The sequence below is a fragment of the Ranitomeya imitator genome, chromosome 6, assembly GCF_032444005.1.
Source record: "Ranitomeya imitator isolate aRanImi1 chromosome 6, aRanImi1.pri, whole genome shotgun sequence".
Taxonomy (NCBI): domain Eukaryota; kingdom Metazoa; phylum Chordata; class Amphibia; order Anura; family Dendrobatidae; genus Ranitomeya; species Ranitomeya imitator.
This window is the reverse complement of record NC_091287.1, coordinates 116017487-116161665: the sequence shown is the minus strand read 5'-3', so window position 1 is coordinate 116161665 and position 144179 is coordinate 116017487. Positions and strand designations below refer to the sequence as shown.

Below are 144179 nucleotides of genomic sequence, written 5' to 3'. Positions count from 1 at the left end.
TTGCCCCACCTTGCCCGGCTGACACCTAGATTTCCTATGAAAAGGTCTTGCCTGTGGACTATTCTGAATGCCTTTTCCAATCTCGTAATTTTCTGCACCTGATTGTCCAGCATACGACATGTTTACACCTCACTAAATGGCCAAACTCCCCACACGGGGCCGTGGTATCGACACTTGGCGACAGCACCCGTGAGAGTGCTGTTTGTCTGAAGAGGTGGGTGTGCCCGCTTTTGGTCGACGGCACTGCCACTGGGTCCCTCCTAGTACAATAAAGTGTCTCTGGCGGTGGTGGTGCGCACCCAACGTCAGACACACCGTTGTAATATGAGGGGCCCTGGGCCTGTACCGCCGGCCACAAGACAGTTCCCCCCCCCAGCTCAAACAGTGCTCTACCACTTGCAAAATTATCTCACAGCTCCACCAATGTTTAGTCTATGCGCTGACATCCTTCAATGCCTGCCACTGACAATACCATTGTATTGACATTTTTGTTATGTTAGGCCTTCGAAGCCTGTCTGCGGTCACTCCTTCCACTAGGCCTCCACTGACCACACCACTGCTGCCTGTGTACCCCTGGAACCAATTTAAAATTGCCTACAGCCAGCCCAATTTTTTTTATTTTAGGCCTTCGATGCCTGTCTGCAGTCACTCCTTCCACTAGGCCTCCACTGACCACACCACTGCTGCCCGTGTACCCCTGGAACCAATTTAAAATTGCCTACAGCCATGTGTTATTATTTTAGGCCTTCGATGCCTGTCTGCGGTCACTCCTTCCACTAGGCCTCCACTGACCACACCACTGCTGCCCGTGTACCCCTGGAACCAATTTAAAATTGCCTACAGCCAGCCCAATTTTTTTATTTTAGGCCTTCGATGCCTGTCTGCGGTCACTCCTTCTACTAGGCCTCCACTGACCACACCACTGCTGCCCGTGTACCCCTGGAACCAATTTAAAATTGCCTACAGCCATGTGTTATTATTTTAGGCCTTCGATGCCTGTCTGCAGTCACTCCTTCCACTAGGCCTCCACTGACCACACCACTGCTGCCCGTGTACCCCTGGAACCAATTTAAAATTGCCTACAGCCAGCCCAATTTTTTTATTTTAGGCCTTCGATGCCTGTCTGCGGTCCGTTCTTTCTACTACTACTACACTGACCAGGCCACTGCTGCCCGTGTTCCCCTGGAACCAATTTAAAATTGCCAACAGCAATGTGTTATTATTGTTAGGCCTTCGATGCCTGTCTGCGGTCACTCCTTCCACTAGGCCTCCACTGACCACACCACTGCTGCCCGTGTACCCCTGGAACCAATTTAAAATTGCCTACAGCCAGCCCAATTTTTTTATTTTAGGCCTTCGATGCCTGTCTGCGGTCACTCCTTCCACTAGGCCTCCACTGACCACACCACTGCTGCCCGTTTACCCCTGGAACCAATTTAAAATTGCCTACAGCCATGTGTTATTATTTTAGGCCTTCGATGCCTGTCTGCGTTCACTCCTTCCACTAGGCCTCCACTGACCACACCACTGCTGCCCGTGTACCCCTGGAACCAATTTAAAATTGCCTACAGCCAGCCCAATTTTTTTATTTTAGGCCTTCGATGCCTGTCTGCGGTCCGTTCTTTCTACTACTACTACACTGACCAGGCCACTGCTGCCCGTGTACCCCTGGAACCAATTTAAAATTGCCTACAGCCATGTGTTATTATTTTAGGCCTTCGATGCCTGTCTGCGGTCACTCCTTCCACTAGGCCTCCACTGACCACACCACTGCTGCCCGTGTACCCCTGGAACCAATTTAAAATTGCCTACAGCCAGCCCAATTTTTTTATTTTAGGCCTTCGATGCCTGTCTGCGGTCCGTTCTTTCTACTACTACTACACTGACCAGGCCACTGCTGCCCGTGTTCCCCTGGAACCAATTTAAAATTGCCAACAGCAATGTGTTATTATGTGAGGCCTTCGATGCCTGTTTGCGGTCACTCCTTCCAATAGTTCTCCACTGACCAGACCAATGCTGGCCGTGTACCCCTGGAACCCAGCTGAAAGTGCATGTAGCCTCCTTTTTTTCTTTGTTTTATATTTAGAAAGCCCAGATGAACTACGCTGTGCAACGGTTCAAGCTACCCAGTCGACATTTCTTTTGCGAGAAAAGCCATCCCAGCCCTCCACCGGCATGAAAAAGTTTGCATTGTCATAGCACTCAGGCAATCAAACAGTAGAAAGGTGCACCTGACAAGAGACGCATGGACCAGTAGGCATGTCCACAAAAAGTTACGTGTCCATTACGGCGCACTGGGTTAATGTGTTGGATGCATGGTCCACAGGGGACAGCCTACAAAGTCTGTCTGCAGTCCCTAATTCCAATTTTCCTCCGCTGACCACACCACTGCTGCCCGTGTACCCCTGGAACCAATTTTACAGTGTCTACAGCCTAATTTTGTTATGTTAGGCCTACTACGCCTGTCTGCGGTCCCTCTTTCCAATACTCGTCCACTGACCACACCATTGCTGCCCGTGGACCCCTGGAACCTATTTTTAATTGCATAGAGCATCCTTTTTTTAATAGTAGGCGTACAAAGTCTGTCTGCGGTCCACTATTGAAATTGTCCTCCACTGCCCAGAGCACTGCTGCTTGTGTACCCCTGTAACTTTTTTAAGCTGCAGTGAGCCACATTTTTGGGTTAAGTCCTACTACCTGTGTCTGTCTGCGCCACTCAATTCAGCTGTGTTCCTTTGAAAAAAGCTGAGCGTCAATAGTCTTGTTTTCAGCCTCTAGGAATTTTAAAACTGCATTGGGGGTACAACTTTGGTAGGGCCTACTAACGGTGTCTGCCTCCCCAAGGTGTGCACCAGGTTTCCTCGCCATTGCTTCGATCTTAATGCTCTCGTTTAGTAGTTGTTGGAAACTACACTGCATTAGGCCTACAAATTGGGTATGGGGTGTAGAGAGATGGTGTGTTCCACTCCAAGGTGTTCTCCAGGTTACCTTTCCTGAGCTCCGATCTTCCGGCTCTCGTTTAGTAGTTGTTGGAAACTACACTGCATTAGGCCTACAAATTGGGTATGGGGTGTAGAGAGATGGTGTGTTCCACTCCAAGGTGTTCTCCAGGTTGCCTTTCCTGAGCTTCGATCTTCATGCTCTCGTTTAGTAGTTGTTGGAAACTACACTGCATTAGGCCTATAAATTGGGTATGGGGTGTAGAGAGATGGTGTGTTCCACTCCAAGGTGTTTCCCAGGTTGCCTTTCCTGAGTTTCGATCTTCCGGCTCTCGTTTAGTAGTTCTTGGAAACTACACTGCATTAGGCCTACAAATTGGGTATGGGGTGTAGAGAGATGGTGTGTTCCACTCCAAGGTGTTCTCCAGGTTGCCTTTCCTGAGCTTCGATCTTCCGGCTCTCGTTTAGTAGTTGTTGGAAACTACGCTGCATTAGGCCTACAAATTGGGTATGTGGTGTAGAGAGATGGTGTGTTCCACTCCAAGGTGTTTTCCAGGTTACCTTTCCTGAGCTCCGATCTTCCGGCTCTCGTTTAGTAGTTGTTGGAAACTACACTGCATTAGGCCTACAAATTGGGTATGGGGTGTAGAGAGATGGTGTGTTCCACTCCAAGGTGTTCTCCAGGTTGCCTTTCCTGAGCTTCGATCTTCATGCTCTCGTTTAGTAGTTGTTGGAAACTACACTGCATTAGGCCTACAAATTGGGTACGGGGTGTAGAAAGATGGTGTGTTCCACTCCAAGGTGTTCTCCAGGTTGCCTTTCCTGAGCTTCGATCTTCCGGCTCTCGTTTAGTAGTTCTTGGAAACTACGCTGCATTAGGCCTACAAATTGGGTATGGGGTGTAGAGAGATGGTGTGTTCCACTCCAAGGTGTTCTCCAGGTTGCCTTTCCTGAGCTTCGATCTTCCAGCTCTCGTTTAGTAGTTGTTGGAAACTACGCTGCATTAGGCCTACAAATTGGGTATGGGGTGTAGAGAGATGGTGTGTTCCACTCCAAGGTGTTCTCCAGGTTGCCTTTCCTGAGCTTCGATCTTCCGGCTCTCGTTTAGTAGTTGTTGGAAACTACGCTGCATTAGGCCTACAAATTGGGTATGGGGTGTAGAGAGATGGTGTGTTCCACTCCAAGGTGTTCTCCAGGTTACCTTTCCTGAGCTCCGATCTTCCGGCTCTCGTTTAGTAGTTGTTGGAAACTACACTGCATTAGGCCTACAAATTGGGTATGGGGTGTAGAGAGATGGTGTGTTCCACTCCAAGGTGTTCTCCAGGTTGCCTTTCCTGAGCTTCGATCTTCATGCTCTCGTTTAGTAGTTGTTGGAAACTACACTGCATTAGGCCTACAAATTGGGTATGGGGTGTAGAGAGATGGTGTGTTCCACTCCAAGGTGTTCTCCAGGTTGCCTTTCCTGAGCTTCGATCTTCCGGCTCTCGTTTAGTAGTTCTTGGAAACTACACTGCATTAGGCCTACAAATTGGGTATGGGGTGTAGAGAGATGGTGTGTTCCACTCCAAGGTGTTCTCCAGGTTGCCTTTCCTGAGCTTCGATCTTCCGGCTCTCGTTTAGTAGTTGTTGGAAACTACGCTGCATTAGGCCTACAAATTGGGTATGGGGTGTAGAGAGATGGTGTGTTCCACTCCAAGGTGTTCCCCAGGTTTCCTCGCCAATGCTTCGATCTTCATGCTCTCGTTTAGTAGTTGTTGGAAACTACACTGCATTAGGCCTACAAATTGGGTATGGGGTGTAGAGAGATGGTGTGTTCCACTCCAAGGTGTTCTCCAGGTTGCCTTTCCTGAGCTTCGATCTTCCGGCTCTCGTTTAGTAGTTGTTGGAAACTACGCTGCATTAGGCCTACAAATTGGGTATGGGGTGTAGAGAGATGGTGTGTTCCACTCCAAGGTGTTCTCCAGGTTGCCATTCCTGAGCTTCGATCTTCCGGCTCTCGTTTAGTAGTTGTTGGAAACTATGCTGCATTAGGCCTACAAATTGGGTATGGGGTGTAGAGAGATGGTGTGTTACACTCCAAGGTGTTCTCCAGGTTGCCTTTCCTGAACTTCTATCTTCAGGCTCTCATTAAATTGTGGTTAAACGGAACAACTGCATTTGGCGTACTAGTTGGTTTGGGGCCTACTATCGGTGTCTGCCACTCCTTGCTGTTCTCCTGGTTTCCTGTCCTGCCATTCCATTTTCAGGCTCTCGTTAAGTAGTTGTTAATGTTAGACTGCATTTGGCCTACTATTTGGGTTGGGGCCTACTATCGGTGTCTGCCACTCCTTGCTGTTCTCCTCCACTGAACAAAGCTGTGCCGCCTGTTTACTACGGTTGCCAATTTTGAACTGCATGTCGACTACTTACTGATTTGGGCCTACTCTCTGTGTCAGCCTCTCATTCCAGTTGTCCTCCACTGCAATGCCCCCTGGTTATTCCTGTGTTACCAATTTTGAACTGCATTTAGCCCACTTTATTCTTTGGGCCTATATCTGTGTTTCCTCCTCATCCTGCCCATTGCCCAGCCAGTGATAGATGAGTCTGCTGGTACATTGACCCATAACGCAAAATTCCCCGTGCACGCTACACAGCAAGATTGTGACCCTGCTGAAAGTCAGGTTCCTCTTCCCGCATACCATACCACCTTACACGGGGACAAAGAGGAAGGTGCAGATGAAAGTGCAGGTTCCTTCATCAGGTGGGGGGAGGAATACTAGTTGGCGACGTCACTGGCACAGGGCCTCTCATAGTACGCAAAAGTGTTGCTGCCGGTGGGAGGCACCCCCGCCATGCAAACACACCGCTGTACTTTGAGGGGCCCTGTGCCAGTGCCAATGCCAACGAGTGGGCCCCCCCTGCTTGCTCAGGATCACAGCACTTGCAAAGTTGAAATACTTACCTCTCCCTGCTCCACTGCCGTGACGTGGTCCAGATTTACTGGGCCCACTAATTACTTGAACCAGCCCTACCCCCCACAACTTTAGCCAAATGACCCCCAATTTCAAATGCCTTCCAATTATTATAAGGTAAATTACGATTGACAAGCTTCTTTAACAAGAATGGATGTTTTTGCCATTAAAATGGGCAGTGTAGGTGTTTTCCTGGCCTCCACTCACTGCCGACTATGCTCCCCCATTGACTTGCATTGGGTTTCATGTTTCGGGCGATACCCGACTTTTCGCGATAATCGGCCGATTCCACTCGACTCGACTTCTAAGATAGTCGGGTTTCGCGAAACACGGCTCGACTCTAAAAAGGTCAAGGTTGCTCAACCCTACACAGCATCAATGCCTTCATCTTGCAGGAACTGCTGACACACTCCAGCCACATGAGGTCTGGCATTGTCCTGCATTAAGAGAAACACAGGGCCAACCGCACCAGCATATGATCTCACAAGGGGTCTGAGGATCTCATCTCGGTACCTAATGGCAGTCAGGCTACATCTGGTGAGCACATGGAGGGCTGTCCGTCTCATGCTACCACAAGTGTGAAAGCACAAACAACATTCAAAAGTGACCAAAACATCAGCTTGATAATTGCCAATAATTTACATCTGTTGTATATTCCATTTGCACAACAGCATGTGAAATTGCTTGTCAAACAGTGCTGCGTCCTAAGTGGACAGTTTGATTTCACAGAAGTTTGATTTACTTGGAGTTAAATTCTGTTCTTTAAGTGTTCCCTTTATTTTTTCTGAGCAGTACATATATATATATATATATATATATATACATATATATATATATATATACACATATATATATATATATATATATATACACATATATATATTGTAGCGTGGCTAAAGGTCATGTGATTAATGGACGGTATGTATCGCAGAGGTGGGTGGCCCTGTGATGGAAGCCTGGGTATGTTTTGCTCAAGCAGATCTACTGCTGAGGGATTTGTTTACATTGGGAAGGCTTCCAGGTGATTGGAGAGATGGGTGGGTTCAGTCACCTACAAACCCACCCTAAGAGGCGTGTTTGAATACCTAAGATGGTTTTGTGTTGAAGGACCTGTGGTGATGTCACACTCACCTGACTGGCCATGTGACAGGTATCTGGGTGTGGTTACACTTATGTAAAGAGGTGTGTGTAGCCCATGTGGAGAGTGTGTTTGGGAGTCTGCAAGAGTGGACAGACTTCCATGTGTCCTGGCTGGACACTGCAGAGTGGCCTGTGTGTTGGACGGTTCCAAGTGGGGACAGACGTCCTGAACAGCACACAGAGACCATATTTAGGCTGGAGAGCCTATGTGCTGGACATGGCACAGCCTGTATGCCTACAGGTCTGAGAGAGAGCAGAGCTCTAATATGGACATTGAGGATTCAACTGTCTGAAGTAAGACTGTTTACCTGTTGTTCCTGTTGCTATGTGGTTTATGGAGCAATAAACCTGTGAACTTTTTATGAAACGTGCCTCCAGAGTTTCATCTGCCGCACCTGAGCGAGTACAATCGCTACAATTGGTGTTTCGAATGCGGGCAGCGATCCAAGGAGCACATGTTGCATCGCTGGCTGGTCTGAGCTAGAAGAGTGGACGGTCTTGAAAACCGTGAGTAAATTCTGATCGTGATCAGTGAGAACTGCTGTTTTGGGATACCTCTGAGGAGAAGAGGGATCCGGGAAACTGTGTGGCCGGCACCAACAGGTAACGGACAGGTGTCCGTGTGTACTGACCAGGGTCAGAGTGGAAGAAAACAGAGACAGTGCGTCTGGGCATCTCTGAGGCTGAGGGGTGTCCAGAAACCCGTGAAGTTGCCAACGGGTGACGGTCTGAAAACCGTGTATTGTACTGACCGGGGTCAGTGAAAAAACTGTTTTGGGCTATGTTAAAGCCGGGTGTGTAACAGACTGTAGTCTGTGTTAATCTGACCAGGGTCAGTGAAAGACTGTGTTTTTTTTTCTATAAGCAAGTGTGCAAGTGCTTGCTGTGGACCGGCGAGTCCATGTATTTCTTTTTTTTCTTCTGTGATCGACTTGCTGTGGATCGGCCGGGCCACGAAGATTGAAGGCGTCTGGCGGTAACTCGGAGGGGGTTAGGAAGTTTTGCTGTGGATCGGCGGGTCCACGAAGTCCACGGTGCAGAGCCTTGTGAAGTGCAGTTGCAGCAAAGGAAAAAAAAAAAAAGAGACATTGCTGGTTTAGAGTGTGCAGACTCTTAAAGGGCCAGAGTCACATTGGTGTGCTGTGCAAACTGGGGCCTGAGAGTTCTGTGGGAAGTCCACAGGGTGTACCCTAGAGTGGGGTGGTGTCCCTAAAAGTGGGGTGGAGTCCCAAAACGGAGCGGTAACCCCAAATAATTATGGTTGGCCAAAAAGGGGCTGCGTCTCAAAAGGGGGTAGTTGCCCAAAAGGGGGTGGAGTCCCTAAAAGGGGCGGTGGCCCTAAAGGAGAAAATGGTCCACAAGGGGGCGGTAACCCAAAATGGGTGGAGTCTAAAAAAGGGGCGGCGGCGAATGTGCTGATGGACTGTTGCCGAGTTCAGTGTTCGAACAGCGCATGTCCAGAATATTGTACTGACTTTCTATCTGACAAGATGTCACAGAGCTGTTCTGTAGAAGTCAATGGAGTGTGTGTAACTGTACTTCTGGACTCAGGGAGCCTGGTGACGCTGGTGAGCGCCACACTCCCTGTCTATCTGATTCCCGGAAGGAAGATGGAAGTTCACTGCATTCATGGGGTCGCTAGGGATTATCCGGTGTCCAGGGTAATCATTGAGACGCCCACGTTTATTGCCAGCCATGATGTACCTGTAGTCCCAGACTTACCATTCCCTGTTGTAATAGGGCAGGACTTTGAAAGGTTTTGGGACTTGTGGGAGGAAAGGGGAGTGTCTGATTGCTCAGAACGGAGTCGGAATGACTCTAAGGGAGCCCCACCACAACAGGCGGCTGTAGTGATTCCGGATTGTGTGATGTGTGAAAAGGCGATAGCGACACCTAAGGTCGATAGTCCAGAGTTCCGGGTGACTGGAAGAAAGTGTGGGTCTGACACGTGTTTAAATGGGGAATTGCTGTTCCAGGATGACAGAGTGAGAGGGGGTGACTCCTATTCAGACTGTGACTCGAGCACAAAGGGAAAGGAGTGCAGTAAGGAGGAGCCGAGTAAAAATCACAGATCTTCATCACGTCGCGGGGGCCGCAGAAAGGCGGGACAAGTTATACCCTCTGAGAAGAAAGATGATGAAGAAGAGACAGGGTCAGGTGCAGATAACGTTATTGTCCTTGATGAGGGGGTCACTTTATCTCTGACAAACCCTAGCACTGAGGTGGTTAGTGACGGGCTGGGGTTAGAACAGACCTGTAGTAGACCCACATCTGCAATGCCCGCAAAGAGTGAAGTGGCTCAGTATGATGAAGTACCTGATGCTGAAGAAACAGGTGGAACTCTGAAGAGGCAGAGTGTGGGTGGGCAAGAAACCCCATCTGAAAATCTAATTAAAGAGGTGATGGTGCGACATGTGCTGGCCAAAAGAGAGCAGGACCATGAGATAGAGCTGCTTAAAGAAATAGTTGAGCGAGAAAGGGTCCTGAGAGAGGGGATTGAGCACAGAGTGGGTGAGCTGGAAAAGGAAGTCGCTGAGCTCAGAGGTCACCTGTCAGCATGTCAAACCATAAATAAGGCCGTATTAAAAGATATGGAGGTGCTCAGAGAGGCCCAAGAGAAGAATCAGCAGGAGCTTCTCCAGAGAGAGGATGAGCATCGCTGCTTGGTAGAAGAGCAAGATAAAGTTCTCCAAGAGCTCAAGACAAAGGAGACTAATCAACAGCTCCAGAAATCCACAGATGACCAGGAAATCGAACTGTTGCGCTCTCCCGATCTGATCGCGGTGAATGAGAGTAAGCTGGAGAGGCTGACCAAAGAACAGGCCTCCAAGGAGGAAGAAATCCAGCAAGGGAAGTGCCACGCAGATGGCCGAACAAAGGACATCGAGGTCTTGGATAACTGCGCTGACGCTAAGGACGAGGAGGTCCAACGATATGACCAAGAAGGTGAGAATTCGATTTTCAAGTGCGTAATAGACGTACCCAAAGACATGCAAAAAGCGTGTGCCAGTGAGGAGGTGCATGAAGTGTTTAAAAAGGCGATCGACGCGTGTAGGGTGCACTGGGCACCTGAGACCCATCAACTGGTCATACTGTCCACTAAGGAAGTCACAGTGAAGCGGGTGGCTGTCCTGAGAGAGATGCATCTACAATACCTCCGCACAAAACAAATGATCATGTTGAAGAATAAGGAAGCCGCTCGACGTCTGGAGCTAGCAAGAGAAGCTCAAAGTCGGTTGGGTATTGTAGAAGATGTCGTGCAAGTGCCCAGAGGTCTGGTGGGGAAAGTCATTGGAAGATTTGGCAAGGTGATGCAAGAGATGGTGAATAGGTCCGGTGTTATGAGAGTGAGCATTCCGGCTGATGATGAAGCCCAGGTCGTGGGTGAAGATGGGATGGTTCCATTCCTTGTCGTCGGATCCATGGAGAGCGTTGGGAATATCCAAATGCTCCTGGGGTATCGTGTGGCATACCTGAAACAGATAGAGCAGCTAAGACGTGAGAGGGAGCAGATCAATATAGAGCTGCAAGGATTGGCAAACAGGTTGCCACCACCTTCAACTTGTGGTCTAGAGAGGCAAAGAGGTTCTCTAAAGACTGGAAGTCCTCAAGCTGAAGTTAACAGAGGATATAGAGGTAAAGTGAAGAGCTGCTCTCCGAAGAAAGACAATAGGAGAGATCAAGAACCGAGAGAGAACCGAAGGTGGTCAGATGGAAGAGTTAGAAGTAGTGACTCCTCAGTTAGTTCAGGGCTCAGTGACCTAAGCGGGAGATCCTATAGCAGACGAGATGACAAGGGGTCATCGTTGTCAAAGGATGTGATGGAAAGGGATGACGAATGCCGACGAAAGGGTTCAATAACAGGCCCTGACTTAGACAGATGGTTTGACTGTCAGGGACGACTGAGAGGGGTCTCTAGTCGGTTTAGGACAAGTGCCAAGCTCCACGGCTTTAGGCAGAAGGGGGAGGTATGTAGCGTGGCTAAAGGTCATGTGATTAATGGACGGTATGTATCGCAGAGGTGGGTGGCCCTGTGATGGAAGCCTGGGTATGTTTTCCTCAAGCAGATCTACTGCTGAGGGATTTGTTTACATTGGGAAGGCTTCCAGGTGATTGGAGAGATGGGTGGGTTCAGTCACCTACAAACCCACCCTAAGAGGCGTGTTTGAATACCTAAGTTTTGTGTTGAAGGACCTGTGGTGATGTCACACTCACTTGACTGGCCATGTGACAGGTATCTGGGTTTGGTTACACTTATGTAAAGAGGTGTGTGTAGCCCATGTGGAGAGTGTGTTTGGGAGTCTGCAAGAGTGGACAGACTTCCATGTGTCCTGGCTGGACACTGCAGAGTGGCCTGTGTGTTGGACGGTTCCAAGTGGGGACAGACGTCCTGAACAGCACACAGAGACCATATTTAGGCTGGAGAGCCTATGTGCTGGACATGGCGGAGCTCTAATATGGATATTGAGGATTCAACTGTCTGAAGTAAGACTGTTTACCTGTTGTTCCTGTTGCTATGTGGTTTATGGAGCAATAAACCTGTGAACTTTTAATGAAACGTGCCTCCAGAGTGTCATCTGCCGCACCTGAGCGAGTACAATCCCTACAATATACAGTACAGCCAAAAGTTTGGACACACCTTCTCATTTATAGATTTTTCACGACTATGAAAATTGTACATTCACACTGAAGGCATCAAATCCATGAATTAACACATGTGGAATTATATACTTAACAAAAAATGTGAAACAACTGAAATTATGTCTTATATTCTAGGTTCTTCAAAGTAGCCACCTTTTGCTTTGATGACTGCTTTGCACACTCTGGGCATTCTCTTAATGAGCTTCAAGGGGTAGTCACCAGGAATGGTCTTCCAACAATCTTGAAGGAGTTCCCAGAGATGCTAAGCACTTGTTGGCCCTTTGCCTTCACTCTGCGGTCCAGCTCACCCCAAACCATCTTGATTGGGTTCAGATCTGGTGACTGTGGAGGCCAGGTCATCTGGTTTAGCACCCTATCACTCTCCTTCTTGGTCAAATAGCCCTTACACAGCCTGAAGGTGTGTTTGGAGTCATTGTCCTGTTGAAAAATTAATGATGGTCCAACCTATATACGGTACTATGTCTCTGTGCTATATACTATGTGGCTGTGGTATATATTACGTGGCTGGGCAATATACATCGCTGTGCTCTATACTACGTGGCCTGTGTTATATACTGCATGGGCTATGCTATATACTGCGTGGCTGTGCTATATACTACGTGGCTGTGCAATTTATTATGTGGCTGTGCAATATATTACGTGGCTGGGCAATATAGTATGTGGGCTGTGTTATATACTGCATGGGCTGTGTTATATACTGCGTGGGCTGTTTTATACTATGTCTGTGTGCTATACACTATGTGGCTGTGGTATATATTACGTGGCTGGACAATATACTACATCGCTGTGCTCTCTACTACGTAGCCTGTGTTATATACTGCATGGGCTGTGTTATATACTATGTCTCTGTGCTATATACTACGTGGCTGTGCAATATATTATGTGGCTGGGCAATATACTATGTGTCTGTGCTATATTCTACGGGGGCTGTGCTATATACTACGTGGCTGAGCAATATACTATGTGGGCTGTGCTATATACTACTACATGGGCTGTGTTATACACTGGTGGCCTGTGCTATATACTATGGGGGCTGTGCTATATACTACGTGGCTGGGCATTATACTATGTGGGCTGTGCTATATACTGCGTAGGCTGTGTTATATACTACGTGGGCTGTATTCTACTTGGCTGTGCTATATTTCTCTGCTGTATCTGTGCATCATGAATCGTGGTATGTGTTAAAGAGGGGGGCCCACTGAGATTCTTTCGCCCGGGGCCATCAAAAACCTGGAGCAGGCCCTGGCTTCACTGATTGTTCGCGGCCAGACGTGACCAATCAGTGACTGGCGCAGTCCGGCTGCGAATTGGCGCGGTATTTGAACCATGCTTTGCTAATTGGTTGCGCCCGGCAGGCCGAATCCTGTGTATAAATTGCATTATTCTGAAAACTTCATAAATAAACTACATACATATTCTAGAATACCCGATGCAATAGAATCGGGCCACCATCTAGTTTTGAATAAATCCCCCACAATGTCACCAGCAAAGCACCCCCATACCATCACACCTCCTACTCCATGCTTCACGGTGGGAACCAGGCATGTAGAGTTCATCCGTTCACCTTTTCTGCATCGCACAAAGACACGGTGGTTGGAACCAAAGAACTCAAATTTGGACTCATCAGACCAAAGCACAGATTTCCACTGGTCTAATGTCCATTCCTTGTGTACTTTAGTCCAAACAAGTCTCTTCTGCTTGTTGCCTGTCCTTAGCAGTGGTTTCCTAGCAGCTATTTGAACCGTGAAGGCCTGCTGCACAAAGTCTCCTCTTAACAGTTGTTGTAGAGATGTGTCTGCTGCTAGAACTCTGTGTGGCATTGACCTGGTCTCTAATCTGAGCTGCTGTTAACCTGCGATTTCTGAGTCTGATAAACTTATCCTCAGAAGCAGAGGTGACTCTTGATCTTCCTTTCCTGGGGCGGTCCTCATTTGAGCCAGTTTCTTTGTAGCACTTGATGGTTTTTGCCACTGCACTTGGGGACACTTTCAAAGTTTTTCCAATTTTTCGGACTGACTGACCTTCATTTGTTAAAGTAATGATGGCCACTCTTTTTTCTTTACTTAGCTGCTTTTTTCTTGCCATAATACAAATTATAACAGTCTATTCAGTAGAACTATCAGCTGTGTATCCACCAGACTTCTGCACAACACAACTCATGGTCACAACACCATTTATAAGGGAAGAAATCCCACTCATTAAACCTGACAGGGCACACCTGTGAAGTGATAACCATTCCCGGTGACTACCTCTTGAAGCTCATCAAGAGAATGCCAAGAGTGTGCAAAGCAGTCATCAAAGCAAAAGGTGGCTACTTTGAAGAACCTAGGATATAAGACATAATTTCAGTTGTTTCACACTTTTTTGTTAAGTATATAATTCCACATGTGTTAATTCATAGTTTTGATGCCTTCAGTGTGAATGTACAATTTTCATAGTCCTGAAAATACAGAAAAATCTTTAAATGAGGTGTGTCCAAACTTTTCTGTACTATATATGTTACGGGTCGAGTTCCCGCTTCTGCACAGGGGGAATCTCGAGCCATGTCCTCTGCGGTCTCCCATTCTTGTCCAGCCGCAGTGGAGTCTGCTCAGCAAAGACGTCGGTCCCAGCGTCTTGCTCATTCTCACTCTGTTCTGAGAGTTACTGCTGCTTCTCCAGTCTCTGCCATTAAAGTCAGTGCTGGTCAGCAGCGAGCGGACTTCTCTGGGACTAAGTCCTTGTCTGCACGTACTGAGCATGTCCAGGGTAAGATCTCCCATTGGAGATCGAGGGTCATGTGCTCAGGCTCTGCAGCACATTCCATTGGTCCTTTTGGCAGGTCTTGGAAGGGCAAAGGTACTGTAGCCACTTCCTGTGCTGCTGCTATATAAACTGCGCATGACCGCACGGCCATGCGCTAGTATTGTCTTACAATTGAATACGTGTGTTTGTTGTGAGTGCAAGTCGTTCATTAAATACCCCTACCCTATTGTATGACTGTTCGCGTATGGAGTATGGCTGCTATCTAGCACCCGACTAATCACTCAATGTGTCACACACGTATCAGCGTCTATTGCTGTGACCGCCAGTGCGGCGCCACGTGCCAGTAGTGCGCTTCCTGACCCACGTCTGGGTGCTTAGTGGTGCCTGCCAGCACGGCACAGTTCGCACTTCGGTGCTCTAATTATAAGAGTTGCCTAACACACCCTGTTGCGGTGTTGTGTCAGCAAGTGGTCTAATCGGACTTCAATCCTGTGTCTTGGGGTTGTGTTCGCTGACTCCTTGCTTGCACTCTTTAGTGCGGTATTGCGGACCTGTGGTTTTACCGGGTTCGCTTCCACCGCCATATTACGCTGCCATTTACTAGCAGCAGGTTTTTACCTGCACGGTGGACCCCGGACTGCGAACGCATCTATTACATCTTTCTTGGTGCGTTCCGCCAGTCCTAACAGAATACTAGCGCCAGTGTCTGGCTAGTAAATGGCAGACGATCAGCGTTTACAGCGGTACATCCAGCAGCTGGAGGGAAGGTTGGCGGCTCTAGAGCGTTCAACCTCAGCTGTGGATGTCACTGCTGTCGCTGTTCAGGCTGCAAGTGTAGCTGCAGCCAGTTTGTCCGCTGCCACCTCTGCCCCGACTTTATCCCGTCTCCTGCTTCCTGATAAGTTTGCTGGTGACAGTAAACAATGTCGCGGATTCGTAAGCCAGTGCTCCATACACCTTGAGCTCCTGGCGGCGCGTTTCCCTACGGAACGGGCGAAAGTGGGATTTATTTTATCTCTCTTTTCGGGCAGGGCGTTGGAGTGGGCAACGCCACTTTGGGAGCGTGATGACCGTGTGGTACAGAGTGCTCCGCTCTTTATGGACGCTCTGAAGCAGGTCTTTTTGGGACCCCGTATTACACACGATACAGCGCTCCAGTTATTGACAATCACTCAGGGTTCGTCCGTGGTCAGTCAGTTTGCCATCCAGTTCCGGACTCTAGCCTCGGAGTTAGAGTGGTCGGATAAAGTTCTAATTCCGGTGTTCTGGAGGGGACTGGCAGACCACGTGAAGGACGCCTTAGCCACCAGGGAGATACCCGCCACACTGGAGGAGCTTATTTCTCTATCTACCCGCATCGACCTCCGTTTTCACGAACGAAGGTTAGAGCAGACCCAGTGTAGGCAGAGGTTTAAACTGGCTCCCACCTTCGCCAGACCTCTTGAATCTTCCGTTTTGGCGTCCGACTCCCATGAGCCCATGGAGGTTTCTCGAGCGGGACCTAAGTCTCAGGCCGCTTGAGTACCCATGGTTTGTAAAAATTGTCACCAACGAGGACATTACACTAATAAATGTCCACGGCGGTCGGGAAAACGATCGCGTCTAGTAACCTTAGGGGGAGGTTCACTAGACACAGCGGCTTTTTCCTCCAAACTGTCCTTTAAAGGGACAATCCTGTTTGACTCATCCACTCTACCAGTCGAGCTTTGTGTGGATTCAGGAGCAGAGGGAAATTTCATGTCCTCTGCTTTTGCTCTGCGCCATGCTGTACCACTTGTTATGCTCGCCAAACCTGTAACTGTTAGAGTTGTGAATGGGTCGACACTTCCACAACAAATCACACACCAGACTGTTCCATTCTTGTTGTCCATGTCTCCTTCCCACCAGGAGATTATTTCCCTTCTAGTCCTACCCGAGGGAATGGATGAGATTTTACTGGGAATACCCTGGCTCCGTTACCACTCCCCACATATTGAGTGGTCCTCTGGGAGAATATTGGGTTGGAGTAAGTCTTGTATGGGCAGGTGTGTGAGTGAGTGTGTACAGGTCTCTACTACCGAGGTACCCGCAGACCTTTCATCTCTTCCAAGGTACTATTGGTGCTATGCAGATGTATTCTCTAAAAAGGCAGCAGAGACTCTACCGCCTCATCGCCCCTATGACTGTCCTATTGACCTTTTGCCTGGAGCTGAACCTCCTCGGGGAAGGGTATATCCCCTCTCTCTCCCTGAGACGGAGGCTATGTCTCAATACATCCAGGAGAATTTGGCAAGAGGATTCATTAGGAAGTCAGTGTCTCCTGCAGGGGCGGGATTCTTCTTCGTACAGAAGAAGAACGGGGAATTACGTCCTTGCATTGATTACAGGGGTCTCAATGCTATCACCATTAAAAATAAGTACCCGTTGCCCCTGATATCGGAGCTCTTTGACAGGCTAAGGGGAGCAAAGATATTCACCAAACTAGATCTGCGGGGTGCCTACAACTTAATTCGCATCCGTGAGGGGGACGAATGGAAAACGGCTTTCAATACCAGGGATGGGCACTATGAGTACCTGGTGATGCCCTTCGGGCTCTGTAATAACTCAGCCGTTTTTCAGGACTTTGTCAACGATATCTTCCGGGATATGCTTTCCACCTCGGTTGTAGTCTATCTGGATGATATTCTCATCTTCTCTCCAGATATTGACTCCCACCGGAGAGATGTTGGCAGAGTCTTCGAACTCTTACGGGTGAATTCCTTATATGCAAAGTTGGAGAAGTGTGTGTTTGAACAGGAGTCCTTGCCTTTCCTGGGCTATATCATCTCGGCCCAGGGATTGGCTATGGATCCTGCCAAACTACAAGCAGTGATGGACTGGCAGGAACCCCATTCTCTTAAAGCGGTGCAGCGCTTTATGGGTTCATAAATTACTATCGCCAGTTCATTCCCCACTTCTCAACTTTGGTAGCTCCCTTGGTATCCCTCACCAAGAAGGGAGCGAATCCCAAATCGTGATCCGAAGGGGTCTCCAAGGCCTTCTCTTCTATAAAGTCCAATTTTGCCAGTGCTCCTATCTTACATCGTCCCGATGTGGGTAAGCCATTCCTTTTGGAAGTGGATGCCTCATCCGTTGGTGCTGGAGCAGTCCTCTATCAAAAGGATGCTCAGGGTCGGAAGCACCCATGCTTCTTTTTCTCAAAGACCTTCACACCAGCGGAGAGAAATTACTCCATCGGGGATAGAGAGTTGCTGGCAATGAAGTTGGCCTTTTCAGAGTGGAGACATCTCTTGGAGGGTGCTCGGTTCCCATTCCAAGTTTTCACGGATCACAAGAATTTGGTCTATTTACAAACAGCCCAGCGGCTGAATTCTTGTCAGGCCAGATGGTCCTTGTTTTTCTCCCGGTTCCACTTTACCCTACATTATCTCACTGGGGAGAAGAACATTCGTGCTGACGCTCTCTCTCGCTCCTTCGTGTCAGCTGAGGAGGAGGAGGACGAACCTCGGCTCATTGTCCCTTCGGAGAGTCTGAGAACTGTAGCTCCGGTTTCGCTGGAGTCTGTGCCCCCGGGCAAGACTTTTGTTCCCATCAATTTGCGTCCGGAGGTTCTCGCTTGGGCTCATTCATCCAGAGTGGGTGGACACTTTGGGGCAAAAAGGACATCTGAGCTACTGGCGAGGACGTACTGGTGGCCACATATAGTTCGTGACGTCGGAGACTACGTTCAGGCATGTGTCTCTTGTGCCAAGAATAAGTCTTCCCGACAACGGCCAGCTGGTTTGTTATACCCTCTGCCGGTGGCAGACAGGCCCTGGGAGATGGTCGGTGTTATGCGAGGCAATTCAGTATCACAATGGACATGGAGGTCAGAGCACATACAGTGATCTGACAATAACCCAAAATAATAGAACGAGCTCTGAGTCCAAAGACTCAACCTGTCCTGAAGAGAAACGAGGATGGAACCCAGAATTGCAGAAAAATGGCGAAACCAAGGTAGCCGAGCTGGCCCGATTATTAAGGGCGAACTCAGCCAAAGGCAAAAAGGACACCCAGTCATCCTGATCGGCAGAAACAAAGCATCTCAGATAGGTTTCCAAGGTCTGATTGGTTCGTTCGGTCTGGCCATTAGTCTGAGGATGAAAAGCCGAGGAAAAAGACAAGTCAATGCCCATCCTACCACAAAAGGCTTGCCAAAACCTCGAAACAAACTGGGAACCTCTGTCAGAAACGATATTCTCTGGAATGCCATGCAAACGAACCACATGCTGGAAGAACAATGGCACCAAATCAGAGGAGGAAGGCAACTTGGACAAGGGTACCAGATGGACCATCTTAGAAAAGCGATCACAGACCACCCAAATGACTGACATCTTTTGAGAGACGGGAAGATCTGAAATAAAATCCATAGAGATATGTGTCCAAGGTCTCTTCGGGACCGGCAAGGGCAAAAGCAACCCACTGGCACGAGAACAGCAGGGCTTAGCCCGAGCACAAATCCCACAGGACTGCACAAAAGAACGCACATCCCGCGACAGAGACGGCCACCAAAAGGATCTAGCCACTAACTTTCTGGTACCAAAGATTCCAGGATGACCAGCCAACATCGAACAATGAACCTCAGAGATCACTTTATTTGTCCACCTATCCGGGACAAACAGTTTCTCCGCTGGACAACGATCAGGTTTATTAGCCTGAAATTTTTGCAGCACCCGCCGCAAATCAGGGGAGATGGCAGACACAATTACTCCTTCCTTGAGGATACCCGCCGGCTCAGATAAACCTGGAGAGTCGGGCACAAAACTCCTAGACAGAGCATCCGCCTTCACATTTTTAGAGCCCGGAAGGTACGAAATCACAAAGTCAAAACGGGCGAAAAACAGCGACCAACGAGCCTGTCTAGGATTCAAATGCTTAGCAGACTCGAGATAAGTCAGGTTCTTATGATCAGTCAATACCACCACGCGATGCTTAGCTCCTTCAAGCCAATGACGCCACTCCTCGAATGCCCACTTCATGGCCAGCAACTCTCGGTTGTCCACATCATAATTCCGCTCAGCAGGCGAAAACTTCCTGGAAAAAAAAGCGCATGGTTTCATCACTGAACAATCAGAACCTCTCTGCGACAAAACAGCCCCTGCTCCAATCTCAGAAGCATCAACCTCGACCTGGAACGGAAGAGAAACATCAGGTTGACACAACACAGGGGCAGAAGAAAAACGACGCTTCAACTCTTGAAAAGCTTCCACAGCAGCAGAAGACCAATTGACCAAATCAGCACCCTTCTTGGTCAAATCGGTCAATGGTTTGGCAATACTAGAAAAATTGCAGATGAAGCGACGATAAAAATTAGCAAAGCCCAGGAACTTTTGCAGACTTTTCAGAGATGTCGGCTGAGTCCAATCATGGATGGCTTGGACCTTAACAGGATCCATCTCGATAGTAGAAGGGGAAAAGATGAACCACAAAAATGAAACCTTCTGCACACCAAAGAGACACTTTGATCCCTTCACAAACAAAGAGTTAGCACGCAGGACCTGAAAAACCGTTCTGACCTGTTTCACATGAGACTCCCAATCATCCGAGAAGATCAAAATGTCATCCAAGTACACAATCAGGAATTTATCCAGGTACTCTCGGAAGATGTCATGCATAAAGGTCTGAAACACTGATGGAGCATTGGCAAGTCCGAATGGCATCACTAGATACTCAAAATGACCCTCGGGCGTATTAAATGCAGTTTTCCATTCATCGCCTCGCCTGATTCGCACCAGATTATACGCACCACGAAGATCAATCTTGGTGAACCAACTAGCCCCCTTAATCCGAGCAAACAAATCAGATAACAAAGGCAAGGGGTACTGTTGTGAATTCTGTGGCTGAATTCACTTCTGTGGTCACAAGTGGTATTGCAGTCTCTGGGCTTCCTCCCTCAGGTGTTTTGGTGAGCTCGTTGGCTGCCTTGCTATTTAGCTCCACCTGAGTCTGTCTTCCTTGCTCCTTGTCAATGTTCCAGTGTTGGATCTGAGCTACTGCATCTTTCCTTGGGCCTGCTGCTCTGCTAGATAAGTGCTTCTAGTTTGTTTTCTGTTTTTTCTGTCCAGCTTGCTATTAACTTTTGCTGGAAGCTCTGAGAAGCAAAGGGGTGCACCGCCGTGCTGTTAGTTCGGCACGGTGGGTCTTTTTGCCCCTTTGCGTGGTTTTCGTTTTAGGGTTTTTTGTAGACTGCATAGTTCTCTTTGCTATCCTCGCTCTGTCTAGAATATCGGGCCTCACTTTGCTGAATCTATTTCATTCCTACGTTTGTCTTTTCATCTTGCTAACAGTCATTATATGTGGGGGGCTGCCTATTCCTTTGGGGTATTTCTCTGAGGTAAGTCAGGCTTGTATTTCTATCTTCAGGCTAGTCAGCTCCTCAGGCAGTGCCGAGTTGCATAGGTAGTGATAGGCGCAATCCACTGCTGCTTATAGTTGTGTGAGGATAGATCAGGTACTGCAGTCTACAAAGATTCCACGTCTCAGAGCTCGTCCTATTGTTTTTGGTTATTGCCAGATCTCTGTATGTGCGCTGATTACTGCACGCTGTGTTGCCTGATTGACAGCCATAACAGTACAAGGAGCCACATCAATGATTCCCAATAGAGGGAAAAAAGAAATCCTGACAGCATTTTTTTTTCTTAGCTCTGTCTTCAGTCTTTTTTTTCCCCTAGACATTAGAGTGCTTCAGGACACAGCTGTGGACATGGATATTCAGGCTCTGTGCTCCTCAATGGATAATCTCGTTGTAAATGTACAAAAGATTCAAGATACTATTGATCAGAAATCGATGCTAGAACCAAGAATTCCGATTCCTGATTTGTTTTTTGGTGACAGAACTAAGTTCCTGAGCTTCAGAAATAATTGTAAGCTATTTTTGGCCTTGAAACCTCATTCTTCTGGTAATCCTATTCAACAGGTTTTGATTATTATTTCTTTTTTGCGCGGCGACCCACAGGACTGGGCGTTTTCTCTTGCACCAGGAGATTCTGCATTGAGTAATGTTGATGCATTTTTCCAGGCGCTGGGATTGCTTTACGATGAGCCTAATTCAGTGGATCAGGCTGAGAAAAATCTGCTGGCTTTATGCCAGGGTCAGGATGATGTAGAAGTATATTGTCAGAAATTTAGGAAGTGGTCAGTACTCACTCTGTGGAATGAATCTGCACTAGCGGCTTTGTTCAGAAAGGGTCTCTCTGAAGCTCTTAAGGATGTAATGGTGGGATTTCCTATGCCTGCTGGTTTGAATGAGTCTATGTCCTTGGCCATTCAGATCGGTCGTCGCTTGCGCGAGCGTAAATCTGTGCACCATCTGGCGGTATTGTCTGAGAGTAAACCTGAGCCTATGCAGTGCGACAGGACTATGACTAAAGTAGAACGGCAAGAACACAGACGTCTGAACAGACTGTGTTTCTATTGTGGTGATTCTACTCATGCTATTTCTAATTGTCCTAAACGCACTAGGCGGTTCGATAGCTCTGCCGTTATTGGTACTGTACAGTCCAAATTCCTTTTGTCCATTACCTTAATGTGCTCTTTGTCATCGTATTCTGTCATGGCGTTTGTGGATTCAGGCGCTGCCCTGAATCTGATGGATTTGGATTATGCTAAACGTTGTGGATTTTTCTTGGAGCCTTTGCGGTGTCCTATTCCGTTGAGAGGAATTGATGCTACACCTTTGGCCAAGAATAAGCCTCAGTACTGGGCCCAGCTGACCATGTGCATTGCTCCTGCACATCAGGAAGTTATTCGCTTTCTGGTACTGCATAATTTGCATGATGTGGTCGTGTTGGGGTTGCCATGGCTACAAACCCATAATCCAGTATTGGATTGGAACTCTATGTCGGTAACCAGCTGGGGTTGTCAGGGAGTACATGGTGATGTTCCATTTTTGTCTATTTCATCATCCATTCCTTCTGACATCCCAGAGTTCTTGTCGGACTTTCAGGATGTATTTGAAGAGTCCAAGTCTGATGCCCTACCTCCGCATAGGAATTGTGATTGTGCTATCGATTTGATTCCTGGTAGTAAATTCCCTAAGGGTCGTTTATTTAATTTGTCTGTACCTGAACACACCGCTATGCGCAGTTATGTGAAGGAGTCCCTGGAGAAGGGACATATTCGCCCATCGTCGTCACCATTGGGAGCAGGGTTCTTTTTTGTAGCCAAGAAGGATGGTTCGCTAAGACCGTGTATTGATTACCGCCTTCTTAATAAGATCACTGTTAAGTTTCAGTATCCCTTGCCATTGATTTCTGACTTGTTTGCTCGGATTAAGGGGGCTAGTTGGTTTACTAAGATTGATCTTCGTGGTGCGTATAATCTGGTAAGAATCAGGCAGGGAGATGAATGGAAAACGGCATTTAATACGCCCGAGGGTCATTTTGAGTATCTGGTGATGCCGTTCGGACTTGCCAATGCTCCATCTGTTTTTCAGTCTTTTATGCATGACATTTTCCGTGAGTATTTGGATAAATTCTTGATTGTTTACTTGGATGACATTTTGATCTTCTCAGATGATTGGGAGTCTCATGTGAAGCAAGTCAGAATGGTTTTCCAGGTACTGCGTGCTAATTCCTTGTTCGTGAAGGGATCAAAGTGTCTCTTCGGTGTGCAGAAAGTTTCATTTTTGGGGTTCATCTTTTCCCCTTCTACTATCGAGATGGATCCGGTTAAGGTTCAGGCCATCCAGGATTGGACTCAGCCGACATCTCTAAAAAGTCTGCAGAAATTCCTGGGCTTTGCTAATTTTTATCGTCGCTTCATCTGTAATTTTTCTAGCATTGCCAGACCATTGACCGATTTGACCAAGAAGGGTGCTGATTTGGTTAATTGGTCTTCTGCTGCCGTGGAAGCTTTTCAGGAGTTGAAGCGTCGTTTTTGCTGTGCCCCTGTGTTGTGTCAACCTGATGTTTCTCTTCCGTTCCAGGTCGAGGTTGATGCTTCTGAGATTGGTGCAGGGGCGGTTTTGTCACAGAGAGGTTCTGGTTGCTCAGTGTTCAAACCATGTGCTTTCTTTTCCAGGAAATTTTCTGCTGCTGAGCGTAATTATGATGTGGGCAACCGAGAGTTGCTGGCCATGAAGTGGGCATTCGAGGAGTGGCGTCATTGGCTTGAGGGTGCTAAGCATCGCGTGGTGGTTTTGACTGATCATAAGAACCTTACTTATCTTGAGTCTGCCAAGCGCTTGAATCCTAGACAGGCCCGTTGGTCGTTATTTTTTGCTCGTTTTGATTTTGTGATTTCATACCTTCCAGGCTCTAAAAATGTGAAGGCGGATGCTCTGTCTAGGAGTTTTGTGCCCGACTCTCCGGGGTTATCTGAGCCGGCGAGTATCCTCAAGGAAGGAGTCATTGTGTCTGCCATCTCCCCTGATTTGCGGAGAGTGTTGCAGAAATTTCAGGCTAATAAACCTGATCGTTGTCCGGCCGAGAAACTGTTCGTCCCTGATAGGTGGACTAGTAAAGTTATCTCTGAACTTCATTGTTCGGTGCTGGCCGGTCATCCAGGAATCTTTGGTACCAGGGAGTTGGTTGCTAGATCCTTCTGGTGGCCATCTCTGTCGCGGGATGTGCGTGCTTTTGTGCAGTCCTGTGGAATTTGTGCTAGGGCTAAGCCCTGCTGTTCACGTGCCAGTGGGTTGCTTTTGCCCTTGCCAGTCCCGAAGAGGCCTTGGACACATATTTCGATGGATTTCATTTCTTCATTTCTGACCTTCCCGTTTCTCAAAAAATGTCGGTCATTTGGGTGGTCTGTGATCGTTTTTCTAAAATGGTCCATCTGGTGCCCTTGGTTAAATTGCCTTCCTCCTCTGATTTGGTGCCTTTGTTCTTCCAGCATGTGGTTCGTTTACATGGCATTCCTGAGAATATTGTTTCTGACAGAGGTTCCCAGTTTGTCTCGAGGTTCTGGCGAGCCTTTTGTGGTAGGATGGGCATTGACCTATCTTTCTCCTCGGCCTTCCATCCTCAGACTAATGGCCAGACCGAACGAACCAATCAGACCTTGGAAACATATCTGAGATGTTTTGTTTCCGCTGACCAGGATGATTGGGTGTCATTTTTGCCGTTGGCTGAGTTCGCCCTTAATAATCGGGCCAGCTCGGCTACCTTGGTCTCTCCATTTTTCTGCAATTCTGGGTTCCATCCTCGTTTCTCTTCAGGACAGGTTGAGTCTTCGGACTGTCCTGGTGTGGATTCTGTGGTGGACAGGTTGCAGCAGATCTGGACTCAGGTAGTGGACAATTTGACCTTGTCCCAGGAGAAGGCTCAGCTTTTCGCTAATCGCAGACGCCGTGTGGGACCCCGACTTCGTGTTGGGGATCTGGTTTGGTTATCTTCTCGTCATATTCCTATGAAGGTTTCCTCTCCTAAATTTAAACCTCGTTTTATTGGTCCGTATAGGATTTCTGAGATTCTCAATCCGGTGTCTTTTCGTCTGATCCTCCCAGACTCCTTTTCCATACATAATGTATTCCATAGGTCGTTGTTGAGGAGATACGTGGCACCTATGGTTCCATCTGTGGAGCCTCCTGCCTCTGTTTTGGTGGAGGGGGAATTGGAGTATATTGTGGAGAAGATTTTGGATTCTCGTGTCTCTAGACGGAAACTCCAGTATCTGGTCAAATGGAAGGGTTATGCTCAGGAAGATAATTCCTGGGTTTTTGCCTCTGATGTCCATGCCCCAGATCTTGTTCGTGCCTTTCATGTGGCTCATCCTGGTCGGCCTGGGGGTTCTGGTGAGGGTTCGGTGACCCCTCCTCAAGGGGGGGGGTACTGTTGTGAATTCTGTGGCTGAATTCACTTCTGTGGTCACAAGTGGTATTGCAGTCTCTGGGCTTCCTCCCTCAGGTGTTTTGGTGAGCTCGTTGGCTGCCTTGCTATTTAGCTCCACCTGAGTCTGTCTTCCTTGCTCCTTGTCAATGTTCCAGTGTTGGATCTGAGCTACTGCATCTTTCCTTGGGCCTGCTGCTCTGCTAGATAAGTGCTTCTAGTTTGTTTTCTGTTTTTTCTGTCCAGCTTGCTATTAACTTTTGCTGGAAGCTCTGAGAAGCAAAGGGGTGCACCGCCGTGCTGTTAGTTCGGCACGGTGGGTCTTTTTGCCCCTTTGCGTGGTTTTCGTTTTAGGGTTTTTTGTAGACTGCATAGTTCTCTTTGCTATCCTCGCTCTGTCTAGAATATCGGGCCTCACTTTGCTGAATCTATTTCATTCCTACGTTTGTCTTTTCATCTTGCTAACAGTCATTATATGTGGGGGGCTGCCTATTCCTTTGGGGTATTTCTCTGAGGTAAGTCAGGCTTGTATTTCTATCTTCAGGCTAGTCAGCTCCTCAGGCAGTGCCGAGTTGCATAGGTAGTGATAGGCGCAATCCACTGCTGCTTATAGTTGTGTGAGGATAGATCAGGTACTGCAGTCTACAGAGATTCCACGTCTCAGAGCTCGTCCTATTGTTTTTGGTTATTGCCAGATCTCTGTATGTGCGCTGATTACTGCACGCTGTGTTGCATGATTGACAGCCATAACAGGGTACTGAAATTTAACAGTGATCTTATTAAGAAGGCGATAATCTATACAAGGTCTCAACGAACCATCCTTTTTGGCTACAAAAAAGAACCCTGCTCCTAATGGCGACGATGACGGGCGAATATGCCCCTTCTCCAGGGATTCCTTCACATAACTGCGCATAGCGGTGTGCTCAGGCACGGATAAATTAAACAGTCGACCTTTTGGGAATTTACCACCAGGAATCAAATTGATAGCACAATCACAATCCCTATGCGGAGGTAGGGCATCGGACTTGGGCTCATCAAATACATCCCGGTAATCAGACAAGAACTCTGGAACCTCAGAAGGGGTGGATGACGAAATTGACAAAAATGGAACATCACCATGTACCCCCTGACAACCCCAGCTGGACACCGACATGGATTTCCAATCCAATACTGGATTATGGGCTTGTAGCCATGGCAACCCCAACACGACCACATCATGCAGATTATGCAACACCAGAAAGCGAATATCCTCCTGATGTGCAGGAGCCATGCACATGGTCAGCTGGGTCCAGTATTGAGGCTTATTCTTGGCCAAAGGCGTAGCATCAATACCTCTCAATGGAATAGGACACTGCAAGGGCTCCAAGAAAAACCCACAACGCTTAGCATATTCCAAGTCCATCAAATTCAGAGCAGCGCCTGAATCCACAAACGCCATGACAGAATATGATGACAAAGAGCAGATCAAGGTAACGGACAGAAGAAATTTTGACTGTACCGTACCAATGGTGGCAGACCTAGCGAACCGCTTAGTGCGCTTAGGACAATCAGAGATGGCATGAGTGGAATCACCACAGTAGAAACACAGCCCATTCAGACGTCTGTGTTCTTGCCGTTCAACTCTGGTCAAAGTCCTATCGCATTGCATAGGCTCAGGTTTAAGCTCAGGTAATACCGCCAAATGGTGCACAGATTTACGCTCACGCAAGCGTCGACCGATCTGAATAGCCAAAGACATAGACTCATTCAAACCAGCAGGCATAGGAAATCCCACCATGACATCCTTAAGGGCTTCAGAGAGACCCTTTCTGAACAGATTCATTCCATTGAGTGAGCACTGACCATTTTCTAAATTTCTGGCAATATACCTCTATCTCATCCTGACCCTGACAAAGAGCCAGCAAATTCTTTTCTGCCTGATCCACTGAATTAGGCTCATCGTACAGCAATCCGAGCGCCACGAAAAACGCATTGATATTACTCAATGCAGGATCTCCTGGCGCAAGAGAAAACGCCCAGTCCTGAGGGTCGCCGCGCAAAAAAGAAATAATAATCAAAACCTGTTGAACTGGATCACCAGAGGAACGAGGTTTCAAGGCCAGAAATAACTTACAATTATTTTTGAAACTCAGAAACTTAGTTCTATCTCCAAAAAACAAATCAGGAATAGGAATTCTTGGTTCTAACATAGATTTCTGATCAATAGTGTCTTGAATCTTTTGTACTCTTGCCGAGAGCTGATCCACAAATGAAGACAGACTTCTAATGTCCATCGCTACACCTGTGTACTGAACCACCCAAATGTCTAGGGGAAAAAAAAGACAAAACACAAAGCCAAGAAAAAAAAATGGTCTCAGAACTTCTTTTTTCCCTCTATTGAGAATCATTAGTACTTTTGGCTTCCTGTACTGTTATGCAAGGCAATTCAGTATCACAATGGACATGGAGGTCAGAGCACATACAGTGATCTGACAATAACCCAAAATAATAGAACGAGCTCTGAGACGTGGGAACTCTGCAGACCGCAATCCCTGATCCTCTCCAAACACAACTAGAGGCAGCCGTGGATTGCGCCTAACGCTACCGATGCAACTCGGCACAGCCTGAGAAACTAACTAGCCTGAAGATAGAAAAAATAAGCCTACCTTGCCTCAGAGAAATACCCCAAAGGAAAAGGCAGCCCCCCACATATAATGACTGTGAGTAAGATGAAAAGACAAACGTAGGGATGAAATAGATTCAGCAAAGTGAGGCCCGATATTCTAGACAGAACGAGGATAGGAAAGATAACTTTGCGGTCTACACAAACCCTAAAGAAAGCCACGCAAAGGGGCAAAAAGACCCTCCGTACCGAACTAACGGCACGGAGGTACACCCTTTGCGTCCCAGAGCTTCCAGCAAAACAAATAGACAAGCTGGACAGAAAAAATAGCAACAAATAGCAAGAAGCACTTAGCTATGCAGAGCAGCAGGCCACAGGAATGATCCAGAGAAACACAAGTCCAACACTGGAACATTGACAGGAAGCATGAATCAAAGCATTAGGTGGGGTTAAGTAGAGAAGCACCTAACGACCTCACCAGATCACCTGAGGAAGGAAACTCAGAAGCAGCAGTACCAGTTTCCTCCACAAACGGAAGCTCCCAGAGAGAATCAGCTGAAGTACCACTTGTGACCACAGGAGGGAGCTCCGCCACAGAATTCACAACAGGTCGGGATGGATTTTGTTGTGGGTCTGCCCAAGTCTCGTGGCTGTACCATTATTTGGGTAATCACCGACCATTTTTCTAAAATGGTGCATTTGGTGCCGCTTCCACGGTTACCTTCTGCACGGGCCTTGGCAGCGTTGTTTGTCAAACACATCTTTCGTCTTCACGGTATGCCAGACAAAATTGTCAGTGACCGAGGTCCCCAGTTTGCGTCTCGGTTCTGGAGAGAGCTTTGTCGTCTTCTCAGTATCGAGTTGAATCTCTCTTCGGCTTATCATCCCGAGACGAATGGGTTAGTAGAGAGAGCCAACCAGACCTTGGTCACATATCTGCGACATTTTGTTTCGGCTAAGCAGGATGACTGGGCATCTTTGCTACCGTGGGCAGAGTTTGCTCTTAACAATGCCGTCGCTGATTCCACTGGACAGACTCCATTCCTCCTTAACTATGGTCAGCATCCGCGGGTACCTGTGCCCATGCCCGTGTCTTCCGCCGATTCCAGGGTGGCAGACTGGGCTGTGGAGGCACGGGACATTTGGGATGGCACTCAGGATGCCATTCAGGCTTCCAAGGAGAGAATGAGATCCTCCGCCGACGCACATCGGCGCCCCGCTCCAACCTTTGCTCCTGGCGACTTAGTGTGGCTCTCCGCCCGTAACATCAGGCTGCGAGTTGAGTCTACCAAGTTTGCACCTCGCTACTTAGGTCCTTTTAAGGTCCTCGAACAGGTTAATCCTGTGGTTTACCGTCTGGCCCTTCCTCCACGCCTAGGTATCACCGACACCTTTCACGTGTCCCTCCTTAAGCCCGTCTACATGTCCCGGTTTTCTGAGTCATCTACTGGGACGTCGGGTTCATCCACGGACGATTACGAGGTGAACGCTATCTTGGGGTACAAGGTGGTTCGTGGCAAAAAATTTTATTTGGTGGATTGGAGGGGTTACGGTCCTGAGGATAGATCCTGGGAGCCTGCTGAACACATTCAGGCTCCGCAGCTCATTGCTGCCTTCGAACGTAGCGAGGCCCAAGGAGGGGGGGCCCTAGGAGGGGGGGTAATGTTAGGGGTCGAGTTCCCGCTTCTGCACAGGGGGAATCTCGAGCCACCTCCGCTGCGGTCTCCCATTCTTGTCCAGCCGCAGTGGAGTCTGCTCAGCAAAGACGTTTGTGTTTGTCCCAGCGTCTTGCTCATTCTCACTCTGTTCTGAGAGTTACTGCTGCTTCTCCAGTCTCTGCCATTAAAGTCAGTGCTGGTCAGCAGCGAGCGGACTTCTCTGGGACTAAGTCCTTGTCTGCACGTACTGAGCATGTCCAGGGTAAGATCTCCCATTGGAGATCGAGGGACATGTGCTCAGGCTCTGCAGCACATTCCATTGGTCCTTTTGGCAGGTCTTGGAAGGGCAAAGGTACTGTAGCCACTTCCTGTGCTGCTGCTATATAAACTACGCATGACCGCACGGCCATGCGCTAGTATGGTCTTACAATTGAATACGTGTGTTTGTTGTGAGTGCAAGTCGTTCATTAAATACCCCTACCCTATTGTATGACTGTTCGCATATGGAGTATGGCTGCTATCTAGCGCCCGACTAATCACTCAACGTGTCCCACACGTATCAGCGTCTATTGCTGTGACCGCCAGTGCGGCGCCACGCGCCAGTAGTGCGCTTCCTGACCCACGTCTGGGTGCTTAGTGGTGCCTGCCAGCACGGCACAGTTCGCACTTCGGTGCTCTAATTATAAGAGTTGCCTAACACACCCTGTTGCGGTGTTGTGTCAGCAAGTGGTCTAATCGGACTTCAATCCTGTGTCTTGGGGTTGTGTTCGCTGACTCCTTGCTTGCACTCTTTAGTGCGGTATTGCGGACCTGTAGTTTTACCGGGTTCGCTTCCACCTCCATATTACGCTGCCATTTACTAGCAGCAGGTTTTTACCTGCACGGTGGACCCCGGACTGCGAACGCATCTATTACATCTTTCTTGGTGCGTTCCGCCAGTCCTAACAATATATATATATAAATAAAAATGGAAAACTTTGTTTTGGTTTATTTCTAATAAAAAACTTTATTGTGGCTGTGTCTTTATTTACCATGTAACTATAGGATTAGTTATGGAGAGGTGTCTTATAGACACCTCTCTATTAGTAATCCGTGGGCTTGATGTCATCTGACAATACAAGGGTGACAGCAACCGCACAAAAATGACCATAACTTGCCACTGCTACAGCACAAGTGCGAAGAGCCGGGCAAAGCATCAGAAATGGCGCATCTAATAGATGTGCCATTTCTGGGTGGCTGCAGGCTACTGTATTTAGGCTTAGGAGAGGCAATATCCATGGCCCCAAACCAGCCTGAGAATACCAGCCCCCACCTGTCTGCTTTAGCAAGGCTGGTTGTCAAAAATGGGGTGGACCCTATGCCTTTTTTAAATTATTTATTTAATTAATTAAAAAACCAGCGTGGAGACCCCTCTATTCTTGATAACCAGCATTGCTAAAGCTGACAGCTGAGGGTTGAAGCTCCCAGCTGTGAGTTTTGCCTGGATGGTTATCAAAAATACCGGGAAACCCACCCAGGTTTTTTTTATTTGATGAATACTCCCATCAGCCGCTCCTGCTCTCACTGTTATTTGCGGCAGCAGGTGTCAGATGGGAGCCGTAGTCCCATCAGCTGACACCAGTGACTGGAGGTAAACTGAATACCTCTGATTACAGCTGAGCGCTCACGTTGTCTTTGACAGTGTGGCAACCGTGGATCTCTGACCGTTGGGCATGGTTTCACTGTCGATCAGAAGTGGTGTTTACTGTGCTGTCATGCATATGACAGAGTGTCAGACACTGTATTGTTGAGCCCCCCATTCAAGTCTGGTCAACTGCTCAGTGTCTTTGCTGGATGACAGGCTGTATGGACGCACCATGCAACCATTCAGCCTGCCATCTAGATGTAGCGGTGCTGACTGTGAGATTGTCCTTGACTTTTCTGCAGCAAATGTGCAAAGGCTTTGCTTGTACTGTAAAAAGCAGCTGAAAAATAGCATTCAAAATATGCAGTAAAAACACCGAGTGTGAACATAGTTAGAAAGTAAATCTCCTATGTTTTCTTTTTAGGCCACCTTTAGGAATTATTTAGCTATAGACTTACATAAAGCAGGCATAACCTTTGTAAGAAAGTATCCAATAAGTTAAAAAGCGGATGTGCAAATAGTAAGCATAGACATGTGTAATGAGATGTGACTGAGAAAGAGTTCATATACAAAAAACAATGAGTTATATTTTCATTTATTTTATATACATGTATTCAAATTGACACAAGAAAGAGTGCTTAAATATTCTGATATATTTCTGATATATTTCTAGGTTTTTTTTTTTTTTTAAAAGCCATTAAAAACAATATAACTTTTCTTTGGTAACAGAAAATAATCGGTGCAAAAATATGATCATTTTTAAAAAAGATTTGAAACTAAATTGCACAGTCAATGTTTTATGCTTTTACTCCATTTTTATGCCACTTTATTACCTGACCCCAAGCTGACAATCTAAAAAATGTTGGAAAATCTCAAACATAATAATATGTCCACAATATGACAGCTTTCCACTAAGTAGACAGTTTTGTTTTCTTTAGGAATCACAGTCATGATAACATAATAGTGGATAGTGCAGAAAACCTCCAACTTAGAAGCACAGCTGAGCGCGTCACTACCTAAAGTATCAGTCAATGACACTGTAGGTATTGTGAGCAAAATTCACTCTCTGCTATCCATTTCAAACTCCAGATATTAAAGTATGTTTCGAGATCTCAAGAAAATCAATACAGCACAGCCTTGTATAGTGTACTACATAGGACTTATACTTTTATAATAAAAATAAGTTCCACAATTGGTTGTGTTTTAAAAAAAAATATTCCTTTCCTGAGGTAATCTTATAAATGTGCCCCTGCTGTGTACTGTGTAATGGCCGTGTCTGACCGTGCAGGAACATGGTCTGATTATACCACATCTCCTGGGCAGGGGAGGAAGCAAAAGAGAGGATACAGATATTATACTATGATATCACAGCTGATTCTTTCTGTGAGGTAAAACAATTTTTTAAACATGCAGGCAAATGTTTTCCCTTACAGAATACAGCATCTGTGATCCCCTGCTGTCCTGTCTCTATACTTTTTTGCATCCTACCCTGTTCAGGAGATGTGGTATGAACAGACCATGTTCCTACACGATCAGAAACAGCCATTTCAAAATACACAGCAAGGGGGCTCATTTATAAGATTGTCTCGGCACAGGAACAATTTATTTTTAACGCATCCAATTGTGGAATTTATTTTATTCCAATATCTATTGATTAATGTGTACTTTGTTGGTGGGAAAATTCCTTTAAGTAGTGTCACAGACAAATGAATATATCCCTCTGAACTATGAGCCAATAGGAACTTTAGGAGCGTTAATAGAAATGTGAAAATTCCCTGCCCATTAATGAAACTTGATCACCATGAACCAAACGTTTTAGGAGAAGATATAAACTACAGACACAAAATGGAGTCTGCTCACTCACAGTATATTGTACATCGTGAGTAAATATATGTTCTATGCATACACCCATACTAAATAAAACATGGACACTTATTCAGACTGCGTAGACCCATACATTTCAGGATTTCTAAATTGTCAATGCCAAACAAGTAACTGTGGACTAAATAGAGGTTTTCAAAAAGGTCTGTGAAGTATGGAATAAATGACTAAACACACTTATAACATTAAGACTAGTGTTTTGTACTCTTTTCTTAATGAAAGGACCGCCAGAGTAAAGCGTATCTTTTACCTGCCGCTCACCTTTGGCCAAAATGTACAACAGCTAAAGACTGCACATATTTCTGTGGTATTTTCTGTCCCTCTGTGGCATAAATTATGATGAATTTATAAGCTGTGCCCAGCAACTCCACATGCAACCCAAGCACCACTCACTTTTCTAAAACATGGTGAAGCTGGCTGGGCCCGAAGGCACTATATTTTTGCACAAGTTCATGCTGCACAAAAAAATGCATCACTTAAAGCATTTGTACACCAGATTTCTGTGAAAACTACTTGTAAAATTGCCTCCCTATGTTTTTTGGCAGAGGCCTTGAGTAAAAATACCATTATGTTATGTGTCCACAGCTCCTATGCAGATCCATGTGTCTTAATTAGAAAATCCTTATACGAAAAAAGGTTGTTTTTACAAATATGTTTGACAAATATTCAAAGGCAAGTCATTCATTGTCCAATTTCATACACTTTAGGCAACTTTATTTATTAAAATCTACTGTGGTCCCTAACGTTAAAGATACTCTGCTCTATTCAAACCAAGCACAGGCGCTTGGTGCATCATGGCAGGGCCGGTTATTTAAGTGCACCTTCCCAATTCATGGTTTTACCTAAATCAGTGCCCTTCTCTAACTTGATCAAGCCAGAACTGTTACTCATAAAAGAGGAGGCAGGTGATGGAGAGAAAACACGTAGGTGGGAAGGTGCACTTAAATGACCGACCCCGCCATGATGCACAGAGTGGCAGTACTTAGTTTGAACACTCATTCTGTACTGACAGACTCCCTTTAAAATTAGTTGTTCTCTAAAGTTGAAGTATTTAAGGGTCAGGTATTGATAAAGGTTTATGAATGGATGTCTTTTGGGTTTGCTTTTTTTTTTAGAAAGGAGAAAGCTAAGAGTAATACTTCCATAATAATGTCCAAACACTATTTCCCAAAGTGTTGACATAATACTGTAAAGCTGTGCCGTAAAGTAAACATGAGTGCTATAGCACCCAATATAAGTCACCCTGCAGAGAGTAAACTCAAATTAAGCCACTGATATCGGTGGAGGTCCTTAAATTGTTGAAGCCTAAAGTTGCCCTTCACTTTATAAAATATAGCAGGCCCAGGTGTTGACTTCTAACTGAGGCAATATACTATTCCATTGATATTTAAGGCATCTTAAACCAGAATTTCTATTAAGCAAGGGACAATCTAGAAGTAATATTTTAATTTCCATGATGACAACTCTCTTTTAAGAAGAATCATAGCATTTAATCTATAATCTATCACCAAGGCGCATTCAGACATCTGTACAAAATCAGTCCAAGATCGCACTTCGATGAATAGACTGGCACCGGGTCACCCAATATAAGTGTGACAGCTTCATATTTTTCTATGAGGATGTCATGCTCGGGCATAGAGACCCACGGCCAGTCCATACTTTATGGTCCGATCTCGGACCAATATGTACAGACGTCTGAATGAGCTTGGCTTCACATGTTATATCTACAATTACACATATCACTAAAAAAATGTAAAAAAAACTAATTTTAAAGATATTCTAATACAATTCATCATCTGCAAGGTGTTAGTTTGTATGACATCAATGTGTTTAGTAACAGTATTGTGTGAAATAAATTGGGTTATTGAATTAATTTTGTTACAGAGTATAAAATATATTTCCTTATACATAGAGGGTATCAATCTATCTTAGTTGTAGCGTATGCACTGGATTAAATGCACTCAATTTAATATAAATGTTTAATTTGTTTTGCAAGTGTTAAGATTATTGTACAAGTCTTATTTAGTGGACATTCCTATTACTGCATGTATAGAGAATGTCTCAACACTTATCACTTTTTTCCCCACAATTATGCTTAGGTATGGATTTTCTTCTCCTGCCTTCAACTACCCTGCTCCTTATGACTGACAGATATCTGTGGGTGTCAATTACAGATAATATGGTAAGAAGGGCAAAAAATGGTTTAATTTGCCACTGCAGCTCGGCCTAAACCATCCTTTTGAACCAATGGTTTACAACTAAACTAAGAAGAAACATTTTTATTCCTCAATTCCTCAATGCTATGGCTATTGAGAAGAACATGGGGCTGGATAAAGACAATCTGAGTTCACAGCAACTTAACAACCAGGATGTAGTTTAAGGTGAAGAGAAATGATGCCTCTATCTCAAATCAGTGAACAATTTTCTACAATGATGATCCAGATTTAAAGAAATCAAAATTTCCTAGCACATCAAAGGGGTTTTAAGCACTGTTTACAACTAGAGATGATCAAACCTTTTGAAATCTGTATTCATCAAGCTTTGGAAATTTTTCTGAAAATTCTTTTTCTGGCGGCAAAATTTGTAGTAAATTTCAGTTGGTCCAATTGTCCTGAAATAATGTTGCCAACACTCCGAGGTTTCCTAGTTGTACATGATATTTATTATAACTGATTTATTGGGTCTGGGTAATCTGAAATATGAGAGAGATGCCGCGCATCCAATTTTCAGGTGAAAGAACAGTAACCAGTGCTAGCCGTAAGATTACCACCTTCAGAGAAGCAAGGTATCATATTCTCCCCTCGTTAATGGCATTCTACCATGTGATGGGATAGCTGCAAGGTATTTTGGGGAAGCCTATGCAGTCTTTGACTCATGCAATCTACTACAAAGTTTAAAATTATGAAGGATGTTTTTTGGCTATTATCGCAAATCAAATTCCTTATTGTTTGAATTTACTGGGATCTGAGGATTTCAGGAAATTTTACTTAATTTCTATTGAATCAATTGGATTATCTCTATTTAGAACCAATTGATTTTGGAAACCACAGGCGACCAAGAAGGCAGTCTTCTGCAGTTGGATCTTCTGACATGTATCTGCAACATATCAGAACATACAGTAATTACTACTTTTTTCCCTTCAAGTAACACTGTGTTCCACTGACTGCATTGTGCTACCTACAACTAGATTACTTTATTATTGTAACAAGATAGATTATACTCCTCTATAACCACCTGATTATATCACTAGTAACAGAGATATAGAACCTGATCGCTGAGCACATGGATTTTGTCCTAAGTTTGTTTTTCCTAGAATACATGCACTAAGCTATTGCTCTTAGAGTAATTATCAATGAGGAGGCACTTATAGAAAGAGGTACTGCACAAAAAGCAACTAATAACGCAACTTTGTTATAATTTAACAATTATAACAAAAAAACAGTAGTCCGAAAGTATCAATGTGATATTGTCATTTTTTTTCTCTTTCCTACACCATGTATTTCAATGTGTTTCTCATAAGATATACACATAAAAAGTAAAGCAACATAGGACAAATCAAAGCACTATAAAAGTGTGGACTAAACAGAAAACCAATCTCATAGTCTTGCATTTTCATACCCACTTATGCATTCAGAACTCTCAGACCTTTTGCAACTAAATTGAAGTGTTGAGTAATTTGGATTAAAATATTTATAATTGAGAGTCCTCAGTAGTTGATACCTTTTAATGACTAACTGAAAAGATGGTAACAAATTGCAAGCTTTCGAGACTACACAGGTCTCTTCACCAGGAATAGGAAGAGACCTGTGTAGTCTCGAAAGCTTGCAATTTGTTACCATCTTTTCAGTTAGCCATTAAAAGGTATCAACTACTGAGGACTCGCATTCTAAATATTTTTCTATCCACTGGCTAACATGGCACCAAGATATATATCTTTCTTGGATTAAAATATAAATTCTTTAAAAAAGAGGTTGTTCACCTGCAATAAAAAAAAAGTAAAGAAAAGCAACCCCCCCAAAAAAATTATAGCTATTGCATGGATATTTGGCATTGAGCTGTCCCCCCAAAATTATCTGAATAGTATTTGTTTTTCTTTCCATTGAGGACTGACGTTTATATGTTATATTTTACTGGAGAATTTTTATTTCAACAGTAAACCATTATCAGTTTCATCTTCTTCGGTTTCCTAAACTGTAATATTTGTAAGCAGAAATGAAAAGAAAGTCAGCTGCTTTACTCACAAAAGGGAAATAAAAGGAAAGAAATAAGGCTAGTGACTCAAAAATAAGTAAAGATTTCAACAAACATAAAAAACTAAAATGTAAGTCTCATACAACAATCATACAAAACACACCCGACCACAGCTTATATGATGACTTTTCGAATAGGTCTATCAAAATATTTTTTTCCACAATAAATCAATTCTCCTATGCTTTAAACATTTTCCAGACAATATACTTTTGGCTTATTTTAGACAATGTGTCCATATATTAAAGCCCATATGTAGTTTTATACAAAATTTAATAAAGTGCACATTGAGTATGGCTATTTTAATGAACAACATGTCCCGAGAGATCCTTAAATAATCTCCCTACGGCACTGTCAATTGGAAAGCAAGTTCAATATGGCTGCAGATGTAAACAATCCATCCTGTAATTAATGGTTTATTGCATAGATTTCCAAACGATTTCCTTAGCTTCGCTCTCTGCAGCGAGACATTTCTAGAAAAAATGGCTGCGATGTAGGTTTCATTTGTTTGTGTTTTCTGTGCAGTCCTCTGGTATTTTTTCTTCTGACCAGCTTCTCTCAGAGATTCTGTCAAGATGCTCTATCTCATGGAATCTCTCGGCCACGCATTGGGCTGTAAGTCTGGCCTCTGGGTCATGGTCCCAACATTCTGTGATGGTTTCACATACTAGCTGAATACCCTGGGGAAAAAATGCATAAGTTAATACAGATGTATATAAATGTCTTGTTTTATTTTTAAAAAAGCCCATCATGGTTCAGATTTTTCACAAGTGAATGTGTCATTCAACCCTGAATCATGGTGTCATTGTCACAAAATAATTGATGGAAATTCATGATATAACATGATATTATAGGGACCTTGTCAGGCAATTCTTGCTTCCCAAATCTTGGGCAGAATGAATTTCAGCCTTCGAAAATCGATATTTGAAGATCTGGCTACAGGTCCGGGAGACCAGCTCCACTCTGGCAGTATCTTCTCAGTGCTGCAGGTATCTTCCTCGTATGTACAGTGGGGCAAAAAAGTATTTAGTCAGTCAGCAATAGTGCAAGTTCCACCACTTAAAAAGATGAGAGGCGTCTGCAATTTACATCATAGGTAGACCTCAACTATGGGAGACAAACTGAGAAAAAAAAATCCAGAAAATCACATTGTCTGTTTTTTTTATCATTTTATTTGCATATTATGGTGGAAAATAAGTATTTGGTCAGAAACAAACAATCAAGATTTCTGGCTCTCACAGACCTGTAACTTCTTCTTTAAGAGTCTCCTCTTTCCTCCACTCATTACCTGTAGTAATGGCACCTGTTTAAACTTGTTATCAGTATAAAAAGACACCTGTGCACACCCTCAAACAGTCTGACTCCAAACTCCACTATGGTGAAGACCAAAGAGCTGTCAAAGGACACCAGAAACAAAATTGTAGCCCTGCACCAGGCTGGGAAGACTGAATCTGCAATAGCCAACCAGATTGGAGTGAAGAAATCAACAGTGGGAGCATTAATTAGAAAATGGAAGACATACAAGACCACTGATAATCTCCCTCGATCTGGGGCTCCACGCAAAATCCCACCCCGTGGGGTCAGAATGATCACAAGAACGGTGAGCAAAAATCCCAGAACCACGCGGGGGGACCTAGTGAATGAACTGCAGAGAGCTGGGACCAATGTAACAAGGCCTACCATAAGTAACACACTACGCCACCATGGACTCAGATCCTGCAGTGCCAGACGTGTCCCACTGCTTAAGCCAGTACATGTCCGGGCCCGTCTGAAGTTTGCTAGAGAGCATTTGGATGATCCAGAGGAGTTTTGGGAGAATGTCCTATGGTCTGATGAAACCAAACTGGAACTGTTTGGTAGAAACACAACTTGTCGTGTTTGGAGGAAAAAGAATACTGAGTTGCATCCATCAAACACAATACCTACTGTAAAGCATGGTGGTGGGAACATCATGCTTTGGGGCTGTTTCTCTGCAAAGGGGCCAGGACGACTGATCCGGGTACATGAAAGAATGAATGGGGCCATGTATCATGAGATTTTGAGTGCAAACCTCCTTCCATCAGCAAGGGCATTGAAGATGAAACGTGGCTGGGTCTTTCAACATGACAATGATCCAAAGCACACCGCCAGGGCAACAAAGGAGTGGCTTCGTAAGAAGCATTTCAAGGTCCTGGAGTGGCCTAGCCAGTCTCCAGATCTCAACCCTATAGAAAACCTTTGGAGGGAGTTGAAAGTCCGTGTTGCCAAGCGAAAAGCCAAAAACATCACTGCTCTAGAGGAGATCTGCATGGAGGAATGGGCCAACATACCAACAACAGTGTGTGGCAACCTTGTGAAGACTTACAGAAAACGTTTGACCTCTGTCATTGCCAACAAAGGATATATTACAAAGTATTGAGATGAAATTTTGTTTCTGACCAAATACTTATTTTCCACCATAATATGCAAATAAAATGTTAAAAAAACAGACAACGTGATTTTCTGCATTTTTTTTTCTCAGTTTGTCTACCATAGTTGAGGTCTACCTATGATGTAAATTACAGACGCCTCTCATCTTTTTAAGTGGTGGAACTTGCACTATTGCTGACTGACTAAATACTTTTTTGCCCCACTGTATATAATCAGAGACCTTTCAATCGTCTCTTGCAGTGCTGGAAAGAGCCGTCCAGAAACAGAGCCGGCCTAGCCTGGCCTCCAACTATGATTCCCAGCTAGATCTTCAAAGAAGGGAGAACATACTATTGGTGCAACTTGTGCAGATACACAGGGACCCAAGAGTTAAAGGAGGCCACTTCCAACTCCAAAGCAGCAAACAGCTTCTGTCACAGACACATTACTGGACTGCAAAGTGCCCATATACTGTTCTTACTCAGGGGCGCTCTTCTGTCCCTGTCTGCTCCTGCTTGAAATATATGTTATCCAAAATGCCACAGCATTTAACTATTGCCAATGATGGCAGAGAGGCTGCGATTTATGTTGCCTGTGGGTTGGGCAGCAGAAATCATGTGACAAGTTCCCTTTAAGTAACACCTGTTCTTGGAGACTGTGATTGACTGCTGTTAATTGGACACCATATGTGTACTGTCAACTTTGCCATATTTTGTTCACATTCACATTTGGTGTTTTAAAAATTGACATTAAGCATAATGTAGGTAAAATTATAACAGCATCAGTGTTCCTGGGCAAATTTTCCAAATTATTTTCACATTTGTTTTGCCCACCTTCTCAGAAAGCAATTGCAGCTCTACTAATGCATCATCCTCACCGCTATCTAGCACTTTATATCTGGACCTGCCAAAGAAGCAACCTTAGCATACCAACTATCCCTATTGCAATAAGATGATTAAAAACAGAATTTGCTTTAATGCCAGCCTTAGGTGCTGCAGTGCCTTTACAAGATTATGTGCCATGATGTCACCCCCCCCCCAAAAAAAAAAAACAGTTATACAGTATATACATAGCATTGATGATGTCTTCAAATAATACAATAATACAGTGTATGCACTGATTTAAGGTATCCAAATAACATTGTGAAATCGATAAACTATCTTTGGGCACAGGGTCTGGGATCAAGGTGCAGGTAGCCCTATTTCCTAACATGTAGAATGCCAAATTTGGGATTTCTAAGCAATACCCACATGAACATCTCAGATATCCACCCCTTTTGCATTTCAGTCTGTGAGATTGTCCCAGCAAAATCAGCACTGTGGGCAAATATGGCCTGATCCTAACTCCCCAGCCTATCAGAGCCAGTAGCAACCCCTTCCTTAGAGATTGGCAGTTATGAGTGAATTTGTTAAAATTCTAATTTGGCATTTGGCTCTAAGTTAGTGAGGAAAGAGATGAGCAAATTTGTTTGAGATGACTTGACATTGCCTTAAATTTTGCAAAAAAATTCTGATTCTTCCGAATGTGATTTTTGTGCGATTGATTTTGTCCAGTCACTAACTATTCACCCTGCACAGCCCAAGGAGATAGCCCAGCATTTATGCACCCCCTGTATGGATCTCTGCCAGAACATACTTTAAGTCTATGGTGATAAAGAGTACATTTTTTAATATCAAACAGCACAAAATTAGTTTTATTATGCAAACCAAATACAATACATTATATTCAGCAACATATAAATGTTATATGAAAAAATCTTACCTGATGGTTTAACCAGCTATTAGAAATTTCTGGTCTACCCCTGTCTCTTAACACATTGTCCTTCATGCTTTCAACACAAGGATGCTCCCGTACCTTGGAGCCAAATGGTGGTTCATAGTCCTTTACCTCTGAAAAAAGAAAATTTGATATTTTACATTTACAATCAACCTTCACCAGGCCTTAATACATTGAGTCATCTATTAGCAAAGCATTCTTAAAAAATAATAAATTTCTTTCAGAATCTCTTCAAACTAGATTTTTCTTCATCTCATAAAAATCTAAAAAGTTTACAAAAAATGGATTGCACTCTCTCTGTCATATTGTCTGACTATTATGATGAACGATGTCTAATTTAAGGCAAAAATCTTTGGAGCACAAAAAAGTTAAAGGGGAACTGAAATGTTTATGTAGTAATAGTATTAGTGAGGCATTTACTGACATTGAACTTACTTTCAACATTACCATTCAACACCTTTATACAGTGCTGAATTTTCTGGAAATGTCCCAATTTTTCAGAAACAATTCCACTTCGCCGGGGTAAAAAGGTGTGATGTTTTGGACAACCTTTCCAAGGAGTGTACAATCCTATTTTGTTTTATGGCCAACTCTGGGCAGGGTTGGGCCGTTGGTGGGTGGGACTGGGGCAAAATATATTATCCCTCTTCACACAACAATGTTGATAAATATTTCAAAAGAAGATTATGGCAAGTTTGAGGCTTAATGCAAATCATTCAACTTGTTGAAAAAAATCTTCAAGCAAGGGTATTGTCAAAATGCAACCTTTTCGGCTGTAAGTCAGCATGACTTTAGCAGTGACGCTCCTTTGACAAAGCAGACCGAAAGAGGAAGATCTAGTTTGTTAATGTTAGGTCAAAGGAAGCAGGAGAGTCACTGCTAGTGCCAGGAAAGATCATCACTGGGCAGATAAAGGCAGAAAGTTGGCAACTACCTGCCGGTGAGTTCTTAAGCCCAAAAATATACCAACGTCTCAGATAACGCCTTAAATGGTAAGATGTTTATCATTAAAGTCAAAAAGTTTATTAACCGCTTCAGATTTCAATGGTTTTATGCCCACACTTGACAATTGCTCATGATGATTTCATTGCTATATTGTAAGTCTTTGGTCGTTTCAGTTCAACCTACTGTTAACTCTCTGTACAATTCTCTTACGTGTCCTGCACCATTTTGCAATGTTTGTTCCAAATTCACGTACTGCATTTATTCCACTTAAATGGACAAAAATGCTGTATTTTTCTAAAATCGCAGCAAAACTCCAGAATTTGTTTGTATTTTTGTGGCAGGCATGCCATGAAAACTGTGATATGGTTGCTATATCTGAATATACATTTACATTACTATTTATTGATGTTTTGTGCCACTTGTATTGCAATTTTTGGAATTGTGGTAAACATGACCCATGTTTGCTACGATTCCACAGTAGTGAAAAAAACCATTATGCTATGATTTTAGTGATTGTAGCAACAGCAAAAAAAAACCAGGGTTGAGTTGTCCCTGTTGTGTAGAAGATTCTAACTGCTTGTGCAGCATCTTCTTGTGAGTTACCGCATGGTGCACAGGGCTGGGGCCTCTTCTACACTTAGACTGCTGACCTCGTTCCCCCCATCAACCAGCACAATGAAGTGGCTTCTAATCTATTCTAATTTACTGAGATAATGACTTTTGGATTTTCATTGGCTGTAAGCTATAATCATCGATATTAACAGAAATAAACACTTGAAATAGATCACTCTGTGTACAATGACTCTATATAATATACAGTGGGGCAAAAAAGTATTTAGTCAGTCAGCAATAGTGCAAGTTCCACCACTTAAAAAGATGAGAGGTGTCTGTAATTTACATCATAGGTAGACCTCAACTATGGGAGACAAACTGAGAAAAAAAAATCCAGAAAATCACATTGTCTGTTTTTTTATCATTTTTTTTGCATATTATGGTGGAAAATAAGTATTTGGTCAGAAACACACAATCAAGATTTCTGGCTCTCACAGACCTGTAACTTCTTCTTTAAGAGTCTCCTCTTTCCTCCACTCATTACCTGTAGTAATGGCACCTGTTTAAACTTGTTATCAGTATAAAAAGACACCTGTGCACACCCTCAAACAGTCTGACTCCAAACTCCACTATGGTGAAGACCAAAGAGCTGTCAAAGGACACCAGAAACAAAATTGTAGCCCTGCACCAGGCTGGGAAGACTGAATCTGCAATAGCCAACCAGCTTGGAGTGAAGAAATCAACAGTGGGAGCAATAATTAGAAAATGGAAGACATACAAGACCACTGATAATCTCCCTCGATCTGGGGCTCCACGCAAAATCCCACCCCGTGGGGTCAGAATGATCACAAGAACGGTGAGCAAAAATCCCAGAACCACGTGGGGGGACCTAGTGAATGAACTGCAGAGAGCTGGGACCAATGTAACAAGGCCTACCATAAGTAACACACTACGCCACCATGGACTCAGATCCTGCAGTGCCAGACGTGTCCCACTGCTTAAGCCAGTACATGTCCGGGCCCGTCTGAAGTTTGCTAGAGAGCATTTGGATGATCCAGAGGAGTTTTGGGAGAATGTCCTATGGTCTGATGAAACCAAACTGGAACTGTTTGGTAGAAACACAACTTGTCGTGTTTGGAGGAAAAAGAATACTGAGTTGCATCCATCAAACACCATACCTACTGTAAAGCATGGTGGTGGAAACATCATGCTTTGGGGCTGTTTCTCTGCAAAGGGGCCAGGACGACTGATCCGGGTACATGAAAGAATGAATGGGGCCATGTATCGTGAGATTTTGAGTGCAAACCTCCTTCCATCAGCAAGGGCATTGAAGATGAAATGTGGATGGGTCTTTCAACATGACAATGATCCAAAGCACACCGCCAGGGCAACGAAGGAGTGGCTTCGTAAGAAGCATTTCAAGGTCCTGGAGTGGCCTAGCCAGTCTCCAGATCTCAACCCTATAGAAAACCTTTGGAGGGAGTTGAAAGTCTGTGTTGCCAAGCGAAAAGCCAAAAACATCACTGCTCTAGAGGAGATCTGCATGGAGGAATGGGCCAACATACCAACAACAGTGTGTGGCAACCTTGTGAAGACTTACAGAAAACGTTTGACCTCTGTCATTGCCAACAAAGGATATATTACAAAGTATTAAGATGAAATTTTGTTTCTGACCAAATACTTATTTTCCACCATAATATGCAAATAAAATGTTAAAAAAACAGACAATGTGATTTTCTGGATTTTTTTTTCTCAGTTTGTCTCCGATAGTTGAGGTCTACCTATGATGTAAATTACAGACGCCTCTCATCTTTTTAAGTGGTGGAACTTGCACTATTGCTGACTGACTAAATACTTTTTTGCCCCACTGTATAAGATTCACTTTTTGTAACTGAAATAAATTAACATTTTGATGATATTCTAATTTTTTGAGAAGCACTTGTGTTCCATTGACAGCGCCACAACAGAGTAGTTCTGGCTAACAATGGGATGATCAGCCGCTGCTGGGTGTCGCACCACATCCAATCAGACATTGCTAAATGTTAAAGTCAATGTTAAAGTCCTCGACAACCTCTTTAAAGTCTAGAGGAACTCATCTAATTACTCCTTTCATTATATTGCATATATAAAAATATATAACACCAGCAGCAGCCATCAAAAATAAAAATATTTACCGTATATACTCGAGTATAAGCCGAGAATTTCAGCCCATATTTTTAGGCTGAAATTGCCCCTCTCGGCTTATACTTGAGTCATACCCAGGGGTCGGCAAGGTGGGGGGAGCGGCAGCTGTGTAATAATACTCACCTGCTCCTGGCGCGGTGTCCCTGGTTCTCCGGCGCCAGCAGCTTCTTCTTGTAGTGAGTGGTCACATGGTATCGCTCATTACAGTAATGAATATGGACCCGACTAAACTCCCATAAGGGTGGAGCAGCATATTCATTACTGTAATGAGTGGTACCATGTGACCGCTCAATACAGGAAGAAGCTACCAGCGCCGGAGAACCAGGGACACCGTGCCAGGAGCAGGTGAGTATAACGCAGTGCGCGATAATCACCTGCTCTGCGTTCCACCGACTGGCACCGCCGCGTCTTCCCCATCCTCTGCACTGACCCTCAGGTCAGAGGGCGCGATGATGCGATTGGAAAGGGAAAGGTGAGTATAGCAAGTGCCGGGGGCCTGAGAGGTGAGTATGTCTTTTTTTTTTAATCGCAGTAACAGCATATGGGCAAATGTCTGTATGGAGCATCTTATGGGGTCATGTACAGCATTATATGGGGCAAATATCTGTATGGAGCATCTTATGGGACCATGTGCAGCATTATATGGGGCAAATATCTGTATGGAGTATCTTATGGGGCCATGTGCAGCATTATATGGGGCAAATATCTGTATGGGGCCATGTGCAGCATTATATGGGGTAAATATCTGTATGAAGCATCTTATGGGGCTATAATCAGCATTTGTGGAGCATTATACGGGGCAAATGTGTCTATGGAGCATCTTATGGGGCCATAATCAACATTTATGGAGCATTATATGGGGCAAATGTCTCTATGGAGCATCTAATGGGGCAATATTCAACATTTGTGCAGCATTATATGGGGCATATTTTACTATGGAGCATCTTATGGGGCCCATTATAAACTGTATGGAGCATTATATGGGGCGTATTTTGTATGGAGCACCATATGGGGCCATCATGAACTGTATGGAGCATTGTATGGGGCTCCTGATTCAATATGGATATTCAAAAACACTTAACCTACTGATGTCTCATTTAATTTTACATTTATTGGTATCTATTTTTATTTTTGAAATTTACCAGTAGCTGCTGCATTTTCCACCCTAGGCTTATACTCGAGTCATTAAGTTTTCCCAGTTTTTGTGGCAAAATTAGGGGTCTCGGCTTATACTCGGGTTGGCTTATACTAGAGTATATACAGCAATACATGAATGACAAAAAAAGTTTTATGAGAGGATATATCCCAGAGATGTAAAAAAGTGACACATTTTCAGAGACACCATAAAAATCATGCACTAACATAAACAGTATAATATAGTTTGTGGTTAGAGTCCGGACACCTTTAAGATTGTCCCATTATACCACTGGCATACAGTATTTGAATAAGATTCCGGCTGTTTAAGTAGTTTGTTATTGTAACCTTTAAATAATGTTTGGTAATAGAGCAATTTGGGCATGAAGGCCTCGAGGGGATGTGACTCCTGTAAATATTCATGCAATATTTTTTACTGCTTAGGACTAATGAAAATACCAAAGAACAAGATGGATTCAACTCATGTTGTTTTCGAAAATCAAGACACGGCAGGGGCATTTTGAGGGCTGCTGTGTAAGATAGAAAACATATTCGTTTGCATCTGTACGACCTGGTTACTAATCCACCACCTGAATTTACCTTATCTGAGAAATTGCAGAAAACAAGTACAGTATCAATATTGAGTGACGGGATAAAGTTGAACTGTTAAAAATTATTTCTCCATCCAAGGAAATCTTCATAGATGAATAAGTTTCCAATCTCATTTTTACAACTACTTTGGGGACCTTTGCTCTGTCGAGAGTTTTTAGTTTAATTTGCAAGTTGTATACATATCTAACATTTATTAGCAAATTTCATGCCTCATAGTCTGTCGTTTCTTGTGTTCAATGGATGGAGCAACCGAGTATTTAGAAAATAGGATAATCAACATCTGTAAGATTTACATGGTTCTTTATATCTCAGATGAGTGGTAAAGGCACCACAATAATGAAGACACAAAAGACTACGACGTCTCACTCACCTCCAATTGCATTACAGCGGGACGTAATTTCCCACAGGACAAGGGCCATAGAATACACATCTGCTTGCTTAAATGACTCCATGTTCTCCAAATTAATTCTTGATTCAAGGACCTCTGGGGCCATATATCTAGCAGTCCCAACCTGTAGATAAAAGCATTGAGAACATTAACAGCAAATCCAAAGAGGAAGCACAAATTAATTTAGACTTATGCCAATCAGTTGTGAGAAGCTTGCAGTGAAACTGCGCCCATAGACAACATTGAAAACCCAACTCATCATTTGTAGATTTTTTTAAGTCATTTCTTTTAACTTTTGGTCTTTGTAAACGTTATTTGCACCAAATTCTTCAAAATGGCGCACGTGGTTTCAGTATGCTGCTCAAAATCAATAATACTCTTTATTTTTTTCTTTAACCTTTTAAGAGCAAAAAGTCACATATTCTGGGGCGTGGCTTGCAAGGGACTGGGAGCAGACCTGTGTCTCAGGAGCTCCTGCTAAATCCCTTATTATAAGCGGCAATTTGCTTACTTTTTTGGGAAGAAACTGCTTAAAACTTATGCTAAAGTGTCCAGGACTTGGATACATAATGGAAAAATCGGCTTTCAAGAAGGCACAAGTAACTCAGGGACATGCGGTTCCCAGCCGTGGCCCTGCTGCAGGCCTACACAAACAGAAAGACAAGACGCTGCACTCATCGGCGCCTTTATGCTTTAGACCAGCCTCATCTACAGGAGGACCCTTGGAGAAGCCCCCATCCACAGCAGCGACTCCCGCAGTGACATTTGCAAGACCCCCTATTGCGAGTACAAAGACCGGAGGTGCCTCCAGCACTAGGCCCAAAGCCTCGGCCTCGCCTGAGCAGGCGAGTCCGAGCAGAAGGAGAAACCCTGAAGCTCCGCCCACAACTCCGCCCACCCAGCACGGCAGTCAAGCTCCCGGAGAACTGTGCCCGGACCCTAACGCAGAGAAAGCCCCAGGTGAGCTCCGGTCACGGGCGGTTTCTGTTCCGGTGCCCCTGGGGCGCTCTGCTCTGTCTAAGCGAACCGGCGAGACCTCTGAAGCCGGCCGGGGAGCGGCGGCTCCACATCTGTGGGCGGAGCGGGGAAGCCAGAGTGGAGTCGAGGCCCCGCCCACGGCTCCGTCCAAAGCTCCGCCCATGGCAAGCGATGACACAGACGCTAAAGGAAGGAACTGCAGCGTGTCTGAAGAGGGAGACTCAGGTGAGCCGGCACAGTAGGCGGTGTTGCCGCTGGAGCCCCCGGACCCCCCCGGTCCGGGTCCACGGTCCGGCACAGCTGTCTTGAAAAGACACGGAGCCGCAAATACACCGGAGCAGATGAGACAAGGGAGGGGGAGGCCGGACGAGACCCCAACTATAGCTCCGCCCACACCCTGCAGCGATGCTGCTGCTAGGCGTTCAATAAGCCAAAATACAAGCCGCACACTAAGATTTGATGCCCCCACATTCATACCGCAGCCCAGACCCCAGATGAGGGGAAATTGTCAGGCTACAAATACTGCGGTGTCACAGACTAAACCAGAGAGTGTGCCACAAAAAAATCATCGCTCACAGGTTGCCCCACAACAGGGAGATAACAGACATGACAATCAGGGGGAGGGAGGTTCTACCTCAGAAATCTCATACCCATCCTTTGGCACAGAGGAAGAGATAGGTGCAGATGGACCCCCCACTGAACTAGCAATGGATAATATGCTAAAAAACTTCTGTGACATCATTAATAAAAAAATGGATGAAGGATCCCTGATATTGGATAAATACTTATTCTCTTTCAATGCATTAAACACGAGATCATCACGTACAGAGACAGCGTCTGAGTCCTAAGTCAGGGATGCACTAACTTCCATTGCCGAAAGCCTTGGTTTCTCCTCAACCGGGTCATCCTCAAGGTCTTCCCAATGTAGCTACTCTTCACATAGAGATGACTCGGACGCGTCCTCTATATACTCCTCAAACAGTAGTATGGAAGACTATTCACTTGAAGATTTGGACCTTCCTTTCCCAGACAATCCACCGACCCCTCCTATTCCCACAGCTTTGCTAAAGAGCTTACAAAAAGACATTGATTCACTAAAATGTAACCTGATGAGTCTAGAAGACCATAAACGAAAAAACAACGTGAAAATCAGAGGAGTCCCGGAGACCGTCAAACCCCCTCACCTAAAAAGCTATGTTTTCAAAATGATCTCTAAATTTATACCCGATATTGACGATACGAACATCATTGAAAAAGCCTACCGAATTAAAAGACCTGTGTCCCTCCCGCCAGACGTGCCAAGAGACATCATCGTTTCCTTTTTCCCAGCATGGGTTAGAGGTAAACTGTTTGACCTTTCCTCCGAAAAAAACTTCCTACTCTCCCCATATAGCCACCTAACATTTTTCAGAGATCTGTCTAAAAACACTTTGAAAAAGAGACGGGATTTTGCGCCAGTTACGCGGGAGCTCCGAAGGTCCCATTTTTCTTATTCATGGTCGCCATCCTCTACTCTTCTGGTGAAACTCCTGTCCGGAACTGTACATATTACAACCCCTAAAGAGGGTTTATCCTTCCTGAAACAAAATGGTCTGAATCCTTTTAGAACCTAAAATGGTCCTACCTGAAGTGTAGTTCTGTTCTATACATAATGTTACCTACTCCTACTACATACTGATTACCTACTACAGTACTGGGAGTCCAGTCCCATATTTAAAATCTTTACCATTACTACACTTATAAGTCAAAATTATTTTCTTCCCAACTATTAGCTTTGATATTGAGCCAGACTTTCTGCCCACAATGCTACGGGACCATCAGGAGATGTTCCCGCAAGCTATTACTTACTATACACCAAACTTAGAGTCCACGACGGGCATTCATATCTATACTCTAATTGTCTACTTAGCGACTTTAGACTAAGCTTTATATATATCATCTTTATAACATTCCTACGAACGTTTAGTCAGCGAATTTGTGCATAGCACTAATCTGTTTATTTAGCGACCTCCTAAAATTTGACTCATTGTTCAATATGTTATGCTACTTAATGTTAACTTATTACGCTACACTAACCGACTATATGATTGATTGCCTGTCTCCCCTATTGCTATAGGGGTTTATTTTTTCCCTATCCTCATATCCCATCCTCCCTTTCCTTCCCTTCCTAATTTATTCCTCCTTGTTAAAAGTTAAAATTCCCCAATAAAATTGTTGGAAAGAAAAAGTCACATATTCTGGCACTGGTGTAAACTGGCCCCAAAATGTAGCAAATTTTTAAAAAGCCACAATTGATGAATTAGGTGCAAACATCTGGACACCATCAAACATGCCTATAATGGTGAAAAAAAAGAAATAAAGCCAGGCAAATATAACTAAAATAGACTTGAAGAAGGTCCAAAATATAAAAATAGTGGCAAACACAAAAATGAATCTGGCTCACTTTTTAATCTAAATAGGCTCAAAATTGGGTGACGATTAATTTCCTGATATATCTTTATATTTGTCAAGACTCTGTTTCTTTAATCTAGGGTTCCATGTCTTCTGTAAAGACACCGATTTTAAAGATAACATGCCAAATGCCTTCTATCACCACCTGATGGAGCAGTAATGAGTAATTTAGTCTAATTACTTGTAAAAAATTCTTAGCTTCCCTGATTCTTCGACTGTTTTCAATTTATTTTGGCTGTGTCACTCCATTGCAGAAATATTCACATTTATTGCTTTTGGAGCACAGTATGTGAAATCTCTGCTTGTAGTTCAACTGGGTATTTTATTATTATTATTTCTTCTTCACAGTTTTCTCTTGGGGGTGTACTTTTACTTCTTCCTCCTTGCTACCAGCAATTGATATAGTTGTCTCAGATGCTACAGAGCTGTGATTTTCAGTGTCTGGGAGGGAGGGGAAAGAGCGCACCCCCCCAGAGAAGACTGTGAAGAAACTATATTGGTTTTACATATTCATATCTGTTGCTTTTGGAGCACAATATGTCTGCAATGGAACGACGCAGCACAAAACAAACAAAATAAATAAAAACAACAAAACCAGGGGAGCTCAGGTAAATAAAACAGCTATTTTTTTTTAGAAGTCCTCTGTAAAAATGAAATGCACGTTTAATATTTTTCTACGATACTTTTAATTATCACTTTATGAATTGAAGCTATTCAGGTTTAATAGAGGACAGCAGGATGGAAATATTATTATCAACTATTTTCTTAGGAGTGATCCCAATAATGAAGTCCCTGCTCATGATTCCTGTGTTATGTCAATTGTTTGAGAAAATGGCCTATCAAAATGGTTGTCAACACTTCGTCATGACATCTCTTTATTTATAGAAGTCATGATTACCGCTGATAGCTCGAGAGAGAATCTACATGAAATTTCATTATCTTGCTTTCTGCTGTCATCAATGCGCTTTTCATTTTTAGAAACAATAAAATAGAAGTACAATAGACAGTACCTGCAAACTCAAAAAAGCTTGTTGCAAATTGTAAGAGGTCATCCAGTATGTAGAAATTATTTATTTGAGTGACTTACCTGCCCACTGTTTGCAAGGTCATCTACTGATAGAGATGGGTCAAGGCGAAGGGATAACCCAAAGTCACATACACAACAAGTTTGATCATTTTTAACAAGTATGTTTGAACTCTTCAAGTCTCGATGAACAACGGGTGTCTTTGGTCTTCCACAAGGTGTGTGGTCGCTGTGTAAGTGTGCCACACCATGAGCTAAAGAGCATCCAAGCTGTAACAAGTCCTCCCAGCTAATGATGTGCCTTGATAAGTATTCTTGCAAATTGCCCTTGGAATGGAATGCTGTGATCAGCCAATATTGTTTGCCAAGATCGGTCTTCCTCTCTTCGGCAGTCAAGAATTGCAAAACATTTTCATGTTTAAGATTTATGTCTGAAAATATTTCTTTCTCCATTTTCCAGGAGACATACTCTTCGTAAGGAAAAATTTTGACAGCTACTGTCTCAAACTGATCTGAAGTATTTTGTTTGAGCTTGGCCTTGTACACCTCTGCGAAACGTCCCTTCCCGACTAATGTGTCTAGTTCAATGGGTAGTAGCTCAGTGTTGTGATTCAAGTTGTTGGCACAAGTTGAGCTTATGTCCGAACGGTCATCATCCATCATGATGGCACAGTCATCACTACAGTCCATATTCTGGTGTCTCATACATTTTGGATTATTTTCACATTTTTTGTGGAGCTTATTTTTTCTGTAGACACGGTAACAATAAAAAATACCAATTACAGCAACTGCAATAGCAACTGGCGGCAGAAGACTTGAAAGTGCAACAAAGGTTGTATCTGGCCATGCAAGATCGAGAAGTATATTCTCTGGAAAAAAGGAAAAAAAGAAAATATCACAAGAATGTTATTTCTATTTATTTTTTACTAGATTCAGGTTTATGGTATTGCAGTATATTTTATGGAGTGCCGATAAAAACACATACAACAGACTATAAAGGAAAATACAAAAACTACACCAGGAAACCATCGATACAGTAATTTTATTCTGAGTATGGATGGAGCCTGGACTGCTTTGGATCGCAAGGCTATAGTACACTCTAATCATATGACATCACGTATAAGATGGTGATAATATTTCTATAAAAAAATCTATTACTAAAAAATTTGATTTAACTTGTCTTTCTCTTTCAGAAAACCCCTTTCTCCCTATTGCATCTTAAAAAAAACTTCCCGTACTGGGTTTCCATCACTGCTCCGAGTGTCTGTTGGCACTGAAGCTCTGCCTGGGGTTGATGGTATGAGCAACTCAAAGCTGCTGAGCTCAGTTATTCACTGCAGACAATAAAAAACAATAGAAGCAGTGGTGGAGATCCAGGAAAGGTGAGTAAAGACCAATTTGTTTATTTTTTGACTAAAATACTGCAGTTGGGGCACAAGGGTGGTCCAAAACTGGAAAACCACTTTAACTATGTTTCATTTAACTACAAGTTAATTCTACTATAAGTTATAGCATAAAGGATTCAAGGGGGCCCAGGCTTGTGAAGCAATCACTACATTTTTACAAGCAAAAATCCTGAAACAAATTATAAAAAAAAATACATTTCCAAGTTCAGGGTCTCTACTGTTAGACTATGCAGCCCTTAACCCCTTCCCGACCTTTGACGCATACGCTGCGTCATGAAAGTCGGTGCCATTCCGACCCATGACGCAGCATATGCGTCATGGAAAGATCGCGTCCCTGCAGATCGGGTGAAAGGGTTAACTCCCATTTCACCCGATCTGCAGGGACAGGGGGAGTGGTAGTTTAGCCCAGGGGGGGTGGCTTCACCCCCTCGTGGCTACGATCGCTCTGATTGGCTGTTGAAAGTGAAACTGCCAATCAGAGCGATTTGTAATATTTCACCTAAAAAAATGGTGAAATATTACAATCCAGCCATGGCCGATGCTGCAATATCATCGGCCATGGCTGGACACACTAATGTGCACCCACTCCACTCCTCTGATCGCCCCCCCAGCCCCCCGATCTGCGGTCTGCTCCCCTCGGTCCTGTGCTCCGCTCCCCCGTTCTCCTGCCCGCTCCCCCCGTGCTCCAATCACACCCCCCGTGCTCCAATCAAACCCCCCCGCACTCCGATCCCCCCCCTCACAGCGATCCCCCCCCTCGCACAGCGATCCCCCCCCCCGCACAGCGATCCACCCGCCCGCACAGCGATCCCCCACTCCCGTGCTCCAATCCACCCCCCCGTGTTCCGGTCCACCCCCCCCCGTGCTCCGACGCCACCCCCGTGCCCTGATCTCCCCCCCCTTATACTTACCTGGCCTCCCGGGAACCGTCCGTCTTCTTTCCTGGGTGCCGCCATCTTCCAAAATGGCGGGCGCATGTGCAGTGCGCCCGCCGAATCTGCCGGCCGGCAGATTTGTTCCAGAGTGAATTTTGATCACTGAGATAGGTTATATCTCAGTGATCAAAATAAAATAAAAAAAGTAAATGACCCCCCCCCCTTTGTCACCCCCATAGGTAGGGACAATAAAAAAAATATATATTTTTTTTTTCCACTAAGGTTGGGGTAAGAACTAGGGTTAGGGTTAGGGTTAGGGGTAGGGTTAGGGTTAGGGTTAGGGGTAGGGTTAGGGGTAGGGGTAGGGTTAGGGGTAGGGTTAGGGGTAGGGTTAGGGGTAGGGTTAGGGTTTCGGTATGTGCACACGTATTCTGTTCCTCTGCGGATTTTTCCGCTGCGGATTTGATAAATCCGCAGTGCTAAACCGCTGCGGATTTATGGCGGATTTACCATGTTTTTTCTGCGCATTTCAATGCGGTTTTACAACAGCGATTTTCTATTTGAGCAGTTGTAAAACCGCTGCGGAATCCGCAGAAAGAAATGACATGCTGCGGAATGTAAACCGCTGCATTTCCGTGCAGTTTTTCCGCAGCATGTGTACAGCGATTTTTGTTTCCCATAGGTTTGCATTGAACTGTAAACTCATAGGAAACTGCTGCGGATCCGCAGCATTTTCCGCAGCGTGTGCACATACCTTTAGAATTAGGCTATGTGCACACGGTGCGGATTGGCCGCTGCGGATCCGCAGCAGTGTTCCATCAGGTTTACAGTACCATGTAAACATATGGAAAGCCAAATCCGCTGTGCCCATGGTGCGGAAAATACCGCGTGGGAACGCTGCGTTGTATTTTCCGCAGCATGTCAATTCTTTGTGCGGATTCCGCAGCGTTTTACACCTGTTCCTCAATAGGAATCCGCAGGTGAAATCCGGACAAAAAACACTGGAAATCCGTGGTAAATCCGCAGGTAAAACGCAGTGCCTTTTACCCGCGGATTTTTCAAAAATGGTGCTGAAAAATCTCATACGAATCCGCAACGTTGGCACATAGCCTTAGGGCTAGGGTTGGGTTGGAATTAGGGTTGTGGTTAGGGTTAGGGGTGTGTTGGGGTTACGGGTGTGTTGGGGTTAGGGTTGTGATTAGGGTTACGGCTACAGTTGGGATAAGGGTTAGGGGTGTGTTGGAGTTAGAATTGAGGGGTTTCCACTGTTTAGGCACATCAGGGGGTCTCCAAACGCAACATGGCGCCACCATTAATTCCAGCCAATCTTGTATTCAAAAAGTCAAATGGTGCTCCCTCACTTCCGAGCCCCGACGTGTGCCCAAACAGTGGTTTACCCCCACATATCGGGTACCAGCATACTCAGGACAAACTGCGCAACAATTACTGGGGTCCAATTTCTCCTGTTACCCTTGTGAAAATAAAGAAATGCTTGCTAAAACATCATTTTTGAGGAAAGAAAAATGATTTTTTAGTTTCACGGCTCTGCGTTGTAAACGTTTGTGAAGCACTTGGGGGTTCAAAGTGCTCACCACATATCTAGATAAGTTCCTTGGGGGGTCTAGTTTCTAAAATGGGGTCACTTGTGGGGGGTTTCTACTGTTTAGGCACACCAGGGGCTCTGCAAACGCAATGTGACGCCCGCAGACCATTCCATCAAAGTCTGCATTTCAAAAGTCACTACTTCCCTTCTGAGCCCCGACGTGTGCCCAAACAGTGGTTTACCCCCACACATGGGGTATCAGCGTACTCAGGAGAAACTGGACAACAACTTTTGGGGTCCAATTTCTCCTGTAACCCTTGGGAAAATAAAAAATTCTGGGCTAAATAATTATTTTTGAGGAAAGAAAACGTATTTATTATTTTCACGGCTCTGCATTATAAACTTCTATGAAGCACTTGGGGGTTTAAAGTGCTCACCAAACATCTAGATAAGTTCCTTTCGGGGTCTAGTTTCCAAAATGGGGTCACTTGTGGGGGGTTTCTACTGTTAAGCCACATCAGGGGCTCTGCAAACGCAACGTGACGCCCACAGAGCATTCCATCAAAGTCTGCATTTCAAAATGTCACTACTTCACTTCCGAGCCCCGGCATGTGCCCAAACAGTGGTTTACCCCCACATATGGGGTATCAGCGTACTCAGGAGAAACTGGACAACAACTTTTGGGGTCAAATTTCTCCTGTTACCCTTTGTAAAATAAAAAATTGCAGGCTAAAAGATCATTTTTGAGAAAATAATTTTTTATTTTTATTTTCATGGCTCTGCGTTATAAACTTCTGTGAAGCACTTGGGGGTTCAAAGTCCTCACCACACATCTAGATTAGTTCCTTTGGGGGTCTAGTTTCCAAAATGGGATCATTTCTGGGGGATCTCCAATGTTTAGGCACACAGGGGCTCTCCAAACGTGACATGGTGTCCGCTAATGATTGGAGCTAATTTTCCATTTAAAAAGCCAAATGGCGTGCCATCCCTTCCGAGCCCTGCCGTGCGCCCAAACAGTGGTTTACCCCCACATATGGGGTATCAGCGTACTCAGGACAAACTGGACAACAATATTTGGGGTCCAATTTCTCCTATTATCCTTGGCAAAATAGGAAATTCCAGGCTAAAAAATCATTTTTGAGGAAAGAAAAAATATTTTTTATTTTCATGGCTCTGCGTTATAAACTTCTGTGAAGCACCTGGGGGTTTAAAGTGCTCAATATGCATCTAGATAAGTTCCTTGGGGGGTCTAGTTTCCAAAATGGGGTCACTTGTGGGGGAGCTCCAATGCATAGGCACACAGGGGCTCTCCAAACGCGACATGGTGTCCGCTAACAATTGGAGCTAATTTTCCATTCAAAAAGTCAAATGGCGTGCCTTCCCTTCCGAGCCCTGCCGTGTGCCCAAACAGTGGTTTACCCCCACATATGAGGTATCGGTGTACTCGGGAGAAATTGCCCAACAATTTTATGATCCATTTCATCCTGTTGCCCATGTGAAAATGAAAAAATTGAGGCTAAATTAATTTTTTTGTGAAAAAAAAGTACTTTTTCATTTTTACGGATCAATTTGTGAAGCACCTGGGGGTTCAAAGTGCTCACTATGCATCTAGATAAGTTTCTTGGGGCGTCTAGTTTCCAAAATGGGGTCACTTGTGGGGAGCTCCAATTTTTAGGCACATGGGGGCTCTCCAAACGTGACATGGTGTCCGCTAAAGAGTGGAGCCAATTTTTGATTCAAAAAGTCAAATGGCGCTCCTTCCCTTCCAAGCCCTGCCGTGCGCCCAAACAGTGGTTTACCCCCACATATGAGGTATCAGCGTACTCAGGACAAATTGCACAACAACTTTTGTGGTTCAGTTTCTCCTTTTACCATTGGGAAAATAAAAAAGTTGTTGCTAAAAGATAATTTTTGTGACTAAAAAGTTAAATGTTCATTTTTTCCTTCCATGTTGCTTCTGCTGCTATGAAGCACCTGAAGGGTTAATAAACTTCTTGAATGTGGTTTTGAGTACCTTGAGGGGTGCAGTTTTTAGAATGGTGTCACTTTGGGGTATTTTCAGCCATATAGACCCCTCAAACTGACTTCAAATGTGAGGTGGTCCCTAAAAAAAATGGTTTTGTAAATTTCGTTGTAAAAATGACAAATCGCTGGTCAAATTTTAACCCTTATAACTTCCTAACAAAAAAAAATTTTGTTTCCAAAATTGTGCTGATGTAAAGTAACCATGTGGGAAATGTTATTTATTAACTATTTTGTGTCACATATCTCTCTGGTTTAACAGAATTAAAATTCAAAATGTGAAAATTGCAAAATTTTCAAAATTTTCGCCAAATTTCCGTTTTTATCACAAATAAACGCAGAATTTATTGACCTAAATTTACCACTAACATGAAGCCCAATATGTCACGAAAAAACATTCTCAGAACCGCTAGGATCCGTTGAAGCGTTCCTGAGTTATTACCTCATAAAGGGACACTGGTCAGAATTGCAAAAAACGGCAAGGTCTTTAAGGTCAAAATAGGCTGGGTCATGAAGGGGTTATGAGAGCACGGGAGATTTGACAGAGAAAATAGAAAATAATAGTTTTTCTCTTCCATCTTTACAGTTGATGCTCTTATTTTACTTAGCAGTCAATGACAAAAGAGAGGGCACATAGGCAAAAACAGGGTGCACTACTAAGTACCCTAAAATATAAGACACAATCTGATCTCGTATCTCAATCTCGTATATGTATTGGTTCTGTTCTCCTCTATTTCAATGACAAAAGAGAGGACACAAGATGCAAAAATGCAAATAGGAATATTAAATTCCAGAATGTTAGGAAAGCTCATACCTTTTTCCCATATAAACCTGCTATTACATTCTTCTCCACTGCAGGAGCACATAAACATAGTTCCTTCCGCAGTCTTTCTTTCTTTCATGATGCAATCGTTGTTGCTATAGTCGTCAAGCGTGTAACCATATAGAAGTTGTGTTGTGTCATGGCACAGTGTTTCTTCGGTTAAGTGAGTGCCATTATTCCTCCTTAAAGTAAAGATAAGATATAATGCATGTTAAAAATTAGTAATGTATATTTCTGAGAATGCTGATAAAATGCTTTTAACATCATAAATGACTGAACAAGAGACATTTTATGGGCCTAAAACAATTCACAGAAATTTGCTTAAAATGTTCATAGTACCGTATATGTTACCCGTACTGACTCCTCTTCGATAAGGTATCTTAGAGATACCTTAAAGGGAATCTGTAAGTAGGATCAATTCTCCTAAGCCGTCTGCATAGGCATGTAAGGCTACGTTCACACTAGCGTCGGTACGGGGGCATCGCCATGTCTCGGCCCAACGGACCGACGCAAACTGCGAAAAAAAGAACAACGTGGGCAGCGGATGCAGTTTTGCAACGCATCCGCTGCCCCATTGTAAGGTACGGGGAGGAGGGGGCGGAGTTCCGGCCGCACATGCGTGGTCGAAAATGGCGGACTCGACGCACCAAAAAACGTTACATGGAACATTTTTTGTGCCGACGGTCCGCCAAAACACGACGCATCCATCGCGGATGCGACGTGTGGCATCGCTAATGAAAGTCTATGAAGAAAAAACGCATCCTGCGGGCAACTTTGCAGGATGCGTTTTTACTCCAAAACGACGCATTGCGACGTACGTCAAAAAACGCTAGTGTGAAAGTAGCCTAAATCATAAAAAACTGAATAAAATGACACATTGATATCTGCAATCTGATGTTTTTTTACACATACAGTTGAAACCAGAAGTTTAAATACACCATAGAAAGACACATATGCATGTTTTTCTCAATATCTAACAAGAAATCAGAATAAACCTTTTCCGTTTTAGGTCAGTTATGATTAACATACTTAATATTTGCCAAATGCCAGAATAATGAGAGAGAAATAATGTTTTAAGGCATTTTTATTACTTACTACAAAGTCAAAGGTTTGCATACATTTCATTAGTATTTGGTACCATTGCCCTTAAACTGAATTACTTGGGTCAAATGTTTGGGATATGCTTCCACAAGTTTCTCACAAAAATTGGTCGGAATTTGGGCCCATTCCTCCTGAAAAAACTGGTGTAACTGATTCAGGTTTGTAGGTCATCTTGCTCACATCAGCCTTTTTAGGTTTGCCCATAAATTTTCAATAGGATTGAGATCAGGGCTTTGTGATGGCCAATCCAAAACATTGACTTGGTTATCCTTAAACCACTTTTTTACCATTTTGGCAGTATGCTTTGGGTCATTGTCCATTTGGAAGACACATTTCTGCCCAAGCTTTAACTTCCTGGCTGATGTCTTGAGATGTTGCTTCAGTATCGCCACATAATCTTTTTTCAAGATGCCACCTATTTTGTGAAGTACACCAATCCCTCATGCAGCAAAAACAACCCCACAACATGATGATGCCACCACCATGTTTCACAATTAGAATGGTGTTCTTAGGCTTCCAAGCTTCTCCCTTTTTCCGCCAAACGCAACGATTGTCATTATGCCCAAAAAGTTCAATTTTAGTTTCATCAGACCACAGGACGTCTCCAAAAATTAAGGTGTTTGTTCCTGTGTGCATTTGCAAACAGTAATCTGTTTTTTTATGTTTCTTTTGGCGTAATGGCTTCTTCCTGCAGAGTGGCCTTTCAGCCCATGTTGATACAGTACTCATTTCACTGTGGATACTAACGCTATCATTTTCACAAGGTCTTTTGCTTCTGTCCTTGGGTTGATATGCACGTTAGACCAAAGCACGTTCATCACTGGTATAAAATACGTCTTCTTACTGAGCGGTATGATGGCTGGACAATCCCATCTTGTTTGTACTTGCACATAATTGTTTGTAAAGATGAACAAGGCACCTTAAGGTATCTTAAAATTGTACCCAACGATGAGCCAGACTTGTGCAAGTCCACAATTCTCTTCCAGACATATTGGCTGATTTCTTTAGACTTTCCCATGATGCTACACAAAGAAGCAGTGTGTTTCAGGTGTGCATTAAAATATATCCACGTGTGTCTCTAATTAACTATCAGAAGCTTCCAAAACACATGACATCATCATATGCAAAGTCCAGAATTCTTTAAAGGCATAGTAATCTTAGTGTATAAAAAAGCCTTAAAACATTCTGTCTCTCTTATTATTATGGTATTTGGCAAAATCAATAACTATGGTAATCATATCTGAGTCACCAGCCTCAGAATTCACAGGTTAACAGCAGCTCAGATTAGAGACCAGGTCAATGCCACACAAAGTTCTAGCAGCAGACACATCTCTACAACAACTGTTAAGAGGAGACTTTGTGCAGCAGGCCTTCATGGTAAAATAGCTGCTAGGAAACCCCTGCTAAGGACAGGCAACAAGCAGAAGAGACTTGTTTGGGCTACAGAACACAAGGAATGTACATTAGACCAGTGGAAATCTGTGATTTGGTCTGATGAGTCCAAATTTGAGATCTTTGGTTCCAACCACTGTGTCTTTGTGTGACGCAGAAAAGGTGAACAAATGGAATCTAGATGCCTGGTTGCCACCGTGAAGCATGGAGGAGGAGGTGTGATGGTGTGGGGGTGCTTTGCTGGTGACACTGTTGGGGATTTATTCAAAATTGAAGGCATACTGAACCAGCATGGCATCATCTTGCAGTGGCATGCTATTCCATCCGGTTTGCGATTAGTTGGACCATCATTTATTTTTCAACAGGACAATGACCCCAAACACACCTCCAGGCTGTGTAAGGGCTACTTGACCAAGAAGGAGAGTGACTCCACAGTCACCAGACCTGAACCCAATCGAGATGGTTTGGGGTGAGCTGGACCGCAGAGTGAAGGCAAAAGGGCCAACAAGTGCTAAGCATCTCTGGGAACTCCTTCAAGATTGTTGGAAGACCATTCCCGGTGACTACCTCTTGAAGCTCATCAAGAGAATGCCAAGAGTGTGCAAAGCAGTCATCAAAGCAAAAGGTGGCTACTTTGAAGAACCTAGAATATAAGACATATTTTCAGTTGTTTCACACTTTTTTGTTAAGTATATAATTCCATATGTGTTCAATCATAGTTTTGATGCCTTCAGTGTGATTGTACAATTTTCATAGTCATGAAAATACAGAAAAATCTTTAAATGAGAAGGTGTGTCCAAACTTTTGGTTATAGTTACACAGGTTGATAAATGACCAAAGTCCATCAAATTCAACTTTTCTCCAACAAGTATACATTTTATCATGGGCGTGGAGAGAGGTGGATATTCGTTTCTCTTAAGTAGCAGCATATGTGACCGCCCGGCAGCTGACACTGTGCACGCTACTTAATACTCACTGCACTTCTGGCGTGGGGAGTGGTGAGTATTCAGGTAGCTGTGCTCTGCTTGTGAGCAGCGCATGACGTCCCTGCCATGTGCTGCTTACAAGCATAAAGCAGCTGCTGGCACCAGAACAAGATGCTGCGAGGGAGTGCTAGGAAGGTAAGTGTAATGGTTAACTTTTTTTTTTTCTTATGGGGGCCAATCATACCAGGATAAGGATGGGGTCATGCATATATGGATAGGGATCGAGCCATGCATACATGGATAGGAATGGAGCCATGCATACAAGGAGAGGTATGGAGCCATGCATACCAGGATAGGGATGATAAGCCATGCATACCAGGATAGGGATGAGGAGCCACGCACACCAGGATAGGGATGAGGAGCCCATGCATACCAGGATAGGGATGAGGAGCCCATGTATACCAGGATAGAGATGAGGAGCCACGCATACCAGGATAGGGATGAGGAGCCACGCATACCAGGATAGGGATGAGGAGCCCATGCATACCAGGATAGGGATGAGGAGCCCATGCATACCAGTATAGAGATGAGGAGCCACGCATACCAGGATAGGGATGAGGAGCCCATGCATACCAGGATAGGGATGAGGAGCCCATGTATACCAGGATAGAGATGATGAGCCACGCATACCAGGATAGGGATGAGGAGCCCATGCATCCCAGGATGGGGATGAGGGGACAATGCATACTAGGATGGGGATGAGGGGACAATGCATACCAGGCTTATACTCGAGTCAATACGTTTTCCCATTTTTTTTTAGGTAAAATTAGGTGCCTCGGCTTATACGCCGGTCGACTTATACTTGAGTATATACAGTAAATCTAAGTACTTATTCATGAATGAATTATGAATCCATAAAAAAGGATTTGGATTTAGTCTGACATACATAGTAAAAAATATGTTTCTTTGGATATACCTTGGAGTACCGGGATTATCATTATCATTACCTTTGGAATAAAGTTTGTCAATATTTTAAATCCAAAAAAAGTCTGGAAAATCCTTAATCTTTGATTACTGCTTTCCCACATTGGGCATCCATGGTGTTTCCGTGCTGAAGGATCCTGGAAGCCTCAATCGGGGTGAGCTGGTTCATCCATGTTTTACCTTGAACTGTAAGCATGATATCTAATAGAGCTAAATACTCTGTTCTCATAATGCAGAAAAGACGTAGATCTCCTCTGGCTCAGGGGCACATATATTTGTTACTCAACATAAGATTAACTGAAGGATAATAGACTCTGACTTACCATATTCCCACGCATGCTTCGCCTTCTTTTTCACATATTGCTGTTTTATCACAAATGCTTACACAGTCTGGTTCTTTCAGATTACATTTGGAAGTCATATTGTCACAGAAATAGCATAAGTTTTTTAGATGTATTTGACCTAGACCATTACTTGAAACATTGGTTGCATCTGGAAAATAAAACAGCAGAAAGGCAATCAACACATTTTGTGGGTGAAACCTACACTGTCTAAATTTGAGCAATGTTAGTACACCCTGCATCTTCTCCTTTTAGCTTGGATCTCAGCTGGCTAAACTAGTTAAGATACATGGTACACTTCTTTATATGCTCAAGTAGTTTCTTCATTTTTCTTTTCCATAAACACATGTATATTGCCGTTTTTCAGACTACTCTTTACACAGTGTGATTTGGTAGTTAGAGCCACAAGCCCCTGCCTCGGCTGATACCTCCAGGAGCACGGCGAGTGTCTCAGGTTATACTGCGCCACTGTGGTAGTCTGAGACACTCCCTGTATTAATTAGCTGGACCTAGGCATCAGCAGGGAAAAGTGACGCAGGCCGCAAAAGGAGGCTTTGTTTAAGGCCATGTTCACACAATCCTTTTTTTAATGCAGAACCGCCGCGATTTTGCCGCTGCGGGTCCGCAGCTGTTTTCGATGCAGGGTACATTACAATGTACCCTATGGAAAACAGGAACTGCTGTGCCCACATTGCGGAAAATCGCGAAAAAAGCCGCGCTGAATAGCTACGGTAAAAAAGAAGTACCATGTCACTTCTTTTTGCGGAACTGCAGCGGTTCTGCACCCATAGACCTCCATTGTGAGGTCAAACCCGCAGTAGAACCCGCAGACGAAAAAAATATCTGCGGGTTTTCTGCGGTTTGTGGTGCAGAACCGCTGCAGCAGGAAGTGCGTGGGCGGAGTGTGGCTGCCCCCCCGTGCTCCAATCCCACCCCCCCATGCTCCGATGCCACCCCCTCGTGCTCCGACGCCCCCCCTGCCCGGCCGGCAGATTCGTTCCAGGCACATTTTGATCACTGTGATAACCTCACAGTGATCAAAATAAAAAAAAGGTAAATGCCCCCCCCCCCCTTTATCACCCCCATAGGTAGTAACAATAATAAAAAGAAGAATTTTTTTTTCCCCACTACAGTTAGAACTAGGGTTAGGGTTAGGGGTAGGGGTAGGGGTAGGGTTAGGGGTAGGGTTAGGGTTAGGGGTAGGGTTAGGGGTAGGGGTAGGGTTAGGGGTAGGGTTAGGGTTAGGGGTAGGGTTAGGGTATTTTCAGCCATTTTAACCCTAAAAAAACTTCCTAGAAAACACACAGAAACTGCACTAAAAACTGCATCAAAAAACGCATCAAAAAACGCATCACAAAAGGCACCAAAAAACGCACCTGCGTTTTCTGCCAAGAGCTGCGGTTTTTAGTGCAGAAAAAACAGCAGGGAAATCAGGAACGTATGAACATGGCCTAAGGGAGGCCTGAAAAGATGGCAATACTTTTACAGAAATGAAAGAGGCACTGAAAGACTACATCAGAAAGATGAAATTGTTATCACAGTTCTATTATTAACTAGATGCCACTTTAAAAAGCTGGTTCCGAAAACATTTATTGGACTCAACTTTAAACAGAATCTGTCACCAGGTTTTTGCTACCTAATTTGAGAGCAGGAAAACAGAGACAGAGACAGACCCTGATTCATGCTATGTGTCACTTACTGGGCTGTTTAGTGTTTTTTTTTTATCACTATTATATCAGCAAAAGATTATAACTAAAGGACTACTTGGCCTAGTCCAACTATTTAGCATTTTTCAGCTTGTTCACAATGCACAAAAAAAAGCTGTCAACCAGATTACCTCAGCAAATTAACTGCTAGAATGCCAAAGGTCTGCAATGCTGTAATTGCTGCAAAGGGAGCTTTCTTTGGCGAAAGCAAAGTTTGAAGGAGAAAATTATTATTTCAAATAAAAATCTTTTTTTTCGAACCCTGTCAATGTCTGGACCAGATATTCAATTCATTTGGCAACTCATTTGATTAATAAAAGTATGAGTTTTCATGGAAAACACAAAATTGTCTGGGTGACCCTAAACTTTTGAACAGCAGTGTGTATATATATATACAGTGTATATATATATATATATATATATATATATATATATATATATATATATATATATATATATACAGTTAGGGCCAGAAATATTTGGACAGTGACACAATTTTCGCGAGTTGGGCTCTGCATGCCACCACATTGGATTTGAAATGAAACCTCTACAACAGAATTCAAGTGCAGATTGTAACGTTTAATTTGAAGGGTTGAACAAAAATATCTGATAGAAAATGTAGGAATTGTACACATTTCTTTACAAACACTCCACATTTTAGGAGGTCAAAAGTAATTGGACAAATAAACATAACCCAAACAAAATATTTTTATTTTCAATATTTTGTTGCAAATCCTTTGGAGGCAATTACTGCCTTAAGTCTGGAACCCATGGACATCACCAAACGCTGGGTTTCCTCCTTCTTAATGCTTTGCCAGGCCTTTACAGCCGCAGCCTTCAGGTATTGCTTGTTTGTGGGTCTTTCCGTCTTAAGTCTGGATTTGAGCAAGTGAAATGCATGCTAAATCGGGTTTAGATCTGGAGATTGACTTGGCCATTGCAGAATGTTCCACTTTTTGGCACTCATGAACTCCTGGGTAGCTTTGGCTGTATGCTTGGGGTCATTGTCCATCTGTACTATGAAGCGCCGTCCAATCAACTTTGCAGCATTTGGCTGAATCTGGGCTGAAAGTATATCCCAGTACACTTCAGAATTCATCCGGCTACTCTTGTCTGCTCTTATGTCATCAATAAACACAAGTCACCCAGTGCCATTGAAAGCCATGCATGCCCATGCCATCGCGTTGCCTCCACCATGTTTTACAGAGGATGTGGTGTGCCTTGGATCATGTGCCGTTCCCTTTCTTCTCCAAACTTTTTTCTTCCCATCATTCTGGTACAGGTTGATCTTTGTCTCATCTGTCCATAGAATACTTTTCCAGAACTGAGCTGGCTTCTTGAGGTGTTTTTCTGCCAATTTAACTCTGGCCTGTCTATTTTTGGTATTGATGAATGGTTTGCATCTAGATGTGAACCCTTTGTATTTACTGTCATGGAGTCTTCTCTTTACTGTTGACTTAGAGACAGATACACCTACTTCACTGAGAGTGTTCTGGACTTCAGTTGATGTTGTGAACGGGTTCTTCTTCACCAAATTAAGTATGCGGCGATCATCCACCACTGTTGTCATCCGTGGACGCCCAGGCCTTTTTGAGTTCCCAAGCTCACCAGTCAATTCCTTTTTTCTCAGAATGTACCCAACTGTTGATTTTGCTACTCCAAGCATGTCTGCTATCTCTCTGATGGATTTTTTCTTTTTTTTCAGCCTCAGGATGTTCTGCTTCACCTCAATTGAGAGTTCCTTTGACCGCATGTTGTCTGCTCACAGCAACAGCTTCCAAATGCAAAACCACACACCTGGAATCCACCCCTGACCTTTTAACTACTTCATTGATTACAGGTTAACGAGGGAGACGCCTTCAGAGTTAATTGCAGCCCTTAGAGTCCATTGTCCAATTACTTTTGGTCCCTTGAAAAAGAGGACGCTATGCATTACAGAGCTATGATTCCTAAACCCTTTCTCCGATTTGGATGTGGAAACTATCATATTGCAGCTGGGAGTGTGCACTTTCAGCCCATATTATATATATAATTGTATTTCTGAACATGTTTTTGTAAACAGCTAAAATAACAAAACTTGTGTCACTGTCCAAATATTTCTGGCCCTAACTGTATATATATATATTTCCCTAATGATGACCAATGAATCAAAAATCAGTTACAGTATCTAAGTTAAATTATATATATATGTCTGTATATATACACACTCAATAAAGGAGTGGTTCTGCAGGTGGGGACCACAGACCACATCTCAGTACCAATGCTTTCTGCCTGATGTTTTGGTCACTTTTGAATGTTGGTTGTGCTTTCACACTCGTGGTAGCATGAGACGGACTCTACAACCCACACAAGTGGCTCAGGTAGTGCAGCTCATCCAGGATGTCAGCGTAGTGTCCAGAGGCTGGAGGCGCTACTAGGAGACAGGCCAGTATACCAGGAGACGTGGAGGGGGCTGTAGAAGGGCAACAACCCAGAAGCAGGACCACTACCTAGGCCTTCGTGCAAGGAGGAACAGGAGGAGCACTGCCAGAGCCCTGCAAAATGACCTCCAGCAGGCCACAAATGTGCATGTGGCTGCACAAACGGTTAGAAACCGACTCCATGAAGATGGTCTGAGTACCCAACGTCCATAGATGGGGGTTGTGCTCACAGCCCAACACCGTGCAGGACACTTGGCTTTTGCCACAGAACACGAGGATTGGAAAATTCGCCACTGGTGCCCTATACTCTTCACAGATGAGAGCAGGTTCACACTGAGCACATGTGACAGATGTGACAGAGTCTGGCGACGCCGTGGAGAGCGATCTGCTGCCTGCAATATCCTTCAGTATGACCGGTTTGGCAGTGGGTCAGTAATGGTGTGGGGTGCAATTCTTTGGAGGGCCGTGCAGCCTTCCATGTGCTTGCCAGAGGTAGCCTGACTGCCATTAGGTACCGAGATGAGATCCTTAGACCCCTTGTGAGACCATATGGTGCAGTTGGTCCTGGGTTCCTCCTAATGCAGGACAATGCCAGATCTCATGTGGCTGGAGTGTGTCAGCAGTTTCTGCAAGATGAAGGCATTGAAGCTATGGAATGGCCCTCATGATCCCCAGACCTGAATCTGATTGAACACATATGGGACATCATGTCTCGCACCATCCACCAATGTCACATTGCACCACAGAGTTTCCAGGAGTTGGCAGATGCTTTAGTCCAGGTCTGGGAGGAGATCCCTCACGAGACCATCCACCTCCTCATCAGGAGCATGTCCAGATGTTGTAGGGAGATCCCACAGGCACGTGGAGGCCACACACACTACTGAGCATCATTTCCTTGTCTTGAGGCATTTCCACTGAAGTTGGATCAGCCTGTAACTTCATTTTACACTTTTCTTTTGAGCATCATTCCTACTCCAGATCTCCATGGGATATTAGTTGTAATTTATGTTGATCATTTTTAGGTTTTATTATTCTCAACACATTCCACTATGTAAGGAATAAAGATTTACAACTGAATATTTCATTCAGTTATATCTAGGATGTGTGTATATGTATATATATATATATATATATATATATATATATATATCTCCATCTCTATAAAACTATAAAACATTATATATATATATAGCAGTGTCAGTATATAACATAGAGAAAAACAAAGGGTTGGATTACTTTCAAGTGGTTTTGGCTTGTCTTGTGGAATTTCACTCTTTTTTTCTTTCTTATGACCTGGTGTGACTTTCTGATGATTTTCTGAAAATAAGAACACAATTGTTAAACTGACCACACCCAGTTGTACCATAATGTGGTTTAAAGGGAACCTGTCACCTGAATTTGGTGGGTCCTTTTTTGTGTCATATGGGAGGTGTTTTCGGGTCTTTTATTAACCCCTTTTTTTACCCCTGGCCGCACGCTGGTCGCAAAATTGACTTGCCGTTGATTCGCTTTCCTCCCTAGTTAACGCATGTGCAAAGCAATCTTGTCTTGCGCACGCGCAGTATGCTTTGCCCAACTGCGGGCATAGCCGAAAACCATTAGTGCGCATTATGTCCCGGAACACAGCAAAATACTTCCGGGACATAATGCGCCGGCTCATGCGCACTAATGGTTTTCGGCTTTGCCCGCAGTTGGGCAAGGCATACTGCGTGTGCGCAAGGCAAGATTGCTTTGCACACGCGTTAACTAGGGAGGAAAGCGAATCAACGGCAAGTCAATTTTGCGACCAGCGTGCGGCCAGCGGGGAAAAATGGGGTTAATAAAAGACCCGAAAACACCGCCCATATGACCCAAAAAAGGACCCGCCACATTCAGGTGACAGGAAGCTGATGACAGATATCCTTTAAAGAGTTTGTCTGGTCACAAAGTATCGATGACCTACAGGTCATCAATATCAGATACGTGGGGGTCCTACACCTAGCACCCCCCTCAGTCAGATGATACAGGTCCTTCTCAAAAAATTAGCATATAGTGTTAAATTTCATTATTTACCATAATGTAATGATTACAATTAAACTTTCATATATTATAGATTCATTATCCACCAACTGAAATTTGTCAGGTCTTTTATTGTTTTAATACTGATGATTTTGGCATACAACTCCTGATAACCCAAAAAACCTGTCTCAATAAATTAGCATATCAAGAAAAGGTTCTCTAAACGACCTATTACCCTAATCTTCTGAATCAACTAATTAACTCTAAACACATGCAAAAGATACCTGAGGCTTTTATAAACTCCCTGCCTGGTTCATTACTCAAAACCCCCATCATGGGTAAGACTAGCGACCTGACAGATGTCAAGAAGGCCATCATTGACACCCTCAAGCAAGAGGGTAAGACCCAGAAAGAAATTTCTCAACAAATAGGCTGTTCCCAGAGTGCTGTATCAAGGCACCTCAATGGTAAGTCTGCTGGAAGGAAACAATGTGGCAGAAAACGCTGTACAACGAGAAGAGGAGACCGGACCCTGAGGAAGATTGTGGAGAAGGACCGATTCCAGACCTTGGGGAACCTGAGGAAGCAGTGGACTGAGTCTGGTGTGGAAACATCCAGAGCCACCGTGCACAGGCGTGTGCAGGAAATGGGCTACAGGTGCGCATTCCCCAGGTAAAGCCACTTTTGAGCTACAGAGAAGCAGCACTGGACTGTTGCTAAGTGGTCCCAAGTACTTTTTTTCTGATGAAAGCAAATTTTGCATGTCATTCGGAAATCAAGGTGCCAGAGTCTGGAGGAAGACTGGGGAGAAGGAAATGCCAAAATGCCTGAAGTCCAGTGTCAAGTACCCACAGTCAGTGATGGTGTGGGGTGCCATGTCAGCTGCTGGTGTTGGTCCACTGTGTTTCATCAAGGGCAGGGTCAATGCAGCTAGCTATCAGGAGATTTTGGAGCACTTCATGCTTCCATCGGCTGAAATGCTTTATGGAGATGAAGATTTCATTTTTCAGCACGACCTGGCACCTGCTCACAGTGCCAAAACCACTGGTAAATGGTTTACTGACCATGGTATTACTGTGCTCAATTGGCCTGCCAACTCTCCTGACCTGAACCCCATAGAGAATCTGTGGGATATTGTGAAGAGAAAGTTGAGAGACGCAAGACCCAACACTCTGGATGAGCTTAAGGCCGCTATTGAAGCATCCTGGGCCTCCATAACATCTCAGCAGTGTCACAGGCTGATTGCCTCCATGCCACGCCGCATTGAAGCAGTCATTTCTGCCAAAGGATTCCCGACCAAGTATTGAGTGCATAACTGAACATTATTATTTGTTGGTTTTTTTGTTTGTTATTAAAAAACACTTTTATTTGATTGGATGGGTGAAATATGCTAATTTATTGAGACAGGTTTTTTGGGTTATCAGGAGTTGTATGCCAAAATCATCAGTATTAAAACAATAAAAGACCTGACAAATTTCAGTTGGTGGGTAATGAATCTATAATATATGAAAGTTTAATTGTAATCATTACATTATGGTAAATAATGAAATTTAACACTATATGCTAATTTTTTGAGAAGGACCTGTATAAGCTCCAGTGGTGGGCTGATGTAAACTATGGATGGATTTACCTCTGTTAGCCAGCATAAGTACATGTGGGGGTTGCCTGGTTGCTAGGGAATCCCCACATGTACTTATGCTGGCTAACAGATGTAAATCATTCAGCTGCAGCAAGAAAAACTAAATCTCCGAGCACTAAAAAATACTCGGAGGACCCCCGAGCATGCTCAAGAAATCTCGAGTAACGAGTATATTCGCTCATCACTAATAAATAACCTAATTTACTTAATAAGTGCAGAAATGCTGCAACATAAAAAAACACTGAGTGTTCAATTTGGGAAGGTAGCCTTAGGTTATGTTCACAGGTTGCGCTTTTGCAGCATTTGTACTTATTTTTACAGCGAAAAAAGCATCATTGTTCTGTTCCAGCTAAATGAACAAGATTTCGGAAGTCCCATGGACAAGTAGCTTGTTTTTCCCTTGGAGATTTGTTGCGGTTTCTAAACTGCACAATGTCATTTATTTGAGTGTTTTCCACCCATTTTAATAAATAGGAAAAAAAGCAGAAAACAGAGAATTAAAACACAAGTTTTTTTTTATGTCTGTGCTCGTACCTGAAACTAAAGCAAACCTTTATCTCTACTTTAGTCACTTGCTTGAGCTTATGCTACAATACCAACTATCCTCAATAGGGAAATGGGTCCATTCTTAGGCAAAAAAAAATGCAGACATTCTTGTGTTCTTGTTACTTTTTTTTCGTACAAATAAACTTACTTTTCTCAAATGTAAACTGTTGGTTACACATCTCTTCATTACAAGCGCACATATACAGAACTTCTCCATGGGCCTTTTTTCTTTTCATGTGACATGTTGAGGAGTTGTAATCCGGGAACCTGTGTCCGTACAGTGGTAACTGGGGATCGTGGCAGAGTGTTTCCACAGTTACAGAGGAACCGCGACTTCTCCTTTAAAAAAAAATAAAATAAATTAAAGGCGAAGTAATAGCAATAGTCTAATCAACTAAACCCCCCTAACGTAATGGCTGAATGGCCGTTAGTGGCAATTCATGGTATACAATGAATGCTAGAGACAGGATAGGACCATCCCGATTGGTTACACCTTGTAGAGGTCAGATGGCTTTTACGCTTTTTTGTTCAAAATAGTGTTAGCCAATTACCCTATATTTATATGTACTACTAGCTGAAGAGCCCGGCGTTGCCTGGGCATAGTAAATATCTGTTTTTAGTTATAGCACCTCACGTCTCTTATTTTCCCATCACGCCTCTCATTTTCCCAATCACATCTTTCATTTTCCCCCTCACATCTCTCATTTTCTCCCTCACTCCTCTCATTCCCCCCTAACAGTTGTCATTTCAACATCACATCTGTCATTTTCTGATCACTCCACTATTTTTCCTCACTCCTCTCATTTTGTACTCACACCTTTTCATTTTCACCTCACACCTCTCATTTTCACCTCATCACCTCAGTATATACATGTTTGTCATCTCCCTTATATATAGTATACATCTGTATGTCATCTCCTGTATATAGTATATACCTGTATGTCATCTCCCCTGTATATAGTATATACCTGCTGTGTGTCATCTCCCCTATATATAGTATATACCTGAATGTCATCTCCTTCTATATATAGTATATACCTGTATGTCATCTCCTCCTGTATATAGTATATACCTGTGTGTCATCTCCCCTGTATATAGTATATATCTGTGTGTCATCTCCTCCTGTATATAGTATATACCTGCATGTCATCTTCTACATATAGCATATACCTGTATGTCATCTCCTCCTGTATATAGTATATACCTGTAGGTCATCTGCTCCTGTATATAGTATATACCTGTGTGTCATCTCCTCCTGTATATAGTATATACCTGTATGTCATCTTCTATATATAGCATATACCTGTATGTCATCTCCTCCTGTATATAGTATATACCTGTAGGTCATCTGCTCCTGTATATAGTATGTACCTGTATGTCATCTCCTCCTCTATATAGTATATACTTGTGTGTCATTTCTCCTGTATATAGTATATACCTGTGTGTCATCTCCTCCTGTATTAGACCTCGTTCGCACATTATTTGCTCAGTATTTTTACCTCAGTATTTGTAAGCTAATTTGGCAGCCTGATAAATCCCCAGCCAACAGGAAGCCCTCCCCCTGGCAGTATATATTAGCTCACACATACACATAATAGACAGGTCATGTGACTGACAGCTGCCGTATTTCCTATATGGTACATTTGTTGCTCTTGTAGTTTGTCTGCTTATTAATCAGATTTTTATTTTTAAAGGATAATACCAGACTTGTGTGTGTTTTAGGGCGAGTTTCGTTTGTCAAGTTGTGTGTGTTGAGTTGCGTGTGGCGACATGCATGTAGCGACTTTTGTGAGATGAGTTTTGTGTGGCAACATGCGTGTAGCAACTTTTTGTGTGTCGAGTTGCATGTGACAGGTTAGTGTAGCAAGTTGTGTGCAGCAAGTTTTGCGCATGGCGAGTTTTGCGCGTGGCGAGTTTTATGTGTGGTGCCTTTTGAGTATGTGCAAGTTTTGTGTGAGGCAACTTTTGCATGTGTTGCAACTTTTGTACATGTGGCAATTTGTCCGCGTGTGCAAGTTTTGCATGTGGCGAGTTTTCCATGAGGTGAGTTTTGCACTTGTGGCGAGTTTTGCAAGAGCCTAGTTTTTGCATGTGGTGAGTTCTGCGCGTGGCGAGTTTTGAGCGGCGACTTTTGTGTTTCGACTTTTATGTGGCGAGGTTGGTGTATTTGTGGTGAAATGTGTGCTGAGGGTAATATGTGTTCAAGCACGTGGTAGTGCGTGACGCATTTTGTGTGTGTGTTCATATCCCCATGTGTGGTGAGTATCCCATGTCGGGGCCCCACCTTAGCAACTGTACGGTATATACTCTTTGGCGCCATCGCTCTCATTCTTTAAGTTCCCCTTGTTCACATCTGGCAGCTGTCAATTTGCCTCCAACACTTTTCCTTTCATTTTTTCCCATTATGTAGATAGGGGCAAAATTGTTTGGTGAATTGGAAAGCGCGGGGTTAAAATTTCACCTTACAACATAGCCTATGACGCTCTCGGGGTCCAGACGTGTGACTGTGCAAAATTTTGTTTCTGTAGCTGCGACGCCTCCAACACTTTTCCTTTCACTTTTTCCCCATTGTGTAGATAGGGGCAAAATTGTTTGGTGAATTGGAGAGCGTGGGGTTAAAATTTCACCTCACAACGTAGCCTATGATGCTCTCAGGGTCCAGACGTGTGACTGTGCAAAATTTTGTGGCTATAGCTATGACGCCTCCAACACTTTTCCTTTCACTTTTTTCCCCATTATGTAGATAGGGGCAAAATTGTTTGGTGAATTGGAACTCGCGGGGTTAAAATTTCACCTCACAACATAGCCTATGACGCTCTCGGGGTCCAGACGTGTGACTGTGCAAAATTTTGTGGCTATAGATGCGACGGTTCAGATGCCAATCCCGGACATACACACATACATACACACACACACACACATACACACACACATTCAGCTTTATATATTAGACTAGCTGAAGAGCCCGGCGTTGCCTGGGCATAGTAAATATCTGTGGTTAGTTATAGCACGTCACTTCTCTTATTTTCGCATCACGCCTCTCATTTTCCCAATCACATCTTTAATTTTCCCCCTCACATCTCTCATTTTCTCCCTCACACCTCTCATTTTCTCCCTCACTCCTCTCATTCCCGCCTAACACTTGTCATTTCGACCTCACATCTGTCATTTTCCGATCACTACACTATTTTCCCTCACTCCTCTCATTTTGCACTCACACCTTTTCATTTTCACCTCACACCTCTCATTTTCACCTCAGTATATACATGTTTGTCATCTCCCTTATATATAGTATACACTTGTATGTCATCTCCTGTATATAATATATACCTGTATGTCATCTCCCCTGTATATAGTATATACCTGCTGTGTCATCTCCCCTGTATTTAGTATATACCTGTATGTCATCTCCTCCTATATATAGTATATACCTGTATGTCATCTCCTCCTATATATAGTATATACCTGTATGTCATCTCCTTCTATATATAGTATATACTTGTATGTCATCTCCTCCTGTATATAGTATATACCAGTGTGTCATCTCCCCTGTTTATAGTATATATCTGTGTGTCATATCCTCCTGTATATAGTATATACCTGTATGTCATCTTCTATATATAGCATATACCTGTATGTCATCTCCTCCTGTATATAGTATATACCTGTATGTCATCTCCTCCTGTATATAGTATGTACCTGTATGTCATCTCCTCTTTTATATAGTATATACCTGTGTGTCATCTCTCCTGTATATAGTATATATCTGTGTGTCATCTCCCCTGTATATAGTATATACCTGTGTGATCTCCTGTATTAGACCTTGTTAACACGTTATTTGCTCAGTATTTTTACCTCAGTATTTGTAAGATAAATTGGCAGCCTGATAAATCCCCAGCCAACAGGAAGCCCTCCCCCTGGCAGTATATATTAGCTCACACATACAAATAATAGACAGGTCATGTGACTGACAGCTGCCGTATTTCCTATATGGTACATTTGTTGCTCTTGTAGTTTGTCTGCTTATTAATCAGATTTTTATTTTTGAAGGCTAATACTAGACTTGTGTGTGTTTTAGGGCGAGTTTCGTTTGTCAAGTTGTGTGTGTTGAGTTGCGTGTGGCGACATGCATGTAGCGACTTTTGTGAGATGAGTTTCGTGTGGCAACATGCGTGTAGCAACTTTTTGTGTGTCGAGTTGCATGTGACAGGTTAGTGTAGCAAGTTGTGTGCAGCAAGTTTTGCGCATGGCGAGTTTTGCGCGTGGTGAGTTTTATGTCTGGTGCCTTTTGAGTATGTGCAAGTTTTGTGTGAGGCAACTTTTGCATGTGTTGCAAATTTTGTGTATGTGGCAATTTTTCCGCATGTGCAAGTTTTGCGTGTGGCGAGTTTTCCATGAGGTGAGTTTTGCACTTGTGGCGAGTTTTGCGTGAGCCTATTTTTTGCATGTGGTGAGTTTTGCGCGTGGCGAGTTTTGAGCGGCGACTTTTGTATTTCGACTTTTATGTGGCGAGGTTGGTGTATGTGTGGTGAAATGTGTGCTGAGGGTGGTATATGTGTTCAAGCACGTGGTAGTGTGTGACGCATTTTGTGTGTGTTCATATCCCCGTATGTGGTGAGTATCTCATATCAGGGTCCCACCTCAGCTAGTGTACGGTATATACTCTTTGGCGCCATCGCTCTCACTCTTTAAGTCCCCCTTTTTCACATCTGGCAGCTGTCAATTTGCCTCCAACACTTTTCCTTTCACTTTTCCCCATTATGTAGATAGGGGAAAAATAGTTTGGTGAATTGGAAAGCGCGGGGTTAAAATTTCACCTCACAACGTAGCCTATGACGCTCTCAGGGTCCAGACGTGTGACTGTGCAAAATTTTGTTTCTGTAGCTGCGACGCCTCCAACACTTTTCCTTTCACTTTTTTCCCCATTATGTAGATAGGGGCAAAATTGTTTGGTGAATTGGAAAGCGCGGGGTTAAAATTTCGCCTCACAATATAGCCTATGACGCTCTCGGGGTCCAGACGTGTGACTGTGCAAAATTTTGTGGCTGTAGCTGCGACGGTGCAGATGCCAATCCCGGACATACACACACACATACACACACACACACACACACATTCAGCTTTATATAGTAGATTAATACTTACTTACTATAGGGTATATTCTCTTTTTGATTTTTTTTCGGGTTTTGTCATGGTATATAGTATATATACGCTGACAGCTTCTTCCATGTGCACGGATGATATGTCCCAGGCTCATAATAATTCACAACAATCCAAATTTGTTTGCCTGTTCACAATAAATACTTACCACAAGGTGACGCAAACTTCCTCTGCATATTCACAAGAGGCTTCCACGTTGCAGCTCGTTTTACAAGTCCCTTTGCTTTCTGAGCAGGTCGTATTTTGGACATCACAAAATGCACAGATCATATGGGAAGGCAGGTTCAGCATCACTCTGGCATCATCTGTAGAAAAAAAATAGATGTTTAAACACTTCATTATGTCTTTGAATTGGTTGCTGATTTATTTAATAAATGGGATCATCTCTGATCAGGGGCGGACATATCATTGGTGCAGACTGTTCAGTAGCAAAGGGGCCCTCAAGAGGTAAAGGCGTATCTTCCACCTCCAAAGCAGCATGGAGCTTCTGCAAAGGGTCCATATACTATTCCTGTACCAGCCCTATTCTCACTGTGTCCTCCACTGTCTGTGATATAAAGAGTTAAAGAGCTAAAGATCTGAACTGCCACTAGTTAAAAGGCCTCTATAGCAACAGTCCACCCAATCTTTTTAAGAGTAAGCTGAACCACAATAATGCAAACAGTAGCACAACCACAGGTCTTACCAACTTTTCATCATGTCTACTTAGAAGGAAAATTACAAGGAAATGCCAGTTTCAGGCCATGACCCTCTTTTTGGGCCGAAACGTTGCTTCACTCGTCTACCTCAATTGCATTTCGCCATGTGATGTTTAAGGATGGAATAAAGGTTATGTTTTATCCCTATTTTTTCTGGTGTCTTGGAATGTTGGATTATCTATGGTTATAAACCTTGTGGGGGGTCTAGTCAAGTCAGCACGCAGCCACCAGTGGTACATGAGAATCAGTCTTGGACTAAGTAAAACCTGCATTCTGTCAGATTTTGGGAAGCTTTAATAGTAGAGCCCTGGAGATTTGTCAAGTTTCCTAGGTGTCCAGATGGTCTCCTGTTTTGCAAATGCTCCCTAGATATCCTGAGTTGGTAGATGGTGGGGCTATGCATTGGTTTATGAGGTGTGTGTACCAGCTACTGGGTGCCAGAGAAGTTTCAGAAACCACCCTACTTTGCCCAAAGCATTTGGATATGTTGCTAGTGCATTAAAGAGATATCACCATCTCCAAGATCCTATTCCAATGTGCATTAGGTGTAATAACATTAGCAAATACCTCCAATTAGAAGTGTAGTATAGGTGTTGTGATTCGCTATATTGCTTACCCCATGTGCAGGGCATTGTAGTAGGTTAGGTATCCATGGTTATGACTAATAACTAGCAAACTGTCACTATATGAGTGGTCATAACCACGGATACCTAAGCTATTTCAATGTTCTACATATGGGTTAAGCGACATAGCAAATTAGGAGAACTCTATCCCATTTCTAATTGGAGGTATTAGTTAGGCTACTTTCACACTTCCGTCTTCTGACAGCTGTCGCAATGCGTCATTTTGGAGAAAAAACGCATCCTGCAAAGTTGCCCGCAGGATGCCTTTTTTCACCATAGACTTGCATTAGTGATGCATTGCGACGTATGGCCACACGTCGCATCCGTCGTGTGAGGGATGCATCGTGTTTTGGTGGACCGTCAGCACAAAAAAAGTTCCATGTAACTTTTTTTGTGCGACGTGTCCGCCATTTCCGATCGCGCATGCACGGCCGGAACTCCGCCCCCTCCTCCCCTCTCATCACAATGGGCAGCGGATGCGTTGTAAAACTGCATCCGCTGCCCACGTTGTGCTACATTTAGCACGACGTCCGTCGGTACGTTGGGCCGACGGTTTGCGACGGCCCCGTACTGACGGAAGTGTGAAAGTAGCCTTAATATTACTACATAATGGGATAGGATCTTGGAGATGAGAATACCCCTTTAATTTTTACCTTATTGAATTAAAACCTTACTAACTTTAACTTTACTAGGGCTGTGTTGCATCATATAACCGAAAGGTACCACCACAACTTTCTTGTATCACCTGCTGAACGTCTCCTGGTCCTAAACTACATGCTATCAGTTACGCTTATGCACTATAGAATAGGCAATATCGGTCATCCATCTTTTTGAAAATCCTAAAAATGAGATCTAATCCAAATTGGCAAATACAATTTTTACCTTTTTTTTTTTCTTTTTCTTCAATATTTTTTGTGTTTTTAAGAAAAATACCCTTTAGCGTGTTCATTTCAATTTATGGCCGATGCAAATGTATTAATTTAAAAAAATTAAGATTTTAGACACGGTTAAACAGTCTATGAGTTATTTCACAATACAATGATCAGTGAGAGATGGGAACAGTTGGTTTAATATTTTTTTTTTGCTCAGTAAATGTCACATTTCTATTTAAGCGGAGTTAGAACGTACACGCTGAGAGTTAAATGGTGCGTGAGCAATGCTGATTTATTGCTTCCATGAGGCAATATAAACATAATCTGGTAAAAGACATATTTTCCACCAAGCACTAAATATTACAGTTTGATGATCAGCACAGACATTCACCAACCATAAATGTGGAAGAATTAAATGTCAGCACGCTGAAACCGTATACTAATGAGGTGAATGTTACAGAAACATCTCTGGTGACATTTGATATTGGTCTCACATTTCCTGTTAGCTACCGCATCAAACTGAGAGCGATAGGAGGGTCACGGGAGCGGGCACTGCTGCTCTACAATACAGCTGCAAATCAGTGATAAGCCACATAAACAAGTGCCAAAAAGAGCTATCAATACAAAAAGAAAGGCGAAACAAAACAAAAAAATCAGGAAATAGGAAATATATTGTATATCCGAAAAAAATAAAAATACTAAATCTGGAACTTTCTATATCTTTTAGGTTTTCAATCACAAAAAAAGAAAAGAGATCACGTATAGACAGAATACAGGTGACTGGACCCTATTTGTGGGGGCTTTTCTTCTTCATTATATTTTATACCCGAAGGCTTTTGCTTAATTTATTTATGGCGGTGAAAAGTTACATTTTTTTTTGTCCATAGTAAGCCAGGAAGCAATTTTATCAGACTTTGCTGGAGTGAATTTCTGTACTAAACTACTTTTTTTTTGGAAAGCCCCCAAACGTCTTGCCCAGGCCTTTAGGACGCTAGTACTGATGCACACTGACGTGCAAAAGGGTACCAATGTTTTGAACTTTTGATTTTAGGCTCCACATCTCACCATCCACTAATGCTTCGAATGTGAGACTACCATGATTTTATAGACAATGCAAGTCATATTGAAGAAAGGTTACCACTATCACAAAGTACAATATGAGAAAACGCTCTCAGAATCAGAGGGATCCATTGAAGCGTTCAAGAGTTGTTGCCCTCCTACGACCCCCTCCATGTCTACTGATGTACTGGCCTGTCTTCTGGTATCTGCTCCATGCTCTGGAGGCTGTACTGACAATGGTCGGAATTGTAAAATTTGGTCTGGTCATGAAGGTGAAAACAGGCTTGGTGGTAGAAGGGGTTAAAGGTTATCCTGTAATCCATGTCTGTAGAGGCTACATGTCATGCAGCTTCTTTAATGTTTTCATGCATGTAGTACAGTAAATCATAGTGGGGGTACATGATTGAGGGTCCACTCAACGTTATAACTTTTTTCTATAAAACATGGAGCAACACAGGGATTCAATGCATTCATTGTGAAGTTATGCAGTTTTATGCAGTTTAAGAGTCTGATGATTTGTTTTAGAAACCACAAGATTGAAATAAACGGTAGGCAATGTAATGTAGAATTAAACATTAACTCACTACTGTGCATATTCTCATAAGGTTCTCAGCAGAAATGTTTACATCACATCACGCAGTGCATAACTTCCCAGTGCCACGATGATGAAATAACCCCCCAATTCCCCACCTGGTAGGTAATAACTCACACAGTGCCATAAATTTGCTTTGAACCGTATGACTCAGTTATATGTAACCTGGTGTGGGAGTAGAACAGAAACTTTACAAACAGGAAGGCAGAAAACACGTTTTTTCTTAACCTTTGAACAAAGCAGTAGCTAAAGAGACAATCTCCAAACCATAATGCCACACCGAACACTTATGTGCAATATGAAAATCTGCTATGAATTTACAAATGTGCCAAATTTTGAACATATATGTATATATGAATACATAAGAAACAGAGAGCTTTTTCTGACCCGTATTAATAATGTAAATACAATACAAAATGAGTTTTCCTATAAGTAAATCATCCTAGACAACTTCTTGTACAGTTACAAAATGAACAACTTATATTAAGAAAGAACAAGCGGGCAGCTTGAAAACCATGAAAGGCAAAGGCGGGCACACAGTATGTGAACATATTGGGAAGCCCCAGACATGCAAATAAAAACAGTGCTACTTATTAATAAAGTGCATAGTGAGAAGCACTGTTTTCATTTGCATGAAATCTGCTTTTCCACAAGTTTTGTTGTCTGTACTGAAATTTTGGATTTCATCTTCCCCGTTTCCATCTGAAGACGCGACAACATCTTCATGGGACGTAAACAAAGTCGAAACTGTAATACTGTCATCTATACTTCTATACTTTAATGACAGTAGTACATATGGTGTGGGATACCAAACTATGTGTCCAGTGTAAAAGCAAATCAACCTGTATAAACATAGGAAGATTACACTCAAACAGGAAATAGGAAACGTGAAAAGGAACATTTCACCTGCATGTAGACATACTGTATGCAGCTCAAATTGAGACATTCAGTTCATTGGTGCTTAAACAAAATCTTGGCAAGAAGCCCAGCCCAACCAAACTTATTAATAGTATAGAGTGAGGAGCATTCAGCCCAAAAATGTTTAGTCTAAATGACCAGTAAGCATGAAGTGTCTGAAAACTGCATCCTACTAAAGAGCCCTTGGGTTTGATACATTTTGCAAAAACTATCATACATCTTTACATACAAGCAATTACATCTTTAGTTTTAACTTTTAACTTGACCTTATGAATTATTTCTTAAATAAGGTGAATAATAGAGTAGAACATTTAACATTCATAGAAATTATCACTACATTTCATTGCTTCAGATCCTATAATGGCTGATTTATCATAAAATCTGATCTGAAATTATTTTGTATGCTGTATAAAAGAGTTCAAAATCCAGGGAAAAGTAGAGATATATTTCATACAATTAAATCGATGATTGCACAGTAATGCTGAAACACTGGGATTGCATGTACCCATGTGCTTTAAATGGCTAGAGGGTAACAAAAAGCCATGCAGCTTTGGCCATAGTGTAAAGGTACCTCACTAGAGGGAAGCCATGCTTATAAAAAAATGAAGAAGCCACACCAGAATCCCCCTTCAGAAGATATTTAACTGCTTTCCAGGCCACCGGCTTCGGAAGAAAGCCAGACATTGATAAGGTACTGGGCCAAACTATTGCTGGCTGTTGATCCAGTAATTTTAAGGCTGCTCTGGGCTAAGAGACAAATTCCAGTGGTAAGTATGAAAAATATTTAGGATTGAGAGTCCTTAGTGATTGATACCTTTTAATGGCTAACTGAAAAGATGGTAACAAATTGCAAGCTTTCGAGACTACACAGGTCTCGAAAGCTTGCAATTTGTTACCATCTTTTCAGTTAGCCATTAAAAGGTATCAACCACTGAGGACTCTCAATTTTAAATATTTTTCTATCTACTGGCTAACACGGTACCAAGATATATATCTTTCCTGCATCATAGTGGTAAGTAGGGTTGAGCGAAACGGATCGTTCATTTTCAAAAGTCGCCGACTTTTGGCAAAGTCGGGTTTCATGAAACCCGACCCGATCCCTGTGTGGGGTCGGCCATGCGGTACGCGACTTTCGCGCCAAAGTCGCGTTTCGTATGACGCGCTTGGCGCCATTTTTTTCAGCCAATGAAGGAGCGTGGGCAGAGTGATGACATAGGTCTTAGGGGCGTGGACGCCTATCGCCATGTTGTCGCTTGTGCGCTGTAGCGATTTGCAATGTGTAACACCAGCTTTTCAGTTCAGGGACGGACGGAGGGGAGAGAGAGAGGGAGAGAGAGAGAGAGAAAAAAAAAATTCCCATTGACTTTGCATTGGGTTTCGTGTTTCGGTCGATCCTCGACTTTTCGCCATAATCGGCCGATTTCACTCGACTCGACTTTTGAGATAGTCGGGTTTCGCGAAACCCGACTCGACCCTAAAAAAGTCAAGGTCGCTCAACCCTAGTGGTAAGTATGGTTTCTTTCATTTTATAGCAGCATTGAGTTCATCTGTAAAATTCTAAAACAGAGAAAACAAACTTTTAAGTTCATTTTTCTGTGTCAGTTCTAACAGTCTTTACTGTGATGTCCATGACTTGGGAATCATACAGCATTGTATTGTTGCTCTTGCATTGCTGTGCAACAAGGTTTGCCTTTGAGAAGCTTGTCCTCCCTAACTCCCTGCAGCCGCCGTGGCTATGATGCCAGTAATCCCTCCCTTCTTCTTTCCCAGATAGTGTATATCAACCATGTTAAGAAGCTCATGTCTTTGCATCTCTGATTCAGAATAGTCTTTCTTACCTACTGTAATTGTGGTAATTGTGCATAACTACAAGAATTCAGCTTGAAAATAAACCTTCCTCTGGAACCTTCATACGTGCTTCTGCAGTTGAGTCAAGTCAAGCTATCTGATGAAGTTTCGTCATGTGAGTTATGTTACACAGAGACATTCATAGAAAAGGTATCTCAAGATCCCCTCAATTGCAGCCTGGTTACAGAGTCATAATAACTACCTTGATGAACCCTTTGGACTGCTATATTTTTCTTTTGATACAGCTTTTTCAAAGACTTCTTTTAGATTAACCCCATGAATGCCTGTTTTTGTTTGATCTAGAAGCACCTCAACAGTCATTGCCCATTTATTCTGTCTGATCTCCTGCGCTCTTATAGGGGTGTCCTATTCAGTCATTGTCATTGCTCTTATGGTTGTGAGGGTGGTTGGTACTTTTTCTTTTAGCTTACTTTACTGGACAAAGACTATGTACTCTGCCTGCTCAACCTGGGTGCCTCTACAGTAAAGGTCAAATCTCTGTTATAGGGGTTGAGGGATGAAAACCATGAAGCCCATCTCACCCTGTTAAGCAGATTTGCTAGTGACAAGCTGGACCATCAATGTCAGTTTGAGGTGACCGATTCCATATACTACGACCCAAATCTTTCAGAATGGGTTGTTAGTCACCAGTCTTGATGACTGCAGTAAGATGGGCACCTTTCAATTGTTGTGCTCCACAATTAGAGGTGACTACTAGAATACATTTCAAACTAGTTGGCACGGCTATGCATTACTTTTAGCTAGCTTCAGTAAATATTGTGTATTCTACAAACCATACTTACCCTGATAGTGCTATATAAATACATGGACTGTAGCCAAGATCTAGGTAGGACAGCAAAGTTATAGCAATATGTCTAAGATAATTAGCTAAATGGGTAAGGGTCTCTGAATCAGGAATCCATAGAAATAATACAAATTCACTCTAGTACTTTTAAATACATCGGCCACCTTTTAAATATAGTTAAACAGAAGTCATGCTTTATTACATCCCTTAACCCCTTTCTGCCAGCTGACGGAATAGTACGTCAGCTGGCAGATCCCCTGCTTTGAGGTGGGCTCCGGCGGTGAGCCCACCTCAAAGCCGCGACATGTCAGCTGTTTTGTACAGCTGACATGTGCGCGCTATGAGCGCGAGCAGAATCGCGCTCCGCCTGCGCCCATTAACTAGTTAAATGCCGCCGTCAAGCGCTGACAGCGGCATTTAACTAGCGCTCCCGGCCGCACGGCCGGAAATACTCGCGCTGCTGACCCCGTCACATGATCGGGGGTCAGCAGTGCATTGCCATAACAACCAGAGGTCTCCTTGAGACCTCTATGGTTGTTGATGGCCGATTGCTTTGAGCGCCACCCTGTGGTCGGCATTCAAAGCAACCCTGCATTTCTGCTACATAGAGGTGATCCGTATTTCACCTCTATGTAGCAGAGGCGATCGTGTAGTGCATGCTTCTAGCCTCCTGTGGAGGCTATTGAAGCATGCCAAAATTTTAAAAAAAGTGATTAAAAATATAAAAATAATAAAAAATATATAAAAGTTCAAATCACCCCCCTTTCGCCCCAATCAAAATAAGACAATTAAAAAAAAATCAAACATACACATATTTGGTATCGCCGCGTTCAGAATCGCCCGGTCTATCAATAAAAACAAAGGATTAACCTGACCACTAAATGTCGCAGCAAGAAAAAAAATCTAAACGCCAAAATTACGTTTTTTTGGTCGCCGCGACATTTCATTAAAATGCAATAACGGGCAATCAAAAGAACGTATCTACACCAAAATGGTATCATTAAAAACGCCAGCTCGGCACGCAAAAAATAAGCCCTCACCTGACCCCAGATCATGAAAATTGGAGACGCTACGGGTATCGGAAAATTGCGCATTTTTTTTTTTTTAAGCAAATTTGGGATTTTTTTTCACCACTTAGATAAAAAATAACCTAGACATGTTAGGTGTCTATGAACTCATAATGACCTGGAGAATCATAATGGCAGGTTAGTTTTAGCATTTGGTGAACCTAGCAAAAAAGCCAAACAAAAAACAAGTGTGAGATTGCACTTTTTTTGCAATTTCATCTCTTTTGGAATTTTTTTCCCCTTTTCTGTTACATGGCATGGTAAAGCAAATTGTATCGTTCAAAAGTACATCTCGTTCCGCAAAAAATAAGCCCTCACATGGCCATATTGACGGAAAAATAAAAAAGTTATGGCTCTGGGAAGGAGGGGAGCAAAAAACGAAAATGAAAAAGCGGAAAAAGCTCTGGGGGTGAAGGGGTTAAATAGGGTTTTCTTACCCTCTGGGTAATCTGTTAATTAAAGTACATTTCTATCACAATTACCAACGTTTGTGGAGTAAACTATGATGAATTTGCTCTAGGCAATGCCTTTCCAAGTTGAGCTCCTTCCATTTTTCCCAAGGTTGACAGAGCCGGCCAGGTTGGTATAAAAATTGCCAGACAGTACAAAATTTGAGAAATTTTAATGCCAGAATTTGGGAGAAAATGGATGAATCGAGGTCAACATCTTTGCTTTGTGAGTGTGGTAAATAAGTTATAATGTAAAATTCCTTTGGACAGGTTTTGTGGAACCCCATCACCATTCTGCACTTACATAGTAACATAGTAACATAGTTAGTAAGGCCGGAAAAAGACATTTGTCCATCCAGTTCAGCCTATATTCCATCATAATAAATCCCCAGATCTACGTCCTTCTACAGAACCTAATAATTGTATGATACAATATTGTTCTGCTCCAGGAAGACATCCAGGCCTCTCTTGAACCCCTCGACTGAGTTCGCCATCACCACCTCCTCAGGCAAGCAATTCCAGATTCTCACTGCCCTAACAGTAAAGAATCCTCTTCTATGTTGGTGGAAAAACCTTCTCTCCTCCAGACGCAAAGAATGCCCCCTTGTGCCCGTCACCTTCCTTGGTATAAACAGATCCTCAGCGAGATATTTGTATTGTCCCCTTATATACTTATACATGGTTATTAGATCGCCCCTCAGTCGTCTTTTTTCTAGACTAAATAATCCTAATTTCGCTAATCTATCTGGGTATTGTAGTTCTCCCATCCCCTTTATTAATTTTGTTGCCCTCCTTTGTACTCTCTCTAGTTCCATTATATCCTTCCTGAGCACCGGTGACCAAAACTGGACACAGTACTCCATGTGCGGTCTAACTAGGGATTTGTACAGAGGCAGTATAATGCTCTCATCATGTGTATCCAGACCTCTTTTAATGCACCCCATGATCCTGTTTGCCTTGGCAGCTGCTGCCTGGCACTGGCTGCTCCAGGTAAGTTTATCATTAACTAGGATCCCCAAGTCCTTCTCCCTGTCAGATTTACCCAGTGGTTTCCCGTTCAGTGTGTAATGGTGATATTGATTCCTTCTTCCCATGTGTATAACCTTACATTTATCATTGTTAAACCTCATCTGCCACCTTTCAGCCCAAGTTTCCAACTTATCCAGATCCATCTGTAGCAGAATACTATCTTCTCTTGTATTAACTGCTTTACATAGTTTTGTATCATCTGCAAATATCGATATTTTACTGTGTAAACCTTCTACCAGATCATTAATGAATATGTTGAAGAGAACAGGTCCCAATACTGACCCCTGCGGTACCCCACTGGTCACAGCGACCCAGTTAGAGACTATACCATTTATAACCACCCTCTGCTTTCTATCACTAAGCCAGTTACTAACCCATTTACACACATTTTCCCCCAGACCAAGCATTCTCATTTTGTGTACCAACCTCTTGTGCGGCACGGTATCAAACGCTTTGGAAAAATCGAGATATACCACGTCCAATGACTCACCGTGGTCCAGTCTATAGCTTACCTCTGCATAAAAACTGATTAGATTGGTTTGACAGGAGCGATTTCTCATAAACCCATGCTGATATGGAGTTAAACAGTTATTCTCATTGAGATAATCCAGAATAACATCCCTCAGAAACCCTTCAAATATTTTACCAACAATAGAGGTTAGACTTACTGGCCTATAATTTCCAGGTTCACTTTTAGAGCCCTTTTTGAATATTGGCACCACATTTGCTATGCGCCAGTCCTGCGGAACAGACCCTGTCGCTATAGAGTCACTAAAAATAAGAAATAATGGTTTATCTATTACATTACTTAGTTCTCTTAGTACTCGTGGGTGTATGCCATCCGGACCCGGAGATTTATCTATTTTAATCTTATTTAGCCGGTTTCGCACCTCTTCTTGGGTTAGATTGGTGACCCTTAATATAGGGTTTTCATTGTTTCTTGGGATTTCACCTAGCATTTCATTTTCCACCGTGAATACCGTGGAGAAGAAGGTGTTTAATATGTTAGCTTTTTCCTCGTCATCTACAACCATTCTTTCCTCACTATTTTTTAAGGGGCCTACATTTTCAGTTTTTATTCTTTTACTATTGATATAGTTGAAGAACAGTTTGGGATTAGTTTTACTCTCCTTAGCAATGTGCTTCTCTGTTTCCTTTTTGGCAGCTTTAATTAGTTTTTTAGATAAAGTATTTTTCTCCCTATAGTTTTTTAGAGCTTCAATGGTGCCATCCTGCTTTAGTAGTGCAAATGCTTTCTTTTTAATGTTAATTGCCTGTCTTACTTCTTTGTTTAGCCACATTGGGTTTTTCCTATTTCTAGTCCTTTTATTCCCACAAGGTATAAACCGCTTACACTGCCTATTTAGGATGTTCTTAAACATTTCCCATTTATTATCTGTATTCTCATTTCTGAGGATATTGTCCCAGTCTACCAGATTAAGGGCATCTCTAAGCTGTTCAAACTTTGCCTTCCTAAAGTTCAATGTTTTTGTGACTCCCTGACAAGTCCCCCTAGTGAAAGACAGGTGAAACTGCACAATATTGTGGTCGCTATTTCCTAAATGCCCAACCACCTGCAGATTTGTTATTCTGTCAGGTCTATTAGATAGTATTAGGTCTAAAAGTGCTGCTCCTCTGGTTGGATTCTGCACCAATTGTGAAAGATAATTTTTCTTGGTTATTAGCAGAAACCTGTTGCCTTTATGGGTTTCACAGGTTTCTGTTTCCCAGTTAATATCTGGGTAGTTAAAGTCCCCCATTACCAGGACCTCATTATGGGTTGCAGCTTCATCTATCTGCTTTAGAAGTAGACTTTCCATGCTTTCTGTTATATTTGGGGGTTTGTAACAGACCCCAATGAGAATTTTGTTACCATTTTTCCCTCCATGAATTTCAACCCATATGGACTCGACATCCTCATTCCCTTCGCTAATATCCTCCCTTAAAGTGGACTTTAGACAAGACTTTACATAGAGACAAACCCCTCCTCCTCTCCGATTTTTACGATCCTTTCTAAACAGACTGTAACCCTGTAAGTTAACTGCCCAGTCATAGCTTTCATCTAACCATGTCTCGGTTATTCCCACTATGTCAAAGTTACCTGTAGATATTTCTGCTTCTAGTTCTTCCATCTTGTTTGTCAGGCTTCTGGCGTTTGCGAGCATGCAGTTTAGAGGATTTTGTTTTGTTCCAATCTCCTCCTTCTATTTGCCGTTTGCTAGGTGATTTGTAATATTTGCAAAAGACAACTTACACTGCCCTAGAAAAATGCCCTAAATAGATCATTTATATGAATCCTTAACCCATTACTTGCCAAATTAGAAATTTTCATTTGGCGGATTTTTCAGAAAAGGGCGTCCCAATATTCAATTAAAATGACAATGACACGATTTCCTATTTTGAAAACATTCATTTTGCAAACGCAACGCAAAAAATTGGACCCAATTATAAAAATTATAAAATCTTAGCTTCTAGAAGCTAAAGATTAGGTGTCCCAAAAAAAAGGACATTGGTAGAAAATGGGTTAAAAGAATATTCTAATTTAATAGTGAGAATAAGAAGCATCCAGAAATACCGACATTAAGTTGCTGTGATAAAGCCGCTGTTTTATCTTGTACAAAGCAATATCTCAATATTTAGTCTACGAGGTGACCAGATTTTATAGCATCACAGAATTTGTTCATGTATAAATGCAAATGTCTGTTACTTATGCAGGTTTAAGGATTAATTCTTCCTCTTGCAATCGCACCAGTAGCGTTTTGATTGGCGACACGCTTCACTAAGAATGTATAAATGACACCATATAACTGCGGGAGAATGAAGGTCTTAACTGCGCTAAGTACAGTGTTCTTCTACAAATAAACACAGCTTTATATGACACATTAATGCCATTTTACATGCCACTTAAACGTACAGTATCATAAAAAGGGCCATTTTAAATCACATAAACACTTTTAGTTTGCGAGTATATTATTTTATACATCCCTAAAAGAAGTGACATCATGAAGCTATTTATTTGATCCATCGTGTCACAACAATCACTGTTATATCCCCAGGCTGTTAGTAAAAAAAATCTTTATTATTTGGATGTTTTATTGTTATAATATTTGCCATGTAAAGTCAAAGACATACTGTAGACCCCAATTACAAATGGTAAATGCTAAGCATTACACAAGGTCTCCTATTGCTCCGTGGCTGAAGTAGAGCACTTAGATTTACGCAGTGCTATCACCCGAGGTGTACAATTTGAGTGCAATCATAAAAAATGCCTAAAGTGGCTGTCTTATGAAAAACTCCTGTCCATACGCCCTATCATAACATATATAAAAACATGAAAGTGGTTGTCCTTGCATTACAAGGATGGCCATTCATCTTTATAAAAATAGAAAAAGTAATCGGCTCACCACCACTATGAGAAACGCAGACGATATCAAGGAGACCTCCAGGCCAGTTTTCTTACGTTACAGCAAAATACAGTAGTAGAAAAAAAATGTTGCGATGAAATAAAATTAGATCTTTTTTTATACAAACACCTCCTTAAAAATTACTGTAAGTCGTCCAAGAAAAAAAAGGATACGGAAAAGTCAACGGGGACAAATTGACTGCACTGTATTAACCCCTTCATGACCTTGGGATTTTTCCGTTTTTCCGTGTTCGTTTTTTGCTCCTCTTCTTCCCAGAGCTATAACTTTTTTTATTTTTCTGTCAATATGGCCATGTGAGGACTTATTTTTTTGCAAAACAAGTTGTACTTTTGAATGACGTCATTGGTTTTAGCATGTCGTGTACTAGAAAACGGGAAAAAAAATTTAAAGTGCGGTGAAATTGGAAAAAAAAGTGCAATCCCACACTAGTTTTTTGATTGGCCTTTTTACTAGGTTCACTAAATGCTAAAACTGACCAGCCATTATGATTCTTTAGGTCATTACGAGTTCATAGACACCTAACATGTCTAGGTTCTCTTTTATCTAAGTGGTGAAAAAAAAATCGAAAGTTTGCTAAAAAAAAAAAAAAAAATTGCACCATTTTCCGATACCCGTAGCGTCTGTATTTTTCATGATCTTGGGTCAGGTGAGGGCTTATTTTTTGCGAACTGAGCTGGCGCTTTTTATGATAGCATTTTGGTGCAGATATGTTCTTTTGATCGCCCGTTATTACATTTTAATGCAATGCCACGGCGACCAAAAAAACGTAATTCTGGCGTTTCAAAATTTTTTCTCGCTACGCCGTTTAGCGATCAGGTTAATACTTTTCTTTATTGATAGATCGGGCGATTCTGAACACGGCAGTACCAAATCTGTGTAGGTTTGATTTTTTTTATTGATTTATTTTGAATGGCGCGAAAGGGGGGTGATTTAAACTTTTATATATTTTTTTCACATTTTTTTACTTTTTTTTAACTTTTGCCATGCTTCAATAACCTTCATGGGAGGCTAGAAGCTGGCACAACACGATCTGCTCTGCTACATAGCAGCGATCATCATATCGCTGCTATGCAGCAGAAATGCAGGCTTTCTATGAGCGCCAACCACACGGGGGCGCTCACAGCAGGCCGGCATCAGTTACCATAGAGGTCGCAAGGACCTCTATGGTTACCATTCTGACGCATCGCTGACCACCGATCATGTGACGGGGTCGGCAATGCGCTAATTACCGGCCGGGCGGCAGAAAGCGCCGGTTAAATTCCGCTGTCAGCGCATTTAACTTGTTAATAGCGGCGGGGGAAATTGCGATTCACCCGCCGCTATTGCAGGCACATGTCAGTTGTTTAAAACAGCTGACATGTCCCGGCTTTGATGCGGGCTCACCGCCAGAGCCCACATCAAAGTGGGGGATCTGACCTCGGACGTACTATCCCGTCCGAGGTCAGAAAGAGGTTTAAGGGAGGATGGATGGGGTCATGTATCATGAGATTTTGGCTTATACTCGCCTTCCCTCAGTAAAAGCATTGAAGATGGGTCTTCCAGCATACCAATGACCCGAAACACACAGACTAGGCAACTAAGGAGTAACTCCGTAAGAAGCATTTCAAGGACCTGGAATGGTCTAGCCAGTCTCCAGAACTGAACTCAATAGAAAATCTTTGGAGGAAGCTGAAACTCAACGTTGCCCAGGGACAGGGCCAAAACTTGTAAGATCTGTATGGAGGAGTGGGCCAAAAGCCCTGCTGCAGTGTGTGCCAACTTGGTCAAGAACTACAGGAAACATCTAACCTCTGTAATTGCAAAAAAAGGTTTCCAAATATTAAGTTCTGTTTTTCAGTTGTATAAAATACTTATTCCATGCAATAAAATGCAAATTAATTATGTAAAAATCATACAATGCGATTTTTTGGATTTTTTTTTAAGATTCTGTCTGTCACAGCTAAAGTGTACCTAAGATAAAAATTACACATCTCTCCATTCTTTGTAGATGGGAAAATTTAAAAAAATCGGCAGTGTATCAAATACTTATTTTCCCCACTGTATATTTGCATTTTCACATATATAAAATAATCATCAAGCTATGCATCTATATAGTCACTAAACAACAAAACATCTCAGTAATGACACAGTGTTTAGCTACAAAAGTTTATCAGCACAAAAGAAAATTAAATTCTTCATAACACTTAATGTCTAGACATGTATCCTTAGGCAGCAAACCAATAGCTGTACACAATTTATGCAGCATTCAAAAGTACAGTAATTATCAGAAACAAAGTAGAGAAAAGAAATTACAATAGAGATGAGCAGATCTGTCGAGATTTGAATTCACCAAAATGTAAATATTTTCCATGGAAAATTGATTCACAACAAAGTTATTCTCCACGAACTGCATGTCCATTATGCTGTGGGGTCATTTAGACCCCAAAAGATAATAAACTTAAGGTGTAAAAAAACTAAAAAGAAAACTTATACTCACCTCATTACCCACCTGTTCATCCCCCCAGCTGGTCGTTGCCCTCAGTTCAACCTTCAGAGCTGCCCCTTTTTTTTCCCTGTCCTCTGCAACTCCCAGACTTCTGGCTGTGATTAGGCCTCAGAGGTCTCTGCACACTCCAATACGTTGATATCTTGACGTTCAGTGCACAGTGACTTCTGAGGCCTGGTCATGACAGGAAGTCACAGCCATGATGGCATAAGAGGAGCTTTGATGGCATAAGAAGAGGTCCTGAAAACTTGACAGACTACAAATCTTTTTTTTTCACCCATTTTGAGCTGCATCTGGCCTGTAGACTTTAAGCCAGGGATTCTGGCCATAAACAGACTTCAGAGATCACTGCACAGCACACGTTGGGAGTTTTGGCCACTAGTGATCAGGCTGGGGCTATAATTGCAGAGATAAGTGGCCTTGAGGATTGGAGAGCAGTCAGTACTATTTACCATTCAGTCCTCTTCTTTTCCCTGACACAAGTAGCATCTTTTGGTTCTTTCACTCCAGGGCAGAACTTCCAGATACGACTATGACTCAGAGGTGGACATCATAAAGTCACAGAATTGTGACGTACAGTTACCTTAGAAGCTTGGTCGTGTCTGGAAATCACAGCCTAGTGAAAAGGCCAGGGGATGCAATTCATGATGGGGTAAGAAAAAGTGGTACCGAGGAAGAGACTGCAAGCTTTGAGCATTGGATCAGATGGACAAGTGAGTAGTGAGAAGAAGCGCCATTTTTTACAGTTCACCAAAATGGTGGCCAACTGAATCTGTGCAAAGTGCATTTATCCGTATTTTCAAAAAATGAGGATATTTTGTATATTCAAGCAGAATTCTATTCCACTTGAATAAATTTGGACATCTCTATGGGCTGTCAATGAAGTCTATCAAAGGTGGGCGAACACGTGTCATGCTTACAAGCTCTTCTGTATTGAACTTGCAAGCACTGCACTGAGCCTAGTTGGATTTTCTGAAGCGTTTTAAATCCCGATCCCAGTCAGATTTGCTGTAAAGGCAAAGCGGACTCATACACAGTCCTGGACATGCACAGTTTAGCCCAGCAATGAAATGGTCTAAACTGTCAATCAAGAAATTTGAAGGCTGGGGAAAGGTGAGCTTCTGAACTTAGAAAGCTTCACCTCAAGTGCTTGTTTCTGTCTTACAATGGTCAATATTAAGTAGGAGGATTTTCATAGTATCTTTCAGTATTTCCTTGTGATCATAGGGGTATGGCACATACTTTCTGTACTATAGAACATTGCTCCAACTTAACAAAACCGTATAAATACAGAGACTGACCCCTATTGGCAGCAATTAGAAGTCAAGTTTCTTGCAAGCAGCAAAATAGACTGTAATCTATACTAACAAAAACCAGAAACTCCCAAACTAATGATGCAACTTAATTAAAGTATTAGCCACACAATACATTTTTTTAAAAGAGCACTGAAACATTTTATCATTTTAAGCCCCTTTTTCACTATTTTTGGCAGAATCTGCAACCTAGGCTCCTAACAAGGTGTAGATGTGAATAAAGCCTTTCATGATGGTTCACACAGTAATGGTTGTATTCAGTAGTAGCACTTTCTCTTTGTTTCTTTTAAGCTAAACCAGCTACACCTAGAAATTATAGATATAGGTCCTAAGGCTATTTATCATTCTAGAGGCAAACCACTAAGCTGCAAGTATCATAGAAAATATGTCAGTTTTACCACAGTGTCATATGACTTCTAACAGGACACCAATATTCAACAAAATGTACTGTTATCTAATTTATTATGAACTGACTGTGGGCATATACTGCACATTGCCTATAGGTTACCATATACCTAGTCTTTATAGACTTTGTGCATTAGTACACACATGTATATGTTAACATTGAATATATGAATTCTGAACTGCATTGCTGCTATTTAGACTAGACTTGTATCATAGAGGAACTTAAAGGGAATATTTCAGCATGTTTTTCCTCTGTAATCTGAAGATGACAAGAGATAGAGGACGAAACACAAAATTCAGGGATGTTTCAAGTGTGTGCTGTTTACTCACTGTGAAAGATTTATCACTAAGAGATTAACATTGCTGGACTACTAAAGCAACTAAGCACCTCACTGTCTATGGACTTTGTACAGAGAGCCTGGTGTGGGCGGGGCTTGCTTTTTCAGCTTTGCTTCATTCTAAATCTAAAAGTCCTGATTGTATCAGAACAGCTGGACCCAGTAAACAGAGTGATACATCGTTGGATTCAGCTTCTCTTTGCCTACATTAGGCTGCTCTCAGATGAGGTAGCAAAATCCTGCTGACAGATTCTCTTTAACACTGCTTATGAAGGGCTTTGTGAGTGTTTTGTGGCATTCAAAAGTTGCATACAAGCCATACTTGTTGACATTTTTAAAAACAACCTGTCAGCACAGAAGGACTGTTCAGACAAAGTACAGTTGCTCTGTGATTCATGGCGGGGCCAATTATTTATATACATCTTCCCACCTGTTTGGTTTCCATATATCTCCACCAGTTTCTGGCTCTATGAAACATGAGCTGACAATCGAAGAGGGGAGTGGAAATAAATTGAAAACAAGAAGGTGTGAATGCGACTATAAATGATTGACCCCATCGTGACGCACTGAGCAGTGGAAATTAGTTTGAACAGTCATTCTGTGCTGACGGAGTCCATTTAACCCTATTTTGCTGCTCTCACCACTGTAAAAAAATAAAAATGGTATAAGCTTAGTGGAATGATATGAAGCCACCCACAACCACTGAAATTATTAGACTTTCTTCTTAAATAATATTGGAAATCTATAACTAGTCATAACTACATCAACAATCAGCTATCAATCAACTACATCTACAATCAAATGCTTATAACTACTGTATCTGTTTGAAGTGTCAATATTGTCCAAGATGTGCCCTAACATATTTGGCATATTTCACCCTACAGCTTCTTAATTTTAGTATATTAAGACCAGTGTATGGAAGAGTTGTCTCATCTTCATCAATAGGTAAAATTGCAAAGTGCTTGTAAAAATAAGCAAGCTTGCAATTTACCTCTTATTATAAATGCTCTTCATTCCCAAAAACGATTGGATTTTTTATGTTATGCCTCTACCTTGTGCTAGTCATTACACTGTTTACCCATCCACTCAAGAATCCAGTACAAAACTACTACCCTCATCCACAAATCACTCCATGGCTCAGCACCACCCTATATCTCCTCTCTGGTCTCAGTCTACCACCCTACCCGTGCCCTCCGCTCCGCTAATGACCTCAGGTTAGCATCCTCAATAATCAGAACCTCCCATTCCCGTCTCCAAGACTTTATACGTGTTGCGCCGATTCTTTGGAATGCACTACCTAGGTTAATATGATTAATCCCCAATCCCCACAGTTTTAAGTGTGCCCTAAAAACTCATTTGTTTAGATTGGCCTACCGCCTCAATGCATTAACCTAACGATCCCTGTGTGGCCCATTCAAAAAAACAAAAACATAATCAGGTTCCTCGCAACATGTTCTCATACACTTTATACAGTTAATAGCCCTCTGTGTCTGTACTGCTACATACTTAGGCAGTTAACTGGTTCATGCAGCTTTACATGAACACCTGAGCCTTACACTATGGCTGGTCCAAATAACTAAAGCAATTGTTACCATCCACCTCTCGTGTCTCCCCTTTTCCTCATAGTCTGTAAGCTTGCGAGCAGGGCCCTCACTCCTCTTGGTATCTATTTTGAACTGTGATTTCTGTTATGCTGTAATGTCTATTGTCTGTACAAGTCCCCGCTATAATTTGTAAAGCGCTGCGGAATATGTTGGCGCTATATAAATAAAATTATTATTATTATTATTATGTTATTATGTAAATCCAGTTAGGATGCAGTTATTATGCATCTAAAAGTGCCAAAATTTGATTTTAATTCACTCAGCAAAGAGTATATTTTGCTATATATTAAACCTAATATTCCACAACTCTCTTTCGGTTCTTCAGGTAATACATTTACTATAGTAATAATGCATTTATACAGCTGAAATTTGTATCTTTGGTTTTGTAAGGTATTGTACATAAACTGATGGCATTATATTTAGGGCAGAGCAAAGTACTGCAGTGCGCAGGGAAGGGTCAGGGAGGTCCGGCGCCTGCGCACTGCAGTACTTTGCTCTGCCCTCAACAGGGCAGACAAAGTACGCCTGCGCCGGAGCCACAGCATGAATACAAGAAGAGGACATCATCCTATGAAGATAGGAGGCCCTGGACCGGACCGCAACGCCCATCGGACCGGACCGCAATGCCCATCGGACCGGACCACCCCCCCCCCAGGTGAGTATAATCTAACCTCTTTTTCTCATCTTTCAGGATACATCGGGGGCTTATCAACAGCATTCCAGAATGCTGTAGATAAGCCCCTTATGCTGGTGGAGTTAGCTCATCTTCGATTTTGGGGGTGACAGGTTCCCTTTAAGGATAAAGTCAATGTTTGGGAGGCCATCACAAAGCCCTGATCTCAATCCTATTGAAAATTAATGTGCAAAGTTGATAGCAAGCAGATGGAAGCAAGGTGACCTACAAACCTGGATCGATTACACCAGTTTTGTCAGGAAGAATGGGCCCCAAACTCAGACCAACTATTGTAAGAAGCTTGCGGAAGAATATCTCAAACATTTGACCCAAGTCATTCAGTTTAATGGCAATGGTACCAAATACTAATGAAATTTATGTAAACTTTTGACTTTGCAGTAAGTAATAAAAATGCCTTAAAACATTCTTTCTCACATTATTATGGCATTTGGCAAATATTAATAACTATGGTAATCCTAATTGACCTAAAATGGGAAAGGTTTACTCTGATTTCATGTCAGATATTGAGAAAAACATGCATATGTGTCTTTTTATGTAGTGTATGTAAACTTCTAGTTTCAACTGTATATATATATATTACACTTGTGCAATCAGATTGCATCTAAGAAAGGCTGGTATGAGACCAAGGCAGACCATTACTGCACATACATCACAGTCAATGCCACAAACAAGTGATAAAGGCTCCTCAGATAAAATGAAGAATAGCGACACTGAATAATACAGCATAATGGTAATGAGAAGAAAACTCTTGCCTCAAATGACCAATTTACCACCGTACAATAAACCACTGTATGTTGAGAATGTTATTTCCAAGAGATCAGCTGTCAAGACATGGAGGAGGATGTACAATAGTGCTAAAAATTCCACGAACACAAATCTTCCATTATTTTGATGCAGTTGCGGAAAAACAATGCTAGCACAGCAGTATGAAAAGATTCATTCATTTCTGGGTTTGATACAGTGCTTCCAGTGTCTGCAGGCAAAATGATCGCTAACCCTAGTTATCCATGTACCGCTTCAGATTAGCTTTCTTATATTTATTTCTGTAGGATTTTTTTCAACCAAATTGTTCAATTTCTCAGAGAGAGAGAAGCTGTTATCACATCAAATGGATTCAATCATCATCAGATTCAATCTAAAATTGTCCTGAGCTGATAGACTTAACAATTGTTCTACGATAGTAATTTGTAAGCAGTGATTGGAAAGCTGTCGGAGTATGGAAAGAACATGGATATGTTCTGGTAACTTGGAAATACATAACATTTGATTGTATAGGGGCAATATTTGCTACAACATATCCAAATATATTTCAGAGAACATAAATGTAATAATTAAGCTTATGCAGTGTTATGTGTCGTGGTACAAAATTGAAATAGCACCAAATTGTGTAATGCAGGGATGGTACATGAATTGCCTGTTCGATTTACTGTGCCAGCATAACACAATAAATCCATTTTGTTTACATCATTTCTTAAAAAATCCATAATATTAGAAAAATGAAATGAGTCCCACTTATGGCACAGACTAGCGAGCAGGCTTGGACTGGCCCACAGGAGAACAGGAGAATCCTCCGGTGGGCCACCAAACAGGAGTGAGCCACCACCCTCTTATATGAGCAGTATTTGGCACAATACACTTGATTCACCATATGCAGACAAAGGCACCAACTTATTAATTAAACAATCAAGTAAATTTATTGCTATAGAATTTTTTGAATGACGATAAAGTCATATTTGCATGTAGATGAGAGGGAGGGGCCTGGAGCTGATGTTACTGGTGGGCTCTTGGCACCCCAGTCCGACACTGCTAGCGAGTATTCTGGGCATGGCAGTGTTAAATAGGTTGGTCCAACAGAAGAAATAGAGGGAAAAAATATATATATTTTGTCAGATTTATAATAAATTATGCAAATTATGTAAACGTATATGTATATCAAGCCTTATATCGTGGAATCAACATTTTAACATGCTACATGAGTGTGTCCTACAGATATAAGTGATGCACTCATGGAAAAATTATAAGTACGTAGGTACGGTTCTCGGAAGGATAAAATGCTTCTAACCTGGGGCTATGAAAGAGATATTTAGATAAGTTAGATAAATCCAGTTACATGTTAAGGCAAAGCTCTCAATTGTGTGAAGGTCTTAGAAAAAGTTTTGAAATGCTCCGTCACCCATCTCACATAAGTGCACTGCTCATTTACCATTAATTACCGTATTTCAAAAGGTGCGTTTTCCCTATATACAGAGTTGAGAAACATGTGATGGTGTCTCCGCAGCTCCTCTACATGCATTTGCATATTTGGGGGCAGTGTTCTGGATCACTGCGTTGAGAAACACGTGATGGTGATCCGCGGTGTTGGATGTTTTGGTCTCCACGAGGTCAATCATCCGTGCCTTTATTATAAATTACTTGCGGCAGACTGAATCTGGCCTCCCATTGACCTCTGATGGTATTACATTTTTTTTTATCTAAAGATTGGTGAATATGATATTTGTAATAAACCAGTGTCTTTGAGCGGTTGTATTGTGACATACAGAGTAAGACATAGATAATATTTCCATATGAAAATTATATATTCATACAGTTCTTGTTTCAGTTGGGTATCGATCAGAAGAAATACTTGGTCACTGAATAATTTTCACCCTGTTCTTCAGAAATCCAGCAGATGTGTTTTGGATCATTGTTATGTTAGAATAGTACATGTCTACCAAGGTCATGGAGAGATGGTAGCGTCTTCTCTTTCAATATAGAGCAAGTACATCTGTGAATTAATGATACCATCAATGACGTGTCGCTCCTTGACACCAGCATCACTCACGCAGACTCACATAAGGACACTGCCACCACCATGTTTCACTGTAGGCACCACGCATTTTATTTTATACTACTCACCCTTGCAATGCTATACAGTTTTAAAGCCATTAATTCCAAAAACAATTTATCCTGATTACTCCAGAGTATACACTAACTGTGGTTGAATACTCATTAATCAGAATTTTGTAGTGTAATCTTAGTTTTGGTCCTAAGACTTGCATTTATGCTACATGGTCCAAAATAAATTTGATAGGAAAATTCATTTTGTGGGTGGGTAAAATAACAAATCTTGTTTGCAATTAATGACCCACATTTGTGTGACTGTTTTGGTAGTATGGTTTCACATGGAAAAGGTTGGTTCTGAAAGGAAACCTAAAAAGTTTTTCTGACAAATCTGTGGGTTTGTACTCATTTATGCTGGGCTACTCTGTATATAGGGAAAACGCACCTTTTGAAATACGGTAATTAATGGTAAATGAGCAGTGCACTTATGTGAGATGGGTGACGGAGCATTTCAAAACTTTTTCTAAGACCTTCACACAATTGAGAGCTTTGCCTTAACATGTAACTGGATTTATCTAACTTATCTAAATATCTCTTTCATAGCCCCAGGTTAGAAGCATTGTATCCTTCCAAGAACCGTACCTACGTACTTATAATTCTTCCATGAGTGCATCACTTATATCTGGAGGACACACTCATGTAGCATGTTAAAATGTTGATTCCACGATGTAAGGCTTGATATACATATGTTTACATAATTTGCATAATTTATTATAAATCTGACAAAATATATTTTTTTCCCTCTATTTCTTCTGTTGGACCAACCTATTTAACACTGCCGTGCCCAGAATACTCGCTAGCAGTGTCGGACTGGGGTGCCAAGAGCCCACCAGTAACATCAGCTCCAGGCCCCTCCCTCTCATCTACATGCAAATATGACTTTATCTTCATTCAAAAAATTCTATAGCAATAAATTGACTTGATTGTTTTATTAATAAGTTGGTGCCTTTGTCTGCATATGGTGAATCAAGTGTATTGTGCCAAATACTGCTCATATAAGAGGGTGGTGGCTCACTCCTGTGTGGTGGCCCACCGGAGGATTCTCCTGTTCTCCTGTGGGCCAATCCAAGTCTGCTCGCTAGTCTGTGCCATAAGTGGGACTCATTTCATTTTTCTGATCTTATGGATTTTTTAAGAAATGATGTAAACAAAATGGATTTATTGTGTTATGCTGGCACAGTAAATCGAACAGGCATTCATGTACCATCCCTGCATTAAACAATTTGGTGCTATTTCAATTTTGTACCACGACACATAACACTGCATAAGCTTAATTATTACATTTATGTTCTCTGAAATATATTTGGATATGTTGTAGCAAATATTGCTCCTATACAATCAAATGTTATGTATTTCCAAGTTACCAGAACATATCCATGTTCTTTCCATACTCCAACAGCTTTCCAATCACTGCTTACAAATTACTATCGTAGTACAATTGTTATGTCTATCAGCTCAGGACAATTGATGAGGGGCAAAAACCCCAAAACAGCTGTCTGTGGATGGATACCATGCTTGGCATAGGTGGTTTTCCTTTATTGGATGTTTTCCTTTATTGAATGCTGCCCTTCCCTTGGTTGTTCCTTCCCGGGGAAAGGCCTGGCTATTCACTGCCTGCGTTGAGAAACACGTGATGGTGTCTCCGCAGCTCCTCTACATGCAAGTAATTTTTAATGCAAAAGTTGCACTGAACATTTTAAAGCCTCTCTTCATATGGTGAAAAAATGTCATGTGCTATTGGATACTGTAAAAAGAAGCACTGTTTCTAAGGGAGAATGTCTACTTAAAGGGGTTTTGGGACTATGTTTTTTACCATGGTCTATAGGGTTTATGAGCAATAAACAAATCACAAAGTGGCCACCCACTGGGACCCCAAGTAATAAGCTGTAATCTAAAAGGAAACCTAGCAAGTGTTAAAAGGGGTATCATGATTTTTCAAAGCTATACTCTATTCATGGTGTTGAAGATAATTTACCAACTGCTGGAGGTCCGACAGTTGGGACCTGAACTGATTATGAGAACCAAAATTCTTTAGCCCTATATGAATGGAGTGGTGGTCAATCATGCTCACTACCGCTTCATTCATTCTTAATGGGTCCACAGGAGATACTATAGAAGAGCACTGTGCTCGGCTGGTCTTCAGCACTCCTATATGAATTAATGAAGTGGCAGGGTATATCGATCTTCACTTCATTCACATTGGGCGATTCTCTGGACAGGCGTACACTGCTTAATTTTAAGCAGACTAGAGACACCATGCAGTGAGACATGAAATAGGAACTGTTTTGCTATACTAACTCTTTGTACATAACTATGTGCAAATGTTGTGTGGACTGATTCCTCACCATATATATATATATATATATATATATATATATATATATATATATATATATATATATATTATACACCATAATAGTGATATAGTGAAGGGAAATCATTTAACTTATTTTACTCTTTCTTGTGTACACAATGCAATAGAGGTCCCAAACTCAGAGGATAAAGAAATACCCAATGATTCCATAACACCAGGCCGTCTCATAACCAACATAGGTTATAAATGTATAAATGCTGGGCATCTGACAGATAACACACTCACTGATTCAGATTGGGGGCCCAAAGTCTCCGATGTCAAAGAAGCAGTTGTGAGCATGTGCGACTACTGCACTACTCACCACATTTAGGGGAGGCGACTGCACGTGCTCAGTAATGTTACAGTTACACAAGTAGCTTTGAGTCCTCCACACAGTTCCTACAAACATGTCCACCATTATTTTGTTTTATATAGAAACAGCAAATATCAAATGACTTGATGGAATTTCTAAATTGTATTATTGCCATGGCCTAATTTTCATGCACAAGCAATAGTATTTAATATTTCATAAACCGCAATGACGTCATATTGGAACTAACCGTGTAGGTTTTTCCCATTATGTAATTACTCTTTCTTTCTGAAATCATCTGCAATATAACCATTCTGAATGTACAAAGGAAAGTGACATTTTACTAAGCGAGTTCATCTGTGTGTTTCTAAACGCTGTTCCTTCCTGTTGCATCTTTGCGACATCCTGACAGCATGGTTACAGTCATGCCCATATTGATACCACATGCTTTCTGATCAGCAGCAGCTTTGGTTCTTCCATACTAAATTTCACACAAGAATGTCCTTTTTTCCTTTTTTACCTTAGGTGAGGTCCTGTTTTAGAACAAAGCAATGCAAATTATCAGGCTCATACAGTTCAAAAAATGAGAACAAAATGCTACTACTTGACCTTCCATAGCATATCTGTTGATGCCTATATGGACCTGTGTCACAGCTGTCCTACAAAAGACAGATTAATGCTACCACACCAAGGAAAGGTGACCATGCTGTGAAGTGGCCATAACCCAACACTGAGCCAACAGTAACCTGACCACATCCTTGTTGGTGCTAGGCGTGCCCCACACAATGGTCCTAACTTTAGCATCTGGGCCCCAATAAACAAAATCTGTAAAAGTCATTCATAATATACATCTACTATATAATTGTCTAAGGGGTACTTCGTTTTTTCTGTCTGTCCTTCTGTCTGTCTGTCGGCAACTTCCGTCACGGAAATCCCGCGTCGCTGATTGGTATCGCCAGCTGCCTGTCCTGGCTGCCGCAACCAATCAGCGACGGGCACAGTCCAGCCGAGAATTAGTCCCTCCCTACTCCCCTGCAGTGAGTGCCCGGCGCCCGCTCCATACTCCCCTCCAGTCAGCGCTCACACAGGGTTAATGGCAGCATTAACGGACCGCGTTATGCCGCGGGTAACGTACTCAGCCTAATCATATAAGGGGAAAAAATCCAACTAGATGGACAGTTCTGCAAACACAAAAGGGGCAGGTTCGGCAAATAATTTAACAGTTTTTAATTGTCTCAGGGGTGTTTCTGGGCATTCATAGAGGTGGAACTTAAACATCTAGTTGCCAATTGGAACTCTGCAAGGCACCCTACCTTTGCCTCATCTGTTACACCATAAAGCACGGTTTCTTCACATCATTCTGTATAGCATATGTCATCAGAAAGTGAATTGTGAAATTGTATGTGAATGAATGGTCACACAAATGACTATTCAGTCTCAGATTGGCGGTAATTGCTCCATGTAAGTGGAGCTAATAAAGTGCCAGTCAACGTACTATATCATGAATTGGCGCTAGCTTTTAGCAGAAGAATGCTTTGTGTAAAAAGGCCCTTAAACGTCACACGCCTTTCAGTTGCTGTGAAATGTACAACATTTGAAGTGTCCATTCTGAGGCAATTCAATGTTGTATAAAACATTTAATCTTTAAAATAGATTCTTTGAGATTGAGAAGCCCCCGGGCAAGTGTCCTGTATGACCTTGAAAGACACAGCACTGTAGTCATTTATTCATTATTCCTCCTTAATACACCAGACAGGAAGTTCTGCTCAATTAATTACACAAGATCGTATTTATAAAGAGACTAAATGGCATATAAGTGTGATATAAAATTGATATAATTATGCATCAAATATAAGTAGAGGATGAAGAAGAGCTCTATGTACTCTACTGCTTGCTAGATGTCAATGGTGGAAATGTTTGACCTTAAAATCCCAGCTAAATTAATATGGTTACCAGTCTATTAGGAAATGAATGCAACCAATTCCTTCTTGGGTCAAAATTAATCTGATTTATACTTCATGCACATGGCAAAGTTGTGAATATAGAGCGTGTAACGAGTCCTTTATACAACTTTTTATGCACTAGAACCTCCTTTTAATCTGAGCTATGATACATACATTATGCATTTATGATGATTCTATACATTATTGCAGGAAATGATAAATTTGCATTTGTAACGGGGTCTACCAAGCTGGGGTACCTCTTTCAGAACCACCCCGTGTTTCAGGAGTTCCACTCTGCTTTGGCTGGAGTCTGAATGAAGGACGCTGGCTGGAATTGCTTGGTTACATGGGCACATATAAAAGATCACTGCTTCTCCACGTATTTCCAGTCTGACAACACTTTATTCACAGGACACAGAATATATCACACAGATACAGAGGGCAGGCCAATAGAAAAGCGGCAGGCCAGACATACATTACAATAGCCGCAGGTGGCCGGAGCCTGCCGATATTTACTGTGGGAATTACAAAGGTGGGGGGGGGTGGACAAAAGGGGAATATCGTGTCCCCTCTGCCCAGGGCGCAGCCTGTGGGCTGATGCATTAGGGACATGCATCTCACATGGAACCTATTATACATACATATAACTGCACAACATATTCTGGGTGCTGAGGGGTTCTGTAACACGTAACAGCATTCTTAAAGGGGGTATCTGGTACTTTGCTTGTTTTCCCCTATGGGACTAAGAACTTACAGGCACGTGCCAATCTCTTGCAGCTTAGAGTGGTCACAGACCACTGTTGCAAGAGTTTATGCATTTCATTTGACCTCATGTCAACAGAGCAGATCTTCAGGCCTAATCTGTCAATGGGCAGTCACTATAGACATCACACTGATTAACAGCTGGCTTCCCATAGCTAGGCAGTGGGGAGCCGGCTATTAGTCAGCATGACATCAACAATGATGCCCCGTTGACAGAGAAGACAGAAAGAAGTTGCTGCTCTGTCAACATGACATCAGTGAAAGCCGCAGAATCGCCAGCAAGAGCGGTCCATGACCGCTCTGAGGCAGCGCCAGTTAGAACAGACAGGCAGTTAGCAACTACCCGCCTGTTAGTTTTGGGCCCATAACAAAGTCATAAAATAGTCCTGGATAACCCCTTTAAATGACTGTTTGCTATGGACGAAACCTAAGTGATGGAAGATTTCATTGGCAATAAAAAAAAATCACTAAGTGCCACCGAAAACTGCAGTATGGCTGACGGGAGTGGTCCTTGACTACTCTGAGTTGCAAAGATCTTAGCAACTACCTTCCGGTAAGTTCTTAGTCCAATAGGGAAATAAGCAAAATCATGGATAACCCCTTTAACTAAATTTCTGTTTAAATTACCGGTAAATCATGCGATTTCTGCTGTAAATTTGTGCATACATACATATAGCTTATATTCAGAGATGTTTCAGGGTTTTGTTCCTCATTTCTAAAAGGGAAGCAGAGTTTCTATCTTCAGCCGGCAGTTTCTGGCGTCCTCTGCATATTATTCACACGCTGGTATTGTGCTCACATGTAGACAAGAATTTTAGATTTCACAACTTTTTCTGGTTATTTTAGATTGAGGTTTTGTATCTGGCCAGTTTAGTTTGCATGCGAATAAAGCAATCACACAATGGGTTGTCGGAAACTAACCACGTCTGTGCAGAAGTAAGGTCATTGTACAGCATAGGTATTTCCTGCCAGGGCAGATTCTATATCCGACCTATGTATTCTGCTCCATACACATTATACACACAATGGAAACCTTTCACAGCCAGTTAATGGATCTGTATTGTACTGTGTCCGGCCATAATGCTGGATCCTTTCAAAAGCTCCCAGTCCTGCCTAAGGGCATGTTCACACGTTCAGGATTTCCATCCTTTTTTTTTCAGGACTGTTTTTTTAAAAAACTGCAGCTCTTGGCAGAAAACGCAGGTCCTTTTTTTGGTCCTATTTTGTCCTTTTTTGATGCGTTTTTTGATCCTTTTTTTTATGCAGTTTTCTAACCCTAACCCTAACCCTACCCCTAACCCTACCCCTAACCCTAACCCTACCCCTACCCCTATTCTAACCTTAGTGAAAAAAAAAAAAAAATTCTTAATTTTTTTATTGTCCCTACCAATGGGGGTGACAAAGTGGGGGGGGGGGGGGGGTCATTTACTATTTTTTTATTTTGATCACTGAGATAGGTTATATCTCAGTGATCAAAATGCACTTTGGAACGAATCTGCCGGCCGGCAGATTCGGCGGGCGCACTGCGCATGCGCCCGCCATTTTGCAAGATGGCGGCGCCCAGGGAGAAGACGGCCGGACGGACACCGGGACGCCGGGTAAGTATAAGGGGGGGAGATTAGGGCACGGGGGGGGGCATCGGAGCACTGGGGGGGGGCATCGGAGCACTGGGGGGGGCATCGGAGCACGGGGGGGGCATCGGAGCACGGGGGGGGCATCGGAGCACGGGGGGCGGGATCGGAGCACGGGGGGCAGCCACACTCCGCCCACGCACTTCCGCCCGCTCCCCCGCACTTCCTGCTGCAGCGGTTCTGCACATCAAATCGCAGTAAAACCCGCAGATATATTTTTGATCTGCGGGTTTTACTGCGGTTTTGACCTCACAATGGAGGTCTATGGGTGCAGAACCGCTGCGGTTCAGGAAAAAGAAGTGACATGCTCCTTCTTTTTTGCCGCAGCTATTCTGCGCGGCTTTTTAAACGAAATTCCGGATCATGTGCACAGCAGTGACTGTTTTCCATAGGGTTACATTGTTATGTACCCTGCATGGAAAACAGCTGCGGAACCGCAGCGACAAAACCGCTGCGGTTCCGCAGTAAAAAACGCACTGTGTGAACATGGCCTAAAAGAGTATTGCACATTAAGTTATTATTATTATTATTATTATTATTATTATTATGTGGCTTTTTTTATTTTACAGATAGACCATGCATATACTGTATATGTGAACATGACCCATCATACTTTAGATAATTTTGGTGCATACAAGGAACTCGAGGACTATATACACCTAGGGGATTCTGACCTCCGATCCCAAAATGAGGACGTGACCGCATTCTAGAAATAAAGTTTACTCAAATGGTTGTAAGCCTCCACTGACATCTGCTTTGGGTCCCATAGTAGAGAAATACATGCATAAAACAAAAAAAAAGAATGTACGGTATATAGTAAATCGATGGTTTCAATTATGAACCAACTGTGCTCTAAAGAATCCACGAAGAGCATTTGTAAAACACAGTTGATTCACTGTTAAATATTGTCTGGACATGTTGTGCCAGAGCTTTTTTTTTTTTTTTTTTTAGGAAATAGGAGGAAGGAAATATTTCTCCCTCCCTTTTTGTTGAGAGCTATCCAAGTGTTTAACCATATGTTTGGCTCTGTATGACACTGACTTGATAGAACAGATCAGCATAGGAAGATAGGAGATTATACAAGTCCGGTTACTAGTTCTTTAAATGTGAATTATATTAGCAGACCTATTAAAATTAATGAATTTTTCTATTATAAATTATTTTATTATTTTCATTTTTCCTGTGGATTGGTGCTTACCATATTTCATTATAATAAAATCTAATTTATAATATCACCTATCTTCTTGCCTGGGTCCCTTGTTTATCCGTTGCTCTGAATTTGCTGTTATATACACACATTGAGTGGGTTCCACTATTATCATCCTCATAATCATCATCATCATCATGCTAGATTGCTCTAAAATAAAATATACCCACCTTACCGATTCCCTGGGGGCAGTGACTGGAAACAGCAGACTCATGCCCGTTTGGACTGAATGTGAACTACATATAATGGCAGCATTAGAAGAGGAGCAATAGGGGACAGATAAGGTGAGTATACTTTATTTTACTTTTTTAATGCCTACTATATTTTATTTCTGTTATTAATAGTGGTCAACAACTCATTTAAAGGGAATCTGTCACCAAGTTTTTACTACACCATCAGAGAGGACCATGACGTAGAGGCAGAGAAAAAACACCAAAAACAGGCAAAGATGCTTACCTGTCTAAATAGGCCTCAACACAAATGCACAAGCATTTTTCTTGAATGAGTCCTTTTTTGGCGTTTTTCACATAGAGGCAGAGACCCTGATTCCAGTGACGTGTCACTTACTAGGCTGAATGGTGCCGTTTCCATAAAATCCCTGCTTTTTCTGCTGCAGATCTAGCAGTTCTCTGAATGCTGAGCTCTGTATAACCCTGCCCACACCACTGATTGACAGCTTTCTGTACACACTGTAGGCAGAAAGCTTCCAGTCAGTGAGTGGGTCAGGGTTATGCAGAGCTCATGAATATAGAGGACTACATGGCAGCAGGTTTACTAGTTTTCTTCTAGTGATAGTCCCTTGCTGATAAAACAGTGATTGTACCAGAACTACAGCAAGCAGCCCAGTAAGGGACAGTTCACTGGAATCAGGTTATCTGCCCCTACATCATGCTGTTCTCATAGAAGGTGGGACCTGGGCCTGGACAGACCCCCCATAGTGCTCGTGGAGACCATCTTCAGGGTGAATCCTTGGTCTGATTAGGTGAAAAAAAAAGAAAAAACTGTTGATACATTCCCTTTAACTAAAGAATGCATGTCAAACTTAGACCAAAAGTGCATGTCTTTTGTTGGATGGTAATTTTAAAAAACCCTTTCAGATGTATGGGATGGATTTTTTCAGTCACAGCTATGCGACTCAAATTCCCATATGTGAACAAACTCAAAGGGCTTCTTGATAAAATCAAAACAATTTTTAATATCAGTTCTTGCAGTCAGATAAGATTGCATGCTGAAGAGATTTCATGTGACCTCATAGGAGTATGTGACATCACGTGACATCACGTAATATTACTCTGCAATCTAATGTGATCACATTGATGCAATAACTGCCATTCAGTGCTGCGACGAGCTGGCCTTGTCTACAGAATAATGAATAATAAATCATCAAACTATAAAAATGTTTGTTATTTTTTAAATTCAGAGATGAGAGAATAAATGAGAGTGAAATTGAATTCTAACCAAATTTTTAAAACATTCCAATTTGCCAAAGTACAGATTTTCTGTAATTCACTTTCATGTAGATTCAGCAAAGTGTCGGGCCACTTGGCACCATTTTTCTGACCCGTAAAGTGCCATCAAAAGTTTAAAAAATAAAAAAAATCCTTATACTTATCTTACCCCTCACCTGTTGGCCATTTTTTTTACATATGATGATAGCAAATAAGTTTACTTTTTAAATTTAATTTCTAAATTTTTTAATAGGTGAAAGGGGAGTAATATAACCCCTTCACACTCTTTGACGTATAGGTATGTCAAAGGTCGTGCCTCTGCCTTTGATGTGGGCTCTGACGCTGAGCCCACACCTTTCCCCGGACATGACTGACTTGATCAGCTATCAAATATTAAAACATAAATTAGGTCTGAACAGCTGCTTACCTATCGTAGCCAACTCAGATCCAGTCAAACAAATAAAGTAGCACTCTGTAGCGCTATAGCATGCCAACATGAAATATGAAAATTGAATTTCATTACTGCACTAGAAATGTGAAACACTAAGAAAGCTTAGCGCATAAATTGTCCAATTCATGTGTACCCGGCAGCCACGATAAGGCTGCTTTATTTGTTTGACTGATTTGATCAGCTGTCCTGTGCCTCTAACGTCCGTGGGTGGATTTGTTAACGAGTTAAATAGCAAGATCAAAATTACAGGGCACCACCAAATGGTAATCGGGATCAAACTAACGCATACCAGAAAAATTTAACAAGTATCAAAAGGACAAAGGATTATGCAAAGAGAGGGATCACCTAAAAATAGTCAATATGTATTAACAAACAAGCCAAAGAAGACATATTGAAAATATTTAAGAAGCAGATTTAGCCAACGCACATTCAGCTGAAGTGCATTGAGGCACAGAGACCCGCTGGGTCTGTGCACTGCATTACATGCTACAGGCCAATCAGAGGCCAGCAGCTGACATTGACATGCATATGACTGGGGGCTCATGGCAGTGGTGTCATGTGCTCCTGTCGCTTGCACTATGAGGTCAGTTGCTGGCTTCAGAAGAGGACATCGCATGGCAAGGGAATGGAGGGAAGGTGAGTAGAATCATTTTTTTTCTTTGCATCAAAGAAAAGAGGCAGAATGGGGGACATATACCAGGATGAGGGATATATATATATATATATATATCTATATATATATATATATATATACTAGCTATTGAACCCGTTCTACGCCCGGGTGGCGAGCATTTATATTGGTATATTGTCTCCATCCTGGTATGTGCTGCTCCATCCTGCGTCCCCATCCTGTCATGTGCTGCTCCATCCTGCGTCCCCATCCTGTCATGTGCTGCTCCCATCCTGCGTCCCCATCCTGTCATGTGCTGCTCCCATCCTGCGTCCCCATCCTGTCATGTGCTGCTCCATCCTGCGTCCCCATCCTTATGTGCTGTTCCATCCTGCGTCCCCGTCCTTATGTGCTGCTCCATCCTGCGTCCCCATCCTGTCATGTGCTGCTCCATCCTGCGTACCCATCCTTATGTGCTGCTCCATCCTGCGTCCCCATCCTTATGTGCTGCTGCCATCCTGCGTCCCCATCCTGTCATGTGCTGCTCCATCCTGCGTCCCTATCCTGTCATGTGCTGCTCCATCCTGCGTCCCCATCCTGTCATGTGCTGCTCCATCCTGCATCCCCATCCTTATGTGCGGCTGCATCCTGCGTCCCCATCCTTATGTGCTGCTCCATCCTGCGTCCCCATCCTTATGTGCTGCTGCATCCTGCGTCCCCATCCTTATGTGCTGCTCCATCCTGCGTCCCCATCCTTATGTGCTGCTCCATCCTGTGTCCCCATCCTTATGTGCTGCTGCATCCTGCGTCCCCATCCTTATGTGCTGCTGCATCCTGCGTCCCCATCCTTATGTTCATGCTGCATCCTGCGTCCCCATCCTTATGTGCTGCTCCATCCTGCGTCCCCATCCTTATGTGCTGCTCCATCCTGCGTCCCCATCCTTATGTGCTGCTGCATCCTGCGTCCCCATCCTTATGTGCTGCTGCATCCTGCGTCCCCATCCTTATGTGCTGCTCCATCCTGCGTCCCCATCCTTATGTGCTGCTGCATCCTGCGTCCCCATCCTTATGTGCTGCTCCATCCTGCGTCCCCATCCTTATGTGCTGCTCCATCCTGCGTCCCCATCCTTATGTGCTGCTGCATCCTGCGTCCCCATCCTTATGTGCTGCTCCATCCTGCGTCACCATCCTTATGTGCTGCTGCATCCTGCGTCCCCATCCTTATGTGCTGCTCCGTCCTGCGTCCCCATCCTTATGTGCTGCTGCATCCTGCGTCCCCATCCTTATGTGCTGCTCCATCCTGCGTCCCCATCCTTATGTGCTGCTCCATCCTGCGTCCCCATCCTTATGTGCTGCTGCATCCTGCGTCCCCATCCTTATGTGCTGCTCCATCCTGCGTCCCCATCCTTATGTGCTGCTGCATCCTGCGTCCCCATCCTTATGTGCTGCTCCATCCTGCGTCCCCATCCTTATGTGCTGCTCCATCCTGCGTCCCCATCCTTATGTGCTGCTGCATCCTGCGTCCCCATCCTTATGTGCTGCTCCATCCTGCGTCCCCATCCTTATGTGCTGCTGCATCCTGCGTCCCCATCCTTATGTGCTGCTCCATCCAGCGTCCCCATCCTTATGTGCTGCTCCATCCTGCGTCCCCATCCTTATGTGCTGCTCCATCCTGCGTCCCCATCCTTATGTGCTGCTCCATCCTGCGTCCCCATCCTGTTATGTGCTGCTCCATCCTGCGTCCCCATCCTTATGTGCTGCTGCATCCTGCGTCCCCATCCTTATGTGCTGCTCCATCCTGCGTCCCCATACTACCTCTGACCCGCTCGGCGCCGAGTGCTGGGGGGCCTGAGCAGGCGGGGACACCGGCACGCTGTGGGGGTCAGGTGCCGGTATCGCCGCCAGCTCAGGCCCCCCAGCACTTACTATATTCACCTGTCCTGCGTTCCATCGCTGAGCGCCGCCATCTTCCCGGTCTCCTGGCTGTGACTGTTCAGTCAGAGGGCGGCGCCGGCGCGCATTAAGCGCGTCATCGCGCCCTCTGAACTGAAGGTTACAGGCCGAAGACCGGGAAGATGGCGGCGCTCAGCGATGGAACGCAGGACAGGTGAATATAGGCGATACTCACCCTCCTGGCGGTCCCTGCTTCTCTGTTGGAGATCGCGGTGTGCGTTCAGTGTGAACGCACACCGTGATCTCCCGGGAGCGTCATTCTGTGAGGCCCAGACTGTGCCAGCGCTTGCGCCTGCGCAGTCTATAAAGGCTTCGGACAGAGTGACGCTCCCAGCGTTATATATATATATATATATATATATATATATATATATCAGGATGGGGAACACACATAACAGGATGGGAGATATATATATATACACACACACACACACATTAGTACAATGGACATATATACCGGGATATTTCCCGCTTTAAGTCAATTAGGGTAACCATAATTATTAATATTTGCCAAATGCCAGAGTAATGAGAGAGAGAGAGAGAGAGAGAGAGAATGTTTTAAGGCATTTTTATTACTTACTGCAAAGTCAACAGTTTACAGCCACTAAGACTACTATGCCTTTAAACAATTCTGGACTGCCCATATGGTGATGTCATGTGTTTGGAAGCTTCTGATAGGGTTTTTGACAACATCTGAGTTAATTAGAGGCATCTGTGGAAGTATTATAATACACACCTGAAACACACTGCTTCTTTGTGTAACATCATGGAAAGTCTAAAGAAATCAGCCAAGATATCAGGAAGTCTGGGGCTCATCCTTGGATACAATTTCAAGATACCTGAAGGTGCCTCGTTCATCTGTACAAACAATTATATACAAGGACAAACAAGATGGGAATGTCTAGCCATCATACCGTTCAGGAAGGAGATGGGTTCGGTGTCCCAGAGATGAACGTGCTTTGGTCCGACATGTGCATATCAACCCAAGGACAAAAGCAAAAGACATTGTGAGGATGATGGTGGAAAATGGTAAGATTGTGTCAATATCCACAGTAAAATGAGTACTGTATCAACAAGGCTACTCTGCCAGGAAAAAGCCATTATTTCAAAAAAATCATAAAAAAGCTAAATTAATGTCTGTTAATGCACACAGGAACAAATACCTTAATTTTTGGAGATATATCCTGTGGTCTAATGAAACTAAAATTGAACTTTTGGGGCATAATGACCACTGCTACATTTGGAGGAAAAAGGAAGAAGCCTTAGGGTATGTGTCCACGTTCAGGATTGCATCAGGATTTGGTCAGGATTTTATGCAGGTAAAATCCTGACCAAATCTTCATCTGAGGTCACTGGCAGGTCACCTGCGCTGTCCTTGCGTTTTTTCTGCAATTTAAGGACATGCTGTGTTCTTAAAAGACACGTCGCATGTGCGTTTTCGCGGGTATGCCGCATGCGTCTTTCAATGCATAGTGGAGACGGGATTTCATGAAATCCTCTCCACTATGCTGTAACATCTGGATGCTGCGTTTTTGATGCTGCGGCTCAACGCAGCGTAAAAAACGCAGCGTTTCCTGAACGTGGAAACATACCCTAAGAACACCATCCCAACTATGAAACAGTTGGGTCTTCCAAATGGACAATGATCCAAAGCATTCTGACAAAACGGTTAAAAAGTGGCTTAAGGACAACAAAGTCAATGTTTTGGTGTGGCCATCACAAAGCCCTGATCTCCATCCTATTGAAAATGTATGGGCAAAGCTGAAAAGGCAGGTGTGAGCAAGGCGACCTACAAACCTGGATCAATAACACCAGTTTTGTCAGGAGGAAAGGGCCCAAATTACGACCAACTATTGTGAGAAGCTCGTGGAAGGATGTCCCAAACGTTTGACCCAAATCATTCAGTTTAAGGGCAATGGTACCAAATACTAATGAAATGTATGTAAACGTTTGACTTTGCAGTAATAAAAATGCCTTAAACCATTTTCTCTCACTATCCTGGCATTTGTCAAATATTAATAATTATGGTAATCCTAATTGACCTAAAACGGGAAAGGTTATTCTGATTTCATGTCAGATATTGAGAAAAACATGCATATGTGTCTTTATATAGTGTATTATTATTATTACTATTATTATTATTATTATAGTGCCATTTATTCCATGGCGCTTTACATGTGAGGAGGGGTATACATAATAAAAACAAGTACAATAATCTTAATCAATACAAGTCACAACTGGTACAGGAGGAGAGAGGACCCTGCCCGCGAGGGCTCACAATCTACAAGGGATGGGTGAGGGATACAGTAGGTGAGGTGTATGTTCACACACTGATCCGCCAGGCATATGCCAAGAGACCGCGCTTTGGAGTATATATGTATCCATGTATTTTGTCCGGATGCAGCCACACAAACAAGTTATGGTCAATGTGCCTCATAGTAACTTGTGCTCAACAACTAGAGGAGAGCGAATCTACCCTTATGCCAAAAGTGAATCTCAGATCTGACAATATTACGGAGTCAGTACATCCTTATTGCAGAGTAATCATTCGTAAAAATCCCGAATCTGAGGGAAAAATAGACATTATTAATCTGTCTGTACATTGGTATGAAAAGTTCCATGTTTGCTCAGCCTTCCTATAAGAACAGCATCAGCTCAGGACAGGGAGTAACATGACATAGTAGAGAAGACACAAGGCAATGCACCGATATCAGGCACCAGATCGATCATTGGCAAAGTATCGACCTTGTGTCACTTTGCGTCTCCTCCGGCCAATCCACAGTGCGGTCATGAGTGGGTGACACACTACACCAGACAGAGCCCCCTCTCAGGCTGCACATTCCCCACCTAGGTGCCTCTTCTCTCTGTCTACAAGTGTCACATTACTGCAGACCAACTTCTCCTGGCTTCAGCTATAAGTCAGCAATTGCTTTGCCCAGGAAAACCCAACACAAAGAAAGATACAATGCCAATCACTTACCCACAAAGGAGAGAGTGGCAGAGGTGCAGGCTAGCAGGGTCCAGAGTGAGGTAAGGAGCTGCACCCTACCCATAGAATCCATTTTCCCGGCCTCATAGAAATCTACCACTGTAATCCACCAAGTTTCTTCAGTTCTCTGCTTCCCAGCAGCCCTCCCTGCATTCCTATGGGCACCGTTGGCTGCCTGCAACCTCTGTGACTCACACACAAGCAAGTTCTGGGGAAACAGGAAATCTTCAACTTCACAAACAGCTGTGCTGGGCCTCTCTACTCTTTTTTTTTTTTTTACTTAAAAACCTCACCCAGTTGCTGTCAGTCATATGACTTAAGCCAGCCCCCTCTGCCTCATGTTACAACTTCTTACTATTGTGGAGTTTAGAATGAGACTGTCACTTTTTCCTTAAAGCCATACACCGAGTTCTGCCGGATCAATCAGCCCAGTACTTGCATTTAGTGAACAGATGCGTGCGCTCCTTTAATCTGAGAATCACACTATAAGAATTTAATGGGGCTCTGTCCCGATTTTATTCATTGTAACTTTGAGTGTCGACCTCAGGGGTTGCAGCTGCATAAGATCCTAAATGGAGCAATTTTTGCTCTCTATGAGCCTTTCTATACTTGATATAGGAGACGATGTAAGTATTGAGACTGCGCTGAGACATCAGACGTGCAGGGAGAACGATGGAGGAGGGAGCAGAGGGCTTCTTCTTCCATCATTGCTTTTTACTGTATCAGAATCCAGGATGATACAGTTTCAAGTACGATGCCAGGGGTGATGTCGGCATGGCATCGGGCCCCCCAGACTCACGGGCCCCATAGTGGCTGCATAGTCTGACTATTAGAGGTACGCCACTGTATCCTGCTGACAAAAGCGAAAATTGAAATGGCTTATCTCCTCATAAACCTGCCATGAATAAACACAATTATGTAATTGTTTGGGGATGCCTTTGCAGTATTAATTTCATGGCATAATTGACCCATGAACATGATTTGAATTTTTATATTTTTTGTATAGGTTTACTTTTTAATTTTTCAGTTCACATACGGTATTTGATGGCTTTCATGATATATTGCAAAGCTACAGCATTGAAATACAGTTTATAGAACAAATCATTGTTTTTTGTGCAGCTCAGCCTGGGATTTTAAATATAAAGGTTTAATTCTCATAACAATACATACAGTGCATGAATACAGAACCAGTACCAATATCAAAACATGAATAAAGAACCAACAGCAGTGAATATGATACCTGATCCATCATCAATACATGAATACAGCTGAATAAGCATTATCAGTACATGAATACAGCATTAGAACCACCAGAAGAAAATGAATATATTACCAAAACCATTATATGTACGGAAATTGATAAACAGATCCATCACTGGTACATGAATTCATCACTAGAACCATAACAAGTTCATGATGACAGCATCAGAACCATCAGTACATTGATACAAAAGCATAATTAGTACATGAATAAAGCACCATACACATCACTAGTACATATATTCATCACACGAATTACCATCAGTACAGGAGTTCTGCACCAGAATGGTTATTATCTTCAGTACAAGAATACAGCACCAGAACCACAATCAATATATGAATACATAACTAAGTTTAGTAAAGTGATCAATTGCAATTTCAGGTCATGTCAGTATATACAGTTGTATCTCATGAACCAGCAACTCCCAGTATGTCATTGGAACAATTCCAACAATTGGAAGGAGATACTGGAAGTTGTTATCTGACATCAACAGACTGACATCCGTTGTGAGACTGACATCTGTTGTGAGACTGACATCTGTTGTTACCTGACATCAACTGGCATACAGGGAACAAGCTACTGAATAGACAAAACCAGAATCATAAATAAACTTCTACATTTAGGTAACTTTGAGGTGAATAGATAAGAGTGGATAGATCCTTAGAGAATCAACTTTGAGCCGAATGTCCTGAAATTTGCAGGTACCTGCAAATTCCAACACTTTGTGATTCAATTCACAAGGATCAGTTACAAGAACAAGTCCCTTGCAGCATTTCACACACTGCTGAAGACCTACAGAGTGGGCTAATTGCTACAGGCTCAGCCTCACAGTCTTCCCTAAGGCCCTGGAGCTGTCACGTGAAAATCAGGGGGGATATCACAAGCCACAGGCAGATGATGCATGCACCCTTTCCACACTGTCTCTCTGGAACAGCTACTGCTCCATACTATCCCCCCACGCTGCCACTTCTCCATACTGTCCGCCCTCACCGCCCCATCTCCATACTGTCACCACACTACCTCTCTCCATGCTGTCTACACAACTGTCACCTGTTCATATTGTCCCCTTGAACACCACTTCTCCATACTGTCCAACTCACTTCCCACTGTACATATACTTCCCCATGTTGACACCTTTCTATACTGTTCCTCCACACTCCACTCTCTCTATTGTGTCCCTCCGTGATCCCCTCTCTCCATACTGTCTCATCAAACTGTCCCTTCCATACAGACACCTCTCCATACCTCTCCGTACCATCCCCTCCTGCAGCCCCTTCTCCATACTGTCACCCCATGCTGTCACTCTTCATTCTGTTCCCATAAGCTCCTCTCTGTAATATCCTTCCATGCTTCCCCCTCAAAATACTATCCCCCAATCTGCTCCTTCTCCATACTGTCTCCTCCTCTCTATGCTTTCCCCCATGCTACCACTTCTCCATGCAATACACCCACCTCTATCACCTATCTATACTGTTTCCCCCATTATCCATTCAACTATACTATTTACCCCATGCTGCCATTTCTCCATATTGTCCCTCTAAGCTGATATGATGAGAAGCATAATGACCTCACACTTCTATTGTAATGCACATGGCAATGGAACCACCACCAGAACTGCCGCCTCACCAACCCCCCGAGCTGCCACCTCACCAACCACCCGAGCTGCCGCCTCACCAACCACCCGAGCTGCCGCCTCACCACCACCAGTGCTGCAACACACCGACCTCCTGTCTCTTCCCCATTATCCCAAAGAATGTAAGTCCGCAAGGACAGGGTCCTCTCCCCTCTGTACCAGTCTGTCATTGTAAATTTGTTTAATGCTAACGATATCTATAACCCTGTATGTGAGCCCTTTTTCACATGTACAGCACCATGGAATTAATGGTGGTATATAAATAAATAATAATAATAATAATAACCACTGTGCCGTGGACCGAGGAGAGCCTGGAGGGAGTGACTAGGTGAACTTCTGACTCTTCTCTAATGCCTCTGATGGTGTGGTTAAATTTGAAAGATAGGACAGAGCACTCTGTCTCTCTAAGAGATTGAGCGCACATATGTGCGCCCTAAGCCCAGTGCCTGGGGATCTGCCAGACAAGTGCAGACCCCAAAAGAACACATGGCAGGAGGAAGCAAGGGTGAGTGAGTCTCCATCCCTGCCAGAGTAGAGGAGAATGAGGATCATGCAGGAAAACCGGCACTACAGCTGTATGTTGGGGCAAGATACTCCAATCGCCTCCAAGACTTCTCCCGAATATCCCCCATCCTCTGGAATTCTCTGCCCCAACACGTCCGACTATCAACCACATTCGGATCCTTCAGATGGAACCTGAAAACACATCTCTTCAGGAAAGCCTACAGCCTGCACTGACCCCGCTGCCTCCTCATCACTACCGAATCTACCGCCTCACAAACAACGGAGCTCCTGCAACCCTCATCCTACTGTCTCCTTCCCCATAATCCTGTAGAATGTAAGCCCGCAAGGGCAGGGTCCTCTTCCCTCTGTATCAGTCTGTCATTGTTAGTTTGTTTACTGTAAGTGATATCTGTAACTTGTATGTAACCCATTCTCATGTACATCCCCATGGAATCAATGGTGCTATATAAATAAATAATAATAATACTGATTAGTGTTCCTCTGTCCCTTTCCAAGTGCTTTTATCTTCAAATATGTTCATATCTGAAATGCAAATTGCCTCTTCAGAGCGAAAGAGGACTTTAACTCTATAGAGCCTGTTGGAAGCAGTGATCCCCCAAATTACAGTCAACCCTTTAACAAGTCTTGCAATATGACTTAGTATAAAATAAATATCAGAAAAAAAGCTCAATTTGCAGACACGATGTTTTGAGCTATTGACCCTCATCAGTGGAAAGTATGAGTATTGATTTGGCTAGATGAGAGGCTCAGGACTGAAGTCTAAGGGGTAATGTTCATCCTTTAGGAGAGTGGCATACCAGCTCTGGCATGTCAAGGTAAGGAGGCTTTTTAGTATGCAAATTGCCTCTTCAGAGAGAAAGAAGACTTGAACTCTACAGTGCCACCTGTTGGAAGCAGCGATCCTACATGTCACGACCAACCCTTTAACGAGTCTTGCAATATGGCTTAGAATAAAAGCCAAATCAGAATCTCAATTTGCAGACACGGTGTTTTGGGCTATTGGCCCTCATCTGAAAGACATGAAAACAACTGAATGCATAAGGAGGGGAACGAGCCTTCTACTGGTTCTCTGAACTGGCTGTCAGTTTAACAGGCGATCCGGAGATCCAGCCAATTCCCACTCCTCTGGGAGGACAGAGTAAAAATGCCACCCCCTAGGAGAAACTACAGACCGTTGTTCATCTCAAGCAGAAGTGGCTTTGATATAACATTTTGATATTTTTGTCTTACGCAAAAAAAATTAATGTAGCACTACTGTATTTCAGAGGTTTTACAACTATAACACAGCTTATTGTTGTTTCTAAATGATTATGAACTTGTTTTCTTTGCATTATTTCATGTCTGACAGAACTGTTTTGTTTTATTTTGACCATTTTTCTTTGTCAGAAAAAAAAATACAAAATGTATTGCTTGGAAATTTGGAGACATGTCAGAAGTTTATAGTAACATAGTAACATAGTTAGTAAGGCCGAAAAAAGACATTTGTCCATCCAGTTCAGCCTATATTCCATCATAATAAATCCCCAGATCTACGTCCTTCTACAGAACCTAATAATTGTATGATACAATATTGTTCTGCTCCAGGAAGACATCCAGGCCTCTCTTGAACCCCTCGACTGAGTTCGCCATCACCACCTCCTCAGGCAAGCAATTCCAGATTCTCACTGCCCTAACAGTAAAGAATCCTCTTCTATGTTGGTGGAAAAACCTTCTCTCCTCCAGACGCAAAGAATGCCCCCTTGTGCCCGTCACCTTCCTTGGTATAAACAGATCCTCAGCGAGATATTTGTATTGTCCCCTTATATACTTATACATGGTTATTAGATCGCCCCTCAGTCGTCTTTTTTCTAGACTAAATAATCCTAATTTCGCTAATCTATCTGGGTATTGTAGTTCTCCCATCCCCTTTATTAATTTTGTTGCCCTCCTTTGTACTCTCTCTAGTTCCATTATATCCTTCCTGAGCACCGGTGCCCAAAACTGGACACAGTACTCCATGTGCGGTCTAACTAGGGATTTGTACAGAGGCAGTATAATGCTCTCATCATGTGTATCCAGACCTCTTTTAATGCACCCCAAGATCCTGTTTGCCTTGGCAGCTGCTGCCTGGCACTGGCTGTTCCAGGTAAGTTTATCATTAACTAGGATCCCCAAGTCCTTCTCCCTGTCAGATTTACCCAGTGGTTTCCCGTTCAGTGTGTAATGGTGATATTGATTCCCTCTTCCCATGTGTATAACCTTACATTTATCATTGTTAAACCTCATCTGCCACCTTTCAGCCCAAGTTTCCAACTTATCCAGATCCATCTGTAGCAGAATACTATCTTCTCTTGTATTAACTGCTTTACATAGTTTTGTATCATCTGCAAATATCGATATTTTACTGTGTAAACCTTCTACCAGATCATTAATGAATATGTTGAAGAGAACAGGTCCCAATACTGACCCCTGCGGTACCCCACTGGTCACAGCGACCCAGTTAGAGACTATACCATTTATAACCACCCTCTGCTTTCTATCACTAAGCCAGTTACTAACCCATTTACACACATTTTCCCCCAGACCAAGCATTCTCATTTTGTGTACCAACCTCTTGTGCGGCACGGTATCAAACGCTTTGGAAAAATCGAGATATACCACGTCCAATGACTCACCGTGGTCCAGCCTATAGCTTACCTCTTCATAAAAACTGATTAGATTGGTTTGACAGGAGCGATTTCTCATAAACCCATGCTGATATGGAGTTAAACAGTTATTCTCATATAGACTAAAAGAACAATTTACATTTTACTCAGAAATATACCTATAAAGAGAAAAATCAGACAAACTGGACATTTTGCAGCGGTCTCTTAATTTTTGCCAAAGCCTTATTTATATATACATTTTTTTTTTTAAATCTTTTACATTTTAAAAATTACAAAAAGGAAAATGGTCTGTGTGGGCACGCTACGTGGTGTTATGCAGCAGTAGCACCGTAGGCAGTGAAATGGCAGTGACCCAAGTAAGTTCCAACAAAATGTTCCTTTAAAGGGAACCTGTCATCTGAATTTGGCGGGACCGGTTTTCGGTCATATGGGCGGAGTTTTCAGGTGTTTGATTCACCCTTTCCTTACCCGCTGGCTGCATGCTGGCCGCAATATTGGATTGAAGTTCATTCTCTGTCCTCCGTAGTACATGCCTACGCAAGGCAAGATTGACAGGTTCCCTTTAATGTGTTCCTTCACACAGTCCATTAGAAATACACAATACATGGCTTCTTCACACAGACCTTTGGTTCCTCTTGCCCCTGTGTTGCTTCACACAGGAAGTGATCTGCAGACAACTGCTCTGTCTGCTTCCAAGAACAACACTGACACACCTCCCCATCTAGCTGTAACAGGGTTTACTGCCTCATATACTCCCCCCTGTTCATACCTGTGGGGTTGAACATTTGTTACCCCATATGGGCACGAGACTGGGCATCTGTATGCCCCTGTGACATGGGCCAGTTTTGGATGGTCTCGACCTTGTTTATTTTGGGCTCATTAACCCCGCCGGTTATCCTGTCACCTAAGTATCTGCTTTAGGGCCCCTGGTACCGTTTCCTCTGTACCCTTAGGCTAGGTTCAGATTGCGTTAGAGCAATCCATTTAGCGCTAAGCGCTAGCGGGTTGCGCTAACGCAATGTGATTTTCGGGGTCGCGTTTAACGTCCCCACTCTCTCAGATCCCTGATCTGCGAGAGCGGGGAACGGACCTCGGGCGCGCCGCGGACGCTGCAAGCAGCGTCCGCGGCGCGCTACAAAACACCGGCACATCGCTAGCGCTAGCGATGCGCGTTCCCATTGCCTTGAATGGGCGCGCTAACGGACGCGTTGCACGGCATTAATTTCGCCGTGCAACGCTGTCCGTTAAACGCGATCCCATAACGCAATGGGAACCCAGCCTCACCTGTGCCTCAGTGACTATATCATGCTGAAATGCCCCGGAACATGCCGGCAACTCCGAGCATATGTCTGTATTACGCCCCACCAGAACCTGAGCCTCCCGACACTGCTGTCTAGCGAGCGCTATATCTAATTCACCCTGACCCCTGGCCCCATCCTTGATCGGTGCCATAGGGTTGCTCGTGCACACGTCCCCAGTTGCCTCCGCGAACCTACATCCAGGGCTCTTCTCATACCTGCTTTTTTTATACCTGCATCTCCGTGTAGGACCCTGGATCTGAGCTGTCCCAACCTTACCAGGGAAAACCTCCAGCTCAGGGTTCAATGGGGTCCCCACAACCTCTCCTGCCACAACCTCTAGACGGAGCCTATCGGGGTAATACTCTAACCCTAAATTGGTGACCCCTGTGGCAAACCTCTTAGGATCTTTGGGTTCTACGGGCGAAACAAAATCTTCAATTTCTCCTGCCATTACCTCTGGGATTACACTCTGTCCCTAGGTTGGCGACCCCTATGGCAGGTATCTCAATATCCTTGGGTTCTGCATCCAGTATAACCTTTTCCATGAGAGGTTTGACCCTGGTCTCCCACAGGGACCAAAACAGGGGCAAATCTCTCCCCAACACAGCCCCATATGGAAGGGTCTTTGCTACTCCCACCACATGCTTAATGTTCTCACATAGTGTGGAAAAATTAACCTCCGCAATCGGGTACCCCCGGATTTCCCTGTGGATACCCATCACTTTCACTTTTGGTCCTTTGAGGTTGTCCCCAGCAACAAAGGACCTATGAACCAGAGTCACTTTACTCCCCATGTCCAGGAGAGCCTCTGTTCGGCACCCATTCACAAGTACCTGGCACAATTCTGGTTCACTGCTGGCTGTTCCCGTAGTGGTGCTACAGACTGGCTGAGCACACATAGACTCCTGACCAGTGTTCCTGCAGTCCATGGGCTTAGATGTCACTGAACAGTTACTAGCCCAATACTCGGGCTCTGGTTCAACATCCTGAGTGGGTTTATACCTTCTCAATCAATTCTATCAGCAGTTCCAGAGTGCCTAGGTCCCTCAGCCCAACCCAAATGCTGCATGGCGGCCGGCAAAACCTGCACCATCCTGTCAGACATGATTCTCTCCATTATCTCGAATGGAGAAAAAAACTCAGGCTGGAGCCATTCCTCCACCAACTGCAATAAGTCATTTGCCTGAGACCTGGCTGATCGAGACTCTACATAGGACCACTGATACACCCAATGATCGCCCCTTACCTTTAGGGTCTATTCAGGACTCTGCTGATCGCCTCTCATCTTAGCGGTCTCCTTTTTACCACGCTGAAGGTCTGCTAGCTTCCAATGTAGCGCCTTTTGCTGCTGCTGCCACTTCAGCTCTTGCTGCTGCAGAACCTCTTGCTGCGACCACTGAAACTGCAGCGACTCTTGCTGAAGCCTTTGCTGATTGGGCACAACCGGCTCCAAAAGTTCCTCCATTTCTCCAGCAGACTTGCACAAAGATCTGCAGCACTCTCTGGCGTATGCCTTAGTTCACATTGCCAACATTATCCACCATATGTGATGCAGCAGTAGCACCGTATGCAGTGAAACGGCAGTGACCCAAGAAAGTTCCAACAAAACGTTCCTTTAATGTGTTCCTTCACACAGTCCATTAGAAACACACAATACACGGCTTCTTCACACAGACCATTGAAAATACACAGTACACGGCTTCTTCACACAGTCCATTAGAAATACATAGTATACGGCTTTAGTTTGCAGTCCCTAAACAGGCCAGCTTCCCTTTGCCCAGTTTCCCTGGGTGACCGCACGCCAGTACCAAGTCTCTTTACTCACTCCGTTCATCACACGCTACATCCTCCAGATTGCAGCCGGATAAACATAAGACTGCCTGAGACACAGGGTGTCAGTCTCTTTGGTTCCTCTTGCCCCTGTGTTGCTTCACACAGGGCGTGCTCTGCAGAAAACTGCTCTGCCTGCTTCCAAGAACAACACTACTACAGGGCTTTTAATCAGTCACTGCTTCACCATTCTAATTACAGATACACCTGTGTCTGCAGTACGCCCTCATGGCCTCACTATGCCTCCGTGCACATTCTGGAAAGCACAAACAGTGCCCCCTAGCTGTAACAGGGGTCACTGCCTCACAATGGTTAGTACCTAGTAGAACCCCCTTTTGAAAGTATAACAGTTTGTGAACACATTTTGCAGCCAGGCAAGAGTCTTTCGATTCTTATTTGAGGGATTTTTATAAATTCTTCCTCGGAAAATTCTTTCAGTTCTGTGAGATTCCAGGGTCGCCTGGCATGCATTGCTACTTTGAGGTCTAGCCACAAATTTGAAATGATGTTCAGTTCAGAGGACTGTGGGGGCCATTGTAAAACTTTCAGCTTGCGCCTTTTGAGGTAGTCTATTGTGGATTTTGACATGTGTTTCGGATCATTTATTATAATTTGTTGTAATTTCATTAAATCCATTCTTCCCTCTACCTGTAAAATGTTCCACATGCCACTGGCTTCAACACAATCCCAAAGCAAGAGTGATCCAGCCCCATGCTTAATGATTGTTGAGATGTTCTTTTCCTGAAATTCTGTTCCCTTTTTTCTCCACACATACCTTTTGATTATTGTGGCCAAAGAGTTGTATTTTAATGCCATTGGTCCACAGGACTTGTTTCCAAAATCAGGCTTGTTTAGATATTAATTTGCATACTTCTGATGCTGAATCATATAGTGAGACATAGGAGAGGTTTTCTGTGAAGGCCTTATTTGTGCAGGTGTCTCTGTACAGTAGAACATTGTACCACAATTCTTGTGTTTGCTAAATCTTTCTGAAGGTCTTTTCCAGTCAAGTGGGGGTTCTGATTTGCCTCTCTATCAATCATACGAGCAGCTCTCACTGAAATGTTGATTGGTGTTCAAGACTTTATCTTGATCTCCACTGCTCCTTGGAAATTTGCATTATCTGGCCTTTCCTAACAAGGAAAACAATCCATTACCCTAACAGGTTAATTAAGTCTGAAACTTGGTCAAAGTTATCTGAGCACACAGTTGGAGCGCTCGCTGGGGCCCTGGGGTACTGGAGTCGGGTCCGGTGGTCATTAAAGGGGTGGCCATGGTGGCAGTAACCTGGTCTGTGGCCCTGAGCGTCCAAGTTAAAGGGAAGGACTTTAAAGGGGTTGTTGAATAAAGAGTGTTTGTGACACCACCTGTGGTACTCAATTAGGGATAACCAACGCTGCTTAAAGGGGTCCACTGGGAATGATGGTACTGCAACAGGGATGGTATGGCTTCTCACAGGTGAAGCTGGATCCCCAGGGCTCCCAGTGTAGAGGGTAAAGATGGTAGATGGTGTGGTGCCAGAAATAATCAGAGGACACAAAGTTGCAGTCTCTTTATCTTTTACTGGTGGTAGTCTGCCACAATCCAGAGTACGGATCACAGGTGATGGTGAGGTTAGGGCAGCCTGGAAATGAAGGAATCCCCTTAGCCAGGTGGTATTGGGAGCCTTCCTCACAGCGCTGTGTTGTAGTTCCTTGCTGCCTAAGGCTTCTCTCAATGTCCTCTCTCTCTCTGTCCTAGGACAGTACACGCATGACAGGCAACTCAAGCAGTTTTACAGGTATCTCTGGTTGTGGCGACTCTGGGCTTTGTATGCTGCTGTGCCTTCAGGTAGTGACTTTTAATCCCCTGCCCTCCGGTTTCTGCTGTGGGGCATACAGTTTCACACAGCCTTGGACTCCCGATGTCTCATTCCTGCGCTTCAGCGTGAAGGGAGCCCAGTCGCAGCTCCCCTCCAGCTCCTCACTTCTCCTGTGCTCCTTCCTCCTTCACACTCTCTACAGACTGACTACCAGGAATCTTGAGTAATGGTACACTATAGTCAGGGCATAGACATACTGTAGCCTGACCAGCTTGGGGTAAGCTTCACATGATCCAAAGCTACCAGTTCAAGTGGCTGTTTGGTGACTGTAGGCTTTAGGGGTGCCCTCTGGCTGTTGCGGTCCTCTCTGCCCAGGTTGCATGGGCCACACTCTCGGCACCACTTTTCAATGGCTCTTCTCATGCCAATCCAGTAGAATCTCCCACGAAGTAGGACCTCCAACTTCTTCCATCCAAAGTGTCCTTCTCCATCGTGGTATGCTTCCAAGACCATTGGTGCATCTTGTCTCAGGACTACCACCTGCCAGACCAGCTCGTGAGTGCGTCGGTCGATATTACTCCAACACAGCTTACCGTCGTAGATATACAATTTGCCCTTCTCATTCCACAACTGTTGAGTCTCTTGTGGAGCATCTGGACCAGGGTGTGAGTCAGCTTGTGTCAGCAGCTCTTTTACCAGACGGACTGCTGGGTCGCTATCCTGCATCTCTGCCCATCCATGGTGGGGCAATGGGTTCAGAGTGGCTTATCGCCTGTCATTGCGCTTGTTCTTCACATAATGGGAGTACTGGGTCACCTTGGGGCGGTGAAAGGCTGGTAAGTTGGTAACTCAATCTCTTTGAGTGTTTCCAGATCTCCCACTTCTGGTAAATGGGGTATCCTGGACAGCACATCGGCATTTGCATTCTTGTGCCCTGCATGGTACTTGATGGTAAACTCGCAGTCGGACATCCGGGCAATCCATCGCTGCTCTAATGCACCTAGTTTTGCCATTTCCATGTGAGTCAGCGGATTGTTGTCTGCAAAAATGGTAAATTTTGCTGAAGCCAGGTAGCGCTTGAATCACTCTGTTACCGCCCAGACTATGGCGAGGAACTCCAGCTTGAAGGAACTGTAGTTGTCGGGGTTCCTTTCAGTGGGATGAAGATTCCTGCTGGCGTAGGCTATTACTGTTTCTCTGCCTTTCTGTACCTGAGACAGCACTACACCCAATCCCATGTTGCTGGCGGCTGTGTAGAGTACAAACGGTTGCTCATAGTCAGGGTAGGCCGGTACTTCTTCTCCCGTGAGAGCCAACTTCAACAGAGTGAAGGATCCTTCCAGCCTGTCGTTCCTCTCGAACAGAGGACCTTGTTCTTGGCCTAGCTGGATTGGCCCACTAACAGGTCTTGCAGGGGTGTGGCTAACTTAGTGAAATCCTTGATGAATCTTCGGTAGTAGCCTACAAATCCGAGGAACTGCTGAACTTCATGAATGATGTTGGTTTTGGCCAATCCTTGATCGCGGTGACTTTGTCAGGGTCTGGTGCCACATCTTCGGAGCTTACCACATGGCCTAGGTACTGCACTTTGGGCTTTAACAGGTGGTACTTGGACAGCTTCACTTTCCGGCCATAATTGGACAGGGCTTCAAACACCTCAGCCAGGTGCTTCAAGAGGTCTTCTTAGGTCTTTGAGAAGATGATGACATCATCCAGGTACAATAGAACGGTTTCAAAGTTCTTGTGCCCAAGACAGCACTCCATCATCCTCTGGAACGTCCCTGGTTGCAAAGTTCGAACGGCATGTAGTTGAATTCAGAGAGGCCCATTGGTGTCATGAAGGTGGTCTTCAACACAGTGGTAATAAACACACATCCTCATTGTACCATCTTTCTTTCTAACGAGGACTAATGGAGCTGCCCAGGGGCTACAACTGTCTCTGACTACCCCAGCCTCCTTCATCTCTTGTAACATACTCTTGGCACATTGATAGCGAGCTGGAGGTAGAGGCGGGTACCTCTCTTTAATGGGCAGATGATCTCCAGTGGGAATATGATGTTGAACCCCTTTACCTGCCCAATGTCTAGAGGGTGTTTGCTGAATACCCACTCACACTCATGAACCCGGTAAGTTCCACGCTTTTGGTGTGAAAGGGTAGAATCAGTGCCTTCATGTAACTGCTGGCAACAATCCTCCAACTGTTCTGCAGAGCCATTATCCTTCGCCTGGTCGGACAGGACCAAGGGTTCTGTTGCTTGTATTGCATTATCACTAGTGTTGAGCGATACCGTCCGATACTTGAAAGTATCGGTATCGGATAGTATCGGCCGATACCCGAAAAATATCGGATATTGCCGATAACGATATCCGATACCAATACAAGTCAATGGGACACCAAGTATCGGAAGGTATCCTGATGGATCCCAGGGTCTGAAGGAGAGGAAACTCTCCTTCAGGCCCTGGGATCCATAGTGAGGTGTAAAATAAAGAATTAAAATAAAAAATATTGTTATATTCACCTCTCCGGCGGCCCCTGGAACATCACCGCGAGGAACCGGCGTCCGGCAGGCTTCTTTGTTCAAAATGAGCGCCTTTAGGACCTGCGGAATGACGTCGCGGCTTCTGATTGGTCGCGTGCCGCCCATGTGACCACTACGCGACCAATCAGAAGCCGCGACGTCATTCCACAGGTCCTTAAGGCGCTCATTCTAGGAATTTATCTGAGGAATGACGTCGCGTCTTCTGATTGGTCGCGTGGCGGTCACATGGGCGGTACGCGACCAATCAGAAGCCGCAACGTCATTCCGCAGGTCCTAAAGGCGCTCATTTTGAACAAAGAAGCCTGCCGGACGCCGGTGACTCGCGGTGATGTTCCAGGGGCCGCCGGAGAGGTGAATATAACAATATTTTTTATTTTAATTCTTTATTTTACACCTCCGATACCGATACCCGATACCCGATACTTGCGGTATCGGAATGCTCAACACTAATTATCACTAACAGTGAACAATTTAGCAAGGGTGGGTATCTGGGTAAATGGACCTCTTTCTCTCCACAATTAAGGATGCATACTGGTACACTCCCCTTGCGGACATCAACCACCCCTCTGGCTGTCAGGATGGTGGGCCTACTATCTGAATACACAGGTTCCACCAGGGCCTGGTAGTCTTTCCTTCTGAGGCCTATTGCTGCCCGACACCCGATTAACATTTCACTCCTGGGGTTATTGCAAGGGGGATCGGATCACTCACTGTGACGCTGCCAACTTCTCCACCAGACAGTTCTACCTGTTGTCTCTGCATCAGGGCTCTGATCTCTTTTTGCAGGATTCGCTGCTCACTGGAACCAGCAGTTTCAGCCACCTGTTGTAACAAGACAATAGCCTTGCCAAGAAATCCTTCCCGATCAATATCTACAATTACCAGACCTTAGATTTTCAATTTTACCACCTTAATGGTCACCTCCTTGTACCCCACTTGTGGCAAAAGCTGACCATTTCTGGCTACTATTGTCAGATCATTTTCTGGGCCACCGGTAATATCAGAGTCGGCCCAGTACCATTTGTAAAGAATATATGGCATAGTCGTCGACTGAGAGCTGGTGTCCAGTAATGCATTCATCGGGATGCCGTCTGTCACAATTGGGAGGACCGGTCGTACTTGGCTAGCCAGCTTTCTGGGCCTGGTCATCCTACACTTGGAGGTTGGCCCTCTGCCCCAGGGGTTGCTCCTTTAAATTGCAGAATTTTGCAATGTGTCCTGCCTGGTTGCAGCCGCTACAAATGGGTCATCCGTCCTGATGGTAGCGGTCGTCTCTTCCTCTGATCAGTGGGATCCTCTTCTGCCGTCGCCAGGGGACATCATCTCGACTGGAAGCCAGCTGGATCTTCTGCTTTGGGGACTCTTGCAGGGACTGCATGGTTTTGGCTAGTGCAACGCTTTTGGTCAGTTCCTGGACCTGGAAGCGCAGTTCTGCGGAGGGTTCATCACCCAGGATCTGTGCGTTGGCTTCAAAGGGGCCTGATGAAAGGATGCCACTTCCTGGTGGTACCTAATTGCTGGGCACCTAGGGGGCACTGCGCGGCTGGGATGTGGTTCATGTAGCACCCAGATGGCCCTATCTTTGAAGTGTGCAAGTCCAGGTCAGGGTTTTGCCAGGCCAGGATGCGCAGCTGTGTCCTGTGGGTGCCAGACAGAAGTCCTTCAATAAATTGCTCCTTTAACAATTTGCCCCATTCTGCACGCTGTCCGAGTCAACCTGCTTAATGGCCCGCAGTGCTTCCTGGAGATTAAGGGCATAGTCCCTTATTCTGTCCTGCACCCTTTGTTTGCACCCAAAGAACCTCATCTTGATTTCTGCAGCAGTGAGGGTGTCAAAAGTGTCTTTCAGTTTGGCTAATATTTGCTTAACAGTCCCTTTTTCAGTATCCAGCCAGGATTTTACTTCCCTTTGTGCTGCACCAATTAATTGGCCAGTTAGGTAGCTGATCTTTTGATGTTCCATCAGAGGGTACACTTCAAATAGGCTGCAGAGTTTCTCTTTAAATTCACTCAGCGTGTGGGAATCCCTCGAATGTTGTGGCAGCCAGGCCGCTCCCAGTATATAGCGCATGGATAACGGCATTATGTGGGCTGTAGCTGCCGCAGGGTCCAGCCGGTTCATAGGGGCTGCGACCACCACGGGCCCTGGTGGCATCATGGGGGCTCCAGCTGCGACAGCTGCTGGATCTCCTCCCAGGTTGGATATATCCCTTCTCCTGTGCTAACCTCAAACAGGCCTGAGTCTGCAGCAGTTCCACCTGGGCTCGGTACGGTGCTCCTTCCGGTTCCCTGTCTGGGGCTTGCTGCTTTTTCACTCACGTACCGCAGTGCACGGAGCGCCGCTTTCTTTCTGCGCTCTTTTCCAGGCTCTGCCCACGAAAGACACATGTCCTCCTTCTCCTCTCGCTCCACGCGGTGCGGCAATGGCGGCTTCCATATGATCTAAAGCAGTCTATGGCACACAGTACCCGGTGATGCCAGGGCACGTGTCCTGTTCGTGTTGCCAAGTTGGAGCGCCTACTTGGACCCTGGGGTACTCGGGCCGGGTCCGGTGGTCATTAATGGGGTGGTCACGGTGGCAACGACCCAGTCCATGGCTCTGGGCGTCTAAGTTAAAAGGAAGGACTTTAAAGGGGTTGTTGAATAAAGAATGTTCGTGACACCACCTGTGGTACTTGGTCATGGATGATTGACGCTGCTTAAAGGATCCACTGGGAATGATGGTACTGCAGCAGGGATGGTAGGGCTTCTCACAGGTGAAGCTGGATCCCCAGGGCTCCCGGTGTAGTGGATAAAGATGGTAGATGGTGTGGTGCCAGAAATAATCAGAGGACACAAAGTTGCAGTCTCTTTACCTTTTACTGGTGGTAGTCTGCCACAATCCAGGGTATGGATCACAGGTGATGGTGAGGTCCGGGCAGCCTGAAAATGATTAGGAACCCTCTTAGCCAGGTGGTATTGGGAGCCTTCCTCACAGCGCTGTGTTGTAGTCCCTTGCTGCCTAAGGCTTCTCTCAAGGTCTTCTCTCTCTGTCCTAGGACAGTACCCGCATGACAGGCAACTCGAGCCCTTTTACTGGTGTCTCTGGTTGCGGTGACTCCGGGCTCTGTATCTGTATGCTGCTGTGCCTTTGGGTGTAGTTGCAGATAAGTGACTTTTAATATCCTGCCCTCTGGTTTATGCTGTTGGGCATATAGCCTCAGACTCCTGCTGTCCGGTTCCTGCGCTTCAGTGTGGAGAGATCTAAGTCGCAGCTGCCCTCCAGCTCTTCACTTCTCCTGTGCTCCTTCCTCCTTCACACTCTCTACCGACTGATCTAACTCCTCCTCCAAGCCAGAACATATATGGGGAAGTTCCCCTGAAACCGGGTCTATAGCTCCCCCTTCTGGCCGGGAGTCAGAACATGTTGCATGTATTGTGCTACCTGTTAAAAGGATCCTCTTCGTTTCCAGGCATGGCATCACCCTCCCCGAGAGGAAGGCAATACCACTGTGGTACCTGGACTCCAGGGGTGCCACACAAATCTCCAAGGGTTCCCTGTCTTTAACATCATCCCATCTTTCTTTTTGTAATTTTTAAAATGTAAAATATGAAAATATATATGCTTGTTGCCTAAAATAGAAAGGAAATGTGTCATCTTTAACTTTGAGCCTTTTAGAAATAATGTCATCTTCAACTTGCTTAAATTGTTTACTATAACAGTAACTTTGACCAGGGGTGCCCAAAATGTTACATTCCACTGTACATATTTTACGAAAAGTTGGCTGGGAGATACCCTACTGCTCTAAACCCTAATTTACTGCTAAATATACAAAAAATAAATCAGACCCCCACAAAATTCCATAAAATAATTGTGTTCTGTGAGAGCATATATGAATGCTCTTACTTCAATGAATTGCAGAATATAAGTCACTATAGTTCTTCAAAATGTCACAGAACACCTACATAAAGGCACATATTACTAACAACTCTTGTCTGTGACAAGACAGTGGAATTTCCATCTTTCCCTTCTGTAGTATAGTCTTTTCAGTGTGAAGAGATATTTTTGTGCTATACATCTCCTCACAAGTGACTTTTACTCTTAACATTTATCATTGTTTTGTCCCTTTTAAATACAGAAAGGTGAAAAATTATGCCACAATAAAGATCAATTGTAAAAGTATTTTGTGCCCTAAAATATCTTGTTTGTCGCCACCCTAATCCAATCTGGGTAATTTCCCTATGCAGTGTCTCAGACAGAAAATTATTATGTGTGCGGTAGATTAAATGTCATTTAAAGGGAGTCGGTGACCACTAAAACTTAATTTAAAGGATTTTCCAGTTTCAGAAAACTCCTGTCCCCAGCTACAAACTATAATTTACTCACCATCCTTACGTCCAGCACTGAGTCTCCGCCACTGCGCCTGTTGTCTCTTAATATTGACAGTGCTGAAGACGTGTCCACATCAATGCAACCAATCAGTGAGCTGAGCGGCACCGAGCAGCTTATATCACTATTTGTGCAGAGCCGCGGGGCTATGTTGCTTTTATCGTGATGTCAGAGCTGCAGACAATAACAGACAATGAGACCAGATGCACTCTCATCCCTCTCTCATGTTGGCAGCAGTCACTCGCGACATACAGCATCACACAACCGCTTGCGACAGTATGATCCGGTGTGCGACGAGTGAGCACGGAGACAGAAGAGAGGGATTAGAGCATGCTTGCACTGACACTATGCTTGTGCTTGACTGTTCAGCTCTTGCAGTGTCTTCATGGAAGAAAAGGGAATGATTACAATCAGATTTAAAGGGAATCTGTGAGGTCCCCCATGGCCTCCAACCCAGCAGCATTCACTTATTTATGAAGAAATTCCCTACGTAATCATCCCTGTATAACTTTTTTTCTGCACAAGTGAGGTTTAAAAAAATCATTTATATTTTCCCGGTTTCCTATGCTAATGAAGGCTTTGACTATTCGATGGGGTGCCAGTAGCCCCAGACTAGTCAACCCTCTTTCCATGTTATCACACAACTGCATATGCACCGTTCATTCCGGCATTGTCACTGCGTCTCTTAAGTCAGATGTATGCTTCCCGGTTATGTTCTAAACTTCCAGACATGCGTAGGGCGCGCATCTGAGGCCGAGAAGCGTACACCTGGCTTCAGAGACCTAATGATGCCCACAGAGTCATAATAATATGGCAAGAGAGCTTAGCAGTCTTGGGCAACTAACACCCCATTGACTAGTCAAAGCTCTTATTAGCATAGCAAATGTGGACAATGTAAAATGCTTTTTTTAAAACCTCATTTGTACAAAAAAAATGTTATACAGGGCTGGTTAGACAGGGAATTTACTCATAAATAAATGACTTCTGCTGGGTTGGAGGGCATGGGGGACTTGGCAGGTTTCCTTTAATATGACAAGTGAGGGACTGGCACCTACCACAATATGATCATTAAAGCACCACTCCAGCCTATGTCTTTTTTCAGTGTTGGAGTGGTGCTTTAAATGTAAGCTCCCTACCCACAGTCATATCCTCACCCTCCGGGGTCTTCACCATTTTCCAGCCCCGCAGCACCATCTTTTGACAGTAGATTCTGACTATGACTATGAGAGCCAGAAAGAGACCAGATTAAGGCTCTTATAGACTTGTATTAAAGACTGACCTCTGCGCAGCTACATGAAACACTGAGACTGCAGGCAGGTCACTTTTCACCAGAGACCGACGGAAGCAGCAAATAAAACAGATGAAAACACCAGAAGGTGAGTATCAGACAGTGACATTTAAAGCACCACTCCAGCGGTGCAATAAAATAAAACGCCGGAGTGGTGTTTTAAATGGAGGTTATATTGGGTTTAGAATGAAAACGGAAAATGAAGCACATCCGTTGCTGCATCTCTGTTGTCCCGGCGGCTCTCCTCTCCCCTGCTTAGCGGTCATGTGGTACTGCTCACTAAGGTCATGAATATGGGCGTTCCTCCACTATCAAAGGGGTGGAATGCATATTCATTACCTTAATGAGCGGTACCACGTGACCGCTGAACAGAGGAGAGGAGAGCCACCGGGACAACAGAGATGCAGGAGCGAGGAGGGTGAGTATGATGTAGAGGGGGGCAATGTGAGTTATGCATACTACCAGGGGAAGAGGGGAGCCGAGCCATGCAGACCGGGGGAGCTGAGAAACGCGGAACCGGGGGAGCTAACCTATGCGGGATCGGGGAAGTTGAGCAATGCGGGACTGGAGGAGCTGAGCAATGCAGGACCAGGGAGCCATGCATACCAGGACAGGATGGGGGAGCCACACATACCAGGACAGGACAGTGGAACCATGCATACGAGGACAGGACAGTGGAGCCATATGCCAGGACAGGATGGGGAAGCCACATACCAGGACAGGATAGGGGAGCCACATACCAGGACACAACAGGGAGCCATGCATATTAGGACAGAGATGAGGGGACAATGCATAGCCGGCTTATACTTGAGTGAATAAGTTTACCCAGTTTTCCGTGGCAAACGTGGGTGCCTCGGCTTATTCTCGGGTTGGCTTAAACTCGAGTATATACAGTAATTCATCTAATATAATAACCGCCAGTTGGGACTCTCTCCCCGCAGCCACGTCATTACTACGCATGAGTAAGAATAGCGGTGACATGTTTTTCACTTGCGCAGGCGCAGTTCGTGGCCGCAAGGCCACGAATTGCACCTGCGCAAGTTACATTCACATCCCTGCTATTCCCGCACATGCCCAGTAACAGCCACAACTTTGCGCTCTACCCGTGCAGTATGTTAATTTCACCGCACTCCCATTGAGATAGCATTGGGCCTATTTCTAGTCTAATATAATAATCTCCAGTTGGGACTTAAAGCAGCGGTCTCCGAATCCCATAAGACACCACGGCAGTGTCACTAGCGCACACGCAGTTCGTGACCGCAAGGCTCGGCTCCCCCAATCCCGCATGGCTCAGTTTCCCCGGTCTCGCATGAATCAGCTCCCCCAGTCCCGCATGGCTTGGCTCCCTTGGTTCTGCATGGCTCAGCTCCCCAGGTCCGCATGGCTCGGCTCCCCCCTTCCCCTGGTAGCATGCATAGCTCACATTGCCCCCCTCCCTGTCATACTCACCCTGCATCGCTTCATCTCCGTTGCCCCGGCGGCTCTCCTCTCCTCTTCTCAGCAGTCATGTGGTACTGCTCATTAAGGTCATGAATATGGACGCGTCTCCACTCCCATAGGGGTGTAGTGCATTTTCATTACCTTAATGAGCGGTATAACGTGACCGCAGAGTAGAGGAGAACCGCCGGGACAACGGAGATGCAGTCATGAGGAGGGTGAGTCTGACAGGGAGGGGGGCAATGTGAGCTATGCATACTAACAGGGGAAGGGGGGAGCCGAGCCATGTGAATTTGGAGAGCTGAGCAATGCGGGACAAAGGGAGCTGAGCAATGCGGGATTGGGGGAGCTGAGCAATGTGGACTGGGAGAGCTGAGCAATGTGGACTGGTTGAGCAAAGCCATGCGGACCGGGGGAGCTGCGCATTCGGGTACCGGGGGAGCTGAGCAATTCTGGACTGTGGGAGCAAAGTAATTTGGGACCGGGGGAGCCAAGCCATGCGGACCGGGGGAGCTGAGCAATTAGGGACCAGGGGAACTGAGCAATGCAGGAGCTGGGGGAGCCATGCATACAACAGGGGAAGCCACACATACCAGGACAGAGGGAGCCATATAGCAAGACAGGACGGGGGAGCCACGCATAGCAGGACAGGATGAGGGAGCCATATACCAGGACAAGATGGGGAGCCACATACCGGGACAGGATGGGGGAGTCATGCATAGAAGGGTGGGGAGCCACATACAAGGACAGGACGAGGAGTCACATACCAGGACAGGATGTGGGAGCCACGCATGCCAGGACAGGGGAGCCATGCCTAGGAGGACAAGACGGGGAGCCACCTGACAGGACGGGGAGCCACATACCAGGACAGGACGGGGAAGTCACGCATACCAGGACAGGACAGGGGAGCTACGCATACCAGGACAGGACGATGGAACCACATACCAGGACAGGACGGGGGAGCCACGCATATAAGGACATGATGGGGGAGCCATGCATACCAGGATATGATGGGGGAGCCACATACCAGGACAAGATGGGGGAGCCACGCATAGCAGGACAGGACAAAAAACCTACAAGACCTGCAAACTACAAAAAATAAATAAACACATATACCCCTAATAAACCCTAATAAACCCTATCAATCCCTAATATACACTTCCTACCAGCGGAGGTTGGCACCCTATCTTGTACACAATATGGCGCCCCCGCTCACCGACGGCTCACCCTGGATGCACACTAATAAACCCTAGATAAAGATAGATGCAACAAGTCAAAAAACGCAGCAATCTGCCAACAAAAGGTGCGGTGTAAAGGAGTAGAAAAGGAGGGAGGTAGAAAATGATACAGGAGGTGAAGTCTTATCCATGCCAAGCACTGTTCATCCCTCTGAAATCAAGAGCCAAATGCGAATGACGCATCAGTGTCACTTGTGCAGACACAGTTCATGGCAGCAAGGCCATGAACTGCACCTGCGCAAGTTTCTTACATAGCCGCGTTGTTACTATACCTGCACGGGAATAGCGGTGATGTTGTGCAGGCACAGTTTGTGGCCGCAAGGCCACAAACTGCGCCTGCGCAAGTGACATTCTCGTCACCGCTATTCCTGCACATGCACAGTAACAGCCACAACTGCGCGCTCTACCCGCACAGTATGTCAATTTCATTGCACTCCCAATGCGATAGCATCGGGCCTATTTCTAGTTCATTAATATATGCCAGTTTTTTTCACATGATAGAACTGATTGTATTCTCCATTTGACTGTATTTAAAGGGAACCTGTCACCAGTTTTTTTGCCTATCAACTAAAAATATCATCTAATAGAGTGTGAGCTATACATTCCTCAACTACTTGTGAAACCCCCCGACTCCCCATGAATCCCCCATAAGAACCTTTTATATTTCTCCCACGCTGTATGGAAATATCCTCAGTCCGGTCCAATGGGCGTTGGTTCTGGCCCCTCTCCCCACCCCAAATCGGCGTGCTGTACGCATTCCGCTCTGTGAATAGCATTGTTCGCATACAGGTCCCTCGCGTGCACCTTCAAATTGCCTTCTGAGCGTGCGCAGTATGCTTTACCCAACTGCAGGCAAAGCCAAAAAGCATTAGTACGCATGCACTGGTAAACTACATCCCGGAACACTGCGAAAGACTTCAGGAACATAGTACTTCCGGAGCATGCGCACTAATGCTTTTCGGCTTTGCCCGCATTTGGGCAAAGCATACTGCGCACGCGCAGAAGGCAATTTGAAGGCGCAAACGCGGGTCTGTAAGCGAACAACGCTATTCACAGAACGGAATGCATACAGCACGCCGATTTGGGGTGGAGAGAGGGGTTAGAACCAATGCCCATCGGACCTGACCGAGGATATTTCCATACAGCGCGGGAGAAATATAAAAGGTTCTTTTGGGGGATTCATGGGGAGTCAGGGGTTTTACAAGTAGTTGGGGAATGTAAAGCTAACATTCTATTAGATTATATTTTTAGTTGATAGGCAAAAAAACTAGTGACAGGTTCCCTTTAAATGAAAACACAAACTTTTTATTCTTAGTTTTTTCCAATATTTTAATAGCGAGGTTTACTACTTATTTCTTGTTTTTCCAAGTGCCTCATTAATTACTTTTTCAAGATTCCCCTTTGTTTAAATCTGTCTTCTAATTCGGTAGCCTGCTTGATAAACTTCTTATCTCTATAACTAAAAAACATCTGATTCTCAAAAATTGCCATATAGTAAGGAATTTTTAACATACCGAGGATGGTAGCTGTCATACCACAGTATAGCGTTTGTTGCAGTAGGTTTGCAGAATTTCCTGACTTGGATAGTGTCATTGATAATTCACAGGTCTGCAAAAAAAATTTTTTCAAGAGCTGTTTTGGTTATTACACGTAATCTTTATGTTTTTAAGTGTGCTGAATCTGAAAATGACCTCTGTTTTGTCATAGGACGTCACGCTTTCTGACAATTTAAGTAACTATGTTAAATAAGACAATACCTCAAAATAAATGAAAATAGACTTATAAAATTTTTTATTACAAATGTTTCATGAAAATCATTTTTAACTGCAATGAGCTCACTAGCACACACTAAAATCAATTCTTCTTCCCTGTGAGGCTTCTCTTGGTACATTTGCGCTTGTGAGTAGCATCTGGAATGTCTATCTGAAGCGTCCAACAGTAGTCTGCCATCATTGTAATGCTCCATCTTCCCTGGTATCTTCTTTCCATCTCTTTAATGTCCTGGTGGAATCGTTCACCTTGCTCTTCACTCACAGCTCCCAAATTTTCAGGAAAGTTGTCAATGTGGGAATGGAGGAAATGTACTTTCAAACTCATCAGGCAACCTAAAGCTTGAAATGCTTTCAGCATTTGTCTGATGATTTTTTTGTAGTCAGAGTCTTGTATATCTTCAATGCATTGATGTAAATTAATTAATAGTAATTTTGACTTTCAAAACCCTAAGATAAAAAAAATACCAAAAATTGAGAAAAATATACTAAATTTGAAGAGAATTTTGCATTTTGTGGCAAATCCTGACGTCCAGGATTTTTTTCAATATTTTTTTCGTTTTCAGCACACCAAAATACATGGAAATTAGATGAAAATAATCAAACAGCTTTTTAGTCGCAGACCTGTGTAATGTTCACCTCCATATCAAGGAATTAAATTTAACCTTTTCCAATTGTATATGTAAAGTGCATATTCATATTATTATCATGTATATAGTTAACAAATTTGAAGAATTGTATCTCGGATCCTTTTTAGCCACGGTGTGAGTGCCACAGTTGTTTTTTTGGTCCTATTTTGGATATTGCTTGTCTCGTGTTAAGCACAAAATGTGGCTATGTTATAACTGATTCAGGACTTAAACAATGATATTTATCTCCATATATTATGGGTTAAATAATTTACATTGTGACTGCACAGTGAAAAGAGTCTTGGAGAACCTACAAATTTATATTATTAATTTATTTATAGCATATGTGGATATCTACAGTTCTTTGCCTCCGGGGCTGTTGGCAAGATAAATAGCTAAACATTTGAAGCTTTTAAGAATCTTTAGAAATGATTACCAGTGCAATGTATTACTGTGCAGGTATTTTTTCTCATTCACAGTTTAGCTTTACCAGCCACATTACACAAGATAACAAATTGGCAAGCTTCTTGATTAAAATTGTTTTTCAATATCTAGCTCGTTCTGGAAGCTTCTATGGCTTTTACAATCATTAAACCACATACATTAAAATCATATAATCACATTCATTGTCAGTTATAACTTCTGTAATTATTTTTCAATTGGTTTATAGTTCTTTTAGAAATCGGAGTGGGCCACAATATTAAATAGGAGGGCAGTACTTAATTCTTAAAAAATGAGGCTATTCATTAGAATGTTAGAATGTTATAGCTGCAGTGAAATATATCGCTAAGAGCAAAGCTATTGAATTTTTTGTTTCAAACACTCAGGCTGATCAAAACTGCTTGCACTTACACTGTATTTCTATATTAAATGGGTTGTCCATTACTTTGACATTGATCCACAGGATAGGTAATCAATAATAGATCAGTAGGAGGCTGACATACACCTCAGTGCTGATTCATTGAAAAATAAATGAACTGCAGTTCTTGGCAATGTCCACTAAACAATGCACAGAGATGTGCTGTTCTGCTCCGTACACTGTTTACATCAGGCTACCTAATAATTAGTGTTGAGCGATACCGTCCGATACTTGAAAGTATCGGTATCGGATAGTATCGGCCGATACCCGAAAAGTATCGGATATCCCCGATACCGATACCCGATACCAATACAAGTCAATGGGACACCAAGTATCGGAAGGTATCCTGATGGTTCCCAGGGTCTGAAGGAGAGGAAACGCTCCTTCAGGCCCTGGGATCCATATTAATGTGTAAAATAAAGAATTAAAATAAAAAATATTGATATAATTACCTCTCCGGAGGCCCCTGGACATCACCGCTGGTAACCGGCAGCCTTCTTTGTTTAAAATGAGCGCCTTTAGGACCTGAGAATGACGTCGCGGCTTCTGATTGGTCGCGTGCCGCTCATGTGACCGCCACGCGACCAATCAGAAGCCGCGACGTCATTCCTCAGGTCTTAAATTCCTAGAATGAGGAGTTTAGGGCCTGAGAATGACGTCGCGGCTTCTGATTGGTCGCGTGGCGGTCACATGACCAATCAGAAGCCGTGACGTCATGGGAGTCCCTAAACGCGCTCATTTTAAACAAAGAAGGCTGCCGCTTACCAGCGGTGATGTCCAGGGGCCTCCGGAGAGGTAAGTATATCAATATTTTTTATTTTAATTCTTTATTTTACACAATACTATGGATCCGATACCGATACCCGATACCATAAAAGTATCGGAACTCAGTATCGGAATTCCGATACCGCAAGTATCGGCCGATACCCGATACTTGCGGTATCGGAATGCTCAACACTACTAATAATAGATTACCAGTGGGGTTGCCATCTGTGGGACCCCTCACCAATCTGATTTTGTTTTGCCCATTCTGCAAATTCAGTGCGCCAATCTGGCATCAGTCGAACAGATAATAGCTACTCACAAATGGCACCCTTAAAAACTCCAGCTGCTGCAGCATCTCAACAAGGATTACCCAGATCGGCATGCTGAATTTGCAGAATGGGTAAAACAAAAATTGGAAAAGGACCCTTAGTTTACACAGAACATTATGCTCAGTGATAATGCAAACTTTTTTGGGTGGGCCATTTGTATGGATACACCTAAATCAAATGGGAATGGTGACAGTTTTCTTGCATAGGGTGTCTTGCATTGAAATCTGCTGCAATGACCCAGGTACTGTGCTCACCAGACATCAACACAATTTCTATCCGCTCCTCACGTGTTAACCTCTGCGACATGTCAATGGCTGTAAACAAAGAGAAACTTGTAAATAACTCACATGAACCTCTTCCAATAGGCAAAAATAAAGTTGGATCCAAAATGGTCGACTTCAAAATGACCGCCATGGTCACCACCCATCTTGAAAAGTTTTCCCCTACCATATGCTAATGTGCCACAAACAAGAAAATTGATATCACCAACCATTCCCATTTTATTTAGGTGTATCCATATACATGGCCCACCCTGTATGTGTATGTGTATGTGTGTATATATATATATATATATATATATATATATATATATACACACACACAGAGTGGTGAAAATAAGTATTTGATACACTGCCAACTTTGCACGTTTTCCCACCTACAAAGAATATAGAGGTCTGTAATTTGTATCGTAAGTACATTTCAACTGTTAGAAACAAAAACTAAAATTAATTTTAAAAAACCCAGAAAATCACATTATATGATTTTTAAATAATTAAATTGCATTTTGTTGCAAGAAATAAGTATTTGTTTACCTACCAACCAGCAAGAATTCTGTCTGTCACAGACCTGTTAGTTTTTCTTTAACTACTTTACCCCCAAGGGTGGTTTGCACGTTAATGACCGGGCCAATTTTTACAATTCTGACCACTGTCCCTTTATGAGGTTATAACTCTGGAACGCTTCAACGGATTCCAGTGATTCTGACATTGTTTTCTCGTGACATATTGTACTTCACGATAGTGGTAAAAATTCTTTGATCGTACCTGTGTTTATTTGTGAAAAAAAACAGAAATTTGGTGAAAATTATGAAAATTGCGCAATTTTCCAACTTTGAATTTTTATGCAATTAAATCACAGAGATATGTCACACAAAATACTTAATAAGTAACATTTCTCACATGTCTACTTTACATCAGCACAATTTTGGAACCAAAATTTTTTTTGTTAGGGAGTTATAAGGGTTAACAGTTGACCAGCAATTTCTCATTTCTACAACACCATTTTTTTTTAGGGACCACATCTCATTTGAAGTCATTTTGAGGGGTCTATATGATAGAAAATACCCAAGTGTGACACCATTCTAAAAACTGCACCCCTCATGGTGCTCAAAACCATATTCAAGAAGTTTATTAACCCTTCTGGTGCTTCACAGGAATTCTTGGAATGTTTAAATAAAAATGAACATTTAACTTTTTTTCACAAAAAATTTACTTCAGCTCCAATTTGTTTTATTTTACCAAGGGTAACAGGAGAAAATGGACCCCAAAAGTTGTTGGACAATTTGTCCTGAGTACACCGATACCCCATATGTGGGGGTAAACCACTGTTTGGGCGCATGATAGAGCTCAGAAGCGAAGGAGCGCCGTTTGACTTTTCAATGGAAAACTGACTGGAATCGAGATGGGACACCATGTTGCGTTTGGAGAGCCCCTGATGTGCCTAAACATTGAAACCCCCCACAAGTGACACCATTTTGGAAAGTAGACCCCCTAAGCAACTTATCTAGAGGTGTGGTGAGCACTTTGACCCACCAAGTGCTTCACAGAAGTTTATAATGCAGAACCGTAAAAATAAAAAATCATATTTTTTCACAAAAATTATATTTTTGCCCCCAATTTTTTATTTTCCCAAGGGTAAGAGAAGAAATTGGACCGCAAAAGTTGTTGTACAATTTGTCCTGAGTACGCTGATACCCCATATGTGGGGGTAAACCACTGTTTGGACGCATGGGAGAGCTCGGAAGGGAAGGAGCGCCGTTTGACTTTTCAATGCAAAATTTACAGGAATTGAGATGGGACGCCATGTTGCGTTTAGAGAGCCACTCATGTGCCTAAACATTGAAACCCCCCACAAGTGACACCATATTGGAAAGTAGACTCCCTAAGGAACTTATCTAGATGTGTTTTGAGCGCTTTGACCCACCAAGGGCTTCACAGAAGTTTATAATGCAGAGCCGTAAAAATAAAACAAAAAATTTTTCCCACAAAAATTATTTTTTAGCCCCCAGTTTTGCATTTTCCCAAGGGTAACAGGAAAAATTGGACCCCAAAATTTGTTGTCCAATTTGTCCTGAGTGCGCTAATACCCCATAAGTGGGGGGGACCACTGTTTGGGCGCATGGGAGGGCTCGGAAGGGAAGGAGCTCCATTTGGAATGCAGACATAGATGGAATGGTCTGCAGGTGTCACATTGCGTTTGCAGAGCCCCTAATGTACCTAAACAGTAGAAACTCCCCACAAGTGACACCATTTTGAAACTAGACACCCTAAGGAACTCATCTAGATGTGTTGTTAGAGCTTTGAACCCCCAAGTGTTTCACTACAGTTTGTAACGCAGAGCCGTGAAAATACAAAAAAAAACTTTCCCCC

General features: G+C 43.5%; 1 protein-coding gene across 1 annotated transcript; it reads right to left on the bottom strand.

Annotated features, from left to right (window-relative positions):
* Positions 1 to 37491: 37491 nt before the first annotated feature.
* TGFBR2 (transforming growth factor beta receptor 2) lies at positions 37492 to 115566 on the bottom strand. The gene is made up of 10 exons (XM_069730020.1): positions 115304 to 115566; positions 76700 to 76856; positions 71540 to 71730; positions 68445 to 68525; positions 63065 to 63233; positions 58330 to 58520; positions 51733 to 52538; positions 47199 to 47340; positions 41387 to 41514; positions 37492 to 37917 (listed from the first exon to the last, which is right to left on the bottom strand). Exons 1-10 carry the CDS (start codon positions 115383 to 115385, stop codon positions 37738 to 37740), a joined length of 2127 nt encoding a protein of 708 aa, XP_069586121.1. The 5' UTR covers positions 115386 to 115566; the 3' UTR covers positions 37492 to 37737.
* Between the last annotated feature and the right edge of the window lie 28613 nt (positions 115567 to 144179).

What these genes read in the sequence shown, in the direction of transcription:
- TGFBR2 (XM_069730020.1), bottom strand. Translation starts at nt 115,385, where the DNA reads ATGGATTCTATGGGTAGGGTGCAGCTCCTTACCTCACTCTGGACCCTG. An exon ending in ACCTTGCAAACAGTGGGCAG is followed by an intron (nt 47,341 to 51,732) that starts GTAAGTCACTCA and finishes TTTTATCTACAG; the next exon opens with GTTGGGACTGCTAGATATAT. An exon ending in ATAGCTGGTTAAACCATCAG is followed by an intron (nt 37,918 to 41,386) that starts GTAAGATTTTTT and finishes TTTTTTCCCCAG; the next exon opens with GGTATTCAGCTAGTATGTGA.